This window comes from Panthera onca, chromosome A1 (assembly GCF_046562875.1).
Source record: "Panthera onca isolate mPanOnc1 chromosome A1, mPanOnc1 haplotype 2, whole genome shotgun sequence".
In the NCBI taxonomy this organism is placed as follows: Eukaryota; Metazoa; Chordata; class Mammalia; order Carnivora; family Felidae; genus Panthera; species Panthera onca.
In genome coordinates this window covers 32,924,174-33,046,069 of record NC_138339.1, presented here as the reverse complement: position 1 = coordinate 33,046,069, position 121,896 = coordinate 32,924,174, and the positions used below count along the sequence as shown (strand labels likewise).

Genomic DNA, 121,896 nt, shown 5'->3' with positions numbered 1-121,896 from the left:
GAGTACAGATTGGGTAGCAGAAGAAAGAAGTTATAAATGCCAGGTAGAACCACATGACCAGTTACAGAAATGAGGACTGTGACTGTCATGAGTATTTCCTCCTTATTCTGTTACAAGTGTGTGTTGTGTATTTGCAAATATCATTATTTTCTTTGCTATCTCTATATCACACAACATAAAATTATTTACTTTATATCATAGTATTTAAGTATTATTAATTTTACATCACAGTACTTAAGTTATAGAATATCAGGAAGGAGAGTCAACATCACTCAATTTCTTTGCCTCCTCTCTGAGGAAGGAGTTACTATGTTTTCAGTTATATTACGTTAGGTAGAATTATGACCTTGTTATTATCCTTCTTTGGAAACTAAGTACATTTTGGAGATGCATATAGGTGCCACGTTTACCAGGAGTGGACCTGTGAGTTAATTTTATGTGTCAACTTGACTGGGCCACAGGATGCCCAGGTATCTAGTTAAACATTTGTTCTGGGTGTGTCTGTGAGGGTGATTCAAGAAGACACTGGCATTTGAATCGGTGTGTTGAGTAAAGCAGATGGCCCTCCCCAGTGTGGGTGGGCACTGTCTGACTGCTTGAGCTGAGACATTGGTCTTCTCTTGCCCTTGAATGGGACTTACATCATTGGTGCTCCTGGCTCTCAGGGCTTCAGACTCAGACTGCAATTTATACCAGGGTTTTCTGGATCTACGGCTTGTAGATGGTAGATTGCAGAACTACTTGAGCTCCACAATCACATAAGACAACTCCTCATAATAAATATATAATAAGCATATTTTATAGATAGATGATATATAGATAGATACATAGATAGAGTCTGTTTCTCTGGAGAGCCCTGATATACTCTACTTATATATATATATATCACTTATATATGTTACTTCTATACTAGTCAAAGGAAAACTCTTATAGCTATATTAATCCAAAGTAGACTTCAAAACAAAGGATACATCAGAGATAAGGAGACACTTCATGGCAATAAATGGCTCAATTCATCAAGAGGACATAATGATTCTAAAAGTTTATGTGCCTAATAACAGAGCTTCAAAATACATAAAGCAAATGAATAAATCCACACTTACAGTTGGAGATGTCAACACTCTCAATAACTGATAGAACAAGCAGAAAATCACATTTAATTAATTCTGTGCACCATATCTGTAGTACTTCAGAGGGCCCCTTATTATCATACCAAACTATTTAATCCAGTAGGGCTGTAATCATCCACTTAGTTGGCTTGTCCAGTTTTACATCATGCCTGACCTCAGGAGTTTCTCTTAATACTTAGCATCTGTGCAGAGAAGAGTTTCCAGACTTAGAGTTCTATTGGAGCCATTTATTAAATACTGTCATAATACACTCATGGATTGTATAATAGTCTAATAACACATCAATGCTGAGCCTTTTGTGTTAATCACTTTGTCTGGAGGATGCCTGGGAAACTTACCTTTGATGAGAAAATTCCATTTCACAATTATAGAAAATTCCTTGACCCCTCTGTGTTCCCAGCCGACTTGATCAGCTGATTATTACATAATGGACACTCATTCTGCAGCACATACACTTTATGCCTCAAATCAATGCATCTCTGTCTTAAACATCACTGATGTGTTGTGTACCTAAAACCCCACCCTTGGAATTCAGTGCAAGTCTCTTCTCCTAAGGACGTGCGCAAATGGCAGCAATAACAGGACAGTTCTTTATGTTTGTCCTTTCACAGGAAATTGTCCTCAGCCTGTAAATCAAAAATAACATTTTATTGTCTTTCTTCTCCTACGCATCTAGTCACCATCAGCCCATTTCTTCTCAAACAACGACAGTCTTTCTATACAGTCTTGTTAACCCTTGGCTTGGAAAAGCAAATTTCCTTACATGATTGATGTTTTGAGTGTAAATCTGGAGCTTTGCCTGACAGGAATAAATAAAAAGACAAATTGTAAGTGCTTTGGTTGTCACAGCAGGGATTCCTATCATGCCATCAGCTTTCCTGTCCCCGAATGTGTGAGCTGCCTGAAAGACCAAGGTAATTGAAAGGCATGCATATACCTCTGGTTTCTCAGATATTAACGGAAATTGCCTCCTACTGTGGTTGCTTTCTGGCTCGGTGTTCTGAAAAAGAAACAGGTCATTCCATTTCTAGCACAAGTGTTGAATACACTTTAGGCCATCCAGAAGGAAAAATCTCAGTGGACTGGTAGGTAGCAAGGCAAATGTGGCTGCTCATTTCTGCTAATCCTGTACTAAAAATGATTCTCTCTCTCTTTTCTCTTGTCTTGTCCCTTCCCACCCCTCTCCTACCTCAGAAAAAGAACAGGTACACTTGAACACCTACTTCATTTTGTACCCAAAGTACATAGCATTTTAGTTTATCTTCAAGTTTATGATGACCACTTCCACTAGCTATTAGAAATAATCTAAATGCCAGGGCACCTGGGTGGCTCAGTTAACTAAGCATCTGATTTCAGCTCAGGTCATGATCTTGTGGTTCATGATTTCCGGCCCTGTGTCGGACTCTCTCCTGTCATCACCGAGCCAGCTTCGGATCCACTGTCCCCTCCTCTCTCTCTGCCCCACTCCCCTCATATTCTCTCTCTCTCTATCTCTCTCCCCTTCCCTTCCTCCCTCTCTCTCCCTCAAAACTGAACATTTTATTTATTTATTTATTTAAAAAAAATTTTTTAACGTTTATTTATTTTTGAGACAGAGAGAGACAGAGCATGAATGGGGGAGGGTCAGGGAGAGGGAGACACAGAATCTGAAACAGGCTCCAGGCTCTGAGCTGTCAGCACAGAGCCTGACGTGGGACTTGAACTCATGAACCGCGAGATCATGACCTGAGCTGGAGTCAGCTGCTTAACCGACTGAGCCACCCAGGCGCCCCAAAAATGAACATTTTTTTACAAAATGAAATAACCCAAATGCTTGTGGTGGGTTAGTGAGTGTGTGGGAGTAAGAAATTTTGGTATCCACAGAGAGAAAATATAGAACAGATGATAAGCTATGGGGTTCAAAAGTATTCCTTAATACACATATTTATCTTAACCCAAAGGTAAAGGCACATAACAACCTGTTTTAGGGAATGCTGGGTACACCATCTGCCCAGCACCTGCAGCTCAAAGTGACTACTTCACAACAGAATGGGATCACAATTCTCACATGAAGCTGAGATTAGTCATGACCTTCCCAGCTGAAGGGGAGCCCTCGATCCAATTAACCAGTTAGCTGGCCAGTTGCCAGGTAACTCAGAGGTCCGGGGTGCATTTGTCAGATACTTCTGCTTGCCACCCCACACTCCCAGTACCCCGCACCTGAGTATAAGAACCTTCTTCTGTTTCAGGAGATTACAAGTGTCCCAGATTGTTGGTGGAAGGGAGGGAGGTTATATGCAGAGCAGTCTGGACGAGGTTCACTAAATCTCAGGGCATTGATAGGCAGCACTACCATTTGGTCAGTTATTAGGAAATGTCACAAGAAGACACTCTCCAATGTGATCAGATCTTCCAATGCAGCTTCTCTGCCTGGGTGACTTGCTGTGTCCACTTAAATTGTGAGTGATGACGTGGAGGATGAGGCTTAGCTCCCATGTACCTCGCTGAGGCTAGGGATGCATAATGCACCTGCCAATTCCCTCCTCTTCTTCTGTCCCCCTCCAGAGGCTTTAATGCCAGCACTTTCTGCCTTCTCCTCTAAGGCTATAGCCCTCTCTAACCCAGATGACCCTCACCTGGTCCAAGGCAGCGGGAAGGGCAAACGGAAGGAATTCTCACACTCCCTCTCTTCTCTTTGCAGTCAATTTTCATGGCATAAACAGTCCTCCTATCTTTCCCCCGAGCCTTCCATTTAGATGTTCAAGAGCTTATTTTCAAGTTTCAAAACGCTTTAAAAGACTTAATGTTGAAAGTTACTTTCTCCTTGCAGATTCACTGCAATGATCCTAATTCTCTTATAAGCAATCATGAACATCTCTAACTAGAAGAAAGGTTGAGTGTAAGAATGTTCAGAAAAGAAAGAAAGTACAAAATTTAACACTTCAAGATGGCATCTCTCTACCTCATTCCTGCTCCCTCCTTCTCCACCAACTATTCACTAACTCCTTACTTCTCCTTCACTAAGTCGGTGAAACTTCTTTCTCAAACCTTAGTTGTCAAATCTGCTCATTTCTTTGCTTCAGGCCTCATTTGACCTCTCCTATAGCATTCGATAATGTTTACCATATCCTCTGTATCAATTAGGAAGGGAGGGTGGTAGAGCACAAGTAGTAGAAATTTAACCCTATACTAGCTTAAGACAAAAGGAGAAGTTATTGAAAGGATACTGATCTCTTCCTCCCAAATAAATTACTTGTTCAACTTGGTTTTTGGATCTGCATCTGGGCCTGCAATTTCAAATCTGTCCCCCTACCCAGGGTAGAAATTAACTCCCTTATAACCTCTAACAAATGCAGTTGGCCTCAATTAAGCATTTCTGAACATTATTGTTTTCAATCTATTTAAACCTGCCTCCTTATAACTTCCATATATTCTATCTGACTCTTCACTCAAGGGACAATGTGGTATATAAAGCTAGACCTGGATCCTACGTGGATTTCAGGTAGGAACACATTGAGACAGCCATTGTGGAAAACAGTATGGAGGTTCCTCAAAAAGTTATAAATAAAACTACCATGGGATCTAGTAATTCCACTTCCGAGCAAATATCCAGAGGAATTGAAATCAGGATCCCAAAGAGGTAGCTGCACTCCCATGTTCATTGCAGCATTATTCCCAATAGCCAAGATACAGAAACAACCTAAGTGTTCATCCAGGGATGAATGAATAACAAAAATGTGGTACATTTTCCATACACACAATGGAATATTATTCAGCCTTTCAAAAGGAAGGAAATCCTGCCATTTACAACCATGTGGGTGGGCCTTGTGGACACTACGCTAAATGAAACAAACCAAACAAACAAAGAAATACTAGATGATCTCGTGTATAGGTATGATCTAAAATATTCAAGGGACGCCTGGGTAGCTCAGCTGGTTGAGTGTCTGACTCTCGATTTTGGCTCAGACCATGATCCCAAGGTCATGGGATTGAGCCCCACGTAGGGCTCTGGACTGAGTGTGGAGACTGTTTAGGATTCTCTCTCTCCCTCTCTCTCTCTCTCTCTCCTCTCCCCCCTCCTCTCTCTCAAATAAGTAAATAATAAAACAAAAGTCAAATCCATAAAGCAGAGTGTGGAATGGTGGCTGCCAGGGGCTGAGGAGAAGGGCAGTCGGGGATGTGATAGCTAACAATCCTTTCACATATACTTAAGATTTTCTAAGAAGAAAGATCTTAGGTGACATTTTTAATAAAAATAAGTGAGAAATAAGAACAAATAAGAAATAAGAAAGATAATAAGAGAGGTGGGAGAAAACTTTGGGAGGTGATGGATAGGTTTATGGTCTTGATTGGTATATACTCATCCCCAGACGCATCCAGTTGTACATATTAAATCAGTACAGCTTTTTACATGTCAATCATACCTCAATAAAGTAGTTTCAAGAATAAAAATATATTTTAAAAGAACACATTAGCCATTCTTCATGGGAAGATTCTTTAAAATTAAACATGATACAGATCCAAAAATTCCAAAGGATAGTATCTTTAATGAGATTTTAATCACTGTCATTTTAACTAAGGTTTTGCTGAAATGTCTTTATCGGTATCAGAAAAGTACACAGATATTATTTGTATATAAAAGCATATTTTAAATTCCATTTAAGCCCACTCATGTCATCTCCCACAGCTACTTTTTTGTTTTGATGAAAGATGAATAAGGAATAAATAGAAGGCCAATGTCTCACGCTGATGTACCTGTATGGCCCCCTGAAAAATCCAAGCATGTATTCACATTAGAGAAAACTATTCTGTCAAATATATGATCACTCAACAGCCCAGGCATGAATCGATGTTTCCTACAGAAGAAAAGGGGAGAAAGTGGGCAAATTACAGTCCTCCTGTTTGACACACACTAAAGAAAAGCCCCAAAGAGAAGACGGGATTGTGTTTGTTGTTCGACAAGAAGGCAGAAGGTACCACAATAAACTTGGTTCTGAAATTTCAGTGGTTCCATTTCCCAGTAAGATTTTAGGATCCTTACAGGTGGTACTGGAGTCCACAGGGCCAGGCGAGAGATTACTCCTTGGGATGGATATTTGTATCTGTCTTTTTCCATTTAAGGTCCCGTTTGCATTCAGTTTCACTGAGGGAAGCCAACCTCTCGAATCTTACCCTTTTCCTAATCCTTTTGTACAGTGTTTCCGGCCCATGGGTGGAGTCCATCATACTTAAAAGAATCATAGGGCTGAAGGGAGTATCCCAGGTTCTCCGGTCTAATCCTCTCATTTTCAGATTAAAAAGTCAAGGTCCAGGCGTGTCAGCAATTTGTCCAGGAACACACAGCTCATGCAAAGGTTCATGCGTACTGTTCATCCTGACTGGCATTTTAAATAGGAAGAACAGGAGCATCTCGGTTCGGGTTTGGCAGAACGCAGGTCGGTGCTTCTACTGGTGGCTGGCAGTTGGGAGAAGTGACCGTATGCACGTTTTACCTCAGCCACGGCAGCTGCGGGATTCGGAACCAGCCAAGGGCCACGGGAGCCTACGGGGTCCCCGCTCCGCAGGGCCGCGTGCTGGTGACCGTGACGCCCTGCCCTCGGCACCTGAGCGCGCCAGCCGCACACTCGGTCATCGTCTGCTCCACACCGTTCACTTCCACGCAGACGCTAAGGCCACCTTCCTCGCACTCCGATGCTTCTCTGCAGACACATTTGCTGCTCTGGGCTGGAAAGAAGAGCGGCAGAGGCTTAACGGCACATGGAGGAGGTGGGAGAGTGAAGTCACATTACCTCCAAAGTCCCGATGCCCTGCGGAGATCTCTCCAAGCTCCTGCCTGGAGGCATCAACTGACCGCCCTGGGAGAGGGGGAGGGCCAGGGAAGTCCACCATTGCGCTCCACTCAGCATGAGGAGGGTTCTAGGCTGGCGCCAGGCCGCCGGGGGAGGGGGAGGGGGGTGCATGGGCCAGCCCTCTCCAAATCAGGGGCACTCCCTCTCTCTCTCCCTCCTCTGGGCTGCTGGCTAGGGGAGCCAGAAGCTCAGTAAGCCCTCAACCCCTGACCAGATAAGGAGACCTCAACAAAGACCAAGTTGACTCAAGGCTCAAACAGACAAAGAAAAGAATTCAACTTACTTTAAGAGAGAGGGCGTAAAACACAGAAGACCACATATGGGGTGCCGGGACAGTGCGGGGGGGGGGGGGGGGGGGGAGGGGGGCGGAGAACAAGTCTGGGGCGCCTGGGTGGGATTAAGTGCCAACTTCGGCTCAGGTCATGATTTCCCAGTTCCTGAGTACAAGCCCTGCATTGGGCTCTGTGCTGCCAGCTCAGAGCCTAGAACCTGCTTCAGATTCTGTGTCTCCCTCTCTCTCTGCCCCTCCCCTGCTCACAGTCTGTCTGTCTCTCTCTCAAAAATAAACATTAAAGAAAATTTAAAAAAAAAAAAAAAAGCCAGAAATGAGTTGGGGGAGAATTCACAGTGTGCGCTTAGGTGTCAGGCTGGAATGCACCAGCCAGGTGTCTCCAAAAGGAGTGACAAGCTCACTGGTGACCGGCGATCCTAACCCAACCCAATGGTTTAGAGTTCAGTATGTCATCGCCTGGGTGGCCAACAGTCCAGGAGCGAGAGTGCAGGGGCCTGGCTGGCACAGGCCATGAGGAGGACCTGAGTTGCTGGCAGAGATCTCACAGATCACATAGTCCGGCTCCCAAATTTACAGATGGGGAAACTGAGGCAGCGACTTGGCTGCAGCCAGCCAGGCTTTCCCCCTTGATAATATACCTGAAACTGTGGGAGGTAGGCCATGCCAGGGGTGCTGTTCAAGATCACGGTAAGTGCTATATGGACACAGTTGACCGGCCAATCTTGAGCCACAACTTGAAAGAGTAACTCCTTTTTTTATTCTCTTCAAATTCTTTTTATTACTTCTAGAAGAAAGTGTCACCTTGGCACTGACATGCTTTTAACACCCCCTAACACTTGCTGAACTCCCTTTATCCCAAAGAAGCAGCATCCCTCAAGCTGCCAGCAGCATCTGGCTAGAATCTACAACCTTATTTTGTTTCATTACATGTATTTTTGTGGTCATCTAATATTTATGGCAAGTGATGCTTCTTTTTAAGAAATGATAAAATTTCCTTTTTTAAAAAAGTTATTTTTATGTGAGTCCATTTTTTAAAATGTTTTTAATGTTTACTTATTTTTGAGAGGGGTGGGGAGGGGCAGAGAGAGAGGGAGACACAGAATCTGAAGCAGGATCCAGGTTCTGAGCTGTCTGCAGAGAGCCCGATGTGGGGCTCGAACTCACAAACTGTGAGATCATGACCTGAGCTGAAGTCAGACTCTTAACTGACTAAGCCACCCAGGCACCCCTGTGAGTCTATTTTTTTAATGAGTTCATTATATGGATAATAGGAGGACAGAGCAAAAATCATGAAGGTGGAATGAGAATCACCAGTGTTTGGAAGGACATTCAAACCATCAAGAATGTCTCCTTGTCTTCTTAGATACTTGACCTACCCCATTCCCCAAGGAGGACTGTGGATAAGGACAGTTCACTCTCAAACCAGCCTGAGACTTTCATGTCCTCAGGGATCTGCTTGGATCTGCTGCTAAACTAGAAACTACCGTTTAAAAGGCCTCAGTACTGGGGCACCTGGGTGGCTCAGTCGATTGAGCCTCCGACTTCAGCTCAGGTCATGATCTCACAGCTCGTTGAGTTCGAGCCCCGCATTGGGCTCTGTGCTGACAGCTCGGAGCCTGGAGCCTGCTTTGGATTCTTTGTCTCCCTCTCTCTCTGCCCCTAACCCGCTCACAGTCTGTCTCTGTTTCTCTCAAAAATAAATAAACATTTAAAAATAAAATAAAATAAAAGACCTCAGTACTACTACCTTAGCACTGTTATAGTTACAAATACACAATGCCCCTTACCATCGCATTTTCCCCAGAGTGGACAGGCACCACAGGCTTTCTGGGCTGGGACAGGCAGAGTGCAGCTCTCCCTATCAGCAAGAGTGTAATTTCTACCCTGACAGTGGAGAACGTGCAGCTTGCAAACTGTCAGAGGCAGTATCCTTTTGCTTCTCTCATCTCGCGCACATACATCCAAGGAGGATCTGAAACAAATTTTTTAAATTACATTATTTAGAAGACTTTCCTTCTTACAAGTGGAGGATGTGAAGTGAAAGGCGAGGCTGGGAGCTCAGTGCCTCAGATGTCACCACCCACAGGAAAAAGATGGAGCAAACACTCAAATCTCCTTCATTGCTGGGGCTCACCCTCCTCAGATCTTCAAGATGAACAAATTTTACTCTGTATTTGTTCCCAATTTTTACAAGCTGAGATATCTAGTGTTGATCTTGTTTCATCTAGAGCAGATCAGATACAGCAACTTAGAAGAGAAGGCAAGGTCTGCTGGGGACGCGGGTGGGTTGACAAGCAGGAAGGAGACAGAAAATCAGCAAAGATCACACATTCAGAGATGGCAGTCGTGTGGGACCATTGAAGGCAGGAGAAGTTAGCTCGTCGCAGTCCGGTAGCCTGGAGACTTCCTGTCCATAACACGGCATTGTGCAACACTTCATGACCGATGCCTCAAGGGAAGATGAAACTGTATTTTTCAATAGGATTTTTTAAAGTATCTGTGTTTACAAAATAGTTTAGAAATAGTTCTAGAAAAATTATTACTTTTTTTCCTTAAGCATTGGTACTCAAATGGTGAGATTCAGCTTTGTAGAAATGTCACTAATAAAAACAAGGACATTTCTGAATGTTGATGGATAAGGAAAGCATTACTGTAGTGAAACCTTAGACAACAAAGTATTTTTGTATAGTAGACAGAGTCTATATTTATTTTTGTGTATGTTTAGCTCTAATACTTTCTTCAATGGCCAAGAGCTAAATTTACTTGGAGTTGTTTACATCACAAAAACAAATCCTTATATCTTTCTTTTATCTGTTTATTTAAACCTTAAATCGAACTACTCAGAACAGCTTGAAGGGCAGAGACCTTGTAAAGCCACCTTGTTATCAGTATCTGATAGAAAGCTCACACCAAGTCTCTAAACAGCAGGCTGCAGATAAACTAAATGAATCAGAAAAGTTGGAAAGAGGATGAAAGTGAATCAAAGTCAACAATGATTAATAAAAAATAACACCACAGTCAGAATATTCTGGGCTGACCACCACTGCCATTTACACTATTTAGCTATATTTTTTTCTCACAAGAAGTTACATCTTATAAGATGCCACCAGAATCACCATTACTCCCTGTGAGTGGTCAAGGATTTGGATATGTGTTTTGCCGACAATAATAATTGAAAGCCAAGTATAGTTGATCTGTGAGCAACATTGGTTTTAACTGCATGCGTGGGTCCACTTATACATAGATTTTTTTTTTAATGTTTATTTATGTAGAGAGTGCGCACGCACTTGAGCAAGGGAGGAGCAGGGAGAGAGGGAGAGAGAGAATCCCCAGCAGGCTCTCGAAGTAGAACTCAATCCCATGAACTGCGAGATCATGACCTGAGCTGAAACCAAGAATTGAACGTTTAACCTACTGAGCCGCCCAGGTGCCCCTGGGTTTTTTGGATATAGTATAGTACTATAAATGTATTTTCTCTTCCTTATGATTTTCTTAATAGCATTTTCTTCTCTCTAGTTACTTTATTATAATAATACGGTAAATAATACATATAACATAGAAAATATTTATGTTATTGGTAACATATGTTATTGGTAACAGTCAACAGTAGGCTCTCAGTAGTTAAGTTTTGGAGAAGTCAAAAGTTATATGTGGATTTTTGACTATGTGAGGGGATTAGCACCCCTAACCCCCCATGTTGTTCAAGGGCCAACTGTAACTGGTCAGTAAATTTGTGTTTTGATTCTTAGCCTTAAAGATGACCAATAAACGCCTTAGCCTAGATATCTCCCATTTGTGTCTCCAGATTGGTTCTCCACTCTTCCCCCCCGCTGCCGGGAAGGCTGAAACTATGAGCTATATCCATAGACTTCCTTGTCCTCTAGCTTCAGGTGAATTTGAGCAATGGCAGGAGATTTAAGGGATGTTTACTGCCCTGGCTCACTCCAGGGCAGTCTCTGAGGTCCCTAAAATGAGGGACTCCACTCTTCCTTGGCTGCCATCTGTTCAGAATCTTCCTCTGTCTCCAGCTTTGCATAAAAGCTCTTCCTGTGGAGCACCTCTTCCTGTGAGCCTCTGACTCTTGATCTCAGCTCAGGTCATGGTCTTGCTGTTCCATGGGTTTGAGCCCCACAGTGGGCTCTGCAGTATCAGTGCTTGGGATTCTCTCTCTCTCTCTCTCTCTCTGCCCCTCCCTTGCTCACACAGCCTGCCTCCCTCTCTCTCTCTCTCTCTCTCTCTCTCTCTCAAAATAAATAAATAAATAAATAAAACTTAAAAAAAAAAAAAAGCTCCTCTTGTCACTCTGCAGGCCTGGGCATGGATTTGTACCCTGGTTGTTTGCAGTCTGGGAGTACTGCCTTGTGGCATGCAGTTTCTTTCACTCTGCCCACACTTCTGTAAACAGTCCCCCTAGGAAACCTCCTCTTGTCTTAATGCAATCATACAATCTGTCCAACTAGGACCATAACATAGACATCTAGTACCTACTTCAGATATCCACCCACAGTGGAGTGATTTCAAGTTGGGTGGAATTCTCGTAATGCACATCTAGAGCCACGGACATTTCAGAAACCAGTATCTCTAGTGGTACTGCATTAAGAGTGTATCTTCGGACAGCTGGGTGGCTCAGTCGGTTAAGCATGGACTCTTGGTTTCAGCTCAGGTCACAATCTCACGGTTTCATGAGTTCCAGCCCCGCATTGGGCTCTGTGCTGACAGCACGGAGCCTGCTTGGGATTCTCTCTGCCTCTCTCTCTGCCCCTCCCCTGCTCGTGCTGTCTCTGTCTCTCTCAAAATAAAGAAATAAACTTTTTTTTTAAAAGTGTATCTTTCAAGGGAATTTCAGTCCTAATCTTTGTAAGCTCTAAATCCTCAAGTTTTCACGTTGCCCCATTTTATATAGAAAACTAGCAGTGCCCAAGTCCTTCAGCCTTTCTCTAGACAGAGTACAACACTGCTCAACACCACTGGTGTCAGCCCCAGAGACCCAGGCAAATAACAGACAGCAGATGGGCCAGATTAAAATGCAAGCAAAAATCTTTAACCCTTGGTAAGCAACACCCTGGATCAGAGACACTAGCATCTACCAAAACATTTTTTATCTTGAATAAAGCAAACCAGAGAGAGGTGAGCAAAGACAGAGCTTACCCACATTCATAAGGCATTTTACAAACACATCTTGAATTCTTCAGTTTCTCCCAGGGCTGACATTCAGGCACTGCCAGGGTTAAAGTGGTTTCTAAAAAAAAAAAAAAAAAAAAAAAAAAAAAAAAAGGATAAGGGAGATGCAATCATTAGAAGAGCTTCTTTGTGGTAAAAAAAACTATTATTTTAATTGTTGAACCAGGTTCTGTAATATTCTCAACTGCTACAAATTTGTACAGTAAAAAAAAAAAAAAAAAAAAAAGCTGTAAAGCATTTTACAAACAACAGTGTTCCTAGGAGGAGCCTACAAATAATTTCAATGGTACCATATCTTGAGCATTTACTACTGTGGGAACAGTGGCTGTTGTGATATTTAATCCCCCTTAAAAAATGCCCACTTCAGAGTTAAAGAAATTAAGGGTCAGATGGGGTGTCTGGATGGCTCAGTCGGTTGGGCGTCCGACTTCAGCTCAGGTCACGATCTCGTGGTCCGTGAGTTCGAGCCCCGTGTCGGGCTCTGGGCTGATGGCTCAGAGCCTGGAGCCTGCTTCCGATCCTGTGTCTCCCTCTCTGCCCCTCCCCCGTTCATGCTCTGTCTCTCTCTGTCTCAAAAATAAATAAACGTAAAAAAAAAAATTTTTTTTTAAATAAAAAGAAATTAAGGGTCAGAAAAGTTAAGAAACTAGTGCTAGTTCACACATTTAACAAATTGGTCAAGCCAGGATTTAAGTCCATGTTTGTCTGAATTCAAGGCCAGTGGAGCAGGCTCCCTTTCATCAAGCAGTCGGTGCTTATAAACTGTTTGTTGTTTGGACTGCATGTTGCCCCCTCTGTCTATAGTGGGGCAGAAAGCGCCATAATGTGATCTCCACATGGAGAACTCCCTTGTACCCCAAGATCTGTTAACAACCTCTCACATGTAAGTGTCTAATTGGTCTCCTTTCAACGGTGAGTAAATATCTAGAGGTACTTACATTAATTAAACCTTTTCCATTGTTTTGTGTTTTCTACAAATGGATCAAAAGTCAACCATCATTCCAACTTTGACAGGAAAACACCTTAGGCCAGCTTACAAGAGCTTAATTTAACTGTCGTCTCCTCAGCTATACCTGATTACAAGGTGACTAACCTAAAACATCCTGTTATTCCCACCTCCTTCCTGCTTCATGACAATGGAATTCAATGATATATATACTTTCCCATCATAAAACTAGTGCTCTGTTGGATATATTTATAAAGGCAGTTTATCTGAAAAGCATATTTTTATGGATGCACGAACTATGCAATATTTCCTCACTTTGGAAAACCTAAGAGCTTTAGATAAGACAGTAAAATCTCGGGGACAATCCGTAACTTGTAAAAATGGTAACAACGTGAACTGTAGCCTGCCAGGTTCAGCAATGTGTATAATAAGTACTCATTCTTTAAATACTCCCCTTTAGAATAGTAGTATCCTAAATGCAATGTAGTATCCTGAATTGGATCCTAGACCATTAAAACAACATCAGTGAAGGGGTGCCTCAGTGGCTCAGTTGGTTAAGCATCCGACTCTTGGTTTTATCTCAGGTCATGATCTCACAGTTTCTGGGTTCAAGTCCCACATTGGGCTGTGTGCGGACAGCACTGAGTCTGTTTGGGATTCTCTGTCTCTCCCTCTTTCTCTCTCTGCCCCTCCCTCACTTGTGCTTTCTCTCTCTCTCAAAATAAATAAACATTAAAAGAAAAGACATTCGTGGAAAAACTGGTGATATATAAATAAAGTCTGTAGTTTAGTCAATAGTATTGCACTAATATTAATGTCTTAGTCAACTCACTAAATTATGTCAAGTTATATAAGATGTTAATATTATGAGAACATGGTAAAGGGCATATAGAAACTCTATTTGCAACGTTTCCAAAATCTAAAATTATTCCAAAATAAAATGTTTTTTAAGGTGGTGTTATCTAGATCAGTGCTTCTCAAGCAGGGGCAATTTGGCAATGTCTAAATATCTTACAATGCACAAGACAGACTCCCACAACAAAGAGCTCCCGGGCCCAAACTTCCAATAGTGTTGGGGTTAAGAAAAGTCTAATCTAAATGTACCAAAACTAAAGTTCTATGATAAAGCCATGCAAATGAGCTCTTCATTGTGCCTAGACGTTTATTTGCTAGAGATGAGGGCGGGGGGGGGGGGGGGGGGGGGGGATGGAAGAAGGTGGCCGAAGAGTACAAAATTCCAGTTATAAGAGAGATGAGTATTGGGGATGTAATGTGGTTGATGCTGCTCAATGATATACAGGTAGAGTGTTGGAAGAGTGGATCATAAGAGTTCTCATCACAAGGAGAAATTTGCTTTTTTTCAACGTTTATTTATTTTTGAGAGACAGAGCATGAGCAGGGGAGGGGCAGAGAGAGAGAGGGAGACACAGACTCTGAAGCAGGCTCCAGGCTCTGAGCTGTCAGCACAGAGCCTAACATGGGGCGCGAACTCATGAACCATGAGATCATGACTTAAGCAAAGTCAGACGCTTAACCGACTGAGCCATTCCAGCACCCCTCTTTTTTTTTTTAATTGTGCTTTTGTGAGATGACAGATGTTAAGCAGACCTACCGTGGTCATCATTTCACAGTAGATGCAAATCAAACCATCACACTGTATACCTTGAACTTCTACAGTGATGTATGTCAATTATTTCCCAATAAAACTGGAAATGATATTTTTTAAAAGTTTATTTGTTAATCATTCATAAGAATGACAGTTTAGATTTTAAATGTTTTCTAGAAGTTATTACAATTTCTTTATGAAAAATCACAGGTAGAATCAGCTAGACCGAAGACCTTTGCGTTTAAGAACACAGCTTTCTTAATTTCCTATATCTTTATGTCAAAACTACATACTGATGGAGGGAGGGACAAATCAGTGGTTAGTGTTTAATGAGCACAGGGTTTCAGTTGGGAAGATGAGAAAGTCCTGGAGATGGATGGTGATGTTGGTTGCACGATAATGGGAATGCACTTAATGCATTGAACTGTACATTTAAAAATAGCTAAAATGGTAAATTTTATGTTATGTTTATTTTACCACAATAAAAAAAAAAAAGACTAAATACCGATACATCAGGTATTGAAAAAGCTCAACCTCGGAGGCTGACAAACCTGGAGTTTGTTATTTGTGATAGACATATTTTAAGGGTAGTTACTATTAATATTCATCATGACTTCTGAAAAACACACAGGCCTGAAAAATACCCTTAATTAAAACTTTAATAGAATTTGCTACTGTGTAGGAGAAAATACATACTGAATTGTGCTACAAAACGAATGAAGGAGACATTTTAGAAAGATAAGTATATAATATCTCATTCGGAATAAAAGAGCAACCTCATCAAGTGTACATTGTTCTCTTTAATTTTAGAATTCCTGGTAGAGGTCCATTACTTCAAACATGCCTGATAAATTCCTATTTATGCTTCAGCGCAGTAAAAAACAAAGCACTTGTCCCTGCTCTGGACCTCTGACTGCTAACGAGCACGTGGAAACCAGCACAGCAGGCACACCATTGGCCATGCTGCCCTCCTGTTTTCTGTCATCAGCATCTAGGTTTCGTACCACAGCCCATGCCCACCATCAGCCACAGATGGCTCTGTGCAGCCTGCCCTCTCTTAAGTTGTGACCATCTGATCCATCTGATGGTATCACTCACGAAATCTAGTACTTCATACTCACTGTAAAAGGCAAACTTCAGCATTGAATTAAATACAAGTCATACACTGGAGGGGCGCCTGGGTGGCTCAATCGGTTAAGCGTGTAACTTCGGCTCTGGTCATGATCTCACGGTTTGTGAGTTCAAGCCCCACGTCGGGCTCTGTGCTGACAGCTCAGAACCTGGAGCCTGCTTCAGATTCTGTGTCTTCCCCTCTCTGCCCCTCCCATGCTCATGCTCTGTCTCTCAATAATAAATAAACATTAAAAAAATTAATAAAAAATAAAGTCATACACTAGAAAAATAAGAATACCATACAAAATTGAATGCAAGTGAGTTTTCCTTCTTTCCTGTTTTTTAATTGTCACAAACATATATTTTCCATTTATTTTAAAAAATGTAAGTAAAGAACAAATAGGAGGTTATTTAAAAAATAAATCCATCCCACCTTAAATATCTCTAAAAAGAAATAGTTTGGCTTTTTAAATCTCTTCTTACCATAGCTTCTTTAAAGACCATTTTAATTTGCCTGATGTTCAAAATACTGGATTTTTGGATTTCCACTCTTAAAAACGGCTTCACAAGCCACAACACTTTGCTTTAAATAACTTCTGCTCTGCAGTATTAAATGTAAATGCTTTTAAGTTTTCTATTTCAATAATGCCAATAAACCCTCTGAAAACCCAGAAAGGAAACATACAGAATGTTTTTAAACTCTGTACTTAATAAAAGTACATTAAAAAAATCAGGAAAAAGGCCAGAAATCATCCTTTGAAAATCCTTTATTTTCTTGGCACCAAAACAGATACAAAGCTAATCTTTGATAAGGGTTTAAGTTAGTTTCAGAACCACAGGGCTCTTCTTGCTTTTCCTTGCTTTCCATGAATCTATCTATGCCACGTCAAACAAAGTCTGTTACCCCATCTATGAACCGACCTTCTTGTAAGGGGACAAGGACAGAGGAAATAACTCACAGTTATGGCCATCCAGTGCCATAAAGGACCGCCACAAGGACTCTCACTCACCTGAGTGCTGGTGTCCTTGGACAGACCTACAAGCTACTCACCTTTCTGCACACACTGAACATTCTTCATATCAGGACTCCACTTAAGGCTGGATCCACAGAGAAATGTTGAAGGACCTTTTAAGGACATGCCACCCGAACAGGAAATGGTCACTTTCTCACCAATTGCATAGAAAGGTTTGTGGGGATGACTCTGTATGCCATCCATCAAGGCAGGTAGAACACAGGCAATTTCTAAAGATAGAAGAAAAGAGAATACAAAGGTCATTGCTTTCCTAAGCCATCTTTTTTTTAAAAAGACAACTTCGAATAGTGTTAATACACATGCTCTGCTTTTTCACATTAGAGGACAAAGAGGAAGAGGTAAGTTCACTCCTAGGATGCCCTGAAAGACATGTCCCACAGTGCCTGGCATGTAATTGACCAATAAAAGACTGAAGACCAAAACAGTTCCCATCCTCCACTCCTGCCCTCAAAGCAATGTGACAACATAAAATGAATCAGCCTTATAAACAGAGTCCTAAAAAGCCCAGGCCAGGCTGCTGTCAAAACTAAACTTTCCATAGCTGCCACTTATCTGTCTGGTCTGATGAAGTCCCACCAGAATTTTCCCAAGAAAATTTGCATATCATTTGCATACCATTAGCATATATCCAATTAGATATTTTTATTATTTGAAAGTTTTAAAGAACCACCTTTAACCTTGAAACCATACAAGTATTAAATGTTCTTTGGTTTTCCATCTCTAGTCTTTCTCAGTTACATTCATTACCTCAAATCTTCTGCTTGAGAAAACAGCAAAGAGAAAAAAGAGAAACATGTATACTTATGGGAAGCAAGTCAGAATTCATGATTTGAAAAAAAAAACTGGCAATCTCTCTAATGGACTTCGGACAATATTCTACAAAATACTGCTCTGTTTCTGTACCATTTCCATCAGAAATTCCATTCACTCATTAATTCAAAAACAGCATCTATGGAGTGCCTGTATTTAACGAAGTATGTTGTATGCTGCTAGGGATTTAACAAGATACAAGTTACATATCCTGCCTTCATAAAGCTAATAATCTAGCATCAGATTTGTTTGTTTCTGGCCATGATGCAATCACTGGCTTCACAATCATGCTCCCACAAAAACAAATAGAAAAGCTATACAAAAGTAAAGGAAAAAGTACTTCCAAAAGCATCAGAGAGATACCAAGGTCATGAAAATTTGAAGGTACAAGATTCCAGTGAGAAGTCTAAAGGGGTGATTACAACATTTGGTAATGCCTTTCTCCTTGAGGTATTTGTTAAGTTTGAAAAAAAAATGCTTAAAGGCTGCTAAACTAAGGAGGAACTACAGCTTGTGGCTGAAAAGCTGAGTAGAATTTTTAACAGTCTAATAGGGCTAGGGGACAAAGAGGTAGAGTCCAGTCCTGTCACAAAGGAGGGACCTGGGAAGATATCTCAGACCTTCCACTGGGATCCCTTAATGGTTACACCCTAGGAACAAAGGTAAACCGGACATAAAACAGCCTTACTGTTTGCAGGAAACAAAATCAAGTATTTTCTAGAGGAAGAGAACGTCATCCAAAACCTCAGACTATTCCATTATTTTTTCACACATAAAGGCTGGCATTTAATCAAAACAGGAACGACATTTAAAAGGAAAAGAATTCACCAAAACCCCAAAAAAGACAATAGAAACAGACCCCCAGTAGGTCCAGAGAATGGGATTAACAGCCATGGACCCTGAAATAACTGTGATTTGGGGCGCCTGGGTGGCGCAGTCGGTTAAGCGTCCGACTTCAGCCAGGTCACGATCTCGCGGTCCGTGAGTTCGAGCCCCGCGTCGGGCTCTGGGCTGATGGCTCGGAGCCTGGAGCCTGTTTCCGATTCTGTGTCTCCCTCTCTCTCTGCCCCTCCCCCGTTCATGCTCTGTCTCTCTCTGTCCCAAAAATAAATAAAAACGTTGAAAAAAAAAATTAAAAAAAAAAAAAAGAAATAACTGTGATTTACATGATGGGAAAAAATTAAATGACAAGGCACAGAATTTCAATGGAGAAAAGGAAAGTATAGAAAAGTGGACAAATGAAATATCTAGAATTGGAAAATGAAATTAAGAACTTAACAGAGTTCTTAAAAGCAGATTATATACAAGTGTACAGAGAATTAATAAGCTGGAAGTTAGATCAATTAAAAAATATTTGGGATGAAACAGAGAGAAGAAAAAAATTATGTAACACAAAATAATGTAGTAATATATACAATCTAAAAAAATATATCATTTGTGTCTTGGGAGGAAAAATGGGCAAGAATTGGACAGAGGCAATAATTGAGGACACAATGGCGAAGAAGCTCCTGAAATTGACAAAAGACATAAATGCACAGATTCAAGAAGTGCTTCAAATATTAACCAGGGTAGAGACAAAGAAAATCACACCTCGGCACATCACTGTGGAGGTGCTTCTGAAACCCAAAGACCAGAAAAAAAGAGAAATTCTCAAAAGTGTCCAGACATAAGATTTCCAAACCAGAAGTGGTATGACTAAGAGTGAATGTCTCACTAGAGTAAAATCTTTAAAGAGCTTAAATAAAATAACTGCTAACCTAGAATTTCTTACCCATAAAAACATCCTTCAAAAATGAAGATAAAACAAAGACATTTTAAGATGAACAAAGACTGGGTCAACTTCTTATCAGCAGATTCACAATAAAGGGGAAAAAATCTCTTCAAGCGAAAGCATCTTATTAAACGCTTCAAAGAACCAACTTTTGGCTTTGTTACTGTAAGCTAGAAAATGTTTATATTCTATTTCAGTAATTTCTGCTCAAGGACTCCAGGAGAGAGAGACAGAGAGACAGATAGAGACAGAAACAAAGAGGAAGAGAGGAGGTCCTACAAATAAGAAAAAGACAAACCAACAGAAAAGGGGAGCTAAAGATTGGACAGTCACTCCACCAAAGAGGATATGCAAATGGCAAATAAACATGAAAACAGGCATCATAACATAGTCACCAGGAAAAATATAAATTGAAAAGTCAAAATTAAAAAATAAGATATTGCTACACACTCATCAGTATAGCTAAAATTTTTTAAAGATTGTTGATATCAAGTGTTGATAAGGATACAGAGCAATCTTGGCTTCTCAGATCCTGGTAGGGATGTAAATTAGTACAACCATTTGGGAGTCTGGTAGCATCTACTAAGTCTAAATGTATGTACATCCTATGACTCAGAGACTTTATTCAGAGGTATATACCCAAGAGGAAAAAGATGTTCACGTGTACACTAGGCTTTTCTCCAAGGCCTAGACCAACTGATATAGCAAAAAAATGTATCTCTACAGCTCTATCCATCTGCTGAACCAACTAATACTGCAGGACAATCAAGGAAGTACACTGATTTGGTCACATCCCTAGAAATTGAACTATATGGGATGTTCTGAAGGTCTTAGCCAGAATGGAGCTCCCTGGCCTATTCGAATTTGCACCAGAAACGTTAAAATTGCAGTGAAATGTGCCTCGCCTAACAGAAGCACTATCAACTAGAGACTGCTGAGGGCTTTTTCAAGACACAGCTGAAACTTGAACAGGAGCATATGAGCTTCTCAGGAAAGGAATGTCAAGACATGGGCCACACAGTGAGCGGTTATTCGTCTTGATTCATTCCCTTCCACATTATTCTCTCATCTTAAGTTATTTGCTACAACCAAGTCCACTCACTCTGACAATGCATTTCCCCAACAAGCCACTGTAAATCTTCTCCACATCTGGCTACAGGGTCTCCAATTAGAGAGTAACCTTCATTGCAAGTATATACTATGTTTTTCCCAACAGGAAACATGGCACCTTCATCCTAAAGAGAAATAAAAGAGAGAGAGAGAGTATGTCTATTTTGCATTAAAAAAAGTTTCTTTAGATATATTTGGGCTATAAATGATGCCTTCTTTTAGTCATCAGGCAAACTAAGTTCAAATAACTAATTTAAAAAATTATCTGTAAAAACAATTTTCCCTGTATGGTCCTAGTCAACAACACTGGTACTACCATTAACTAAAATAAAGCTATTAATGTCACATATAATTTATTAATTGTCCCCAAATACCAAGCACTGTACTAAGCATTTTACCAAAATTACTTTTGTGGACACTGCCCGAGTCCCTTCCCCCCCGGCCCCTGCATGTTCCAGGAAAAGACAGTTGTTATCAGATCTCGGAAATGTACTTGTTGGTCAGTTCTTCATAGTAAGACGTCATGGGCTGCTCATTGGCCATACCGCCTAATAAAAGCTGGTAGGAACAGACAGAAATGTGCAAATCCTATCAGCATGTTTATGAAAGTTTAAGTTTCTCACTGACGACTTTTAGAGGGAGCGTAATGCTGATCTTCTCCCATCCTAAGCTCCAGCCCCTACCCTGTAAGGGAAGGGCCACTGTGGCTGGGCTAGATTCAAGGACATGCCAGGAGGTGAGCTTTCATGGTGAAGCAAGGAAGAATTTGAAGCTGAAACTTAAAGGGGTAATCATGCTCTTTTGGGATCTCTATTAGTTCCTTTCCTCATTCTTGGGGCTCTCTGCCACCCCAGGGGTGGTAAAGAAAATCGGCCTGGGGAAGGGCTGAGAGCTCGGCATTAGCACCTGGCTACTCCAGCCATTAGAACCAAATCCCAAGGTGCCTTCTACTATTCACTGTCAGTCCTGGTTCAGTCTGGCTCCAGTTGGTAGGAAACAAAGGACCCAGGTTAATACTTGAGTTTGAATAAATTGGGAAAGGACAGTTGATTTGCTTTGGTTCTAGCCAATAGGCCTTCGTCTGCCTGACAGAAGGGACTGTTATAACAGTGTCCAAACTGGGTTCTGTATCAGAACCACTAGTAGCAATTTAAAAAAAAAAAAAAAAAAAAAAAAAAAGCACAACTCTCAGGCTCTATCCTAAACCCACAGAATGAGAAAGAAAAAAAAAAAAAGGAAGGTAAGGGGGCAAGCAGCAATCTCTATTCTTAAGTTCTCTGGGTGACTGTGATGTAGCCCGTCCATGGGGCAGTGTTCAGAACCCCTGCCCCTTACAGGACACCACATGCACTGGAGTTTGGGACAACAGTTCACGGTTTGCTGAAGTATATGAGTTTGTTTGGCCTTGTTCGCCAAGCCTGTGTTTCCTTCAGGAACTTAGTAGGTTGTGGTGACTGTATTGGGACAGAATGAGTGTTAGAGATGCTGGGCTCATTCCCTTCTCTACACACACACACACACACACACACACACACACACACACACACAGAAGCCCTCTTCCATTTCCCAACAGTATCTACATTTGGGGAAACTTCAGCAAAATGTCAGTGCGTGTGTTTAAGGGCCTAGAATTTCAAAGGCAAACCCTCTGAGAAAGCAAGGCTGGCAGCACTGAGAGGGTCCTGACGAAAGCCTCCTACGTGAGCTGGGAGGAGACTTCATTGGAGCTTGAGGCCAAAGCCTCATCATAACAAGCAGTGAGAAGAGCAGAAATTAATATGGCCGCAAGGCCAAGAAAATTCCCTACAATGACAAGTGGCAGGTAACTTGTGTTCCTTCCCAAACAAGAAAATCGCTCCAAGTATAATGACCCATATCTCACCAGTGCTGGCTAAATGTCTTATTGGCTTCTGGAATAAACCCAATATTTCTTCCCAAACCCAATATTTCTGAAAAAAAAAATTTTAAAGACATTTCTCAGGACGCCTGGGTGGCTCAGTCAGTTAAGTGTCTGACTCTTGATTTCAGCTCAGGTCATGATCTCACAGTTCATGGGTTCAAGCCCTGCATCTGACAGCAAAGAGCCTGCTTGGGATTCAATCTCTCCTTCTCTCTCTGCCCCTCCCCTGCTCTCTCTCTCAAAAATAAATAAATAAACATTTTAAAAAAATCTTAGGAAGACATTTCTCAGTGGCAAGAATAGAGAAAGTCCTCTTTGTTGCAGAACTTGCTTATGGATTCTTATTTTAGTGTTAAGAACGGAAATGTTTAACAGCCTTCTGGCATGATTACATTTCTAATTTCATTGGGCAGCAGTATTGATTTACCGTACTGCAGAAGATATACTGCCTTCTGCAGAATTCTAATCACCTTGGCCAAAGAAGTAAAGTCACAAACTAAAACCCTTACCACTAAAACTAAAATGCACATATAAACTATTTGTAGCACTATTTCATCATGGAAGAAGGAAATCGATTATGACATTAGGGAGAGAGAGAACTTGGAGCAAAGAGCATATGCAGAGGAAAACAATATATCTTTCATAACCAACTTGAACAAATCCATCTTTCAAGGCAGGAGGTGATGGACAGAATTCTTTTGGAACCAAAGACAAAGGAAAACAATGTGGTTCAAGCAATCTGAAAGGAAAAGGAAACAAAACATAATTAATGTGATGGATTTCCACAGCATAATAAACATTTTGCACCACAGTGAATTTTTCATTAACATCTGAAAGAACTCCATTCCTGTAAACATGCTGATGTGCTATTTTTGTCATTCTCGGGATCAATATCTGATCATATCCTGTGATAGAAAACTCAAACATAAACTACCAAAAAATAGCTACTAAGTCAGTAGTATGAAAAACAAAGAGAAAGAAAAGGAAATAAAAGTCTCTGGACAAAACACCTACTTCATGGGATTTCTAGAGGTCACCTGCCTCAGACCTACTTTTTCTTCGGCTGTCTGGTTCTGAAGTGTCTTTAACACGGAATTGATTCTGGATTAAAACTAAAGGAACTCCTGTTAGTGACCCTGCAAGAAAGGGAACATCTCCTCTGTGCTAGGCACCTTGGCAGTTGCTCTGTAAATACGCAACATCTCAATGCACCTTCACAGTAACCCTATGAGGTATATGACGAAAAGAAAGTTTGAATGACTTGCCCAAGGTTATAAGGTAATAAATACCAGGGCTGCATTCATGTTGTAGTCGGTTCGGCTCCTAACGTCATGCTCTTTCTACCTCCCGCAAGGCAATCTCTAGAGGAAGCTCATAATAATGGTAATCCCAGTGACATCCATCATTAAACAATAGTTTTATGGCCTCTGAAGCCAACGTGCCACCAGTATTACCTCCACTCCAGAGACCTGAAATCTGAGGGAAAGCATTACAGAATAGCCCGTGAATGTCGCCTCCTTCTCAGCTGAGTTCCTTATACGCTTTCCACACTTTGAGGAAACTCAGAAATGTGAAGTATTGATCATGATTTTCCTCTTTGTACTGAGCAGGAGGAGGAGAACATTCTCTCCCTCCAAGCACCAAGAAGAGTGAGAATTCTTCCAGTGCCTCCGTAGGATGCTCCTTTCCTTCCAGCTTCATGTCTAGTGGCCGGGAAAAGAAGCCCAGTCCATAGAGGCCTCCTCTGCCGGAGACTCTCATCCTCCCAGAGATATGTGCCCCGAAGATAGCTTCTCCTCCTAAAGTAATTCCATATGCTTGCCAGCTTCCTAGTCAGGAGACTTGATGAATTTGCAAGGTCCCAGCAAATGGGAAGTTGGTGTCCGACAACTGGGCTAATCAGTGAAGATATTAGCCATCTAGAGCATCTGGCTTTATGCTTAATCATGAATGAATGAATGAATGAATACATGAATACATGAATACATGAATACATGAATAAATGAATGAATAGGATTGGTATATCTGAAGAGTAATACAACTATTAATCAATGCTTACTATGTGCTGGGCACTGTGCTAATCACTTTCTATGCTGAATCTCATTTAATTCTGACATTTTACTATTGTTTTACCTTCTATGATTATACTAATTTTAGAGGTGTTACCAAGGTCACACAGCAAAGTGGCAGATTTGCTTGATGCCAAAGCTGCTGCTCAGATCCCCTTGGGCAGATGACCTTCTAGTTACCAGCCTTTTGTAACATCTGTATCAGAAAAACTTGAAACACACAAGTGCAAGCTGTCCACACATGCCTTCTTCCTTCAACTGATCCCACTGCTAAAGGCAAAGTCACTGATAAAAATCGCCATTTAATTTTTAAATCTTTTAATAGCAGCAATCACATATTCCACGCTTCCTGCAGAGGGCACTCTATTCTATGCAATTGCCAGGAGATCTGGTCACCATTACCGCAAATGCTGGAGTTCCTCCTCCTCGCATTGCCTGCTTTCTGTTGGCTCTCCAATACAGGACTGCCCGCCTCCACTGGGAGGTGGGTTATTACATTCTCGGCTCCTTGATTTCTTCCCTTGAATGCAGGGGCCCCAAGAGGACCAGCAACTCCAACCTCCATCAACCCCTCCTGTAAGATAAGAGAAAGACTGTTCAGAAAGTACTTGGAGAGAAAGATTTCAGAGTCTAGTATTAAGCTTCGTGCTCAGGCAGTTATTGAGGGAGGAGACAGTCTGGGCACATACTACCTTCACTCTGTTCAGGAGGTCTTCTTCAATGACCATAATGTCTCTGCACATTGACTGGGTTTGTTGATATTAAGGCTGCATCAACGAACTTCTTGCAATTATATCTTAAATTTGTTTACTATTTTAGAACTGTTTCAGAGCATTTTGTCATACCTCATGCCATTCATTTACTTCTCACAAGAATGAATCCGGGTGGGCAGGAAATCTGTTACCATTCTCATTTGATAGGTATGGGATCTAAGGCAAGGGGGTTAAATGTCATGTCCGGTGCTGCAATGGCTGCCAAGAGTCCTGTCCAGGCAGCAACATGGTCTTATGGCCGAGTCCAGGCTCCTCTCATTACAGCAGTTCCTACTGTTAACATTTTTATTGGAAAAGCCATGGTTGGGCATGAGAAGAACATAATCTACTGGGTTCCAGACTGCCAACCTCAGAGCTGGCACTGTACAAAATGAAGAAATGCATAAGAAGGAGAAATGCTTTTACCTCCTGTCAACATCCTTCAGTCTGCAGGCACTTCCTCAACCCAGCCTGGCCACCTTCCAACTCAGGGCCGATTCATGACCAGCGGTGCTTTTAGAATTTTCCCCCATCATATACCTTGGGGTAGGCAAGAGAGAACTTGCACTATATTCTAAGAACTTGGCTTTCCTGGTTACAAACAGATCTCAGAGACCATGCTCCTGAAACATTACTTCCAATTGATAGATGGTTTTGTTTACTGCTCCTTACCTAGTTCTACCGTGTAGCCTACATCCGTCTCCCCTCCACTCGGCACCCACCCCTCAGTATCATACACACCAAAACTAAACTAATGTGATTATATCTTCCAATGAGTTTCCTTATGCTTTCTTCCATAATTAGAAATTGAGTTAATAAAGTAGTCCTCTGAGTATATTAACAGGGGGTAACAATAGCTTGATATATTATGATCGCTACCCCAATCCTTACCAGCAGGGGGAGCTTCCATTTTATCAAATAACAGGAAATCCAAGCCACAAAGGAATGAAATCAAAGTGGTAGAATTTCAATTTACCAGATAGGCTACTTGGGAAGACATTTGGAGGCAAGGAGGCTTTCCTGACGCTTGTCTACAAGCAATCATAGTTCAGTCATGTATTCATTCATTCATCAAATATTTGTTAAGTGACTTCTATGAATCAAGCCTTGTTGGGCTCTGGGAATAAAAAAAAGGAATCACAGCCCTGACCTTAAGAAATGAGTTTTCTAGAGGAGAGAGGCATATAAATAAATACAAAACTGTCCCACACTTTGTCTACTCATAAAGTCAAACTTCACACAGTTCTGTGTGAACTGACGTGCCTTTAAAGCACCAAGCATTCAGTTGAGCACATTCAGCAGATGTTCAGAAAGTATTTGTGAGTAATTGATTGATAAAACATAATACAAAATAGAAATAGAGATATTTCAAAGAGCTTGCGATTGGAAAGGTTAAGCCATGTGCACACTAGCTGCACAGACCTGTTAGGACAAAACCTCAATGAGCTGACTATAGCATAAAAGAGAGACGTGTTTTAGGCATTAATCTATTCTAATGGAGAACAGGGAATGGAGGGCATGGTGGGTCTATTCGTTAAGACAGGAAAACAGAGACAGCAGAGGGCCTTAACCCCCTTGCTAGAACCCAGAAGTGCAATAGGAAGGGAGACACTAAATTAATACACAAAGAAGCATGATCTCAGGGATCAGCGGGAAAGAGTGATTCCTTTTTCACAGTGTCCAGCATAACTAGCAAAAACTCAGCACACTGACCTGCTTCATTTCCCACGAGGACTCCTTGCTCACAAGCCACACCAAACGTGTATGGTTTGCAATGGCACTGACACTGGGTCCCCTCGACGGTGGCAATGCCGCCATTTTGACAAGGTTGACAATGGCAGGGGTCATATTCATCCAGATATTCCTCAAGAGCCCGCTTCAGGTATAGTCTTTTCACAGAGGCACAGGGTACTTCCTTTACCAGCTCATACAGAGGGGTCAGCTATACAGGTAAAGACATCATGGTCAGTAAATCGGGGTTTTAGGCAAGAATATTTTTCTCCTGGCATTTAGGCTGAATCTCCATTAAAATAAAAATCAAAAGCCACTCTCATCCTAATTCCAATTATTTCTTGTTCAAATAAAAAGAAAGCAATTCACTTTCTTTGCAAGACAAAGGGAAAAATAGGAGTGAACAGGGAAGGAATATTTTTTGTATCTTGCATAAAACTTTTCAAAACCAACAGGACATTCATTTTCTAGTTATTGAAAGATTATTTTGAAGGAAGTACATTTCTACCCTTGCAGAGGGCAGAAGAAAAGGAAATGCACTTAAATTACAGTGAAGAAGCAAGTGCAATTAAATTTAAGATTAAATACCCAGCTCTAAGAGACTTAACATGTCTCTTAGCAGAGACCATGACTCTTTCTTCCTGACAAAATTTAAAATAGACAGACATTACTTCTCTGTGTTGAATATGTCTGATAAAAAGCAGCTTGGAGCCCCTAGATGTGCTGGCTAAGCTTTAACAATCTGCTCTCCTAAGAACAAAAATGCTCTGATTTGTAGCATTTGCCAATTTCTGCAGTATAACTACTCTTCCCATGGCCGATTTCAGGTTGCCACTGGGATGCCAGTGACCATGGAGTCGGGAAGAGATAGGCACCTTTGGCTGTTATGAGGGTCCATCTTGAGCTGGCTACAGCATACCACTGGAGTAGGAGGATAACTTACAGACCCAGCCACATCTCCCTCCGTCTCTGCCCAAACTCTCTCACGCTGCATTATAAAAGAACTGACTGGATGGCATTGCGTGGACGTATACCTATAATAAGTTAGCACAGCTATGATAGTGACAGTCCTATGTGGAGAAATGCAGAGTTGCGAATGAGAAGGAATGTCTGATCCTCCCTAATCAACAACTTAGAATTTTTTAAGATTTGTAACAGGGCACTGGCACTGAAAATAGGTCATTGTGAATATCGATGGTGGCACGTTATAAGACCTTCCAGGAAAACTGGCTTCTTCCTTTTACCCTTACTTCGAGGCAAATGGGTGGATATGGTGTTGGAAGGGTGCTTAAGAAGCTTTTGTAATTTGGGGGGGGGGGCGGATTATAAAATGTGTCCAAGTCAAGTTTCACCTGAGACATTTCTTGACTCCCATGACAGAGAATAGAACATAGAATCAGTTCTGCCATAGCACTTGTTTTGAAAGGGTAAATTTGTTCCACTGGGATGGATGTGTTAGGGAACACCATGAGCATATCACAAATTTCATACAATTTCATCCGTAAGAAAACCCAGGTGAACCCAGAAAAGTGGACACAACTGAACCAACATAGGAATACACAAAACACACACACACACAAACACACACTTCAAGCATCCATGCAGTTCACCGCCTGTGTAATATACTACACCCATCCACATCTAAAATTTTTTTTTCAACGTTTTTTATTTATTTTTGGGACAGAGAGAGACAGAGCATGAACGGGGGAGGGGCAGAGAGAGAGGGAGACACAGAATCGGAAACAGGCTCCAGGCTCCGAGCCATCAGCCCAGAGCCCGACGTGGGGCTCGAACTCACAGACCACGAGATCGTGACCTGGCTGAAGTCGGACGCTTAACCGACTGCGCCACCCAGGCGCCCCAACACCCATCCACATCTGATGCAGGAACCGTCTGTCCTCTGGCAGCTCTCCTCCTACCACTTCCCAATAATTCAAAGGCTCTAACCCACCCAGCACCCAGCAAGCTTCAAGTCTTTTTCTAAGAATTGTGCTACATTAATATATATGCGTTTCTTAACAATTTAACACATACAAAGCTATACTATTGTTTTTACTGATGCCTATTTTTTTTTAATGAGTGTCATAGATCAAGTTTTTGAGTATTGTGTCCTTAATCCATTTTCCCCATAAGCCAGGGGGTCTTCATTGTGCAATTCTGTCTAGCTGTCTGATTTTAGGAACACATACGTAGCATTATGACAGAACTGACTGTATCAATAAAACATCCTAAAATTTTGCCAGTCAGATTTGTTCTATTTTAATTTACATGTCTCCAAGAGCCTACATGCCATGGCCAGAGGAACAAAGGTGATCTGATGAGACAGTAGACAAGCCTAAATGCCTTCCTCTTGCAAGAATCTATAATTCCTCTGAATTAGAGACCAAGGAAAACATAATCAAATTTAGGTCAAAAGCTTAAAATGCAAATTTTGTTACTAATTTCTCTTGGGATTTATAAGACATTTAACCTTTACAATTGAAATATGGACATGCAAGATAATGAATCTTCTGTTTCTTATTATTATGTATGCACTCATTTTGCTATACAAAACATAATTGGGATACAAAAATGCTAATTACAGCTGTCTCTGTTTAACCACCTTGATTTAATCTCATTTTCCCAATGCGAATAAACATGTCTGCTTTGTGTGCTTTCAACAGAGCAGGACGTACCTTTTGTTTTATGACTTGGGGAAGACCAGTCACAGATTCCGCCCACGAAGCATATCGCTCTTTGTTTCCAGCAGGATTGTCCAGCTCCAGGAAACTGAGGCCAGACACGAAGCCCGAACTGCCCCCCCTGACAAATGGGTTCCCTCGCAGAACATTGCTTTGAGTTCCTATACGAGGAGAAATCAAATGAAATAGGTCAGGATGCACAAAGGAAACAAAGAGAAGAATAAAAAAGTGAAACGTCTCTCAAGTACTAAAACACAACCCATCCCATTCTGGTAAAGGACAAACTATGGACACAATGAGAACATCAATGATTGCCAGCAGTGGTGGGTGGGAGGAGTAAATAGTTGGAGCACGGAGGATTGTTAGAACAGTGAAATTGCTCTACATCACACTATCATGGTAGACACATGGCAACATAAACTATGCACTTTGGGCAGTGATGATATGTCAACATAGATTCATCACTTAGAACAAATGCACCCCCGTAGTGGAGGATGCTGAGAGTGGGGAGGCCTTAGTTTCTGACAGGGGGATATGGAAACTCTCCGTACTTTTTGCTCGATTGTGCTCTAAATCTGAAACGACTCTCAAAAATATCTATTAAAAGGAAAAAGAAAAGAAAAACACAATCATTACCTGACAGTAGATGATATTAGGGAATTATTGTTCATATTCTTAATGTTCTTAGTATAATAAGAACATTATGTTATACAGGAGACTATCTTATTTCTTAGGAAATAAATATATATTTTGGGATGAAGCATCATGGAATGTGTTTCTAAATGGTTCAGCTAGGGGCGCCTGGGTGGCTCAGTCGGTTAAGCGTCCAACTTTGGCTCTGGTCATGATCTCGCAGTTTGTGATTTCAAGCCCCACATAGGGCTCTGTGCTGACAGCTCAGAGCCTGGAGATTGTTTTGGATTCTGTGTCTCCCTCTCTGACCCTACCCCGCTCACACTCTTTGTCTGTCTGTCTGTCTCTCTCAAAAATAAAATAAACATTTAAAAAAAAATTTTTTAATAAAAATAAAAATAAATGGGGGAGTTCATTGCATCTGGAATATTAACTAAGCAAAAAAAGCTATTAATTAACAGGCATACATTAACACATGAAAAGTGTTCTAAACAGTAAATACCAATTAAATTCTTTTCTGCATTTAAGTGCCTTATAATTTCAGAAATATTTTTGTCTCCATTTGTAATTGATTTTTATGCTGGTCATGACTGGAAATTCCTAACTTGCAAACCAGATTTGGGGTGATCTTTAGTTCATTTCTTTTAATGAAATTTTGCAATTTCGTAAAATTTTGCAAATTCAAAAACTGTACATTTATCAGAAATTATTAAAGCCTAGGGTGCCTGGGTGCCTCAGTCTGTTAAGCATCTGACTGGCTCAGGTCATGATCTCACAGTTTGTGAGTTGGAGCCCCGAGACAGGCTCTGTGCTGACAGCGCAGAGCCTGCTTGGGATTCTCTCTCTTTCCCTCTTTCTCTGCCCCTCCCCTGCTCTCTCTGTTTCTCTCTCAAAATAAATAAATAAACTTTAAAAAAAAGAAACTTAAAAAAAAAGAAATTATTAAAGCCCGGTGTTTTTGACAAATTGCTGGAGTGCGTCCTCATTGTCATTGTTAGCTCTGGTTTTGATATGCACACAGTCACCCTTTTAAGGCAGCTTATCACAACTAAGTTCAGTCCCTCCGCTACCTGGAGCCGAATCATCTGGAGTGACTACACATTTCTGAGCTTCAACACCCGCTAAGAGAACAGCTGGGAGGAGAGCCTTGGAACCAGCATCTTAACAACTTCCCGGGTAATCCCTGCGCATAGTAAACTTGGAGAAATCACCGCCTGCCCTGGCACACCTGTTTATGAATTACAGATTCTGAGAAATCCGTTTTAATTTTATTTTTAAGCCTGTAGCCTCTCTCTCCATACTTCAGGGAGCTCTCTGCTCCCTCTGGCCCTCTTCCCCTAGACAAGCAGCGTGGTGCGACAATCAGGAGCCCAGACTGTGAAGCCACACATCATGCCTTTGAATCTCATGTCTGATGCTTACCAAACGTGATCGTGGGCAATCTTTCTGTCACTCGGAGTCCCTGTCTGTATAATGAGAATATGAATAATACCTAACTATGTGTGCTATGTGTGCGTTAAACACAACATCGAATAAAATCAGTGAGCAGCTTCCAGTAGCCAGCCCAGCTGATAACTGATGTCTCTATCTTCCCAAAGCTCCCACTCATCTCTATTTCCAGATCACCATATTTCCATCTCTTTCAAAAGCATGTCCTCCTGGGGCACATGGGTGGCTCAGTCGGTTGGGTGTCCGACTCTTGATTTCGGCTCAGGCCATGACCTAACAGTTTGTGATTTCGAGCCCCACATCAGCGTTGTATTGGGATTCTTTCTCTCTCCCTCTCTCTCTGCCCTTCCTCTGCCCATGAATATTCTCTCTCTCTATCCCCCTCTCTCTCTCTCAAATAAATAAACTTTAAAAAATTAAAAAAAAAAAAATGTCCTCCTCCTCTGTCATGCCAACTCCACGAAGACAGGCATTTTCTCTGGCATGTCACTGCTTGTACCCCAGTGCCTAGAACAAATCCTTGCATGTACCACAGGCTCCATAAACAGTTGATGAATGAAGGAAGTGAATGAGTAAATACACCTGGTTTCATTCCTCTGTCTTCCTCCTTCCTACAGTTATCTGCCAATATCCCAAGAATCCCCACTTCCTCAGTAAGAACTCTGGCATCTGGGTCAGTCTTCACCTTTGCCCCAATTTATGCTGTCACCGAGAATTTAAGCTCTAGTACCTGCTCAGTCCATTGCTACCACACTAAGAAGTTCACTGTAAGGCAAATTAAGTTGTAATCACCAAATTCAATGAATAGTCTCCAGCCCTTCTTTTACTTAACTTCTGTCTAGAATTTCTCTTTATTGACTTCTCTTTCTCCTTTATTTTTAATGTTACTGATCTTTTCTGGTTCTTCTTTTTTTTTTTTTTTTTAAAGTAGGCTTTTTGCCCAAACTCACGACCCTGAGATCAAGAGTTGCATGCTCTACCAAACTGAGGCAGCCAGGCACCTCTTTACTGATTCTTATCCTGTCAGATTATCCCTTCTCAGTCCCTCTTCTTTCTCTACAACTTTATCTTTGTAACCTTTCATTTAATCACTTCCTGAACTAAATCCTTTAAGGGTACCCCCTTGTTACCAGAATGAAATCCAAATTCCTTAACAGGGCATCTAGAAACAATCTAAATCAGTTTTTTTTTTTTTCCAGTTCCTTTCTAAGCACTCAAAGAATAGCACACCACCTTCCCCATTCCCTCTGCCATCACCACGACCACCACCACCACCAGCAGCAGCATCTGAGCATCCATGTCAGAGTGGAACTAAATCTCTCCTGTTGGTGTCCTTTTTCTAGGCTGGATTGCCAACTGTCACTGCAGGTGGAAAAGGTAGTCTATGCTGAGGACACATCTACAGTGCCCAGGAGATACCCAGTGAACTTTCCATGGCAGTGTCTCACTGTCATGACATATGAAAGAGAGAGCAGAGGCAAAAATAACCAAATACATTTTTAAAAACACAAGATAGAACACCTGCTAAAATTTCAAAGGACCTTGAGGCCAGGAATTAACCACAAGAGAGAGGGATGGAGATTAAGCTTGTAATGCAAATTGCCCCCTTCTTATTTACCTGAATCTGATTTTAAGGCATCTTCCAGCTCCTTGCATTTGCCCTTTGATGACGAATACAAAAATTTGAAACTTGATGAAGTACATGTCTTTATATCTGTTGAACTAAGACCTGAGGGAAAAGTTTTAAAGGTTTTATTTCTGCATTTGTTAAACACGTCTTTTGAGATGCAGCCAGGTGGGAGGATAGGGATACTCTACTATTGTGGCCATCTAATCAAGAGTGATATGATAGGGACATTTTCAAGTGCTGTAGGAGGATCAAGGGTCAGAAAAAGGAATATTTTTTTTGTTATTAAACAAAATAACACATACATGCATACACTTAGGAATGAAGCATCGTGTGTCTGAAACTTACTTTCAAATGATTCAGCAAATTTTGGCTTCTGTTATCTTGGATCAGAGAGAGGAGACTGGGGTGATTTCTACATGAAACAGTGGAAGGAACACCCGGAACAGTGATATCTTTGACCCACATACAGTCAGCTTCTCAAGTATGAAGCAAACAGATAAAAGTAGGCATGTGATGGTCCCAGTCCACCTACTGGAAACCCCAAAAGCTGGGTTCTGATTCTATAGTAATTAATTCCTAAAACCTCAGGTCTAATGCCTCAATCTCTTGATTTTAATATGTTTACTATCTCTAGTTTCTAACAATTCCTTCCCATAACTCATAACCTCAGAATGTAACAATTTCTACTCATTATCAAATGGAGTTTTGCCAATGCATTTTTTAAAGAAGGATAGAAAATAATAAGTGTGGAAATATATTTTTCTTATATAATTTTGCTAACTGTATTGTAATAATCTCAATATTTCTTAAGGAATAATGGGGGGGATCTATTACATCTCAGGAGTTTTGATTATATTTCAGTTAGAATTTTTAGGAAGGACAGAAACTTCTCAAGAGTAAAATTTTTACTTAAAAAATATGTTTTGACCAAATTGGAAAGCTTTAATAAAATTCTCCCCCATTTCTTTAAGTGCTAAGGAATAAATGGTTGGGAGGCAGTGAAACTAAGTTTAGATCAAGCCACTTGCTGGATTAATTTTCCAAAGAAATATTGTCCCTGTCATTGCTACAAAAAAACTTGTGCTTATACATCATTTCCAACCAGGGAAGTTAGAAAAGTTCAAATTCTAGTTAAATCTTAACTGGTAACAAAAAAACTAAGCCCATTGGGGGAAAAAAAAAGCCAATGGAAACATAGAAAAATATTGTAATTCACCCACAAGGGAAGGTTACAAGATTTCCTCTGAATCTCATGTAGTAAGTGTTATTCTCCTCCAAGGTTGTAAGGGAGCCTTGACTGAAGAGAAAGACCCCGAAGAGGTGATTTGGAATGGAGAAGGAAGTGTGGACATCAGCTGAAGGACAAAGTTGGGAAGAAGTAGGTTTGACTTGGAATATTAGTAAACCAGTCAAAAGGTCTTTGGAGAGAAGGAATGGACACTAAGATACCACCCTCTACCCTCCCACATTGGGACACATGGTGAGGACTGTCCTCTTACTATGGGGTCCAAAAAATCATGAACTCCGTGGTGTGCACTGATTCTAACAAAAAGCAGGCCATTCTAGCAACAACATAGCATAAGGAAAAAGTTCAGCTGACTTGGGAGCAAGTTAGACCTCCTTACAACCCATATGCCCTTGGGTGAGTCTTATCTAACACTGACTCTCCATGTCTCAGTCTGTGGGACAGGAATTATAGTGGCCATCTCTCTGGGTAGCAGTGAGGATCATTGCTAACATGTAACTTGCCTCTTGTAAGAAAGGCATCCAATAAATTCAAGACATTATTATAAGAATTAGGTAGTAAGCAAACTTGTGATATCCAGAGCAGGTTTTTTTTAAAGGAATGTGAGTGGCAACAAACAGAGGTAAATAAAATACTTCTTTAAAACATTTTGATTTCTGAAATATAATACCTTATTAGCTTTTCCTCAAAGAATATTACTTAAGCTGAGAAATGGAAAACATTAAAAAGTATTCTAAAAATCCAATCAATACCTCCTGGAGACAGCCAGTAATGATGATGGTTATCTCACATTTCAGGGTACTAGCCAAAAGAGTAGGCAGTTTGAAGAGTTTGAGTAGATTATAATGGATTCACACCACTTTGGATTCCTTTGCCATTTAATCTCTATTTGTCATACTTTAAATCTCTAAAAGTTTAAGCTAACTACATGTTATTTCCCCCATTAAAATTCCTGCAATGCTTGTAGTTAATAAATTTTTTTAATACTCTACCGCTTTCTTTGATTTTTTCTGGGTCCACATAAAATAGAATTTTGTACTCTCCTCCTAAGGACCCAGACTGCAGATAATGTGTCCCATACTGGTCGATTAATCTTCGGTAGGCACCGTAGTCATACAGAGAGGGAAGGTAGGAGAGTTCCTTCCAGAAGGGCTCAGCAAGTTGTAAAAATTCTGGATTGTTATTGATAAACTGAGCCACTTCCACAGTGTTCTGGACAACCAATAATTGATGACTCTATGGGAAGAAGGAAGAATAAAAGGAGTTTTAGTTTGAAGATAAAAAGTCAGTGAAATTACTTTCGTGTTCAATGCCTCCATCAACTGCCACCTCCGACCCAAACTATATGAATTTTTATTTTTGATGCATGATGAGGTCTTTTCTGGGCTCACTCACCTGAAGCAATCTAAAGAGTTTTTGGAATGCCAAATAGGAATATCTGAGTGATATGTAATTTCTTACATATATGGCCTTTAAAATCTCAACTAGAAAAAAAAGCATCATCTTCATTCTCTACTAAACAAGCTCACAAATAGGTATATAAAATAATGTGTCCCTAAGGAGTATACATTGACAATGACTTATAGGTAAGGTGAACATATAATTTATATCTCATACTATGGTTCCTCACTTTATAATGAGGCTTTTTTTTTAAATTTTAGTGTAATTTACATACCATGTTATATTAGTTGCAGGTGTACAATATAGTGATTCAACAATTCCATATGCCACCTGGTGCTCATCACAAGTGCACACCTTAATCCCCATCACCTGTTTTACCCATCCCCCCCCACCTGCCTCCCCTCTGATAACCATCAGTTTGTTCTCTACAGTTAAGAGTCTGGTTTTTTTGTTTGTCTCTTTTCGTTGTTGTTTGTTTTCTTTTTTTTTTTTTTAATTTATTTAAACGTTTATTTATTTTTGAGAAGAGAGAGACAGAGCATGAACAGGGGAGGGGCAGAGAGAGAGGGATACACAGAATCTGAAACAGGCTCCAGGCTCTGAGCAGTCAGCACAGAGCCTGACGTGGGGCTCGAACTCACGGACCATGAGATCATGACCTGAGCCAAAGTCGGACGCTTAACCGACCGAGCCACCCAGGCGCCCCTGTTGTTTGTTTTCTTAAATTCCACATGTGAGTAAAATAATATGGTATTTGTCTTTCTCTGAATGACTTATTTCACTAAACATTATACTCTCTTGATCCATCCATGTTGTTGCAAATGGCAAGATTTCATTCTTCCTTATGCCTGAGTAATATTCCATTGTATATATATAATATACCTTCTTTACCCATTCATCTATCAGTGGACACTTGGGTTGCTTCCATAATTTGGCTATTGTAAATAATGTTGCAATAAACATAGGTGTGCATCTATCTTTTCGAATTAGTGTTTGTATTCTTTGGGTAAATACCCCGTAGTGGATATGAGGTCTTTGAAACACTTCCTGAGCATCTTTTAATGATGTCCAAGACAGATCTACCTTATATCAAATCCTAATTTCTGTGAACAATAATATAAATACAATAAATGTTTATACAATTCTTATTCCCATAGTCATCTCAACTGTTCAGATTGCCCAAGATAAAAATTTTAGTATCTTAAGACAACAAACTATCTAAAAATAAGTTTTTTAACTTCCTCAGATAAAAATTTTGGTATCTCAGGGCACCTAGGTGGCCCAGTCACTTAAGCGTCCAACTCATGATTTCAGCTCAGGTCATGATCTCACAGTTTGAGAGATCAAGCCCCACATCCAGTTTTGTGCTGACAGCACTTAGCCTGCTTGGAATTCTCTCTCTCTGCCCCTCCTCTTACCCCCGTGCCCTCACATGCATTCTCTCTCTCTCTCTCTCTCTCTCTCTCAAAATAAATAAATAAATAAATAACATTTTTTTTAATGTGGTATCTCAAAAGTAACAAAGTGTTTTAAAATCTTTTAGTTTTATGCACCTTCTCAGAAACATTCTAGCATTACTGTTTAGAAAGCATATATTAACAGGATTTTTTCAATTCTATAACACATATAATCATGTATAGCAATCATAAATTAGAAATTTAAGAAAATTTTCACTAGTAGATTTGAAAGTAATGCTTTTTAAGATTTTCAAATAAGTAAAAATACTTTAATAAGAAAAACAAAGTATAGGGGTGCCTGGCTGGCTCAGTCAGTGGAGCATGAAACTCTTAACCTTGAGGTTGTGAGTTTCAGCCCCAGGTTAGTCATAGACGAAAGAAAGAAAGAAAGAAAGAAAGAAAGAAAGAAAGAAAGAAAGAGAAGAAAGAAGACAAAGTATTAATAGATATATTATCCAAGAGAATTGACAAGATACAATGTTACCTCTTAAGGAAATATATTACATTGTCTCTTTGAAGAAGAGACACTACTACCCTAATTTAAAGATGAAAGCTGAGGGGCGCCTGGGTGGCGCAGTCGGTTAAGCGTCCGACTTCAGCCAGGTCACGATCTTGCGGTCCGTGAGTTCAAACCCCGCGTCAGGCTCTGGGCTGATGGCGCGGAGCCTGGAGCCTGTTTCCGATTCTGTGTCTCCCTCTCTCTCTGCCCCTCCCCCGTTCATGCTCTGTCTCTCTCTGTCCCAAAAATAAATAAAAAACGTTGAAAAAAAAAATTAAAAATGAAAGCTGATCCTTTTGGTAAATACACTTTTGTTAATGTTAGAAATACTTAAGCAGTAAAATATGGAAAAGTTAACTCATGTTTCATACTAACCTTTTGCTTTTGGATTTCATTGCTATGTGAAATATGACTATACGAAGAAGATGCTGAAGATCTAAAAAAGGAGCGTTTCTTACTAGATGATGTATATTCTGCTGAAGTATGTTTTACATAAGACCAGCTACTGTTGTAAAATTCATAATTAAAATCATTATTTATCTTCACCTATAAAGAAAATGAAAAGTTTTGTTGTGACTAAATCAAGGCCTTGGGTATAACCCAAAATCTTTTGCCATGGATCCTTTAACGTGAATACTTTTTTTACACAATCCTCTCCAAAAAAAGAAAGCTCTTCATTGACACAAAACAACTGTGGCTCTCATTGTGACCAGGCCCATATAAATATAAGGAATAGAGTCCATTCTATAATTATTCTTTGTTAAGCAGGAGACATGGTCTCAGTAATGGTAATCCCAAGTGATTCACAGAATACATTTGTGTACAAACATCTCCCATTTTGTTTAATGTCAACATCTAGGCCAGAAGTCAGAAAATTAACAAAACCATACTAACAGAGAACTGAAAAGCACTTGGCTCTTGATTTTTCATCTAATAAAAGGGAACAGAAATGCAAATCGGTGATCTGAAGCATGTAGATCTTTTGGACTTTGGGAATGTTCTATGTGATCCAGTAGTAGCTATAACTTTCTAATTAATGCTGAAACTGGATTTTTTTTTTTCTGTGATAGATAGTAGAAGAAAAGGCCATCCCACAAGAATTTTGAAGCAGGCAACAGGATAGTCACATGTGGCTAACAGAGTCATGACAGCTCCAGCACTGATGAAGAAGATAATCATTTATTTATCCCTTACTTTATCCTAGATCAAGTGTCAAAATAAAATGCCTACAGGGGGCTGGCAAGTAATATAAATGTTGGAGGCATCCAGGGGAAGGCAGGGTGATGAAGTGAACACACGCACTGTGGAAAAGGGGTACCAACGCAGGAACCCATCATACAGTTACCATGTGTAACTACAGGTGCTAGCACTGACAGGCGATCTGTTTTCAAGAAAGGAGATAAATCTGAATCTTGACACAAAAATCTCGAAAATTTTAAAAGTCATGGGCAATTAATTTGCTAACAAATGCCAATCACCGCGAGAATAAAACAAGACACGCACGAGGACTCCCTCTCACCGTGTCTGCTCCATATAAAATAGTCAAATGAGTAACTGTGTTTCCGCGAGCATTTGTGTTGTTAGCATATATCCATACACATCTGTGTTTGAGATCGAAGTATAAAAAAGCACAGGGAAAATTAAAATGATGGGTATGATACACTTTAAACACAAACCTAAAAGGAAAGAAAATGACAGACTGTTATGCAGTCATTTTCAATGATGCCTATGAAGAGAAATACTCATGTTAAATGAGAAACTGTTATAAATGTGATAACTGTTAATTACATCAATGCAAGTATATTCCCCAGTCAAAAAAAAAAAAAAAAAAAAAAAAGACTGGAAAGAAATTCATCAGGAAAATGCCAGAAAATATTATATTACTTTTATCATTGCCCATGTTCAAAATTATGCATGAATGTTAAGAACACACCACAAGATACGAAAAGATAGATTTATTCATATCTTTTATTAGGGCATTATTTTCATTAAATTATGAAATGGATCTATTTCAAAATCAAATGCATAAGTTTAGCTCAAAGCTGAGATGGATAATATATGTCTTATTATTGACTACAAAGAAGACGTTAATAAGAATGCTATTAGAGATTTCTGCAGCCACTAGATACTGTTTTGGTCCTATTAGGTTTTAGATAGGCACACAATTTAATTTCTCTCTCTCTCTTAAGAAAGAGAAGTTATCTATCTTCCTTTTGATGTAAAAAAAAAAAAGAAAGAAAGAAAACCTATTTTCCCTCATCTTCAGATCTACAATTCAAATACTCGATTCATGCAAATAAGCCTCTTAGATGATTTAGTTCAGCACCTCCTCACTCTCGTCTGCTCTACATATGGCTGCCAAGTCATCTTTTTCAAGTTAATGTGATTTTCTTAAATGACCCTGAATTGATACTCTCTTTCCCATCTAACTTTGAATCCTGAATTCTCTCAGACGATCCTTCCTCTAAAATCACAAACTCAAACATCCTACAGTCTGCCACCTATTACTCTTTTGACTCTCATACTATCATCACCAGAGCAATTATTCAACTTTGTAGAGGCAAGTTCTTCAACTTAGTTTCCGTTCTCTCTCCCTATCAGCACCTTCCTTTTTTTCACTTCTTTCTTTTTCGGATAGCCTTCATGGTTCATGACTTCAAGTTTCTCATCAATGAACTTAACATCCTCGCCTAGATAGACCCTGCCATCATGCTTGCCAGGCAGAATTCCAACCTGGTTCAATGTTCACAGCCAAGCTACTTAGCACTACAATAGAAAAATCACACAGCTATAGATGGGTACCACTGTAAGTCCATTCATGATTTCTGATCTCAGGGGAACCCTCAATGCAGTCCAGCAGCCCTATATTTCTTTAGTCCGTTCTCTTTCTTTCCCATTTTCTACAGTACCTATTTCAAAAGTTCAACCCCTACCTCAATCCCCCAATCTTAGAACCACTTTCCTCACTTTCAGAAAATGACCTTAACCTCTTTCTTTACAAACATTCCCATTACCAGACAGAGGATTCCTAAATTTCTGGCTGACAAATCGACAAACATATTTACATTTCTCCTCTTCCTTTCTTCCACAGGTGTCCCTCCTCCATCTAAAGCTAACTTCTCTGATTGATCCCATTTACAATTGCACAACAACCATAAAATAGGAATAAACTTAGCCAAAGTTGTTCAAATATCTGTATGCTGAAAGCTATAGAAAACCTATGAAGGAAATTGAAGAAGATATAAAGAAATGGAAAAACATTCCATGCTCTTGGATTGGAAGAACAAATATTGCTAAAATGTCACAACTATCCAAAGAAATCTACACATTTCATGCAATTCCAATCGAAATTGCACCAGCATTCTTCTCAAAGCTAGAACAAACAGTCCTAAAATTTGTATGGAACCACAAAAGACCCCAAATAGCCAAAGTAATGTTGAAAAAGGAAACCAAAGCAGGAGGCATCACAATTCCAGACTTTAGCCTCTACTACAAAGCTGTAATCATCAAGACAGTAAGGTACTGGCACAAAAACAGACACATAAACCAATGGAATAGAACAGAGAATCCAGAATTGGACCCACAAATGTATGGCTAACTAATCTTTGACAAAGCAGGAAAGAGTATCCGATAGGAAAAAAAACAGTCTCTTTAGTAAATGGTGCTGGGAGAATGGGACAGCAACATGCAGAAGAATGAAACTGGACCACTTTCTTACACCATACACAAAAATAAACTCAAAATGGATGAAAGACCTCAGTGTGAGACAGGAAACCATCAAAACCCTAGAAAAGAAACCAGGCAACAACCTCTTTGACCTCAGCTGCGGCAATTTGTTGCTCAACACATCTTCTAAGGCAAGGGAAATAAAAGCAAAAATGAACTATTTGACCTCATCAAGCTAAAAAGCTTATACACTGTAAAGGAAACAATCATCAAAACTAAAAGGCAACCGACAGAACGGGAGAAGATATTTGCAAATAACATATCAGATAAAGAATTAGTATCCAAAGTCTATAAAGAACTTATCAAACTCAACACTCGGAAAATGAATAACCCAGTGAAGAAATGGGCAGAAGACACAAATAGACACTTTGCCAAAGAAGACATCCAGATGGCAACAGACACATGAAAAAATGCTCAACATCACTCATCATCAGGGAAATACAAATCAAAACCACACTGAGATACCACCTCACACTGGTCAGAACGGCTAAAATTAACAATTCAGGAACCAACAGATGTTGGCAAGGATGTGGAGAAACAGGAACCATCTTGCACTGTTAGTGGGAATGCAAGCTGGTGCAGTCACTCTGGAAAACAGTCTGGAGGTTCTTCAAAAAATTAAAAATAGAACTGCCCTACGACCCAACAATAGCATACTATGAATTTATCCAAAGGATACAGGAGTGCTGATTCATAGGGCACATTTACCCCAATGTTTATAGCAGCACTTTCAACATTAGCCAAATTATGGAAAGAGTCCAAATGTTCATCAACTGACAAATGGATAAAGAAGATGTGGCTTATATATACAATGGAATACTACTTGCCAATGAGAAAGAATGAAATCCTGCCATTTGCAACAACATGGATGGAACTGGAGGATATTATGCTAAGTGAAATAAGTCAGTCAGAGAAAGACAGATATCATATGTTTTCATTCACATGTGGAACTTGGGAAACTTAACAGAAGACCATGGGAGAAGGGAAGGGGAAAAAATAGTTTCAAACAGAGAGGGAGGCAAACCATAAGAGACTCTTAAATACAGAGAAAAAACTGAGGGTTGATGGCGGAGGGGCAAAGGAGAGGGGAAAATGGGTGATGGGCATTGAGGAGGGCACTTGTTGGGATGAGCACTGGGTGTTGTATATAAGTGATAAATCACAGAAATCTACCCCCAAAACCATGAGCACACTGTATACACTGTATGTTAGCCAACTTGATAATAAATTATATTTAAAAAAAAAACTGAGTTATCCTCCAAAAACAAACAAACAAACAAAAATAATAAAGCTAACTTCTCTGTCTCTTCTCTGTATTGCATTCCTTCCCACCTCTTCTAAGGACTTATTAAATTCATTATTCATTCCCTCTCCCACAGCTTCCATTTTTCTCTCTCTACGGTTTCATTCCGTATATATCAAATTCATATATACTCCAACCCCACTTAACTATAGTGTGTTACAAGGGTTCTGGAGACACTCTTGGGTTCAGAATCCATGTGTGTTATCTATTACCTCTATGATTGTGGGTAAATCATTCAGCATTGTTTCTTTCAGTTTCCTCAACTGTAAAATAGAGATGACAGTGCCTACTTTTTTTAGGTTATTATAAAGAAAAGAAGATCCATTAAGCACTTGAAACAGTGAACAGTATATAAGGTATGTGAGCTATTTTTTGATCATCATTTAAATTATTCCTGGTTTAAAAGGTAGATTTAGAAATCTCAGATATCCAGGGATGCCTCAGTGGCTCAGTCGGCTGAGCATCCAACTCTTGGTTTCAGCTCAAGTCGTGGTCTCACAATTTGTGGGATGGAGCCCCACATCTGACTCTGTGCTGACAGCAGGGAACCTGCCTGGGATTCTCTCTCTCCCTTTCTCTGTCCCCTCCCCCATCTGTATCTCTCTATCTCTCTCAAAATAAATAAATAAAATTAAAAACTAAAAAAAAAGAAATCTCAGATATCTAGATTCAGACCAACAGAGGAAGCAGAGGATCAGATCATTAATCATTAGTTAAAATGCCGTTAGAATATAATTTTGTGATTCTCATTTGATATACACTAGTATCTCTTTTCCCAAAATATAATGAAGTGCATTCAAAACTAAATACAGGAGGATCCAGGAAGTAATTCATTTTCTCCACCCTAATTTTTACTCCCATCTGTGACTCATTCCAAGTTGACAATGAACAAAAAGTCTTTCGGCAGCCTCCCAGACAACTACAGGAGGGGCACCTTCCAAAGCGACCATGGAGCAGGAATGTGCTTGTGTGTCAAAGGCTTCCTTGTGGGATGAAAAATATGAGGAGACAGAGAAAGTGCATGGCATCAAAGAAAGTGGCGTAGTCAACAAGAGACCAGGTTTGCCCTGGATAAACTACGATGCTCAAAACTGAAACAGAGATCACAAGAGAAATTAACTGATTCTGTTCTGTGTTTACTTACTAATGTTTATGTTCCGACAAGTCAGAAGTCATCTTCCACTCAGAGGCAGCTGAACACCCAGTGGCCTCAGGTCTACCTGCCTGTGGAAGACACTTACCACCTGCATATCCACATGGGGTTAGCACTTCAGGGACTGACTCATTGCTTCCATCTCACTTCCCTCAGGCTGGATCCTCAAAACATCTCTATAATTTCCCTCTAACTCTGACAAACTCCTTCAAATTCAGTGACTGGAAAGGCATTTCAGATGTCAATCCAAAAACCAAGCCATGCTGAGGGAAATGAATGTCAGGATTGTGCTGTTATTAAATTATTTCTCTTCTTCAGAAACTGCAGACTTCCAGCATGTCTTTCCTCCAACTATGTCAGAAATTCTCTCATTATTTTCTCTGCTCTGTAACATTCTAAATTTGATCCAAAAATATATATGCAATTATCCCTCTTATAATTATGAAGAATTATCAACCCATCCTCCTAGGAATAGGAGAAAAAAATTTTCTACATATGCCTATGTCACATTCTCCCTTCTGGCCAATGGTTAAATTACAATACGTATTATACACCATATAGAATTTAGAGTTGAAAAAGCAGTTAAATACAAGATACTGGGAGAGTAAAACATACTAGAAAAACAAAGGGCTGTGAGGTCTGACAGGCTGGATCCAAGCTGTACTACTTACTAATTTGGCGATTTAGAGCAAGTCAGCTGGAGTCCTCTGAGCCTCAATTTCTACATATATACAATAGTAAAATATTACTTACCTTCCAAAGATGTTATGAGGATTAAACCTATACAAATTGCCTAAAACAGTACAGATGCCAGAGTAGGTCATCAAAAATTGGTACCTATCATTATTTTTCAGATCGGTTCCAGTTTCCATTTTCATGATACAATAACTCTTAAATATAACTTATTCTGTTGTAAGTCAGAGGATGATGCTATTTGCTGTTTATAATCAAAATTGCATTCTGAAGGGGGTTTATTTTGGTAAACGAAAAGCCCTTCTATCTGAACATCCCAATAGTTTTAGTTTACAAATTCGGGACTAAGAGATAAGAAGCACTGAACTGGAAATTTTTAGAATTCTGGGAAGAAGGGAGGAAAGAAATGAGAGAGGAGATCCTGGAAGAAGAGAACAAGATGCCAAAATGAGATGAGACCAGAAATCTTGATCTGTTGAGGTTCTAGAAAGACAGATGTTTTGGGCGCCTGAGCAGCTCCAACTCTTGATTTCGGCTCAGATCATGATCCCAGGGTCATGGGATCGAGCACTGCATTGGGCTCCATGCTGAGCATGGAGCCTGCTTAAGATTCTTTCTCCCTCTGCCCCTCTCCCCTACTGGCACTCTAAGGACAGATGTTTTAAGACAGAGGATGTCCACCATTTTTGTGGAATGTGTTGGCACTACTCCAACAGAATATCCCCTTCCAATGTTCAGGATTCTCCCCCTAAAGCCATAACTGTTTTTTGTGTGAGTGGATTTTGTGCTGAAATCATGGAATAGAATGAGGTTAGGCATGTGTGACAGAAACAGCTTGCAAGAAGCAGAAGCCTGGAAAGAAGACCCTGAGACCTTAAGGAAAATTTAAAAGTCTAGCAATACAGACGTTCACAAGGATATGGAGCACAGGCCACACAGGCCACCCTTCCACATTGCAGATCGGGTATTAATTGATGATATATCCATTTTGGAAACTTTACTGAGTAAAGTGTAACCTATGATAACCTGCAAGGCAGCAATCCAAGTACCAGGTGTATGCCCTAGAGAAAATCTAGTTCATTTGCATGGAACTCATGCACAAGAATGTGCAAGGCAATTTCATAAGAAAAAAGTAGAACCAGCAATAAAAAACGTCATCTAGATTAACATGAATAAATTTCAAAACTGTGATTTTTGAGGGGGGAAAAAGTCATAGAAGAACATATACTATAAGATTTACTTACACAAATGGCAAAAAATAGATAAAACTAATCACAAATTTTTTATGTAGGGACAAATACATATGAGATAAACATATACAGAAAAACAAAGAAGTGGTTAATACAAAACAGAAGATGGTGGTTTGTCAGAGTGGGGAGGATGTGACCAGAGAGGGGTAGATGGGAGCCTTTAAGTCATTGGCAATGTTCTATTTCTTAAGGTATGTGGTTGGCATATATGAGTATTCATCTAATTAGTTTTCTTCAAACTGTATGTTTATGTTACTTACACTGTTTTGTATATATGAAATATTTTACAATTTAACAGTAAACGCATTTTTAAGTGAGCTGACACTGTGGCAGTGGCGAAGAGATTATCATGACCAGTCATGGCCAGGGCCTTGAGTTTTGACACTGTACAGGGACAGACCATCCTATTTGGGGCCCATGTGGTCCATGGACTTGAAAATGAGGCAAAAGAATATTTCAGCTTAAATGAGACAAATTAAAGTATCATTTCCCTGTACCCCAGAGTTAAAGAATATGTGTTCTTTCTAAGCCCATATAAATCATTTATAAGAATTGATCAAATATTAGGCCACAAATAAATTCTCAACAAATACCAAAAAATCAATATCACATAAATAATGACCTCTGGCAATAATTCACAGATTAAAAATAAATTAAATCAATGAAATTAAGTACCTGGAATGTATAGGAGAGGATATTTCCACTCAGTCTATAAAAATCTCTTCCATCCCCACTAAACACCTTTCTGCATTGACCACCAAAACTTTTAGTATTAATGACTTTGTTCCTAAACTGGCCAGTGAGTTCGTTGTAACTGTTTAAAAAAAAAAAAAAGGAAGGAAGGAAGAAAAGATGGTTAGAAATCAGAAATAGCAGTTTCTGAAGAAGAACTTCCAGAAATTTTTGAAATATAGTGAAGTATCTCTTTGAGAGAGCTCAAATAAAGAGAACAATGTCCTAATGCATACCATATATTATCCAACCTCCCCTGGGTGGTATAATAGCTAAAACTAATAACTGGAGAAATCCAACATCCTTCAGCCTAAGAACATGTTTGGAAAACATAGCCCTTTTGTATTTATGGCAACAGCTGGTTTTGAGTTGAATCTATAAATAAAACCAATACAATTAAGATGACTCTTGAGGAGAAAGAACTTTCTACAACAAATTTCAACTAATTTGCCTCTTAGTATACTGAATGGTATACTCTTTAGAGTAATTTTACCATTTTTCTGTTAATGAATTTTAAACTAGGATAGAAAAGCCACTTCTATCACTCTAAAATAGACTGTTTTAAAGTCTTGAAATCTTCAACTTGGATCTGACCCTCAAAATTCCTCAGAATTCTTTTTGGAAAGACAAACATGGGACTGTCCCAACTTCACTTGAAAATGAAAGTTCCCAGCCAGTTCAGACAATTACTTTTCAAGCCTCAATATTCCAATACGTTACTTTCTCTCTTCTTTCTCTGTTCTTACTCTATTGTCTCTTCATTCTCATAAGGAGCCTCACATCACTGTCATTGAATCAATTCTCTCCCTCTGTCTCTCTCTATTTCTACCTCTCTCCCATAGGGTGACCAACTATCCAGGTTTCCCCAGGTCTGAGGGGTATCCCTGGACATAGGACCTCCAGCACTAAAAGCAGGACAGTCTAGGGACAATTGGACACTCTGCATTTACCACATACATTTTCAAGTATACAGGTATGAATGAAAAGTTTCAGGATGTGGCAAAGAGCTCTGAGCCAAAGGCTGAGCTATTAGGTGATTTGTTATCAGACTTACCAAACCATAAAATAAAACAAAACAAAATGAAAAGCTACTATCCATCAGTGTGCACAGAAAACTGGCCAGCACCTTACCCATTTCCAGTAAGTTCTATGTTGGGAGGAGGTTTATCAAGGTCACACGAAGGTCTGCTTTCTAAGTCCTCACATCTGTCTTCATCAGCGCTATCCTCTTCACAGTCAGAATCCCCATTGCAAACCAAAGATCTGCTGATGCACTGGCCTGTACACAAGATAAGCCCCATAAATGAATGAATGAATGAATGAATGAATGAATAAATAAATAAATAAATAAATAAATAAATAAATAAATAAAAGAGGGTAGAAGGGAAAAACTACCTGGGATCAAAAGGGTTTTGCCTTTGATTCCCAAAATTGTACTAATATTCTAGTGTGAATTTGAGATCAGTCCTCAAGATGTCCAGGAAAAGACTGGTGATTATTTGGGTCCTCATATTACAACACACAAAACTGATTCTGACCTCAGCTGGACACAAAATTGAAAATAGAAGCTGAATTCAAATTCCAGGCTCTCACCCATAACCAAGCAGTTTGTCTGAATCTTCCAGAATCAAACAGTGCCGACCACTGAGAAGATAGATTGACATCCTGCCCTTCAACTTTCAGTTTATTTTTTGCCATCATTGACCAAGATGTCAAAGCTCTGCTTCTTTTGGTGATTTGATGTGTAAGCTTTTGAGAGCATAGAAACTGGATCAAAAGATTAACACTCATCACGTCTTTAGCATATACTCTGTGCAAGACACTCTTCCAAGTGTTAGGTACAAATATAAATAAAAATGGTATGCTGGGCTTTTCATATACTTTACAAGCTAACAGAAAGGACTATGAAGACATAGATCATTATAATTCAGCAACGTAATTGCTATGATAGACATACATCCCAGGAATCAAGGAAGCACTGGAGGATATCAGATGATCTAACCCTTGCCTACCTCCCCAGCATCATCTCCAGCCATTCTCCTACCAGCTTCTGATGCGATAGTCACACCTGCATGAATAAAAGGCCAGGCTTCTGTCATCTCCACTGACCTTGCACTTACGGTTCCCTCAGACTAGAAGGGTTTCTCTACCTGTCACCAACCCGTCCTTCAAGGACCAAATTAAACATCATCTCCTCTTAGAGACCATCCCTCCTCCACAGGCTATAGTGCATGTCCTTCCTCTGTGTCCTCATAGTGTACATTGCATGCAACTGTCCTGACGGTATAGCATGCATCCCACTATGCTCTCACTCAATCCGATCCAATGTTGTGGACAGTCTACTATGTACCAAGTATTCCAGATGCAAAAATTAAAGCAACAGGGGCACCTGGGTGGCTCAGTCAGTTACGCATCTGACTTCGGCTCAGGTCATATCTGGTGGTTTGTGAGTTTGAGCCCCCCGTCAGGCTCTGTGCTGACAGCTTGGAGCCTGGAGCCTGCTTCAGATTCCGTGTTTCCCCCTCTCTCAGCCCCTCCCTGCTCACACTCTGTCTGTCTCTCTCTTTCTCAAAAATAAATAAACATTAAAAAATTAAAGCAATATAATCCATATCCTCAAGGAGTTCACTGTCTCCAAGAGAGATAACCAGGCCAGTAAATTCTCCAGATCACAGATAGTACAATGTATGTAAGGAACACAGAGAAGTGATTTGTTAATTATCTCTATCAGTTGGGAAGTTAAGGAATGCTTCTGAAAAGAGGAGTCACCTGATCTGGGTTTTGAAAGTAAAATAGGAGTTTGACAGGTCTTGTTGAGGAGCACTTCTAACACAGAGATTAATTATGAACTATTCTGTGCATAAACTTTAATATTTTTCAGGGAAGAGACTAAGCATTTCATTTGTATATCCACAATCCTTACCATTGTATCTGGAACATAGTAATAATAATGAATATTTGGTAAACGTTGAATTAACTTCACTGCACAAATGATACATAAACACTAGGTCAAATAATACTCAATGCCAAAACTTGAAATTGTGTTTCAATCACCCAGTGTATAGAAGTGACCTGTATTACTCCTTGATTAGCTAATTAGAGTTGCTTCTCTTGTAAACATAATGATAATTTGGGCAGTAACATTATTTTTGCCTAATCTCGGTGTACCGGACTCACTCTACATCTCCGCCAACAATGCAATGTCAAGAACTGTTTGGGTCTGGCAACAGCCATATTTCTTTTCAAAGAAGGGAGGAGTATCCTTACCTTTCTTACCAGATGCCTCCTCTTACATTCTAAATAATGATAGCTGAGTATGTAATTAATATGCCAATAAAAATCCTACTGATATTGGCCTGAAATTAATTTTAAGGCCGATACACATTCAGTAAAAGTCAACAAATACATACTGAGCAAGTTAACCAAATAGCATTTGAAATTACACCCTGCCTGCCAAGCCTATGAAAACATACCTGAAAAACACCTGAAACGCTCTCCACATCCCTCTTCCGTTGGACATCCTCGGGAAGGTTCACACGATTGTGTTTCAAATGCATTTCCGACACAGGGATGGCCGCCATACTGTCCGTAAACAGCTATTGACCGCCTGCGAGTCTAAACACAGAACAGGTAGTACTTTCTGATATCTCCTTTCCTTTATTTGAGAAACAAATCTGAGAGAAATTAATGCAATTGAAGAAACAGCGTTCAGGAAATTGTTCTGGTGTTCCACAGATGTAAAACCTCCCAAATCAATAAACCCACAGACCTACTTGTCCTGGAGTGGGTGACAAGTGACACTTGGATTATTATTTGTGACGTTCTCCCAGCTATGTATTTATTCTCAGGGTTGAGTATTAAAAAAATAATAGTAATAAAAACAGTGGCTCTTAAAAAAAGCAACTTGAAAGAGTTAGTTGGGTAGACATATAAGCAAATAAGTTACGATATAGAACGTTTAATGTTTCTGCTCAAGCTGTGTGCCAACTAGAAAGGAGAAATGGATTTTGTCAGAGGGCGGGAAGGATACTGGGAACAATGGTTAAGAAGTAAAGTTAGAAAAACCTTTAGCGGGGTACCTGGGTTCAGGTGGGTTCAGGGGCCGACTCTTGATTTGGGCTCAGGTCATGATCTCAGAGTCGTGAGACTGAGCCCCATGTGGTGCTCTGCACTGGGCAAGGAGCCTGCTTGAGATTCTCTTTCTCTCTCCCTCTGCCCCTCCCTGGCTCGTGTGTACCCAGGTGCACTCTCATTCTCTCTCTCAAAAAAATAAAAAATAAAAAATAACTCTTAAAAAAAAAAGGAAAAAAAAACTTTAGAAAAATGGTGGCAATTGATTTGAGCTGAATGGTAAGCCTTCTTCAGGAAGGCAATGCAAAATAAATCTGGAGAGAAAGATGCTAATATGGAAGTCAAATCTACAGCACAAAACCTCGGTCATCCAAAGGTGAAGCTACCTCTGCAACGGAATTTTACTAGATAATAAAAATCACTGGCCTCTGAAGTGGGAAATATGTCAAAGGCAAATCTCTGGGAGAGAAAGTATGGGAAAATTGAGGAAATCATCAAGCCAACTGAGAAACACCTAAGTCATCCTAAAGTTCATTTTATCAATGTGAACACATATATCTAATACTTAAACAAAAATTAAGGTCCACAAAATCCTTTTCCTGCCCAACAGCAATCAAAGATGCATCACTTAAGCTTCTTCCTGTACTCATCTTTTCCCCATTTAAAAAAAAAAAAAGAATCTGACATTCCAGAGAATTTAAACCTTGAGCAAAGATCAACAGGGAAGACTGGATCTACAAACTGATGTGGGGTCAGAAGCGAATGGTCAAGGAAGAATTCTTGAGCAACTACATGGATGGAACTAGAGGGTATTACGCTAAGTGAAATTAGTCACTCGGAGAAAGACAAAAATCATATGACTTCACTCATATGAGGACTTTAAGAGACAAAACAGATGAGCATAAGGGAAGGGAAACAAAAATAATATAAAAACAGGGAGGGGGACAAAACAGAAGAGACTCATAAATATGGAGAACAAACTGAGGGCTACGGGAGGGCTTGTGGGAGGGGGGATGGGCTAAATGGGTAAGGGGCACTAAGGAATCTACTTCTGAAATCATTGTTGCACTATATGCTAACTAATTTGGATGTAAATTTAAAAAAATAAAAAATAAAACAAAATAAAAAATGAATTACAAATTAAAAAAATTAAAAAGGAAAAAGAAAAAAGGAAAAAGTAAAAAAAAAGAAAGAAAGAAAGAATTCTTGAGACATTTTTGGTGCAAAAAGGTGCTTTTATTATAGCACGGGGACAGGGCCCGTGGGGAGAAAGAGCTGCACTTTTACTGTGTGAAGATGGTGGTTATTATATTAAGTGCTCAAAGGGGAGGGGACGTGCAGGGAATATTAGATCATAAATGTCTTTTTCAAATTTCTACTCTTAAAAGTAGTTTCACTGGATTTCTCCGATGCTTATCATTCAGCTTGATATTAACAAGTGAGATGAACAGTCATGAGACTCTAAGAATGCAGCAACCAGTACATATTTGATACTTATCAGAACTACGCAGCTATAGGTCAGCCTTCTGGGCTAAATGCGAACACATTTTTGCTTCTATCCCTCATCACAAACCAACGTTGAATCTCCTCATCCATCCTAAACTGGGTTAGAAGTGGGGACTCATTGGGACAAAGGGTCACGGTAATGCAGTTTGATCTCTGAGCAGCTGTGTGTCAACCTGGGCCTGGTGCTGGCACCTTCCATTGTATCTGAGCAGAGGAGCCATGGAGGAATATGAGAGGGGAATAGAACTCAGTGCAGTTCCTTCATAAGTTTCTAGTTTCTGTATTTGATTGATGAAGACGCCTCTCATAATGTGTCTTCTTAAATTGTCCTTTTCTGAAGTTCCAAAGCACAGATTGTGTTGTTCATCTAAGTAATGCTTCCCTCTCTCCACATACAAGGATGACCTCGACAGCTGCCCACTGTGAGCAGCCATATTCTCACCTGACAACTTCTGATCTTATGACCCCGTTTCCATTTTCACTTGTCTCTCTCTGGATGAAAATGTTGTCGTTACCATCTAGGGATGTAATCATTGCATGATGACCTTCATGCAAAGAAAAAAATTACTAATATGAAAAATACCTCTCATCCCTTTCTATTTAGTGTTCTTTCTTAGCTTGTTTTTAAATTATAAAAATGTTTTCTGTGGTCAGTATTTGATTTTTGCCTTGTTATTCATGGACCCATTTGCCTGTCTGTATTCAGAGTAGTCATCTATTTGCCCAAAGCCAAATTCCACATTCGAGTAACTGGTTTTGTAAATACCACTCATGTAGGTACTAAATGTTTGATGAAAATGATGATTATGATGATGCTTCAAAACAGAAATTATCAGGGCACCTGGGTGGCTCAGTCGGTTAAGCATCCAACTTCAGCTCAGGTCATGATCTCACAATTTGTGGGTTCGACCCCCTCCTCAGGCTCTGTGCTGACAGCTCGGAGCCTGGAGCCTGCTTCCGATTCTGTGTCTCCCTCTCTCTGCCCCTCCCCTGCTTGCGCTCTGTCTCTCTCTCTCTCAAAAATAAACATCTAAAAAAATTGTTTTGATAAAATAAAAAAAATAAAACAGAAATTATCTCCTGTAATACAGTTCTGTTATTTTAAGAATTAAAAAGTGATTTTTAAATACACATTTTTATTCAAGCTGAACCACCTTTAAAATATTTTGCAACTATAGAATCATGCTATAGACCTGAAACTAATATAAATGCTATGTGTTAAGTATATCTCAATAAAAACACTTATTCGTTCAAATATTTAGAATCTTTAACATGAACATTATATTTGTGGAAGTTGTCCTAAGAAAATTATCAGAAAAGAGGACAGATTTCTATGTACAAAAATATTGACTCAAGTTTCACTCAAACAAAAATGTAGATAATCTAAATCTCAAACAATATGAAAGTGGATATATAAGATGGGTATATTCATATAACGGCAAATAATACAGCTGTCAAAATTCACGCTGAGAGTATCATGGTAAAATAGAATATAGGGGTACCTGGCTGGCTTAGTCTGTGGAGCATATGACTCTTGATCTCGGGGTCATGAGTTTGAGCCCCACGTGTGGCATGGAGTTTACCTTAAAAGCAATTTTTTTAATAAACAAATAAAGGGGTGTCTACATGTTCAGTCGGTTGAGCATCCTACTCCTGATTTCGGCTCAGGTCATGATCCCAGGCTCGTAGGATTGAGCCCCACATTGGGCTCGGTACTGAGCATGGAACCTGCGTAAGATTCTCTTTCTCCCTCTGTCTCTACCCAGCTTGTGCTCTCTCTCTCTAAAAGTTTTAATAAACAAACAAACAAAAATTTTTAAATAGTAGAATATAAAACTTTAATCAAACAATTGTATTTTTAAAAATTATAAACATAGAGAAAGAAGATAAATTGAAAGAATAAATACCAAAATGATGGTATATTGGTTTCTTTAAAAAAATTTTTCTTACTGTCTATTCATTTTTGAGAGAGAGAGAAAAAAAAGAGAGAGATAGAGAGAGTATAAGTGGGGGAGGAGCAAAGAGAGAGACACACAGAATGTGAAGCAGGCTGCAGGTTCCGAGCTGTCAGCACAAACATGTGCCCATTGTGGGGCTCAAACTCACCAACTGTGAGATCATGACCTGAGCTGAAGTCACACTTAACCAACTGAGCCACCCAGGCACCTCTAAAATCTCATGCTTTTTTTTTTTTTCAAGTGGGCTTCATACCCAGTGTGGAGCCCAATGCAGAACTTGAACTCAGGACCCTGAGATCATAACCTGAGCTGAGATTAGGAGTCAGACGCTTAACCAACTGAGCCATCCAGACACGCCCGGTTTCTTTTAAATGGTAAAATTGTAAATAGTGTTTTCTTTATTTAGACCTTCCTGTTTCCTCCAATGAATAACTTATAAGGGGAAAAAAAAAACACTTTTAGAAGTACTTTATAATCTCCAGATCAAGTCCAGTATTTTATTTGTATTACTCAGAAATTAAAGTTTAAAAAGTTTAAAAATACAGGGACACCTGCCTGGCTCAGTCAGTAGAACAGGTGATTCTTAATCTTGGGGTTGTGGGTTCGAGCTCCACCTTGGGTGTAGAGATTACTTAAATATAAAATCTTTTTTAAAAAGGTGCAAATGTTTCATTTTTCATGATCATTCAGCTCATTAGGTGAAACAAAGTTTTGCTACTTGTTAGCATTCCTTTCAGATAAGAAGAAAAGTTGAACCCAGTAAATATGAAACAGATTTTGAATTACCTACTATCTTCATTTCATGCTACTCTATTCCTCTAATTAAAGAGTTCTCGGGGCGCCTGGGTGGCTCAGTCGGTTAAGCGGCCGACTTCGGCCCAGGTCATGATCTCGCGGTCTGTGAGTTCGAGCCCTGCGTCGGGCTCTGTGCTGACAGCTCAGAGCCTGGAGCCTGTTTCAGATTCTGTGTTTCCCTCTCTCTGACCCTCCCCCGTTCATGCTTTGTCTCTCTCTGTCTCAAAAATAAATAAACGCTAAAAAAAAAAAAAAAAAAATTAAAAAAAAAATAAAATAAAAATAAAGAGTTCTCTAGTTAAAGAGTTAGTGAATTGCTATATCCTGTGTATATTTCTAGGCTCAAATGTAAGATTTAGAAAAGTCCTGCAAGAAAAATAGGAAATGCAGAAATTACTTTATTACATTATTAATCACTAGAATCATACTTTTCTCCCTTTAAAACTACCAATTATATTTTCAACATAAAAAATAACATTCAAAAGCTAATGTCATTTTGTCTATATGTTAAGCTATTTCTGCATAGGAAATAATAAATACAAAGTTTTGTATGGTCCTACCTGAGTCTTGGTACAACCACTGCATTCTGACCACAGGGCATAGGAATCCCACTGGCAATTGACTGGAGAGGAAGCACTGCCAAATTATGATAAATCAGATAGAAAGATAATGGGGGGTAGGGGGCACAAAGAATAGTCAAAAATATTTCAAAAAAAAAAAAATAATTGCTTTACAATTTTTTAAGAGACATCAAAAGTATCCCAAGATCTATAAAAATACATGTGGAAGGAATCAACTTTTCTCAAGATTAATGCTTATCAAGCATCTATAATGTACCAGGCACTATTTAGATACTAAAGTTGTAGACACAATAACAGAGAGATCACTGACCATTGATAGAGGAGAGGACAAAGACACATATGTAAACAAATAATTATAATATAATAATACAAACATGATCCATAATGCAATGTACCTACTTTGATCAATTTCATAACAAAAATGTATACAGTATAATGTGTTATGGAAATATAGATAAAGGAGTGTTCACAGTTGGAAGGGTAAGTGAGAACTTGTGGGAGGAAGGTATATGGTCTTTGAAAGGATTCTGAATAATGAACTAAAGAGTTATAACAGAAACTCTTAAGTGGAAGACAAAAGGCTCTAAAAAGACCCTATCAGAAGAGAAAAACTAAGAACTGGCAAAGATGAAATGGACAGAAATTGATTTTTAAATATTCCCCCTGTGCATTTAGGCTACTCCTCAAGAACACATCCAAGTAGTGTCCATTTGAGCTTAAACAATTCCACTCCACTAAAATACATGAAGAATGGAGAATCTGTTGTGTGATGCTTAACTCCAGCTTTGTAGAGAGCATATCATGACTTCATCCTCAGCGATTAAGGAAGTCTAACTTAAAGCATATTTTACAAGGGGTAAAGGAAATCAGAATCCTGATTTCTGGATTTTGAGCAGATTCCTAGCCTTGGGACACCTTCAGTCAAGGTGATTTGTGCTTATCTTAAGCCTGTGAGGTGATCCTGAAAGTAAGAAGTTTGATCTGAAGTGCATGTGCCTCTCATGTTTTTTTTCAAGCCAAACTTGCTAACTTGTAGTCTTGACATGGCACCAATGATCCAAATGCCTCACTGTTTTTGACCCTTAAACAATCTGAACTTGCTATTGTTCTATGTTGTGCCCCAGGGACAGGCAGAGACCTTCCCCAAACACTGAGGCTTGGGAAGGGAAGCCAGCTTGGTCTCATCTCTCTGTGCTCCCACAGTATCCCATGCAGGCCTCTCCCAGAGGCCTAGCACATTTATATTGACATCAACTGTTTCAAGATCTGTATCACCCTGTGTACTCTCAGACACTTGGCCCCCTTTGTGTCCCCAGTCACTAGCACAGCCCCTGACACATATTCTGTAGTTTGAAAACGTGAACTGACCTGGTCCTATCCCATCAAACTGACAGTGAAAGCAAGAGAAAGCCATGAGTAAATGATGGTGGCTTTTTTCCAGGTCTCAAGAGTCAGCACAACTATTTTCTTAAAAAAAAAAACAAAAAACCTCTCAACCAGACGGAAGTTACCCTTGTGGGGAACACAGCATAATGTATAGACTTGTCAAATTACTATGTTGTACACCTGAAATTAACATAACATTGTGTATCAACTGTATTTCAATTAAGAAAAAAAAACTCTCAACCTTTAAAATCTAAAGAATGTTTTGCAATGACTACATTTAAAGATCACATTCTACTCCAAGATGTGTTAATTCTAAGGTCGGTGCAATTCTCTGAATTGCAGGTACAATCATGGTACTGGGACAAGAAGAAAACTTTGAGGTAGTTTTAGTCTTCAAGTTTCTTCCTTATGGGAAGTAAAATAAGAATGAGAATAAAACAAGCTTTTGCTATCATTGCCTTTTCTCAAAACGCAGAAAGATAAGTGTTGAAGGGAAAAAGATGTTCAGGCTGCAATGTTAAAATCAGGCCATATGATAAAGAACTTCCTAAAAATAAAAAAAATAATAATTTTTAATGATCTCCAATACAATCCAAAACATTCTCACCTTGAAAAAATTTGGAACTCTCCTGCAAATCCCACCAAGATGAAAAGACTTATTGCCTGGGGGGAGAATAAAGCATTACTTTAGTTTATATTTCTTTAATGAGTTGAAAGTGAATACATTTGTGCAAGTCAAGATTTGTGAGTTGTGAATATAAAGAAGGAAAGAAGCATGGAGAAGGCTCCCTGACTCTGTTTGTCCTTTAAGTTTCCATTTTAAATAAAAGTTTAATACAATTCTGTTGAGCTCACCTCTTACTATTCATTTCTGTAAAGAAGGCTAGGGACTGGGGAATGTCATAGCCAAGCAAATAGAAAATATAGCTCATTAGAGCATTTCTTTAAGGACCCATCATCTTTTCATTCCTTTCTCTACCCTCCTTCACTCTAACTTCAACACATATGAAGACACCCAAAGAGGATGAAGCCTGGAAGAAAGACCAGCCAAGAGTGAGAAGTTAGAAGGGAAGTAAGTTTCATAAATGAAGAGTCAACCAAAAGTTGAGGCACATCCCCAGCCAGAGGGCCCATGATCCTCACCCTGCCCGTTAGTTCTATGGGCAGCTCCTCTGGTTTTTTTTTTTTTAACGTTTATTTATTTTTGAGACAGGGAGAGACAGCATGAACGAGGGAGGGTCAGAGAGAGAGGGAGACACAGAATCTGAAACAGGCTCCAGGCTCTGAGCTGTCAGCACAGAGCCCGACGCGGGGCTTGAACTCACGGACTGCGAGATCATGACCTGAGCTGAAGTCGGAGGCCTAACCGACTGAGCCACCCAGGAGCCCCACCTCTGGTTTTTAAAACACCTGTGAGGCCTGTTGCAATCATCTGTCCATGACAGCACCAGCCTAAATATTGAAGGTCACAAAATTGTATATAAAACGGGATTACATTTTGTTTGAAAAGTCAAACATGTATTAAAAACAAATCTAGAAAGAAATATAATAAAGGATAATAGTCCATTTCTGGTAATAAAATTATAGGTAATTTCTATTAACTTTTTTTTTACTTTTATGTATTTCCCTACTTTGACAACTGAGGGTGTCTGGGAATATCATTCAAATCTTTCCTGGAGATTCTCCAAGGATATCAATTGTATTCAATATATAACCCAGTGTAAAAGTCCTTAAAACCATCTTACTCCATATTTTAACAGGCCAATATTCTTTCTCTTCTCCCTGACCTCCTCAAACCTTTTCTTTCAATGTATTTGTGGAGTGGCCTCCCAACATTTTTTCCAGATCCTTCTCCCTGCCTTCCTAGATCACCTGCCATCTTATTAGGTATCTTCCTTTCAGTTGTAAAGTCCTAGTTGCCCACTTCTGTCTTTTATTGTTCTCAGAAGCTTTTAGCCTATTATTCTGATTAGCATAACCAAACAGCTGTGGGCATCCTGGAAATGAGTGGGGGAGGTATGAATACATATGTGATTTTTTTAATGAGCAGGTAAAGCACATAATATAAAGCAACACCTTCTACAGGTTTTGTTTTTAATCAAAAATTACAAGGATTAAAAACAATTAAAAAAAAAAAACCTACAAGGGTTTGGGTTAATTTTTCTGTTTTTCAACAATATATCTTTACTCCATGCTGTCAACTTCTTTTTCCGTCCCTGGGAAAGCCTATCTCCATAGCTTTATTAGTCACTCATAGGCACTAACAGATAGTCACATTTTTGGAAAACAAAGATTCTGAAACACTCTAACAGTCAAATTTCAATTCAATATCCAATTTTAAGTGTCTCTCCTACTCCTGGGTTCTGGATGCTCATAATGGGAGTAGGGTGGAGTCTGATTCCAAATTCCTCCTCCTTGTTCTGCTTTTCTTCCCCACATCCCCAGACTGCCTCTGTCTTCTTCAAAGTCACAGCAGCAGGAGAGGGACAAGAGCCAAAAAGGGTCTTGTGTGACTAATCCAGCTGGAGTCCATAATGGTGACCCAGGATGTGGTGGATATTTGAATGCCAAGTCTTTATCTCCCACTGTGTTTTTGTGGTTCTTCGGATGGCCCCCATTGGTGATCTACAACCACTATGCTCTTGGCAAAAATGATTCATCTCTTTGTTTATCACACTTGACTCTCCCCAGTGCTTGCCTCCTGGGACTCCTTTTCCATATGGATGCTGCCTGTTGGAGTTGCTTCATCCTGCAGGCAGTTTCTCAGGCAGAAGCCCTGACAACCCAAGTCTGGCTCCTTTCTAAAGGTCCACATTGTGTCCATGCGATACCTGCACACATCCTTATCCTGTCAGACTCTGGATGTCCAGAATGTAACCAATAATGCTGTGTTGATTAACTCTGCTAAAGGCAGGCTAGGGAACCAGCCTGTGCCTTTAGATTTTCCCAGACATGACTAGAGTATGATTCCCTACATCCCCTATACTCTAAGGGGCACGATCCTGTATATTCTGGAGGATGGGGATAGCCAAAGATCACTAGACACTATCCTTTTGTAAAACTGCTTTGAATGTCCAGTATCTCACTTTAAAATGTGGGGATGCTGAGCACTTATTCTTCTTGGCCTTTGACTCTCAGCCAAAGCAGGCATCATGAAAAAATTCATTCTTAACATTCTATTATTACATGTGTTTTAAAAGAATTTCAATCAAGCTTTAGGGAATATACATTTTTTTCAGCAGTGCCTTTGCCAACACCTTCCCCATATACATACTCCTTATTGTAACTTCTGAAGATCTGCCTAATTACAAGGCAGTTCTGTTCATGAGTTACACAAGCTGAATCTATTAACCAAAAGAATTTCTTGAATTTGCTAGCTAAGTCCCTGAAAACAAGTCATCAAGTTATCATTTCCCACCTTCAGCAAGAGTATCTTAACAAATGGACAAGATAGAACAATCGTAAATTAATAATAAATGATACTTGGGGCACCTGGGTGACTCAGTTGGTTAAGCAACTGACTTCGGCTCAAGTCACGACCTCACAGTTCATGGGTTCGAGCCCCGTGTTGGGCTCTGTGCTGACAGCTCAGAGCCTGGAGCTGCTTCAAATTCTGTCTCCCTTTCTCTCTGCCCCTCCACTGTTTGTGCTCTGTCTTTCTCAAAAATAAATAAACATTTTAAAAACTTTTTAAAAATGATACAAAAATTGGGGCCCCTGCATGACTCAGTGGGTTGAGTGGCCAACTTCGGCTCGGGTCATGGTCTCATGGTTCATGAGTTCAAGCCCCACATGGGCTCGCTGCTGTCAGGGCAGTGCCTGTTTAGGTCCTCTGTCCCCGTCTCTCTCTGCCCCTCCCCTGCTTGTGTGCTCTCTCTCTCTCTGTCTCTGTCTCTCAAAAATAAATAGAACATTTAAAAAATAAATAAGTTGGAGTTGAAGTTGCTGTCTTCGGTCCTATATTTAGTTGAATAGTAATTTTTCTAACATTTGGCTATATTGCACTGGGCCAACATGTACATTTGGTAAGCCTTTCATTGCATTCCTCTCTCTGTGTCTTCCACTCTCACATTCCTGACCCTTTGGTCCAGGATTCCAAATTCTAAAGTTCCAAGTTTCCGAACTCACTTTTCTATAAAGCTCTTAGATAAGTCAGATCATGGGGACTCATTGCATAGCTGCAAATCAAACAAACAAAATACACGACAGGGTATTTTTCCCTAAAAATAACAATGGCACTATTGTATTCCTTGATGGCTCTCTCAGGACTTTCATAAACATAGTCTCCACTCTCATTTCCATACCTTCGAACCACTAATTTTACTGCAAAACAAGAAAAAGGAATTCACTTTGTCTGAATTGTTAAATATATTTAAATAAGGATTTTTTTTAAGTTATCCCCATATCTTTCTCTTTCCTATTTCCCCATGTCTTCTCCTTATTTGAGCCATTTCAGTTAAGCCTCACTCCCTTTTGAGATTGCTTCACTTATAAAAGTAATGAAATTATTATCTTACCTTCATGTTTGGGAAAACACTCAGGGCAGAAGAAAGGAAGAAAATTTCCTCTGAGCGCCTGGTGAATTTTCAACAGTGGGAAGAGCCCAGCAGTGGGCTCTGTCCCTGTCTCTTCCTGCTGGAGATTAACTTGGCACTCACTCATAAACACAGCAAGTGGTTCTGAGACTTAGTTCCTACCCCAACCAGATTCTCTAGGGACACAAAGAGCCTGCCCCTGTACTTAGTTGGTGTCTTGAAGCCAGATGCTTCTTATCAATTTACACAGGCCTTAGCTACAGCCAGCTGGGACTGTTTGGCAATGTAGTTCTAAGAAAACATCTGTAAATCAAGAAAGGCAACAAATGTTCTCAGTTCAATGTTTAAGCGATTTTCAACCAAAGGAGACCCTGTACAAGGCAAAGGATAAGCCTCCTTCCTGTTTCAATTTTCTAAATGAAATAGATGTTTTCATGATTCTCTTAAAGTGTGTTGTACACCAAACTTTGAGATGAAAGGATTTAAATGCAGTTCTGTCACTCAGGAGGTAAACGGAACATTCTGGAGTAGAATTTCCACACCTCCCCCAATAAAAAGAAAGGAAAACAAAACAAACAAACAACAACAACAACAACACACACACATATACATATCCTAACACAATATTACATCCATGACTCACACTTGACTTTCACAGATGGTTAAAAAACAGCATCATATTTTGCAAGCATATTTAAAAGCCTCACCAATTTTTCCCAAGTGCTTTCCTTATTCCATTGACTTGCAGATCATCGTTGGAAAGTTCCTGTCATGGTCATTAACTGTCCATTTTCCCTTCTTCAGTTATTGTCTTGTCTAACTCTGCTAGATCCTTATTCCCCACAGCTTTGCATTTATTCTAGCAGTTCCCAACATCACTTCCAGAGGTTTCATGAATGCTGTATTTTATTTTTTTGCAAGATTTCAGATTTTCTATTTGTGAGTAGGTAGGGAGATGATTCATTTTCAGAAGTACCAAATAAAAGCTGTGCTGTCTAGGGGCAGCTGGGTGGCTCAGTTGGTTAAGCATCTGACTTGAGCTCAGGTCATGATCTCATGGTCCATGAGTTCTAGCCCCTCGTCAGGCTCTGTGCTGACAGCTGGGAGCCTGAAGCCTGCTTTGGATTCAGTGTCTCCCTCTCTCTCTGCCCCCACCCAGATCATGTTCTGTCTCTCTCTCTCTCAAAAATAAGTAAACATTAAAAAATATTTAAAAAAAAATAAAAAAGCTGTGCTGTCTAATTAACAATAGGTTTACAACCTATTGGAAAATGTACAACAACCCCCCCCCCCACCCCCACCACCATGGAGTCCCAAATCCTTAGACATTTCACTTCCTGGTTCTTTCCCTCTTGGTTTGGCAGGGTTATTTTCGCAGTCTTTGCAATTGAGCATGTGCCAAAGAACTGAAGTCTCTGCATCACCTCAAGGAATGTACATTTGTGCCAGACTACTTTTTGCCTTACATGGGCATAGGCATTGTCTGGGTAAGGCTGTAACCTCTGTAGTACTCAGCCAATGAGGAATCAGGGGAGGGACCTGCATGGTAGGAGATAAATTGTCTGCTGTAACCGCCCCGAGTGTGTCTGTCCATCAGACACTCGCTCTTGTAAGAACATTGATTAAAGCTTTGCTTCACTGTGCCCCGAGTCCCCACATCCCTCCTTCGATTGGAGCAGTGGGCTTATTTCTCACACTATTAAAGCTGAGCTAGGTTTTATTCACACAGTTTGGCCAAATATTCTGACACTTGCTACTAGGGTATTATGAGTGGGAAAGACATAAGTGTTAAGTGGGAAAGGATTTTCTGAGTTGAGTGATTTTATAACTAAACATTCCATTAGTGAATATTTCCCAGTTTTAATGATTTATTTCTTTCTTTATCCAAAGAGCTTGAAAATAGAGAACAACCCTCACCTTTCCCTCATAAATTGACAGTGGGTTTCCAAAGATAGTTTACACATCTTTTGTTAAAACCATTAGTAATTTGTGTGGAAGAAATTTTGCCACAGAGAAGATGACCTCTAATTCCTGAAAGTTTGTTTGTTTTATTCAACTCCAATTGTATGACTTCCAGATGTTATGGACTCTTCTTACGTACTCAATGCGCAATTCCACATTTGGGGGCTTAGTCTGTGTTTGTGTTCCTCCTGAAAGCAGATTCTGAGAGAGGAAATCAATTGAAAATAGGGTTTTGGTTTTGTGTGTGTCTCAGTGTGTGTGTGTGTGTGTGTGTGTGTGTGTGTACTTTGGTTTGGTCTTTTGGCTTGGGTTTTGGTTGGGTTTTTTGTGAGGTTTTGTTCGTTTTTGTTTTGTTTTCCGTTTTGAGAAGTGATCCTACAAAGCATTGCTGGGAGATGGGAAAGCGAGACAAGGAAGGAGAGGTGGTCAGTAAATGGTACTTTATCATGCAAGATACCACTGTGGAAATTGGAACTCAGTCTCAGTGGAAATATGAGAGATGTTGCAGAACGCTTCTCAGAATTATTCTGACTAAAGGAATGTATCTACCAACATCCTATCATTGATTGAGGGTAGTTCCTAGACTCATCAACTCTCTGACACTTCAGTTTGCTCTGGGGGGTAGCTGAGCACACACCTGTAGCTAGGGGGGAAAAAGCCTTCAAGTAGATGGTTGCTGGTATTAGCAGTATTTGCAGACATTTGCCTTTGTCCTGTAGCAATGAGTGCTAAGGGGATATAAGCAGGATACCAACAGCACCTGCCACAGTAGCTTGTCATTCATGCATGAATGCATTCATTAATTTTTTATTCTAAATTCAACAAATATTTACTGAGGATGCATAATATAACAGGCTATAGATTTTGACAGAAGCTTTGAGCAATATCCTTTATTATTTTCATTCCTTACATGCCATAAAGATCATATGAGCCCATTTATAAAGTATCCTTAGTCTAGAGGATGAGTCACATGCATACAGTGTGTCTACAATAAAATTGAAATTGAATAAAAAATAAAAAAATAGAAATTGAATTGTCCAGCTCGCAGAGACTGTATGCCAGAGATCATTTAAAAAGTTAACAAAAACTTCCTTTCCCCAAGTGCTTTTCACTCTCCCATCTCCACCACAACTTTATTCTCACATAAACAATGTTTCTTCAACAGGAGGAATGTCAATGGGGAAGTCATTGGAACAAAGGCTTTAACTGTAGGTAGGAGCCGTACTGTGGCAAATTTGACTGCTGGCATGCGTTATGTGTAATTTATTCAAAGGACAATGGAAACTCACTCAATGGAAGTCTTAAAGAAAGAATCAAAGTGATGTTTTCAGATGATCAAAACAGTGGTAATACGCAGACCACATAGGTAAGGACGGGAAGAAGGACATGTAACTTGGAATTCATTTCAGTAGTCAGACAAGAGTGAATCAAGGCCTCCTCTAAGAAGGGATAGACAAAGAACCACAAGGCTGTGATTAAACGTGATGTCATGTCTGATTGAGAAAATTAGAAGAATGTAAACCAATTAATAAAGGACAGAAATAGGAAGTTGAAGAGGAAGAGGTGATTTTGGAGAGGGGACATTTTACTTTGGAGAAAATAACCAACACATAAGCAGAAATGTAGATCTTTTGGGAAAGAAATAAAGGAAATACCTGGGACAAGGATATAGGTAGAGCTACTGGCACGAAGACACATAAGTGAAATCATGGGAGACTGATCACAATGAAATATAAAGCAATATGATATGCCACTACTCAGGGAGCGAGCAGAAGGAAGGGAAAGAGCCAGAAAGAAGAGAGAGAGGTTACAGAAGGGGGAGGAAAACCAAAACGATGCAGTGTCCAGCCAATTCAGGAGAAACATACAGAGAGGTCAGTCAACAGGGACAAGTGCCATACGGAATTCAAAGAGAAACAGTATTGAGGGAAAACCTCACCACTTGGCAACTGAAACATAATTAAAACATTGTGGATCAACTGAGGGCAGAACTTCCCCACATATTTTCCACTCTGGTGCTACAAGATATCTCAAGAAAAAATGATTAATTTTATGTTTAATTAATTGTAAGAAGCTGTATGTATTATAGAGAAGAGTTTCTTAACCTTTGAATTACTGACCTTTGGAGCATGATCATTCTTTGTTGGTAGAGGGGGTAGGCGAAGCTTGTCCTGTGCACGGGAGGATATTCAGCAGTGTCTTTGGTATCTACCCACTTGATGCCAGTAACACTCTTCCCTAGACAGTCAAAAATGTCTCCAGATATTGTCAAATGCCCCCTGGAAGCAGAATCATCCCTCCTCCATTGAGAACCACCATTATGGTGTCTACTCCTGGCCAGTACTCAGCCTTAGATTCACAAAACACATGCCACAATGCATTATAATGCATTAAATGTTCTATTAATTGTACACGAAGTAAAATTTCTTAAAAGTTTTTTCAAACCAGAATTTTCCAAATTCATGTGACCCCAGAGCTTGTATTTCTGACAACCTCAAAAACTGGTATAGCAGATGCACTTCAGCAAACGTCTAAGCCAATACTGAATCAGTGGAAGAGGAAAGCAGATTTCTGCTGACTAGGGAAGGGTCCACAGGGGTTCAGGCCTCTCCCTATCTCCTGCTATGACACACTCCCTATTCCTCATTAGTCTTCACTTCTCTTGGTAACACCTCAAAAACCTTAACATCCCCAGACTCTAATGAAACAGATCACTGATGATACCAAGAAGCTGTTATGGTCCACCTTGGGGATATATCTGAAAACATTTTAACAAGCCGATTTCATTCTGAATTGTTCCACTGACTCTAGCAGCATAAGAGGAATAAACTTGCTGAGGAAGGATGAAGCTTCCTTTTCTCTCTTCTGTTGAGTCTGAGAAGGTCAGAATTGAAACTGCCAGAAGTTAGAGCAAAAAGCAACAGCATCCCCTAGTGGCAGGCATGCTTCAGTCCCTTGAGTAAGAGAAGAGCATTAGGCCCTGGAGTTAAACCACTAAGGAGTGAAAAACATTGAATCTTAGTCTCCAAGTCAAGTGCTTGTTAAGCTAATAAGTACCCCAGGTAGTATCTCTTTTTCCATTAAAGTGTCACTGTGTGAATAGTTTGAGAATGAAAAATGGCTGCTAGGCAATACCTTATCTAAAGGAATTTTTCAGCAAAACAATGATTGTTAAATGCTTTATCATTATACCTAATAGGATGCTGCCCATCAATACTGATAGCACTGCATTAAATACTGTGACTTGTGCATTAATTTATTTATTTTCTTATTTTTTAAAAGAGATAGAAGTTTATTGAATACACTGCAAGGAAGCAGTGGGCAAGACAGCGAAGGAGAGACTGTCTGCCTGCATTAATTTAAAGCGAGATCACTAGATTGGCATCCAATCCCTCATAAGAATGATGTTTAAGGTTTAAATAGATTAAGAAGTATTTCCAGGTCATCATACTTTCTTTTAGACCATTGTCCTTGCCCTTTACAACACTGGACAAGCCTTTGCCCTGGTGACCGCAGATGGCAAGGATAGCAAGGATCAAAGTACAATCAGGAAGCGATAAGACACTTTGTCGTTATGGTTTTCAATAGTGGCAGGCACTTGCTAAATTTAGGAGAAGGCCTGGATTTGTTCGGGTTTCTAGCTGTCAGCTGGGTTTTTCAGTTATCTGCAATGCACATTGTGGCAGTAGCCTGCAATTCAAAGATACATTTCATTTGGTTTAAATTTGAATTAAGTCAAGCAGCTCTGAGAAGGAAGACACAAAATGCAAAGATTCTCATGGTTCCATAACTGAATTAAGACCCGCAGGGGAAGGGTGACTAGCAAAGGACATGGTCATTTATCTGATCTGCACAGTAAACTCGGAGTGTCTACACAGAGAGTTGTTTGTTGTTGTGTTGTTGTTTTTCCAGATCAAGAATCCAGCATATTATAACCATAAAATAAAAAGTAATTGCTTTCCCAAAATGTCAGTCTATGCCATAATTTTAAGCTTTATCTCCTTAAGCTGCCTTTACACAGATATATTTTGATGTCAGATTTATCATTGCATGTTCCAAAGGCCAAGGAAAAATAAAGAATAAGTGTGTGGAAATAAAATCCTGGTGCGCCTGGGTGGCTCAGTCAGTTAAGCATCCCACTCTTGGTTTTGGTTCAGGTCGTGATCTCACGGTTTGTGAGATAGAGCCCCAAGTTGGGATCCATGCTGACAGTGAGCAGTCTGCTTGTGATTCTCTCTCCCTCTCTCTCTGCCCCTCCCCCACTCATGCACGTGTGAGTGCACACTCTCTCTCAAAATAAATAAAATTTTTTTCAAAATACAATTTTTTAAAAAAGAAATAAAATTCTGAATTATACAACTCTTAAAATGTTTGTGATAAAGTTTTAGGAAACAGTAAAGCACAGTCACAAACACATAACTAGAAACTTCTTAAAAGTAGAAATTCCCCTGAAAGCAAAAGGCACTAATTTGTGTACAAATATCTGCCCTAAGGCAGAGTCTGGGTTCAAATCTTGGGCAAGTTACTCAGCCTCTTTTTTCCTCTTGTTTCCTCACCTAAAAAGTGGAAATAATATTATCTAACTGATAGGATTGTTATATGAAATAAATCTAAGTAAAGCAATTAGCACTTGCTTGGAATGTACTAAGTTTAGTCCAATAAATGTGAGCTAGTATGCAAAAGATTAGAAACAACCCAGGGGTGCCTGGCTGGCTCAGTCAGCAGAACATGTGACTCTTAATCTCGGGGGTGTGAGTTCAAGCCCCATGTTGGGCATAGAGTGCACTTTAAAAAAGAAAAGAAAAAAAAAACAAAAAACAAGTAATCCAGTGAAGAAATGGGCAAAAGACATGAATAGACAGTTTTCCAAAGAAGGCATCCAGATGGCTAACAAACACATGAAAAAATGTTCAACATCACTCATCATCAGGGAAATACAAATCAAAACCACAATGAGATACTACCTCACACCAGTCAGAATGGCAAAAATTAACAGCTCAGTCAACAACAGATGTTGGCAAGGATGTGGAGAAAGGGGAACTCTTTTCCACTGCTGGTGGGAATGCAAACTGGTGCAGTCACTCTGGAAAACGGTATGGAGGTTCCTCAAAAGATTAAAAATAGAGCTACCCTATGACCCAACAATTGCCCTACTAGGTATTTATCCAAAGGATACAGGTGTGCTGTTTCAAAGGGACACATGCACCCCAATGTTTATAGCAACACTATCCACAATAGCTAAAGTATGGAAAGAGCCCAAATGTTCATCAACAGATTAATGGATAAAGAACATGTGGTATATAACACAATGAAATATTACTCGGCAATCAAAAAGAGTGAAATCTTGCCGTTTACAACAACGTGGATGGAGCTAGAAGATATTATGCTAAGCGAAATTAGAGGAAGACCAATGTCACATGACTTCACTCATATGTGAAATTTAAGATACAAAACAGTTGAACATAGGGAAAGGGAAGCAAAAATAATATAAAACCAGGGAGGGGGACAAAATCTAAGAGACTCTTAAAAACAGAGAACAAACTGAGGGTTGCTGGAGGGGTTGTGGGTGGGGGATGGGCTAAATAGGTAAAGAGCATTAAGGAAGATACTTGTTAGGATGAGCACTGGATGTTATACATAGGGGATGAATCACTAGATTCTACTCCTGAAGTCATTATTGCACTATATGCTAACTAACTTGGATGTAAATTAAAAAATAAAAAATAAAAAGAAATAAATAAAAAGAAAAGAAAAGAAACAACCCAAACACTCATCCATAGTGGATTGGTCAACCAAATTACAGTGTACACATTACATTGAACATTATGCAGCTATAAAAAAACTGAAGTGGTTCTCTACACACTGACATGCAAATATAAAATACACTGTTAGGCAGAAAAAAGAAAAGTACAGAGCAGTAGTTACTTTGGGGTTGAAAGGAATATATATTTATATTGGTTTATACTTGCATGAAGAAACTCTGGAAGAACAAGAAAGAAACTAATAAAATTATCTCACGGGGCAAATGTATGAAAAGGGAACTAGGTGGAAAGATGGAAATAAGATAGAAAAAGAGATGAGACTAAGGCCTTTTACCTGACACTAGTTTATATTTTTAATACATTAATGAATGCATTACCTATTCAAAAAAGAAATTGTAGATTACTTAATTGTATTTCATTAGCTTCCATTATTTTATTATTCTAACTATAGAATAGCATCCTAAAGATTCTCTGCCCTTCGCTGGCTTATTTGTTTATTCATTTGTCTGAAAGAGCTGGGGTATATAGTAAGGATGTACATTGCAATAACAGAAACAAGAATTTTAATGAAATGCTTCATGAATACCAGGGCCGAAGGAATGGTCTGGATGCCAGAGATCTGGTGATTGATAGATCTTCACTTCAGTGCACTGTTGATATATTTCCACAATTTCTATGTGATCATGTTTAAAAATGTATCCTATTTCATTTCATAGTGAGCAGATAAAGTACACTGACCATGTATACTTAAATACACATGAAGATGTAATAAGGTACCCATACTCATAAAGAAGGTAGTTTCGCTCTCTCTTTGCTCCTTCTTCAGCTTCTGCTAGTGTGGGCCTGCTTCTTGGGAGAACATGGCTTGTCAGAAAGGACACCAGACAAGTCTGTGTCAAATTTAGGCTTTACCACTCACTGTAAGTGATATCCTCTTAACCCTCAATTTTCTTTTTTTTTTTAAGATTTTATTTTTAAGTAATCTCTACACCTATTATGGGGCTCAAACTCACAACCCCTAGATCAAGAGTCAAATGCTCTACCAATTGAGCCAGTCAGACATCCCTTAACCCTCAATTTTCTTAAAAAAAAAAGAAAAGAAAAAGGATAAATGAGACCTTCTTTGTGGGGCTGATGAAATTCAAAATACATAAAATGCACACGAAATCATCTTGAGTACATATAGATCTCCACACCCTCCTCACCCATGAACAGTAAATGAGTTTTAAAATACATGCACTGGGCGCCTGGGTGGCTCAGTCGGTTAAGCGTCCAACTTCGGCTCAGGTCATGATCTCACAGTTCGTGGGTTCAAGCCCCGTGTACTGACATCTCAGAGCCTGGAGCCTGCTTCAGATTCTGTGCCTCCTTCTCTCTCTGTTCCTCCCCTGCTCACGCTCTGTCTCTCTCTCTCTCAAAAATAAATAAAGATTTAAAAAAAAATTTTTTAATAAATAAAATATATGCATAAACAGGGACACCTGGGTGGCTCAGTTGGTTGACTATCCAACTTCAGCTCAGGTCAAGACCTCGTGGTGTGTGAGTCTGAGCCCCACATCAGGCTTGCTGCTCTCAGCACAGAGCTGGAGTTGGATCCTCTGTCCCCTCTCTCTCTGCCCCTCCCCCCTCATGCTCTCTGTCTCAAAAATAAACATTAAAAAATAAATAAAATAAAATAAAGTAAAATAAATACACAAACAAATATGAGCCAAAGAAAAATTTTAGCAAAACAGTTTATCTGAAGATATTCCTCCAATGATACACAGTTTGACTGACTTCCTGAGAACAACCAACTTGCAATTAATCAGAAGGTACCTGATTAATAATTAATTACCAGGGAAATCACCAACTATGTGACATTAGATTCTTAGGGGTCTGTAAAGATAGTCACCAGGAGACCAAGGGCTATTTTACTGACCAAAATTTACATGAACTAAAATGAGAATGTACAGATTTATCAAACTATCAAGATCCTTTTCTCTAGATTGAAATGATATCAACTAGCATTGTGAGTGACAGTGCAGTTCATACCAGTGAGAAGGTCCAGTTGACAGTTGCATTATTATAACTTTGGTTGAGCAAAAAGTGAAATCAGTTATGTTAACAAATGCTTTTATTGTTAAAAAAAAAAAAAAAAAAAAAAAGTCTTCCAAAACATGTGGCCCAAAGCAAGGTGAAGAGAAGACAGCAGACAGCACCTCTTTGGGGAAAAGTTGGGAAGAACTTGACAGAACATCCAACACTTAATGTGGAGTCAACAGAGGTTAGTGCTTCTCTCATCAAGACTAAAATGGGGAGGGGCGCCTGGGTGGCTCAGTCGGTTAAGCATCCGACTTCAGCCAGGTCACGATCTCGCGGTCCGTGAGTTCGAGCCCCGCGTCAGGCTCTGGGCTGATGGCTCGGAGCCTGGAGCCTGTTTCCGATTCTGTGTCTCCCTCTCTCTCTGCCCCTCCCCCGTTCATGCTCTGTCTCTCTCTGTCCCAAAAATAAATAAAAAACGTTGAAAAAAAAATTTAAAAAAAAAAAAAAAAGACTAAAATGGGGAAACCTCAAAATTGTCCAAACACAGGACAAACTTCTCTCTTCACAGGGGAAAATGAGCAACACTCTTGAACTGCATAAAGCAGACCCATGAAAATGGAAACCTTTGTTGATGTTTTATCTGAAGTGTGTCTGAAACTGCCACTTACTTCCCCTTCCCCATAGAGTGGACCCAATGTATTTAGCCAAGGTAGGTTGAAGAACATGTATTCTAATGGGATGGGCAAATACATAAATAAATCAATGAAACACAAGGTGATAAGGCACCTCTGAATCGCTTGATTTTTCCTCCTTCTCACTGCCTCCCACACCCAATCATTCAACAAGTTCTGTAGAATATTCTTCTGATTTATACCCTCTGCATTCATTCATACTGTCAGTGTATAGTCATGCCCTCCATATCGTTTGCTCCCTTATTGCTTGTCTGGTGTATTTGTTTATTGGGATATAATTCACACACCATAAAACTCACCCATTTAAAGCACATAACTTAGTGGTTTAAAATATATGTGTGTGTGAAGCCATCGCCACTATCTAATTCCAGAATATTTTTATCATTCCCGAAAAAAATCCTGTATCCATTAGCTGCCACTCCCCATTGCCCACAACCACAAGCTCCCGGCAACCGCTAATCTACTCTCTGGCTCTATAAATTTTGCCTCTTCTGGATATTTCATACAAATGGAATTACACAATATGTGCCCTTTTTTGTCTGACTTCTTCACTTAGCATAATGTTTTCAAGGTTCATCCATGTTGTAGCATATATCAGTATTTCATTGCTTTGTATGGCTGAATAGCATTCTATGGATATACCGAATATAACAATATTCTGTGGGTATATATCAACAATATTCTGTGCATATACCATTTCAACTGTTTTGAAAATATACAGGCATAGTTCAGTAGTTCAGAAATATTGTGGGTTCAGTTCCAGGCCATGGCAGTAAAGTGAATGTCACAATAAAGTGAATCAAAGTTTTTGGTTTCCCAGTGCATATAAAAGTTGTATTTATACTATACTATAGTCTTTTAAGTGTGCAACAGCATTAAGTTAAAAAAAAACAATATGCATACCTTAATTTTAAAATACTTTTATTGCTGGGGCGCCTGGGTGGCTCAGTTGGTTGAGCATCTGACTTCTAGCTCATGTCATGATCTCACAGTTTGTGGGTTTGAGCCCTGCATTAGGCTTCAGGTTCTGTGTTTCCCTCTCTCTCAGCCCCTCCCCTGCTTGCACTCTCTGAAAATAAATAAATAAACTTAAAAAAAAAAACAAAACAGAAACACAATATCTGTGAAGCACAATAATGTGATATGCAATAAAACAAGGTATGCCTATACCTAAGACTAGAATTACTGGGTCATATGGTAACTCTTTGCTTAACATTTTGATGAACTACCAAACTGTTTTCAAAATCAATTACACCATTCATATTCCCATCAACCATGTATGAGAGTTCTAATTTCTCTACATCCTCATCAGCACTTCTTACTGTCTATCTTTTAATTATAGCTATCTGAGAGGGCTAAAAGTGGCTTCTCATTGTGGCTTTCATTTTCATTTATCTAATAAATAATAATGTTGATCATCTTTTCATGTGCCTTTGGTTATTTGTATTTCTTCTTTGGAGAAATGTCTTTTACCTATTTTCTTAATTGAATTTCTTATCTTTTTGTTATTAGGTATAAGAGTTCTTCATATATCTTAGATACTAAAGCCTTATTAGTCATATAATTCACATTTATTTTCTCCCATTCTGTAGGTTGTCTTTTCACTTTCTCAATAGTGTCCTTTCATGGACAAAAGTTTTTAATTTTGATAAAATCCAATTTACCTAACTTTTTCTTTGTCTCCCTTGCTTTGGTGTCATTCCTAAGAATCCCTTGTCAAAATCAAGGTCATGAAGATTTAGCCCTGTACATTTTTCAAAGAGTTTCAAAGCTCTTTTTAAGACTTCATTCACTTTGAGTTAACCTTGAATACAGTGAGGTAGAGGTCCAACTTCATTCTTTTGCACATGGATATCTAGTTGTCCCAGTACCATTTGTGAAAGAGAAAGTTTTATTTACCCATTGAATGGTCTATCTTTGTTTAAAATCAATTGACTATATGGGGCGCCTGGGTGGCTCAGTTGGTTAAGCGGCCGACTTCGGCTCAGGTCATGATCTCGCGGTCTGTGAGTTCAAGCCCTGCGTGAGGCTCTGTGCTGACAGCTCAGAGCCTGGAGCCTGTTTTGGATTCTGTGTCTCCCTCTCTCTGATCCTCCCCCGTTCATGCTCTCTCTCTGTCTCAAAAACAAATAAATATTAAAAAAAATTAAAAATAAAAAAATAAAATCAATTGACTATAGATGTATGAATTTATTTCTGGACTCAGTTCTATTTCATTGTTCTATGTTTCTATCTTTATGCCAGTACCATACTGTTTTGAGTACTGTAGCTTTGTAGTAAGTTGTTTGGTTTGGTTCTGTTCTGTTCTGTTAGTTCTGTTCTGTTCTGTTAAGGATGGAAGAAGAAGCTGTAGTAAGTGTCAAAATCAGGAATTACAATCCTCAGTCAGGCAGTCTAGCCAGGAAAGGAGCCTCTGCCCCAATTCTCACCCCTGGAACTAAACTAGTGCCTTCTGAGACACTGGAGTAAACATGAAAATGGGTGATATTTTGTGGCAGGATCAAAGGTCCTTCTCGGCCCCATAAGGGCTTGGAAGAATCGATCCCAGGCTTAACCATTCTTTGACTTGCATGTCAGTCCCCTATGACATTCCTCTCTCATTCATCTTGTTAAGTTTGTCATTCAATCTTTCTTCACTGGCTTCAATTTAATATTGATAACTGGGATAGTAGGGATAGGTAGTGGGTGCAAAGGGGAACGTTGGTGAGTGTAACTTAGACTGAAAAGAATACAAAACTTCTTACATGGAAAAACTTGTGGATAGCTAGTTCATACTTTTGCCCTCAGAGCGTACCTCCAATATCTATTATCTCACACTCATTCTTAACCAATGTCTTTCTTTAAAAAAAATTTTTTAATGTTTATTTATTTTTGAGAGAGAGCTCAAGTAGGGGAGGGGCAGAGAGAGAGGGAGACAGAGAATCCAAAGCAGGCTCCCTGCTGTCAGCACAAAGCCTGACGTGGGGCTCAAACCCACGAACCATGAGATCATGCCCCAACCTGAAGTCGGACACCCAACCAACTAAGCCACACAGGGGCCTCTCAACCAACAACTTTCTTATTTCATTAATTTCATCAATATTTCACTTTCTTATTTCAATAATGCCATTTATTTCAATAATAAAATGGAATGCATTATAAGAGGACTTCCATATGCTCCCATTGTGCATCTGCCCACCAGCATCTGTGCCCCAATACTCTGCCTGACCCTTTGTTACCACAGGTGAACTCTGTGTGCTCCTAACTAAGCCCAATTCTTCCACTTATTGACCAGATCCCATCCTGTCCACTTGCAGTAAGAATCTAAGGATCCAGCCTTCATTATTCTTAAAACTCTGCTTGGAAATAACCCTGCACTCAGTGAGACTGTATCCCCATTCCCTTTACAATTAAGTATTGCATGATGGAGTGATTGCGTGACCCTTGTTCCAGGCAAGATATGTAATGTTTCCCCCAAACAAGTGCATTTCCAAGACCCAGTGACACTCTTCATTTGGGTTCATAGTAGGTGCTCAGAGTACTTTGCAGAGTGACAGTCATACATACAACCCCAGATCCCAGGTCTGCAACTCCAGCCAGAGTTTCTAACCCTCTCAGGAAAAGTTTTGCCTAGTTCGTGTTTGATCAATTATTGATGAATACAAAAAGTATATTGATTAGGCCTATTTCAAGAAACAAAACTTATTATACTTTCTAATCCAATATGTTCCCCACACCTTATGCTGGGGGAGATATTTTTCATTCTCATAACCACTGAGTGCTCTGCTGAGTGATGTGTCCTTTTGGTTTAAAAAGAGAGAGGGGGCGAGAGATAAAACTGACCTACTGTTCACCCCAAGTCCCTTCAGCAAGAATATAAAAAATATGATGCTTCCCATAACTAAAATTGGTTTCTAAAGTATTTTATATTCCATCTGAGAGCAGCCTTCAAAAATATCTGGAAAGAATGCCACTGATGAATTATGCTCCGAGGTAATGAAAGGAGCTATTGAGCCTGACTCTTAAGATAGATCAAGTACAGAAAAGCAGTGTTTCTCCTGAGTTAGCAGCAACACTAGTGCAAAGACTTTTCCTATGCTCCAACCTTTGTCTTCTGCCCTCGCTTTTTTTCATTTCTCTTTCAACAACAACAAAAAATCCCCTGTGCCAATTTTCACGCACTTATTCAGGACACATTTTCCAGATACCTTTTACCCAAATATTTATCTGTCATGAGACCTGAAATTATAGGTTTACCAATTTATTCTTTGCTTAATATAATCCTTCTCCAGGGTGGGCCACTTGAAAGTCCTACTTGAAAGGGGAAAGAAAAAAGAAAGACAAGGAAAAGACAGAAGAAAGAAATTAAGCAACGTACTAGCCTTTCAGTCCCAGCAGTAGCAGGGACGAGCCAGCAAAGCCCACACTCCTGGCTCTCAAAGCACCCACTCTGTCCTCACCTCCTCCTCCAGCCCACTCTGCTGCCATGGCTACTCAGGTCATCTACTTCACCAAGGACTTCTTGACGACACCATCACCAGGGTCACCTCCACAACTGCAGGGTCCAATCAAGCAGGAGAAGTTGCTGTGGTGGATGCAACGTGTGAGCCACCAAGTGGCTGCTGACTCCTTGTACAAAGGCAGAGTGGATTGTATATTCCACCTTTCCAAAGAGCAAGAGGTGTTCTCCTTCTGGAAGGGCACGATGATAAGTGTCAACAGATCTTTCCTTACTCAAGCCCTTCTCTTGGCCTTCTAGGGTAACTATGAGCAGGTGTTCTTAGGAAGAATAGGCAAGCACACACAACACCAGAAGTGTTTTCCTGGCAAGGTGATCTCTGGTAGAGCAGCTATAGTTACTTCAGTCTTTTTCACCTACCCGGCAGATTTTCCCAGAACCCATGTGGCAGCTGATGTTGGAGAATCTGCCAAGTAAGCACAATTGAAAAGACAAGGCAGTTTCCTACTCCTGCAATACTGCAAGCCAATGGTTGATGTTACAATGTGGGCACAAAGGAGCTGACATCATGTATACTGGGCCCCTCAAATACTAGAGGAAGATTTCCAAACATGCAGTGGAAAAGCCTTTTTCCAGGTACATGATCCAAAATTCTCAAAGGCTAGATGGAGCTCCTTTTAGTGTTCTGAGACTCAATTTGAAAATGGGGCTGGGAAAACTTTAGCCTCTACTACAAAGCTGAAATCATCAAGACAGCATGGTATTGGCACAAAAACAGACACATAGACCAATGGAATAGAATAGAGAACCCAGAATTGGGCCCACAAAAGTATGGCCAACTAATCTTTGACAAAGCAGAAAAGAATATCCAATGAAAAAAAGACAGTCTCTTTAACAAATGGTGCTGGGAGAACTGGACAGCAACATGCAGAAGAATGAAACTAGACCACTTTCTTACACCATACACAAAAATAAAATCAAAATAGATGAAGGACCTGAATATGAGACAGGAAACCATCAAAATCCTAGAGGAGAAAGCAGGAAAAAAAAAACCTTTCTGACCTCCGCTGCAGCAATTTCTCACTTGACACATCTCCAAAGGCAAGGGAATTAAAAACAAAAATGAACTATTGGGACCTCATGAAGATAAAAACCTTCTGCACTACAAAGGAAACAATCAATAAAACTAAAAGGCAGCCAACAGAATGGGAAAAGATATTTGCAAACGACATATCGGACAAAGGGCTAGTATCCAAAATCTATAAAGAACTCACCAAACTCCACACCCGAAAAACAAAGAATCCAGTGAAGAAATGGGCAGAAGACATGAATAGACACTTTTCCAAAGAAGACATCCAGATGTCCAACAGGCACATGAAAAGATGCTCAACATGAAAAGATACTCAACGTCACTTCTCATCAGGGAAATACAAATCAAAACCACACTGAGATATCACCTCACGCCAGTCAGAGTGGCTACAACGAACAAATCAGGAGACTACAGATGCTGGAAAGGATGTAGAGAAATGGATGTGGAGAAACCCTCTTGCACTGTTGGAGGGAATACAAACTGATGCAGCCACTCTGGAAACCAGTGTGGAGGTTCCTCAAAAAATTAAAAATAGATCTACCCTATGACCCAGCAATAGCACTGCTAGGAATTTACCCAAGGGATACAGGAGTGCTGATGCACAGGGGCACTTGTACCCCAATGTTTATAGCAGCACTTTCAACAATAGCCAAAATATGTAAAGAGCCTAAATGTCCATCAACCGATGAATGGATAAAGAAGTTATGGTTTATATATACAATGGAATACTACTTGGCAATGAGAAAGAATGAAATACGGCCTTTTGTAGCAACATGGATGGAACTAGAAAGTGTGATGTTAAGTGAAATAAGTCATACAGAGAAATATAGATACCATATGTTTTCATTCTTATGTGGGTCCTGAGAAACTTAACAGAAGACCATGGGGGAGGGGAAGGGGGAAAAAAAAGTTACAGAGAAGGAAGGAGCCAAATCATAAGAGACTCTTAAAAACTGAGAATAAACTGAGGATTGATGGGGGGGTGGAAGAGAGGGGAAAGTAGGCGATGGGCATTGAGGAAGGCACCTGTTGGGATGAGCACTGGGTGTTGTATGGAAACCAACTTGACAATAAATTTCATATGAAAAATTTTCATATGAAAGAAAGAAAGAAAGAAAGAAAGAAAGAAAGAAAGAAAGAAAGAAAATGGGTCTGGGAAAATCTTCCCATACAACACCAAGCAATTCTAGGACACAAGTAGGGTGTCTGAGAATTCAACTCAATTCTGACATTATCCACTAGGAGATAGCACCAGATTCCACAGGTTGAGGTCTTGGTCCCATACGACTGCCCCCACACCCACCCCACTTCAGCCTCCAGTTGTAAGTCCCGGCTGTTACTTATGTTCCAACAAACTCACTATAAAATGGAGGTTCCAGGGGCGCCTGGGTGGCTCAGTCGGTTGAGCGTCCGACTTCGCTCGGGTCACGATCTCACCGTCCGTGAGTTCGAGCCCCGCATCAGGCTCTGTGCTGACAGCTCGGAGCCTGGAGCCTGCTTCCGATTCTGTGTCTCCCTCTCTCTCTGGCCCTCCCGCCGTTCATGCTCTGTCTCTCTCTGTCTCAAAAATAAATGAAAAAAAAAATGAAAAAAAAAAAAAATGGAGGTTCCAATGACCCCCTCTGACTTGGGATACCAACCTCAAGCCCAGGTTGTTTCCTATACTTATGACTGACTGCTTATAAATTAAAGGTTCCTATCACCCCTTACTCAGGTTCAGTTAATTTGCGAGAGAGGCTCACAGAACTCAGAGAAACATCTTACCAGATCACCAATTCATCATAAAAGCATATATGACTCAGGAATATCCAGATGGAAGAGATACATAGGACAGAGCATGAGGAAAAGATGTCTCCAGATGCACCACTCCCCCAGCACCTCCACCAGTTCACCAACCCGGGAAGTCTCCAAACTCAGTCCTTTCGGGTTTTTATGAAGGCTTCATTACATAATCATGATTGATTAAATTATTGGCCATTGATTCAACCTCCAGTCCCTCTCTCCTCCCTAGAGGTCAAAGGGTGGGACTGAAAGTTCCAAATCACAGGGTTGGTTCCCCTAGCAACCAGCCCCCACCCTTAGGTGGGGTCGGAAAATCACCGCATTAACATACAAGACATACCTATAAGGCTTTCATTGCAGGAAATTCCAAAAGTTTAAGGACCTCTGTGCCAGAAAAGGGAAGAAGACTAAATACATATTTCGTATTATAAATCACAATATCACTGAGCCCTTGTGCTTGTCCTGTATAATAAACTGAAGAAAGTCATCTAGCTGCAGTCTAACTAGAAATAGCAAACAAGGGATTCGTGTAGAATATTCACCACACTTACCACATGAACCACTCTCCTTTGAGAAAATTCTGGTGTCTTTTACCCAAGGCAGCTCATATTTGTATGATGATGGCATGGAAAGCTTTAGGAAAAGGAACCAAATGTGATCACACCCAACCATTGGCCCTGATGCTCCCACATACTGGTTATTTGAGTTTGGCCAGGGAAAGAATGACTGTTATTTGGGATCCAGACCAATCAGATTTAGAAACCATCTAATCAAAGTACTATTTTGTAAGACCCCAAATTATGTCTAAGTATTTATTTGGACAAATTATGGTTCCATTTGTACTTATATCCTACATACCATGTTGCACAACAGAATATTTTCAGTTACGTTCTATGCTGGATATTGTGTTGTAAAATAATAAACAGAGAGAACACATTTTAGAAAAGACCTATGGAAAGGGAAAGCATGAGTTTTGAAAGAGAAACTGGCTTCCTTACCATTTTGCCAATGATTGGCCATGGATGAAAGAACTCTTTCTTCTTATCTCTCTTGCCCCTTCCAAATGAGAAAAAATATGTGAAAATCTCCAATCAGGTGCCTGGCATGTTGCCAGAAATAAACATTAGTTTCCTTTTCTTTTCCATTAAGCTTCACCTCCCCAGCCTACCTGGTATGCTTTGGAATATATTAAAACCCATAAGTAAGCTACAAAAATAGCAACCTTTGGAACACTAACTGGAAATTATAAGAGAGGTAAACTATACACAGAAGACTTGAAACAATTAATGTTATTCCAACTAATGTCATTGAATAACTGGATTTGAGACTGTTTTTGGTCCCCTTATGTTCATTCTCCCCTTTTTATGTAGTAATGGAAGTTTAATGTGGCAACTGGGCACCTGATGATGTGGCATAAAAACTACATTTTATAATCTCCCTTGCGGTTAAGGCACAGACTTGATGCTAACCTCTGGCCAAGGAGATTCCAGCAACAGCGGTGTGTGCAGCTTCCTGGGAGACCTTACCTCAGTCCCACCCCCAAATCACAATAAAACCCCAAGCTGGCCTCTCTCTCTGTTCTCATGCCATTCTTGGGCCACCTGGGAAGCCTGCCCAGGAGGCTTTCTATCCCCCAAAACTTCAGTATGTATTTTTTATATCCTTTTGATACATACATGGCATATGTGTACCAAATTTTGGGGGTGCATTCATTAAGATATAAAAATATATAATGAAGCTTTCTGGGGATCTACTTTTTTCTGGTATCTAAATGTTTAGCAAGAAGTTTTCATAACCACCAAGATTTGAGAAACATTTTTCTAAAGCATATAAATTATACAGAATGGCAGACCAGTGGTAGGCCAATGATGTCACAGTCAAAAGAAGAAAAGAAGAACAAGAAAAACTTCTGGTTTCTCAATCTAGTTACTAAATGTTTGCTGAGCATTTAGTCTGAGCTGTGACCTATGTCTCGGGGTGTAGCAGTAAAAAGAACAGACAAAACTCCTGTCTTCATGGGTCTTATGCTGCATATTAGTGTGAGAACATTACAATACAATTGAGAGTTTTCAGTGGAAGGGTTGTGGGGGAAGGATGCTTGTCAGCGTCATTCGGGGAAACACCTACCCTTATTTCCTCTCAAATAATAATGACGACAAGAATTATCATCAATATTTTGTGAGTAATTATTCTGTGCCAGGCAGTGTGCTTAGCACTTCATACATGTCACCAGGAATTTCAGTGCAGGCATTGACACCGATTTGTTCCCCGTTTGACCCATTTGGGCATAATACAAAGAGCACTGTATATGAATTCAGAATTACTTACACTCAATTCCTGATTTAACCATTTGCTGGCTGTGTGATCTTTGGAAGTCACTCAGCTGTCCTTACTCTCTATTTTATTAAATAGGAAGGAATATTGCCTTTACGCTTTCTAGAGTCATGGAGGGGACCAACTGACATCTCCCATGCTAACCACTTAGGCAGCACTCAGCACATAGAAAAGACTTGATAAATATCAGTCATTATTACTAAACTATTTAATATTTTATTATTAAATAGAGAGTAAGCAAAAAGACATTGCACTATAAAGTTAGCCTCATGGTATGGATTTCACAGGGCACCACGGTTTTCTTCGTGTTAGTTTAAATTGTTCCTCAATAGAAACCACACAATATAACTTACACTCAAATTATTTTTATCTTATTTATTGTATTAGATTATGAAGCAAAGATTATACTTTATTGCCTCATGTTCCATTCTTAAAACCCTGAGTGTATCATTCTTCTAGCGGCAGAAATCCAAATGTAGATTTTGCTACATAAATATCTGCTAGTAGAAAATTGGAAAAGAGGGATGGCTGGCTGGCTCAGTCGGTTAAGCCTCTAACTTCAGCTCAGGTCATGGTCTCACGGTTTGTGAGTTTGAACTCTGTGTCGGGCTCTGTGCTGACAGCTCAGAGCCTGGAGCCTGCTTGAGATTCTGTGTCTCCCTCTCTCCGTGCCTCTCTCTCTCTCTCTCTCTCTCTCTCTCTCTCCCCCAAAAGAAAATTGTAAAAGAGTACTTATTTTATGTAGTGTCTTCCAGCTCTGGGCCAAGATATTTTTTAAAAACTTCTTTTGGGGCACCTGGGGCTCAGACAGTTAAGCATCTGTATTAGATTATGTATTCAATTATTAGACTAATTGAATTTTTTCAATTAACTAAAGAAATAATTTTTTTTTAATTTTTTTTTAACGTTTTTAATTTATTTTTGAGACAGAGAGAGACAGAGCATGAACGGGGGAGGGGCAGAGAGAGAGGGAGACACAGAATCGGAAGCAGGCTCCAGGCTCTGAGCCATCAGCCCAGAGCCCGTCGCGGGGCTCGAACCCACGGACCGCGAGATCGTGACCTGAGCCGAAGTCGGACGCTTAACCAACTGAGCCACCCAGGCGCCCCAAGAAATAATTTTAATTATACAAAGTTTAATATGTCAGCTCAGATCATGATCTCACAGTTTGTGAGTTCAAGCCCTACATCAGGCTCTGCACTGACAGGGCAGAGCTTGCTTGGAATTCTCCCCCTCCCCCTAACTCTCAAAATAAATCAATAAACTTTAAAAAATAAATAAATAAAACCTCTTTTAATATCAGTTATTATTACCAGCATAACTGCAACATTATTGTCAACCAACTTCATAAAATCACATTGCATAGGTATAATATCATATTTCCTTAAGTATTCTAGGTTTTTCTAGTCCTTTATAGACAATGTGAGATTGTACATTCTTTACATATATATCTTTGCACACATCAACAAGAATATATGTAGGACGACTTCATAAAGTAAATTTACTGGGCCAAAAGTTACACGTGTTTAATTTTATTTCTAATATATGTAGTCAAATGGCTTTCCCAGAGGTCTGCAATAATTTATACTCCCACCAACAGTGGAAAAGCCTTTTTACCTACCACCTCTATTAACATAATCTTAAAAACTATCATTGGAAGAGGGTGAAATTAATGGCCAAAAGGTGGCTGCTGAATTACTTGTAAATTTTAAGTATGTATCTTTGTTTCCATCCCCTCTATAAAAAATAAATAACTGATCTCTGAATATATGTAATTTTAGCCTCCACATTTGATATGTATTAAACTGTTAAAGAATTTTTTCAATTAACTAAAGAAATAATTTTAATTATACAAAGTTTAATATGTCAGCCCTAGATTGGAAAGAGCTGGACAGACCTGGTTTTAAATTCTCTGTATTGTTGCCCGGAGCCTGTTTCGGATTCTGTGTCTCCCTCTCTCTGACCCTCCCCCATTCATGCTCTGTCTCTCTCTGTCTCAAAAATGAATTAAAAAAAAAAAAAAAAGTTATTAAAAAAAAAAAAATTCTCTGTATTGTTGTTGATGTGTTAGCTTTCAAAAGGTCCAGAAGATGGCAGTATAATGATGTTTTTCCTAAATTTTAAAGAAAAAATTTAGTAGGAAAATCTGAAAATATATAGATTGTTCCCATTTTTATATTCTCTTTTCTTAAAATGATGCAAGATCACGAGTTTCAAGCCACTAAGAAATGAGCACAGGAGCCTTCACACATAGGAAAGAGGAAGAGTGACCAGGTGGGAAGGGTACCCAACAGGGAATTTGAGGACTCCTGCTTTAAATTTCGGCCCTTTGGGCAAGTGCCTTACTCTCTACATTTTTCAGGCATCTGGGTTGCTCAGTTGGTTGAACATCTCTCCCTCTGCCCCTCTCCCTTGCTCATGCTCTCTCTGTGTCTCTCTAAAATTTAAAAAAAAAAATTTCTTGTAGGTAAAGTCATCTAGCAATGCCCACCTCACAAAACAATTGTGAAGGATTAGCTGCAATATATAAATGTGTGCATTTATAGAGCACTACAAATGAGTGAGCACTCTGGTTACAGTACTTTATAATTTTTTTTTATATTTATTTATTTTTGAAAGAGAGAGAGAGAGACAGAGCATGAGTGGGGGAAGGGCAGAGAGAGAGGGAGACACAGAATCAGAAGCAGGCTCCAGGCTCTGAACTGTCAGCACAGCTCACAGACCTCAAGATCATGACCTGAGCTGAAGTGGGACGCTCAACTTACTGAGTCACCCAGCTCAACTACTGAGCCTCTGGCTACAGTACTTTTAAAAATCCTTCTCCATTAGAGATACCTGCTGAAATATTTATGGTTGAAATGATACGGCTATCTTGGGTTTGCTTTTAAATACTTTTTTTTTTTAATGTGAAGGTGTGAGCATAGATAAAACAAGATTCACAAATTATTGACCACTTTTGGAGCAGTTGTGATGGGGTGGTTATACTACCCTGTTTGTGGGTATGATTTTACTTATTTATTTTTATTAAAAAATGTTTAATGTTTATTTTTGAGAGAGAGACAGAGCGTGAGTGAGAAAGGAGCAGAGAGAAAGAGGGACAAAGAATCCAAAGCAGGCACCAGGATCTGAGCTGTCAGCAAAGAGCCTGATGCAGGACTAGAACCCACAGACTGTGAGATCATGACCTAAGCCAAAGTCGGATGCTTAACTGACTGAGCCACCCAGGTATCCTTTGTGGGTATGATTTTTAAATGGCCATGTACATGCACACACCTCACTCTGGCTGAAATGCACAGAACAGGTTACAGGGAGGCAATGGCAGAGGCAGAGAGGGTGGTTGGTCTGTGTAGGAGGTGACAGTGGCTTAGGCTGGCCTGACGGTAGTGGAGATGTTACTCAAGTGTGGGGACTCAAAATACTATGGAGATCAAATTGACCAGACTTCTTGGTGACTTGGGGATGGGTGCAACAGCAGCACTTCCAGAAGTCCTGGAATTTTAGCTTTATTATGATGAGTGGGGTCGAGGGCGGGGTACAGCTTTGGGAAGAGTTCTCTTTGCCCAGTTTGAGATTCCTATCAGGCAACATTATGGAATTGTCAAGTCTGCAACTTGGTGGTGTTCATGGCACAGATCAGGCCCGGAAATGTAGATCTGGGATTCAGAGTCATGTGGATAACATTTACAGGGGCACTGAGTGATGTCACCAAAGGAGTGAAGACATATAGAAGGAACCTCAGAACAGATGTTTAGAGACTGAGCATCAATATTCCCATGTGTATAACAGAATCATCATAGCGCTATTGGAAAGATTACATATGATTTTGGTTTGCAAAACACGGTGAGTGAGTGTTCAATACCTCATTCATTGTTAGCAAATGACCTCTCCTACTTCCCTGTAAGAAGCAGAAAACAAAGGCCATCAGGAGGCTACTGCCCTGCCTTCAAATCTGCTTGTAAGTCTATCATTCATTCTCTTTCCTTCCAATGTCATGAGGAAACAAATTCCCTTTCCTCTTCAAAGTCCATTTTTCCCAACAGGCTGTTAGTTCTATCCCTCCCACCACTTCTGGGACATTGCCCTACCAATTATGACATTCTGTTTTATACTTTGTATTCTTTCTCCTTTATAGGCTTTTCCTCTCAGTCTACAAGCATGAGTGTATTCCACCTTTAAAAAAAAAAGTCTTCCTTATTGCTTTTAATGATTTTTCTATAGAACATGCTTCTCTGTTTTTATTATGCATATGAAAATCAGGGGATCTTGTTGAAATGCAGGTTATGATTCAGCAGGTAGAGAGGGAGTGCAGAGCTGAGATTCTGTTGAATGCTGATGCTTGTGCCACTGGTCCACAGACCACACTTTGAGTAGCAAAGTCCTGGAGCAGTGGTTCTCAACCTTGACTGTATACTGGAGTCACCTAGAAAGCCTTAAAGAATGTTCATACCTGGGTGCCATGTCTTTGACATGGGCTGTGGGCTTGGCATCAGGCTTTAAAATAAGTCTCCCTAGAGGCGCCTGGGGGGCTCAGCTGGTTAAGCTCCGACTCTTTGATCTCAGTCAGGTCATGATCTCACGGTGTGTGAGTTTGAACGCCTCGTGCTTGGGCTTCTGTCTCTCCCTCTCTCTGCCCCTCCCCTGCCCTCACCTGCTCTCGCAAAATAAATAAATAAACTTTAAAAAAAAATCTCCCTGGATGATTCTAATATGCAACCAGAATTGAGAACTCCTGCTTTCCAGAGGGTGGCATTACAAGGAACTTCCAACATCATATATTTCCAACAGTGTCTGAAATCTTTACCAATACTATGTTAACTTGGATGCAAACAAAACAAAACAAAAAGGAAGATGGATCAGAAGAAAATAAGGGGGAAAGAAAAAAAAAAAAGGAAAGTATGGGAAGAAGGAAGGGGGAGAAGGAGGGAAGAGGATGAGAAGAAGAAAGGCTCTTCTTGGCCAAATAAGTAAAGCACTTTGCTTCTCAATCAAATTTCCTGAAGTGCCCACTTCCTCACTTCCCATTAACACCTTGACCCTGTTCAGCCTGGCTTCTGTGCCTTTATCTCCCTAAAACGGAACTGACACCGAGCACACAAGGCAAGGGCACATGTCTCAGTTCTTACCTTACTTGGTCTTGCTGAGGTATCTGACACTATTAGCCACCACTGGAAGAGATCCCACAGACCTGAAGCAACATGCTGGCACTCATCATATTACTATGCTGTTTTTCTTCTTTCTTGTGAGCTACAAAAGAGAATAGCTAATTGTGAATGATTTTAGGTTATCTTTAAGCTTTTTCAAAGCTCTTGCAAAAAATTCTGTGTTCAAAATCAGTATGTCCAACCTAAAAAAGATAATTAAAAAGAGTCAAAGCATTTTTTCCCCTCTCTGAAGTAAGCTCTCAACACTAGGGACAAAATTCAACAGGTCTGCTTTCTCATACAAGAGTTGGGGGGGGGGGGGGGGGGAATAGGTGAGCCCACGACCAAACAGACACTTGTAAAAAAGAAGAAACATTTTTCACAAAGAACTTGCGGCAGTTCAAGTCCTTCACGAAGCATAGGCTAAGATAGCATTCAAGCGCAGGGAAAGCCTGCGAAGCAAAAGGGAGATAAGAGCAGGAGTGGGCAAGAAGGGTGTCCCACCACCCTGCAAGTCTGACATCTGGAAGGCAAAACGAGGGAGCAGGACTTGGTTGGGGGCAGCAGTTGGGGCAGGGTTGGGGGAGAGCATCAGACCACGGTGCAGCTCAGAGAAAGTCTCAGAGCCCAGAGTGGACAGAGCTGGCCCGCTGGAGCGCCCCCGCGTGGGGAGGACCCGCCCGGCTCTAGCTCGCCTGCCCTGCAGAGTCACTGGCTGAGAGCAGCCGGCCCGCGTGTGCTTTGGGGAATCCTGCAGTGGACCCTCAGGCAGCACAGGTGGATCCGCGGTGAGCGAAGAACCGAGCAGCACACCCCATGGCTGCCCAGGACGGAAACTATATGGGCAGTTCTTTAGGTAGTTTTCAGTATAATTGGGATAGCAGAATAATCTTTGACAGGTCTTCCTCTTAGCTTCTGAAACTTTCATCTCATTCCTGATCTTCTTAAAAGCATCCAAAGTAGGTCCAGTCTAAAAGCAAGGAAATTGGCCCCGATTTGATAAAATGCCCAAGACAGACAGTGCTGTCCTCTGGAAACACACCCCACACAGGGTTTAAACCACACCCCTCTTGGCTCTCCTCCATCCGGTCCTCCTCCTGGCTCTCTGTTCCTGTTGGGATGGGATTTGAAGTACTAATTAATATGCTTTTTTATTAATAGTTTTTCCTCCTCTCTTACCTCATCCCTTAACCCAATCCAGTCGTGAAAAGTGGGACAGACATTAAAGGTACACAGTATTCAAATCTCTCTTTGGGTTGTTTTGCTCATCCGGCGGGGCCCAGAGGTGGGAGTGGGGAATTTGCCAAGAACTGGGGGTAGGGAGCAAGGACCAGTCTGGGGGACACACATACAACATCTCAGTATCTTGACTATTCTCCTTTCTCTCTGCTTTTGCCATCCCAGAGAAGTTTATCTAGTTTGTGAGGCCTAGAGACATGGGAGTGTCAAATCAAGACCCAAGCCCAAAATCATCTGCATTAATCCCTAGCAAAGTCATTTTGCCATTAGTGAAAGAATAATATGATCTATACTGGTGACATTGGGCAAGAGGAAGAAAGGACCGAGGCTCGATGCGAAAAAAAGTCATATCTTAGCCATGCAGCAAAGAGAAAGAAGCACATTTTGAAAAGTAAAAGGGACATTTTTAAATTTAATCAGGTACAAAACTTGCAGACAAAATGTGAAGTGTTAGATATAGAAACCTATAGGTAGAACAGAACAGTCCTGATCTTAAATGGCTAAAACTTTTTACCTCATTATCACCTCCTTCCAACAGCTCTTAAGTGCACAATTTTCCAGCAGGAGATGAACAACGAATTTAATGAGAATTATAAATGAAGGGAAATTACCCCAGACCGGATTCCTGATCCAGATGAAAATTTCTTTCTCTGAGCACCTGAAAACAGGTTTGCAGCCTGGGCCCTCTCTGGGTTTTTCAGAATGTGGCCCCAGGATCTTCTGCCTCAGTGGGAGTCCCTGTTAAAAGGCCATTCCTCAGGCTTACCCCAGACTTACTGAGCCAATCTGTAATACACAATTTTATTATTATTATCTTAACGTTTATTTTTTTTTTTTTTGAGACAGAGAGAGACAGAGCATGAGTGGCGGAAGGCCAGAGAGAGAGGGAGACACACAATCTGAAACAGGCTCCAGGCTCTGAGCTGTCAGCACAGAGCCTGACGCGGGGCTCAAACTCACGGATCGAGAGATCATGACCTGAGCCGAAGTCGGACGCGTAACCGGCTGAGCCACCCAGGCGCCCCTGTAATACACAATTTTAACAACCGGGTTGGGTGATTGTTATGCATGCTCATGTTATACAATCACTACTTCTGAATTTAAGGAAACTTGCCAAAAGAGTGTGAAGAATGCTAATACCTGGGATAAGGGAATAGTCTAGTTTGTATTTCTATTATAGAATAATAGAAAACATTATGGCCCTTGTGTATAATTTAGGATCAGGAGCAGACAATACCCAGATCACAGTAGCAACCTTATTTTATTTAAAAGTTTTTAAGGTTTTTATTTATTTTTGAGAGAGAGAGAAACAGACCATGAGTGGGGGAGGGGCAGAGAGAAAGAGGGAGACACAGAATCTGAAGTAGGCTCCAGGCTCTGAGCTGTCAGCACAGAGCCCAACACAGGGCTCGAACTTGGGAACAGCGAGATCGTGACCTAGGCTGAAATCAGATACTCTGCCGGTGGAGCCACCCAGGTGCCCCTGGGCCTCTGATGTTCTTGATATTCTATGATATTTAGGCAAAGTGCTGCTTCTTCTCTTCTTCCTGGATGCATGGCCACCCACCCGGTGACTGCATTTCCCAGCCTCCTTTCCAGCTACATGTGGCCATATGACCAAGTGTGGGCCAATGGAATGTGATTGAAAGACAGTGCACAATTTCAAATCATCCCTAACTTAAGTCAGGCTACTCTCTGGAATATGGCTTTTCTCACATTCTGTGAATTGCATCAAGGTAACAAGAGTGACTTCAATCGTACAGAAAAGGACAATGTCCAAAGAAATGGAGTAACGAGGTGGTAGGAACTTAGTTCTTGATGAGCCCTGTGGAGAAGAGCTGCTCCATCAGCTTAGACAGACTGTATTGTTATATACACGAAGGAAAAATTAGCTCCCATATAATTTAAGCCACTATATTTTTTGCCTTGCCTTTGCTATCACAGCTTACTTAGGCTTTACCCTAACAAACACTAAGAACTACCCTTAAGCAATTACCACTTAGAAGCACCCATTAAATCAAATTTCTAAATCCTTGGCAGTCAGTGTCATGTTTATCTTCCCCAACAGACACTTTGCTTACATGGACCCTATATAGCAAACATCAGAAAGGGAGCTATACCTTACCAAGAAGGAGACTATAAAAAATTCTAAGACATAAAGAAATGCAGAAGGTCACCATGCATGTAGGTAAAACATAGATTTATGAGGCTAGTGTGATTTATGAGGCAGCTTTGTCCCTATGGCCAGACTTTGTATGACATTGGAATATACTCCTTTCCGGCATCTCAACAAAGAACACACTTTTTCAATGTTTTTAAAAAAGGTAATCTTTATTGGTTTTCTTGTAAAAAATATAAATTGACTTAAGGTGTTTAAGAAAGGATTTTCAGGTGTTGAAAGAGGCGTCATTGGGTAGACTCTTCAATCTGCTAACAGCAACAACAAAAAAAGCCAAGTACAAATTGAATGCTCTCAATTTAGTAAATGACACACATATAAACAAGTGGTTCTTAATTTTTGCACATTTGACTTATAACACTTGAACTTGTGCATTATACAAAGATGCCCTTTAACTATAGTTCATGTCCTGAATTCAGACTTTCTTAAGTCTGGAAAACCAATATTTTATACTATTTATACTGCCTGTCCCAAAACAGACCATATTTATACTGCCTGTCCCAAAACAAACTAGACTATTCCCTTATTTGATTTTGCCACATTCAACCATAGCATAGACTTGAATATGTAACTGAGTGCTGTCTATAAATATACACAAATAGAAAAAATTTATGAAAATCTTATTAGTGAGTCAGAGGGCTACATTACCCTCTGAGTTAAGAGACTGCAGACTATTTTTATATTCCTTTGTCTATTTTTGCATTTTCAAAACTATATATAATTAGCTTATAGGTTTTTTGTGGGTTTTTTTTTCATTTTATTTATTTTAGAGACAGAGCACAAGGGTGAGAGGGGGAGAGGGGCAGAGGGAGAGAGAATCTTTTTTTTTCTTTTTATTTAAATCCAAGTTAGTTAACATATAGTGTAATAATGGTTTCAGGAGTAGAATTTAGTGATTCATCACTTACATATAATGTCCAGTGCTCATCACAACAAGTGTGCTCCCAAGTGCCCATCACCCTTTAGCCCATCCCCCCACCCACCTCCTCTCCAGCAACCCTCAGTTTGTTCTCTGTATTTAAGAGTCTCTTATGGTTTGCCTTCCACTTTGTTTTTATCTTATTTTCCTTTCCTTCCCCTATGTTCATCTGTTTTGTTTCTTAAATTCCTCATGAGTGAAATCATATGGTATCTTTCTCTGACTTATTTCACTTAGCATAATACCCTCCAGTTCCATCCACGTTGTTGCAAATGGCAAGATTTCATTCTTTTTGATCTCCGAGTAATATTCCATTGTGTATATATACTACATCTTCTTTATCCATTTGTCAGTCGATGGGCATTTGGGCTCTTTCCATAATTTGGCTATTGTTGATAGTGCTGCTATAAACATTGGGGGGGGGCATATGCCTCTTTGAATCAGCATTTTTGTATCCGTTGGATAAATACCTAGTAGTACAATTGCTGGCTCCTAGGGTTGCTCTATTTTTAATTTTGTGAGGAAACTCCATACTGTTTTCCAGAGTAGCTGCACCAGTTTGCATTCCCACCAGCAGTGCAAAAGAGTTCCACTTTCTCTGCGTCCTCACCAACATCTGTAGTTTCTTGAGTGGTTAATTTTAGCCATTCTGACAGGTGAGAGGTGGTATCTCATTGTGGTTTTGATATGTATTTCCCAAGAGGGAGATACTCTTAAGTAGGTTCCATGCTCAGCACAGAGTCCGATGAGGGGCTCGATCCCACAACCCCTGGGATCATGACTTGAGCTGAAATCAGGAGTCGGACGCTCAACTGACTGAGCCACCCAGGCACCCCAATGAGCTTATGGTTTTATAATAAAGAGGAAACAGACTTATAGGGTCTCACAACTATAGTAGGATTTCTCATTCTCTTTCCATGTCTCCTCAGTTCCTGCTCCAATGCTTTACACATAATATATGCTCAATAAATAAGTGCAAGAGAAGGAAGAAGGGAGAAAAGAGAAAAGGAAGGAAGAATGAAATGGAAAGGGAGAAATCTGTTAAGTGCCATCTGTTTGCCCCTCCAGGTTCACTCTCCACCCTGCTCTGAACCCTAAGACTGATCAACATGAACTGCCTAAGTGGGTTCCTTGTTTCCTGGTTTCTGGTTGGCTTTGGCCAAGGGGATGCACCATCAGATCGGGTGTGGAGTAAATATTTATTCCCCGGAATCACTCCCTGTGGGTCACTGTAGCCTGCTGTCCCCCTCAACCAGCCAGACCCAAGACCCTTCCCTACACAGCTCTTCTGACTGGAGAAAGCACTGCCCCCCTCTCCCTTCAGATCTTGGGGTGACAACGTGCCTCGCACTCACATCCAGTGTGCTGCCCTCTCTTTTACACTGTTTATACCTCTTGTCCAGCCCTTTATAAATAGTCCCATTATTAAACTCTCCTAAAGGTGTCCGATTTGAATGAACCACATATGTATTGTCATGACCCAAACTGACACAGAATCTGTTGGTAACAAAGAGCCCAACAAGTTCTCTCCTCCAATAACTAATCTTGAAGAAATGTTCAGAAAAACATTTTTAAAACATCACTAATATTGCTCATTTCAAAAGTTTGAACAACAAAAAGATTATTTTCATTGAGAAGCTCCACTTTAACATCAAAGATTTTGTAGTTATGATAGTTACGCTTTTTCTCTTGAAAAGACAAATAGAAAAATCTACATGCATAGTCCCTTCTTTCTTCATCCTTTCAATAACCTTAGGAGATTTAGCACCCTCTAAATACTCAATATTAATTGCTTAAAACAGGCACAAATGAAGGATACCTATTATAGTATGAGAATGTTCTCAGAGATTAGTTATTCCTTTTTAAAGATCATTTCTTAACTATGCATCAATATGATTTTTTTCCCTTGGTGTCCTTGAAGGCAAAAAAGAAAAAGAAAAAAAAAAAAACCCAGGAAAGACAAGCAGGGTTATTTTAGTACTTAAAAATTAGTATTAATTTTTCAAAAATCAAAATCCAAAAACCAGAGGTCTTAATCCAATTTACAAATCTTATTATTTTATTTCTACATCTAGTGAATTTTAACATGAATCTTTAAAGTGACCTTTTAATAATATTTTATGTCATTTACAATTAAACTTTGCTTAAATATTCTAAATTTAATACATTCCTTTTACTTATCCTTCTAATTAGCAGAACTTACCTGTATGTCTAGGATAATAATGAATCCAATGAATTAAAATTGTAAATTTTGTAAATCTTAAGTTCTGTTAAACATTGCAATGCTTTTTACAAGCTTTGTAAACCTATCTTAATCTTTTCAACTTAAAAAGTCACAACTCTAAAATTAAAAACTCAAGTATACATTTTAAGTTGGAATCTTGAGGACAATGTATAAGATCCTCTAATAAGCCAAATTATCTTAACTATTACAAACATTTTAAGTATAAAACATAGTCAAATCATACCCAAGTTAATGCAAAATAATTTATATCATTGGTTGTTAGTTCATTATTTCTATATGTAAGGGTCAAATGAGAGAGTTATATTATCCAAGCAAATTGGAACTATTATCACAAGTAAGTTGATTTAAACATCCCCCAAACAAGGTTATCTGCTTAGTGGCTGATATTGACCACAAACTTTTGACCAAGACACCTCTGGAGCAGCCAACATTTAGAGCAATTTTTGTTGCAACAATCAGGCAGCCTGAGCCTTATTTTATGGGGTGGTCTCAACAGCCCCATTCCTCGGATTCAGGTTATATATCACCTAATACTCGAGGTTGGATTTAGTTCATTTATTTACTCCTCGATTCTACTCTTAATTGTTTCATATTTTTCCTGTTGGAAAAAATCATTCTTACAAATGTTTTAATGATACCGTTTAGGTTGTGTATATCTTTTCTTTTTCTGTGTCATGCTAATAATAGTGGTCTCTTACCATGACCACCACTCTTCTTCAGGTTACCACATGAGAGCAATGGTCTGGGTTAAGGATACGTTTCATAGGTCTCTAGAGTAAGCACTTTAATGTTTCCCAGCCTTCTTGGGCCCTGCTCTTGCATGGTATGCCTTAGCCTGTGCAGGACTAGTCTTAGATGACTTGGGTTGAGTGGCCCTGGGCTGAGAAGGCTTACACTGGGAGGACTGGGATGGGCATGGTTTGGGCTGAGTGGGTTTGGGTGGAGAAGGTTTAGCGTGGGAGGGGTGGCACTCAGTGGGTTTTGTTTGAGTGGGTTTGGGTTGAGAGGGCACAGGTTGAGAGTGTTTGACCTGGGATGGCTTGGGCTGACTCGGTTTGAACTGAGAGCTGGGTAAACATTTGCTATCGGACCTTTGGAAGGCTGGATTTAAAGACCCATCCTGTGTCTTCAGTTTGGCTCCTTGATGAGAGGCAGGCCTTAAAGGTTTTTTTGTGGCTCCTGCTGGTTGAAAGGCCTGAGGGTAAAAACCTTCAATATGGGATGTTGTTTTCATAGGTTTCCCAGGTGCCCTTGGTGGCTGTGTTCTATGGGTGTAGCCTTGCTTAGGCTGTGACTTCCCAGCTGCTTCTGCTGGCTGCAGACCCAGGGAGTGGGAGTGACCTACCTGGGAGACCACTACCCCAGACCTTTCAAGAGCTCCTGTTGTCTGTGGTCTCCTGGACCAGGCGTGTACATGCTGAGACACAGGTCTTGGTAGTCCTCCAATTATTTTAGTCATAGGATGTCCCAAAGCAGTTCTTGAAAATTTCGTGAATCTTTCAGGTGAATAAAATCTCTGGGGCTGGAAGTACCGAAACCCAAAACTTTTACCTCGACCATAGGCCCTTGTTTTCTGAAAGGGCCAGGGATGGAACCACTTAGACCTCTGCTCTGACCAAAAGTGGGAGCCTGTAACCCAGGGGCCTTTCAAAGAAACATGGTTAAAGTTCCCTCCAATTCTGGTTGGTAAAGGACAGTTTTCCAGACGAGGCACGAATCCTGGGAGGAGGTAGAAATTCTGGAGATTCTGGCTAGCCCCAGATTCTCCAGACATCACAGCTGGATTTTCACATGAGCTTTCTGACTGACTGGGTCTTTGTTGTCTCTCATCTTTAGCTGTTCCAGACAAATTTTCACTAGGGGGAGTTTGAATCCCCTGAACGTTCTCAAAGTCTTGGTCTACCTGGATTCCCAACTCCCTGGCCAGGGAGCCCATGTCCTCCACAGACACACATCTGAGTGAAGAGGACATCACTTCCTGGAGAGCAGCTTGAAGACCCTCAATATTCTTCCCTCTCTCCCCAGGTGCCTCCCCCTTCCAAAACAGTAGCTGTGATGGCTTCAACTTCAGAGTCGTCTGGAAAAGCTGTGTCTCTTCACTCTCCTGGGCCTGGGGACTGAGGACAAAGTAGAATCTCTTGGCGGCAGCTTCTCCTAAAAACATTAGCAAGTCCCACTCCTTCTCACCTAGGTAGTCAGTGAAAAAAAACACAGCTGAGGAAACTTCCAGCAAGAAACCAAACTGTGTCCAAAAACTTTCTAGATCTCCACGAAGGTTGGCCAGAGCAACAGGCTTTTGGAAAACACTAGGATTTTCCATTAGACCATCGCTATCAGGAAAATGCCACATTATCTCTACCAGGCCGTCAGAGATCTGCCGGGGAAACACCGGGCCAGTAAAATCCTGATGGAGAAAGATTTTGTGTGATTTTAGTTGGTCAGAGACAAGCAGTGTGTTGAGGATTCTGGACTTGGAGAAGCTACAGTATCCTAGGCGCACAAAAGAGATGACAGGCATCTTCATGAGAGTCAGGCACTTTTCTGTATCCCCTGTAGGCCCTCCTGAAGATTGTGCTGACCACTTCTTCCCAATGCCCTTCATGGCCCCCAGCATTAAGATGCTTTTGTTGTTTTCTGCATCTGGCAGGAGCAGGGGAAGAGCAAACCGGCACTGATACATGTTTGACATGACCTCGCGTTGCAACGAGCTGTCTGAACAGAGCATAGATGCACAAAGAACATCAAAGGGATTAATGGTTTGTATGTCTCTAATTTCCAAATTCTCTACTCCAGTCAGCAGTTCCTCTTTGTTACCCTCACCCAGAACCTTGTGTCTGAGGATTGTATCTCTGGCCGTGACATCCAGCGCTTGAACTTTCATCAGGAAATTCCAGGCTAAGTCTCCTGGAGTCTCAGGTGTCCACATACATCCTCGATCTAAGGAGAATTGTTTAACGACATCTGGCAGAAGCTTTCTGCTCCTATCCATGTTCAAACATGACAGGACATCTTTAAATACCTTTTTTCTTTCTGCAGGGAAAAAGATATTCAGTGAATGTCACATTCAGAATCTAAGCTACCTTCACTGACTTTTAAAATTAAGTAATTGACTTTTTCATTGTAAGAAGATGGAATGATACAAATATAGTGAAAGTTCCTTTTTGCCAGTCTGCCAATTCCATTTTCCTTCTAAGAGATGCCAATATGTTACGTATATTTGCTTCCCATCCTTTTTCTATGCAAGTATATAGGTAATGCATGAACACAGAGAAATATATCATTTGGTTCAGTGGATGCTATTTTATTTTTACATAAATCATATTATCCTAAACAAATGATTCTTCGACTTCGTTTCACTTAATGGTATTCTTTGCAAATTCTTCTAAGTCAGTTCATACACAGATTGACTTAATTCATTTTTAGCTAATCCATCGTACTTCATGATTTGGATGGACCATTACTTATTTAACCATTGTCTACTGATGGTCATTTAGGTTTTCCAATTTTTTGGCTAATGTTTGTATGCAATGATGAAAAACCTTGCTAATATTCCATGATATGCACACGTGTATGAGGAATTCTCTAGGATGATACTGATTTGTTTTTTTAATATTTTTTAATGTTTGTTTATTTTTCAGAGAGAGTGTGTACAGGGGAGGGGCAGAAAGAGGGAGACAGAGGATTCAAAGTAGGCTCCATGCTGTGAGCACAGAGCCAGATGCAGGGCTTGAACTCAAGAACGGTGAGATCATGACATGAGCCGAAATCAAGAGTCTGCTGCTTAACTGACTGAGCCACTCAGGCACCCCGAAACTGGTTTCTTTTTTTCTTTTTTTCTTTCTTCCTTTCTGTCTGTCTGTCTTTCGTTCTTTTTTTTCTTTTTCTCTTTCTCTCTTTCTGGTTTTTAATTTCTTTTTTTAATATTTATTTATTTTTGAGAGAGAGACAGACAGAGGATGAGTGGGGAGGGCAGAGAGAGAGACAGAGAGACACAGAATCCGAAGCAGGCTGCAGGCTCTGAGCTGTCATCACAGAGCCTGACACTGGCTCAAACTCAACAAACCCCAAGATCATGACCTGAGCCAAAGCTCGACCCTTAACTGACTGAGCCACCCAGGTGCTCCTGATTTCTTTTTTAAATGTATCTCTTGCTACAGTTTGGAGAAATGAAAGATTTTATGTCCATTAAAGTTTCCTCAGAATTTATGTGCTGTACCTACTTTCTCCTAATCTCCCATTTCCTAATATACCTCCTAACCACTTCTTGGGAATACAGAGATAGTGCTTAGAGAAAGAAGGTCAGAGAGCACTTTTTTTTTACTCCTGGTAGTATTTACTCCTGGCAAACGAGCATAAGCTTCTTGGATCCCCTATAAAATTAGCCTGGTAAGAAACAACAGAAGTGAGAGAAAGGTATGGATTTCAAGGATTAACAAAGATAACTAAGAAATCCTTGGACAGTCTAAAAGTTGCTTCAAGTGGAATATGTGTTGGGCTAAGAAGGTAAGGGAGGAGTTGGGGCTAGTAAAAAGGGTTCCCAGGGGAGGCAGTGAGAGGCTAGGTTGCAGGAAAGCTTTTAGGTCCTGCTCTTGCCTATCACTTATTTTGCCTTTGGACAACAATCCTCTGTTTCTTCAGCACAAAAACTGGTACCCACACAGCCCAGGCCAAGTACTGACAAGGTAAGGACTTGTTAGTCTTTCCTGACTACTACAGAGCTCATCTGGATACCATACCCAGAAGCAACAGAGTAAACAAATCTTATACAGAGCAACAATGATACAATCAACAAGCACAAAAATGGATAAAAAGAAAAAAAGTTAAGAAGCAATAATATCTAGAACCCAATATATGTTTGTAAACTTAAAATTTATGAAAATACCCCAGCTAAGGCAAAAAGAAATGATTTTAGCTGCCACCTACTGAAAGGAGATTCTTGAATTTGAGTCCAATGTATAAAGCCTTAGAACCCATGGAAGAGTAATAAAAACTTTAACATATATGTACTTGAAGTGTCAGAAGGAGAGGAGAGAACAAGTGGGACAGAAATATATATTTAGATAAATAATGGCTGAAGATTTTCCAAATTTGGTTAAAAAAATTTTTACAGATTCTGCAAATCCTAAGGGGGATAAAAACAAATAAAATCATATCTAACTATGTAAGAGTTAACTGCTAAAAAAAAATTTTTTTAGGTAAAAAAATAACACTTATAGGGAACAATGATAAAATAACTGTAGACTTAGCATCAGAAACAATGGAAGCCAAAAGACAGGAATGGCATCCATAAAGTGCTGAAGGCAGAAAACCTGTCAATCTATAATTCAATATCTAGCAAAAATATCCTTCTGGAATGAAGGCAAAATAAAGACATTTCTCAATAAGCAAAAAATAAGAGAATTTCCCACTAATGGACCTACACTAAAAGAAATTTAAAAATAATAATAATAAATAAAAATTCTTCAGGCTAAACAGGCTAAACAACATCACATTAAATCTTAGATCTTCAGGAAGAAAGGGCACAGGAAACGGTAAATATATGGGTTCCCGCCACGGGATGAACTCAACTGTAAGCTGGAAGGGAAGGGAGCTGATTGCTATAGTCTATACACAAGTTGACCTTATACAGTGCAGAGCACACAAAGCAACACCATAAGCCTTCTTGAGACTTAGATTTGACACTGTGATTTTTTTTTTGTCATGAATTTTAACATAACAAAAAACATAATGATGTTTCCCCTTTGAATCAGATACATTTGGGTTTTTTTTTTGAGTTCCTAGCTGCATAGACAAACAAATATTACAGAGAAAAAGACCGAGTTAGCCTCATGCCTCCAGCCAACTAGACTGGATTGGTTAGCTACTAGAATTACATTGCCAGTCAGAACTACATTATTACTGAAACTTTCCTTGACATGTTTTACTAAAGGTGCTAGATTAATTGCAAAAAATAGCCCCAATTAATGGCTTTCTGGATATATTTTGGATTTCTGCAATATTACTTTGTAAGAAGTGGTATCTATTTTTCCCCAACTCTTGAATCTGTTTTCCCCAACTCTTGAGTATGTCACAACTGTCTTTGTGTGACATACTCTGGCCAACAGAATGTGGCAAAAGTGATGGTGTTATGGGTTGAATTGTGCTCCCCCCCCCCAAAAAAAAATTGTGTTGAAGTCCCCAGTACCTCAGAATGTGGCCTTATTTGTAAACAAAATCTTTACAGAGGTCAAATTAAAATGAGGTCATTAGGGTGAGCTCCCATCAAGTATGACTGGTGTCCTTACAAAAAGGGGAAATTTGAAAACAGAGACATGCACAGAGGGAAAGTGATTTGAAGACACACAGAGAGAAAATGGGCATTTAAATCCAGGAAATAACTGAGGCTACCAGAAACTAGAGTACTGGAACAGCTCTTTCCCTAATGCCTGCAGAGAGCCTTGACCCTGGTAACACCTTGGTTTCAGACCTCTGGCCTCCATAACTATGAGACAATAAATCTCCCATTGTCCTAAGCTACCCCTGTGTAGTGCTTTCTTGAGCCCTAGGAAACTAATTCAGATGGCATGATAGTACTAAATCTAAGCCTTCTCTTCTGTCTCTTTCTCTCTCTCCCTCTTGCCTTCTCTCATACTCCTGTGTCCTCTCTGTAAGAATATGCCCCATCTAGTCCGAGAATAAGTCCAGACTAGACTGCCAGAAGACGACAGACTAGTCTATAGCCAGCTGACCACAGACACATGAGAAAACTCAGGAAAGACCAGAGGAACTGCCCAGCCAACTACAGACACTTGAATAATAATACACACTTATTGTTTTAAGCAACTGAATTTTGATAAGCTCTATTGTTACACTAAATAACTGACATAGAAAAGAAGATCATACAAAGTAAACAGTAACATGCAAGAAACACATCATAATATTAGAATGTTACCTATAGAATAAGGGGAATGGGGAATAAAGAAAAAGGGAATAAAAAGACATGGGGCTTTTCACAGTATAATGATGATACTATGCAGTGAATAATTAAGTCAACCCTATACGATAAGTGAAATATGTAAATAAATTTTAAAAATTAAGAATGAGGCCTAGGGCGCCTGGGTGGCTCAGTCATTTAAGCATCTGACTTTTGATTTTGGCTCAGGTCTTGATCTCAGTTTGTGAGATAGAGCCCCATGTCAGGTTCCATGCCAGCAGCGCAGAGCCTGCTTGGGATTCTCTCTCTCCCCCCCTCTCTGCCCATCCCATGCTCATGCTCATGCTCATGCTCATGCTGTCTCTCTCTCAAAATAAATAAATAAATTAAAAAAAAAAAATGAGGCCTAAAAATGACTATGGATTGGGAAGGTATGAGTGAGGGTGGAACAAGAATTGTGTTGTAAATGGAATATTACTCAGCCATTAAAAAGAATGAACTCGTGGGGTATATGGGTGGCTCAGTAGGTTAAGTGTCCGACTTCGACTCAGGTCATGATCTCGTGGTTCATGAGTTTAAGCCCCACGTGGTGCTCTGTGCTGACAGCTCAAAGCCTGGAGCCTGCTTTGGATTCCGTGTCTCCCTCTCTCCCTCTTTGCCCCTCCCCCACTCATGCTCGGTCTCTGTCTCTCTCTCTCAAAAAGAAATAAACACTAAAATATTTTAATTAAAAAAAAAGAACGAAATACTGTAATTTGCAATGACACGGATGGAGCCAGAGTATATTATGCTAAACGAAATAAGTCATTCAGAGAAAGACAAATACCATATAATTTCACTCATATATGGAATTTAAGAAACAAAACAGATGAACAGATGGGAGGGGAGAAAATAAAAAATAAAAAAGAGAGAGGGAAACAAACCACAAGAGACTCTTAACAATAGAGAACAGATTGAGTGTTGATGGAGGGAAGTGGGCAGGGGATGGGCTAGGTGGGCGATGGATATTATTAGTAGGGCACTTGTTGTGATGAGCACTGAGTGCTGAATGTAACTGATGAATCACTGAATTCTACTCCTGAAACCAATATTACATTGTATGTTAACTTACTACAATTAAATAAAAATTTGAAAAGAAAAAAAAAAAAAAGAATTGTGTTGTAGGTTAAATTATGTACCCCTCAAATTCCTATGTTGAATTCCTAACCCCCAATACCTCCGTGATATTATTTGGAAATAGGGTCATTGCAGATATAATTAGTAAAGATGAAGTATTAGGGTGAGCCCTGATCCAATATGACTAATGTCTTTATAAAAAGGGGAAATGCACCCCTAGAGAACCTAGAGACCTAGGGACCTAGAGAAATGCACCCAGGGAGACAAGAGGGATATTTTTACAAGCCAAAGAATGCCAAAGATGTCCAACAAACTGCCAGAAACTAGGAACAGATTCTTCTTTACAGCCTTCAGAAGTAACCAACCTTGGTTTCAGACTTCTGGCCTCCAAACTGAGACGCCACATTTCTGTCGTTTATTGTTTAAGCTACCTCCTTTGTGGCACTTTGTTACAGCAGCAGTAGCAAACTAATACAAGGTGTGATGAGGAGGACATTACTCCTCTCCTACCTAGAACTGGATGATGGATCCCCACGATTTGGACGGAGTGTGAGACAATAGCTATGTTTCTTTCCCTTCTCTGCTCAGAAGTTGGTGATATTTATTTTCATAGCCAGTATCTCTCCAAATGAAGCATTTCTAACATTTTGAATTTTCATTCAGAAATATTCCAATTCAAGATACCAATATAATTTCCCTTATCAAGATGATAATTTATGACTGGATCAAGCCAAGTACCAATATTTTGGGATCTTATCCAATTATTATAAGCTCCTCTCTGATTTTCACTTGAGTAGTTAGGCCCATAATCTCCATATCCCTCTGACTGGTCACAAAGGCACTAAAATGACTTAAGAGGCTTAATTTGAGGCTTAATTTGAGCAAAGTTAGTGGTTAGCAACTTATATGTACCATGGAGGTGACTGCAGAAACCTGTAAGCTGACAGTCAGTATTTATTTTTGCTTATATTGTCCATCATTTTGTAGGGCCTAGGTCTTCCTCTCTGTCAAACCCACCCATAAGGAAATTCCAAATTAGAGAGGCATAAGGAATTTCTGAGTAGCTGCTTTTCTGGTGCCTTTCCTTACCCCTTCCCCCATTGTGTCGTGGAAACCTAAAAATAAGTTGTGGCCCAACTACCACATAGTATGGCCATACCTTCCATCCTTTTCTCCTCCTCCGCTGCGAATGACATGCCAGTTTCGGAATCCTCATAACTCTGTTCTTCATCAGAGAACTGTGTGGTCTCTGAATATGCAGCGCCCTCTTCGCCATCATAAATACCGTGCTCTGAGTCATTATAATCCTCTTCTTCCACAGAGGTTTCTCCATCTTCAGAGTGTCCAACAGATTCAAAATATTCCTCTTTTCCTAAGTACAAAGAATCATCTGGCTCCTCGTATCTCTGTCCATCCTGTAAATACTCAATGGTTGCTGGAATTTCGTATTTAACGTTCTCAACTAAATGTGGCAATATGCCTTTTGGTGTGTTGTATTCCTTCTCATTTTCCCTTGAGGACCAAGCAGCTTCCTTAGAAGTAGTTTTCGTGTCCCTGAAGCACTCAGAAATTCCCATATCCAGGTGTTCTTTCTCTTTGAAGGACACTGTGATTTCAGGATTCTCGGGCTGTTTCTCTCCGGAGGAAAAAACATCTTCTGAATTCTTGCTTATCCCGATAGCTTGAAGAGGTTCTATATTCTCATGTTTTAAAAATTCTGAAAAGCACAAGAAAGTTGGGGGGGGGGGGCGTATTTTGTTTTTTCAAATTAACAAAAAGACCTCGAAGCATCATCTCTCTTCTTTATTTCAAAACTGGAGGATAAGGATACCTAGCATCTCCCAGACAAATAACAAGTCAATTGTCATTCTTTCTCTCACTGGAAAAAAATCAGATCACATTCCTACCTTGCTCAAAAGTTTGGCTCTTCATAGCAAACTCAAAGAGTACATGAGCGAAACAGAAAATTTGAATCCTATGAATAGTGTGCTGACTTGTGGATTTACTGTGACCCAAAACCAAGTCAGATTTCCTAGGGCCATTGCTGATGAAATCTGATCCTAATAATTTCTAATTGGGAAGCAAATAGCTCTAATTTGGAATAGTAAGTTCTAGAAATAATAATATCTATTTCTCTAAGCACATGGGTCTTGTCCTACATTACAGACTGTTAACATGAACCTTCTTGGCTGAACCTCTACCTCTCTAATACCTCTTGAAATAATCTTCAATATTTTTTAGATTTTTAGAAAAAGGAGCTACATCTGTCTCTGGTAGTAATGTACAGAGTCACTAAAAAATCCATTCTGGAAGAATTACTCCTTCATCTGCCACTAATTATCTTTAAACATTGAAGAATTAGCATTTGAATTGTTTCAGAAGAGTAGGCTTCTGCAGGTATTCTTATCACAGAAAAAAAATGAAGTTACTGATCCACCATATAGGTGTGCTACAAAATCACTTTTCTGATATGTCCAAAATGGCTATACTAAGTGAAAGATGCAGCATTTGGTCTTGGGGTTGTAAAATATCCATGAATTTACTTATTGAATAATAAGCAGTTTATACTAGCACTAAAAAACTGCAAGTTTTGGATACAGTTTGAACAAAAACTTATCAATCCCCTAAACCAATAAAATACATTGTTCCCTACTTTTAAAATCCTGGACACTTTTCCCCTTTTTCATATGCTAGTGAAAATTATCTCCAGTAGAAAGACAAATGAAAACAAAAGGCAATAATGTTCTTTTTTCAGGGAATCTGCCTTGTCACTCTTACTCTTAGCCCCCAAAAAAGTACAGAAATCCAACTTACCATTTTGTAAGCCACCAACAGTAGCTGACTCTGGAAAAGTACTAAGTAAACACTTGAGAAAATGCTGACAGCTCACCTCTCCCCTTTTCTGTACCAAAATTAACAGCTTTCGACTTTTCTTCCGGGGATCTGTAACATTCTCCAGAGTCTCATACTCTTCCTCAGAAATCAGCCCCCGAGAGGTTAACGAATCTAAGACAGAATCAGGATCGTGTTGGAGGATTTCAAGTAACTTTTTTCGTTCTTTTTCTATGATCTCTGAAGGAACACTCCTGGCAGCCATTGTTCCTGTGTCCTCTAGACCAGGAAATGGATTTTGAAACCGTTCCAATAGTAAATAAATACAAGTTAAAAAAAATGGCAAAGAGTAATTCTATTCAGCAAAGATTAAACAGGTCAAAGATATCTAGCATCGGAGAGGGCAAGTACAAACAAGTGGGGGGTGGGGAGTGGAGCCAGCCCTAAACCCAGCCAGGCCTGCCTCCCTATAGATTATTTATCTGCTCTTTTTTTTGCTCACCTGACTCGGTCTCATTTTGACTCAGCCCCAGTGTCAATTCCTCTGAGAAGTCTCTCCTGAAATTTAGTTTGGACTAGGTATTCCCTGCTCTGAGCTCTATTCGTGATAAGAATGCATTGATTAACTCTTTCTGGAGAGAAATCTGGCAATATGCAGCAATAAATAAATAAATGCTGATAGATAAAAATACAAATTAAGGGGTGCCTGGGTGGCTCAGTCGGTTAAGTGTCTGACTTTTGATCTCAGCCGAGATCATGATCTCAGTTCCTGAGCCTCATGTCATCAGGTTCTGTGCTGGGCACGGAGCCTGCTTGGGATTCTCTCTCTCCCTCTCTCTGCTCCTCCCCTGCTCACACACACACACACTCTCTCAAAATATATAAACACTTTAAAAGTAAAAAATAATACAAATTTATACCTTTCAACTCCACAATTTCACTTCTAGAAAATTTCTTAAGGAAATAATCAGACAAAGGCCCAAAGATACATGTGTAAGAATCTTCATGACAGCATTATTTATAATAGCAGAAAAATTTTAAATAACCAAGATTTAAATAAAGTGGGCATTTGTGGAATAAATGTTGATACATCAACAGTGAAACAGAAAAGAACAGCTTACAAGGACGAAAGCAGGGCATCTGTCAGGCTTAGTAAAGCATGCGACTCTTGATCCCAGGGTCATGATCCTGATCCCCACATTGGGGACAGAGTTTACTTAACAAAAAATATATACATAAATAAGTAAAAAGGATGAAGTGAGTTATACATATTGACAGCTAGTAATAGCCATGATATATCATTATGAAAGACAGCAAGTTAAGATCCCATTTTTGTTTAAAAAATTAAAATGTGCATAGCATACATATATTATATGCATATGTAGATATAGATTTAAAAGAACACAGTCAGGAGAGAGATAGCCCAATGGTAACACTGGTTAACTCTGAGGATATGATGACAGAGGAATTCATACTTTCTACTTTAAACACTCCTATTTATTTTAATATTTCATAGTTTTTGTTTTTATTAGCAGACTTCATTTTGATTTTTCTAAAAAAAATTACCTGGGTGGTTTTTATTTATAGGTATGTAGTTCACAAGAACCTGAAAACAAAACAATTTAAATAACTATCAACAGGATACTGGATAAATAAACTCTAGTGTTGCATTAACAGTATACACCATTCAAAAAGAATGACCTTCAGTGACCCAGAAGATAACCATATATTAAGGGAAAACTTTAAGTCCCAAAAGATTATACGCAGCAAGACACTCTTTTTAAAAGTTGAATGTGTACCTGGGTAGCTCAGTCAGTTGAGCGTCGACAGCTCTTGATTTCGGTTCAGGTCATGATCTCACGGTTCATGAGTTTGAGCCCCATGTTGGGCTCTGTGCTGACAGTACAGAGCCTGCTTGGGCTTGGGATTCTGTGTCTCCCTTTCTCTCTGCCCCTCCCCTGCTCACAATCTCTCTCTCTCAAAAATAAACATTTTTTTAAAAATAAAAAGAAAAGTCAGCAGTAATTTCATTTACTATAGGTGGGGGGAAAAGGAGGGCTAGTGCCAAGTTCTGGTGGTCAAGAGCCTTGGATTGTATCAGAATCATGGATGCAGTGTTTATGTAGTCTCCATCATTCTCTGCTGAAAGGCAACATGTCATAGAGCAAATACCTAGGTAGCAGCATATATCATGTTTCAGAAGTTCATTTACTCCTGACCTAAACATGGCATTTGGACTGGAACCTGGAGGTTCTGAATTGGCTTTGCAGAGCTAAGGGTTAACCTGACTAGGACCGAAATAGCATGGAATCAAGCATACCAAAAACAACTACTTTACATCAAAGAGGAAAAATATTTCACTTTCCCTGTCTACAACTGGGAGAGTAAAAAAAGAATCTCACACAGTGCCAGTCATACTGCTTTGGTTCCTCAGTGGTTGCCACCTGCCCTACCTTTTCTAATCTCACTTATTCGGACACCTGTGCTAGGCAGAATGCCACCCCCCCACCCCTCTGTCTATGTCCTTATTAACACAACCTATAAATATGTTAGGTTACATGGCAAAGGACAATTAAGGTTGCAGATGTAATTAAGGTTGCTAATCAGCTGATCTTGAGCTAAGGAAGTTATCTGGTGGGGCCGATGTAATCACAAGGGGCTGTTAAAAGATAAACCGAGGCATATTTAAATTTTGAAGAGTTTTGTTTGAGCCATTCTAATAGGGCAGTGTCAAACCAGAAGTGGTTAGGAGTCTCAGACTTCAAGAGCCTGGGAAAACAGAAAGTGCAGAAGCAAAGAAAGGCAAGGACTTGATTGGGTGTAACGTTAAGCCTAGTTAGTTTTAATTGGTTGTCCTTAGTGGTTTTGTGTGTGTTTTTTGTTTGGTTCGTTGTTTTTTTTTTTTTAAATTTTTTTTTTTTCAACCTTTTGTATTTATTTTTGGGACAGAGAGAGACAGAGCATGAACGGGGGAGGGGCAGAGAGAGAGGGAGACACAGAATCGGAAACAGGCTCCAGGCTCCGAGCCATCAGCCCAGAGCCTGACGCGGGGCTCGAACTCACGGACCGCGAGATCGTGACCTGGCTGAAGTCGGACGCTTAACCGACTGCGCCACCCAGGCGCCCCTGGTTCGTTGTTTTTTTAAGTCCTCTCTAAGCCCCACTCAAGACCCTGAGACCAAGAGTCGGGTGCTCTGACTACCAGGCACCGTCTCCTTAATGTTTTGGTTTCCCAACGTGGAGGCATTTACAGGCTTAGATTTGTTTGCTTACGTAGGTCCCCACGGCATTAGAGCCACCTCAGTGGCTGTCACTTGTGAGATATTAGCAAAGGTAATGGAATAACTGCTAGCAGAACAAAATGAACTCTAGAAATCAGACATTTAATTTTAACAGGTTAACAGTCGCTGTATAAGTACTAGACTCTTTTCTAGGGGCTGGGAACAAAAATGTTCACAGGGCAGTCTCTGTCCTCGAGATAGTGGCAGGTCGGGGATGAGGGGTCAGCAGCTAAGGGATAAAGAGGAGGCCAACATTTAAGTGCCCAGACTAAACTGCAATTCCAGGAACTTTCTGCATTAGGTGCTGTTTCTTACTACGGTTCTAGTAAGTTCCTACAAACTTAAGAGGCTTAAAACGAAACAGATTAGTGGTGCCTGAATGGCTCTCTCCGTTGAGCAACAAAATACTGATTTCGGTTAAGGTCATGATCCCAGAGTAGTGGGACCACGCTCCAGGTTGGGCCCTGAGCTGATCCTGCTGGGGATTGTCTCTCTCCCTGCCTCTGCCCCTCTCCCCCACCCTCACGTGCTCTCTTAAATTTTTTTTTTTTAAATAATAAAAGTGCTTAAGTACAGACTGCCAGGCCCTAGGGTGCAGGAAACTACATCTACAGGTTCCCTGGACACAATATAATTTTAGATCAAAATACTTGCCACTAAATTACTACAGCCAGAAAAAAACATGATTCGCCTTTGTTTTTAGATTCAGAACCCAGCTCTTCAGAGGCCGGTCGGTGTTCTCCATACCGCTGACGACCTCTAGGGAAGAACCGGCTCAGCCAAGAGCGTCTAGCCAGAAGCGCTAGTTTCTCCCAGCTGGGGATTCCAGTCCCATCCCGAACCCAACACCTCACGCCGGTAGCGCAGGGTCAGCACGGGCACCCCTAGATTCCCCACTGAAATCTGCGGTGTGGCCACAACTCTGAGAACTCAAGAAGGTGGAAGAAAACGCGCAGGCGCACAAAGAACGCAGCTCTGGCGTGAACGTTGCTCTCGGCCAAGGCGGGTCCACCGAAGTCACGCCCATTCGGACACCAGGAAGCTGTGAGCCCTCCCGTCACCCGGCCCTGAAACCCTTATTGGCTCCGCCTGGCTCTGGATCCTCCTCTAGACCCACCCACACTGCGCTACGGGCGTTTGAGAACGGTGCACCGTTCCCGCCGGAAGTACTTGCCTGGGCGGAAGCTTCTGAGCCACCATATAGCGGAAGTGCCTTCTTTTCCGGCCTCTTTGGTCTCGGTTGCGGAAACAAGATGGTGAGTTTCTTTCAAGGGTTTCTGGAATCGCCTTCCATCCTCATCCTCTGCGTTGTCTTCCTTGCCATCCTTAGGGGGTCGGCAAGGTTCCTGATAAGGGGAGCGGGTGGGCAGCAACGGGGCCAGTAGAATGGCTCCTAACTGTAACTGGGGTACTCAATCTGCAGCCGTGGAGCAGGCGCCAGTCTCGGTCCCTTGCTCCCTTTGATTTTGGGGGAACTCCCACAGCCCTGTCCTCGGATGAGAACTGGAAAAAGAAGCATGTTTTGGGAGTGTTTGGCTCTGTAAGCAAAGGAATTCATTGAAGGGGAGACCTGGCAGGAGCTCTTAGATTTTGGGGGTTGGAATATGTAGGAAAACCACCACCTTATTTCGTCTTGCGACTTGCGTTTTTTTTTCTCTTTAAAAAAAAAAAAAAAACGTAGCTGATTTCAAAATACAGCAACTCTTGCAGAAGGCTTTAGGTAACGTGAAATACTGGTAGTTAATTTAGCATTTAAAAAGTTAGAAGCTTCCGCTGCAGTATCAGCCGTAGATTGTCTTTAAAAATCTTAAAGAGTTAATTTTCTTATCTTGAAAACATCGGAATTCATATAGAAATTATTAGATCAACGAATCGTTCATCCCCTTTGCAGACGAAGGGGACGTCATCGTTTGGAAAGCGTCGCAATAAGACGCACACGTTGTGCCGCCGCTGTGGCTCGAAGGCCTACCACCTTCAGAAGTCGACCTGTGGCAAATGTGGCTATCCTGCCAAGCGAAAGAGAAAGTGTAAGTTGATTGATGTTTCAACACAACTGTGTTAGCTGTTGGAAGGGATGTTAATAGTCTGTTTGCGTTGTACCTAAGTGGGCATGGCTTTGGGCAGTACTTGGTACTTAACGTAAAAGTGCATCTGTATGTGGACGAAGTGGATTTAAAAAACAAGGCACTTTTTAAAGTATATTGACCGACAGTGCGTACAACGTGTGTAGGAAAAACCAGTTAGAACCTGACCTGAATTTATGTTTTAGATAACTGGAGTGCCAAGGCTAAAAGAAGAAATACCACTGGGACCGGTCGAATGAGGCACCTAAAAATTGTATACCGCAGATTCAGGTACAGTTTTTGTGTTTCTATCCTAATTGGTTCTGTGAGCTTAAACAAGAACCTCTTTATCTACGGTAAACTAGGGATACTACCCTGGTTGGTGGGAATGACTCATTGGAAGGTTTTTTTTTTGTTTGTTTTTTTGCTGCCACTGTCAACTTCAGATCAGTTAATCTGCATTTTGTTAATCTTTCAGTGAGCAATAGTATAAGCTATAAACATGGAGAGTGATTTGAGCTAGACTCCCTCAAATGTAATAATACCAGGGATAATCTACATCTTTCTCACCAAAATTTGTCAGGACAGTAGTGGTGAATGAGGCTGGGGTCAGGCCTTCACTTCTGTGGCTTTGAGCAAATCTGCTATAGAAAACTGTCATAGTTATTGCATTAGTATAGAATGAAAGATACCTTTCTGTCTTGTCAAAGCCAGGCTTTAGAGTTAGAATGCAGAATTTCAGCTCCAACCTGGACTTTCAGAGAAACTGCATTTTAACGGCATCTTTTAAGGTGTCTTAGGTCTCAACTAAGATCATTCTTTGTTGGAGAATCCCTGGCCTTTGCCCCCTCAATTCCAGATTTTCTAATTTTAAAAGATAACAAGGAATTTTGAGGCTTTGTAAACACTACACACTTACATGTGTTTGTGTTCATGTGCTGAGATGACCTTTCTTTGCCCTTAAAAGCATTGTACAGTAGTGTGGGCTTAGCATTGAGTGGTCTGCTAGTTTAATGTCCGTTTAAGAGCATGAACTGATGAGAAGTCTTTAAAAGGGGGATAACTACAGCTGTTGCAGCATCCAGTTCATCTTAAGGATTTCAACGATTAGTCACACAATAAATGTTCTGGTTTTAAAAAATATGTGGTGTGCTAAGGTATTTTAATTGCCTTAGTGTGTATGCATATTAAAAGTTAAAAATGTAAAGCATAGTTAAGCAGTTTAGAAAATATCCGCCATTAAACCTGCTCCTTTTTTTGCCTTGGTTAAAGAATACTGCCTAATAGCCTAGGGACACATTTTCACACATAACCTTAGGGCTCTTAATCTGGAGAGAAGTACTGGCCCAGTGATCAGTACAACCAAATAAATTGTTGACCTTTTTTCCAGTTGCAGTTAAATATATGCTTAAAATGGGTGATTTGATGCAGAAGTAGTAAATAAAATGTTGCAGCTTATCTGTGATGTTGTAAAAATAAATGTCTGAACATATGAATTTAATACTGATTTCAGCATTCAACTGAGATAAGCTCATTTAAATCTGTATTAGTAAAAGTTGAAATGTAAATATTGGAGTTGCTGAAGTAATGGTTTTGTTTTTAACATTACGCAGGCATGGATTCCGTGAAGGAACAACGCCTAAACCCAAGAGGGCAGCTGTTGCAGCATCCAGTTCATCTTAAGGATTTCAAGGATTAGTCACACAATAAATGTTCTGGTTTTAAAAAATGTGTGGTGTGCTAAGGTATTTTTAATTGCCTTGTAGTATCAGTGAATTACTGTAGGATTGGGGATAGGACAACTTAATATTAGAGTTACTTGTTAAGTTACTGTTCTGGGGCACTAGTTTTGACCTGGGTTGTCTTCAAGCAGACAACACTGGAAGATAATGGAAAGAAAGTATGAGCACAGCAGAGCTCATGTGACATACATGGATATTTAAAATGTTAGAGTAAATGAGAAAGCATAAGTGCTTTTAGTAGCCTTTATCTGCTATAGTCTAATGAATGATTGGAGAGTGGTCATTAATCCTGTGTGATAGGATTTGGAGTACCAGTGAGAACGTGAAGGACAGGTGTTGAATGAGTTTTGGAAAGGTGATGTTAGCTCATAGAGTCTCCAAAACGGTTGGTTGGTGTCTAGTATACAGGCTTATGTGTTATTTAAGGTGGCCAGCTGAGTGAATACCTGAAGCTACTTGCTAGGTGGGAGTCCAAAACACTTGGGTGGGTTAAGAGAAAGTCTGTAGGGCCATATGCAAACGCAGTGGATTGAATAGAAAGTAAAGGAAAGCGAAATATGTAAACGTAGATTTGTGGACAAAAGGCAATGATAAATAAGGTCTCCAGGAGAATTTTTGTAACCCTCAAATGATCATTGATCTTTCTGTGTTAAAGTGCTCTGAAATTTTTTACCATGCTTTCCCAGCTCTGGTGGTTTATTGTCCGTTATTTGAAATGTGACAAGGCCAACTTAGTTGGAGTGACAGCAGAGAAGATTAAGTGGAGCACAAGTGTTCGAACAGTCACCATAAAATAGAGTGGTCAAGTACTATCTAACTTAGAGCTTTCATTGATTGCAACTTGACCTGTGGAGGATGTTCATGATCTTCAGTGCCTCGCTAACCTTACTTTACTGCACCCTATAATGCTTTGCCAGGATACTAGCTAAGTTTTGCCCTCCTGATTTTCTCTTTAGCTCCTAACTCATACTTCAGATCACAGCTTACACTCAATTGTACAGGAGCCCCTGCTGATAGAAACCGATATTGGGCTTCCTGATACAAGATCTGAAATGACAGAGCTCTGTACTTCAGGGATCTATTAAGAGTATGGTTCCTGGAGTTTGGCTGCCATCATTTGTTAGTGTGATTTTCCTAACTTCAGTGCCTCTGCTCACTGGTAAACTAGAAGGCTAATGGTAACTTTCATGTGTTTGTGAGCACAGTCAAATAGTTAAGCAAAGGTTCTTTTACAGTAGACAGCTGAAAATAATTAGGTTCAAGTTTATGAAATTGCTTTTGATCTAAAACCTATAGGTGGTCCTTGAACAACCAGGTTTGAACTGTCTCAATAAATGCAGTATAGCACTACAGACATCTTCCTGATGATTTCTTCACATTATATCTAGCTTGATTGTAAGAATATGGTGTATGATACATATATAAAATGTATGTTGACTGTTAACTAGTAAAGCTTCCAATCCATTGTTAAGTTTGGGGGGAATTGAATTTACACGTGGATTTTTGACTGCATGGTACATTTGCATGCTAACCCTCCATCGTTCATGGCTTAGCTATACTTCGGCTTGAGAGAACTGAAATGAAATAATCTGACTTGATTGCAAAGTCTTTCTGAAATCTTCCAGTGTTATTACTAGTTGGTTCCTGAATGATGGAGGGACCCATTAAGATAGGTAATGGCCAGTATAGAATAACTAGGCTTTGAGGCAAATGAGCACTGACCTGAAGACCTGTGGAATTAACTGAATACTAGGTCAGGAAAAGCATTGGTGCAAAGGGGAAGGGGGTGTGGGGACTGGTGGGCAGGGATGCATTAACAAAGGCCTGTGTGTTGGAGTATAAGGTGAGCTTACTTCATTTGCCAATGCGTGTGACCCTTAGCACAGAGTTAAGTTTTGAAAACTACTCTGGCTCCGTGGTAATTCTCCCCACAGACCATGGAAGGCACATGGACCAAATGAAACCGCCCTGATGAATTAAAAGTGATTTTAAAGCCCAGGGAGAAGCAATGGGAAAGAGATGGGGCTGGGTTGGCACATTCTGAAGAGTGCAAACAGGTGTATTCAGTTGAGTCAGTTTGCAGAAGTTCATGTCTGATGAATTGGATGATATCCTGAGGATTGGTTGAGGTTTGGGCAGTAGGTCCCAGTCTGACAAAAGATGCCCCACTTAATTCTATTGAGACAGTAAAAGGGACACCTGAGCCACCTAATCTCCTTACTGAACTGCTGAGGAATTTGTGTTTCTTGGGCAGAGGCTACTCAGGACCAGATGAGTATCACCAACGTGTGGCTGAAATGAGAACCAGAAATACTGAGTGCCTTGTGTCATGTATTTATTTGGTCCTTTAATCACAGATAGTGTGGTTTGTCAAGAGAGGGAAGAATCTAGAGGTGTAAGTAAGCTGTGAGCAGATGAAAAGTTTCAAGTAGTAAAGTGCTAATGTAATGAGAAGTCATTGAAGGTTTTGGACCCCCCCCCCCCCCCCAGTGGCACTAAGGTTAGTTTTCATTATCAAGATAAATGTGGAAGGTGGTGATGTGGATGTCATGAGTCTTGAAGCTGGAAAATCAGGAAGCAGGTTCTGAAATGGTGTGAAAATGAGGAGTGGGCTAAGGTAGTGGCAGGACTGGCTGTGTTAGGGAGGTCTCTAACGAGAATATCTAAATCAAAGGGAGTTTCCAGCCCCCCTCCCATTTCCTTCTGTAACAGGCTGTGTGAACATTCCATGAGATCATATATGCAAAAATATTACCAGGGAGATAGGAATCTTTGATGACAGTTTTCTGGCCATGGCAAAGAGGTGATTTGTTCATTTCACTGAGGAAGTAGAGTAGTATGGAGGCAAGAGGGGAGGCAAGAGGGGGAAACACTAAACTCGGGTTTTGTTGCAATGCCTCTGGGACATCATGAAGTGTTCAGAAGGAATTGAATAAACCTGGTGGCAGTTCTAGTTAGAAGGCTAGGCTGGAGGGGCGCCTGGGTGGCTCAGTCGGGTTAGCATCCGACTTCAGCTCAGGTCATGATCTCACAGTTTTGTGAGTTCAAGCCCCGCATCGGGCACTGTGCTGACAGCTCAGAACCTGGAGCCTGCTTCAGATTCTGTGTCACCCTCTCTGCCCCTCCCATGCTCACACTCTGTCTCTCTCAATAATAAATAAAATTTTTAAAAAGGTGGCTAGACTGGAGCTCTATAGTGGAAGTAGTGAACTTAGAGTTGTGAAAGGGAACATATTTTAGGACGCCTAGGCAGCTCAGTCAGTGGGGATTCCCACTTGTAATTTCAGCTCAGGTCATGATCTTGCTGTTTGTGGGTTTGAGCCCCTCATGGGGGCTGTGCAAAGCCTGCTTGGGACTTCTCCCTCTCTGCCTCTCCCCACTCACTGTCTCAAAATAAAGAGGGGGACCTATTTTAAAGGTTAGAATGGTGAAGATAATTTCCACAGAGATGGGAGGTGATGGTGAGACCTAGTGGCCATTTAGAAATGATGGATGCAATTTCTTGACTGAGGAACTTCAGTAGCCATCCTTCAGACAGTAATGGTTGAAACTGAAAAGATACAAACTCAAAAAAAAAAAAAAGACGGTTTAGAGAGGCTCAAAGAAAGATGTGGGGAAATGTCCATATACTAGAGAGAGTAGTTCATTCATTTGTTCACCATACAATCTGTGTAGTAATGTTCATACTATGCGCCTTCCATGTTAGAGGTGCAGTGGGAACAAAAACGTGGTTGAAGTTGACAGTCAACTCCAGTGTTTGCAGAATAATGAACCCATGAACTAGGACAGGGTTGAGTCAGAAAGAAAGGGGATTATTTGACAGGGCATTCGATCACCTGGCTGAGGTCAAGTAGAATGAAGTGGTGGGGGGGTTGTTTTTGAGAATGAAGATTTTAAAAATAAAGATTTCCAGATTTGGCAAAATTTGGGTTAGTGTTTACTTTCCATAAACTTTATTTCAGTAGAGTATTGAGAATAAAGCCAGTTTTCTAAGGATTCAGCAAAGATGGGCAATGAGGAATGGAGAGTTTAGTTTTAAAAAGATGCTTTTGGAAAGATACTGGAAATTCTGTGGTTTTCTTCATTTCTGTTGATGATAAAGTGCCCCTTCTCATATATCAAATACCTGTTTAGTGACCTCTGTGTGCCAGAAGTAGTTCCAGGTCCAGGAGATATGTAGAAAATGACAAAAGGACCCTGCTCTGACAGATTTCAATCGTGTGGACTAGGCTTGTGTGTGTGTGTGTTGGAGGTTGACCATTAGCAAGTAGGCAATTTCAGGTAGTGATAAGTGCTGTGAAGACAAAGATGCGAAAGAGAATGGGGGTGGGGATAGAGAACCCTTCTTAGAAAGGTGGTTAAGAGGGGTGCCTAGGTGGCTCAGTCGGTTAGGTATCGGACCAGCTCAGGTCGTGATCTCACGGCTCGTGGGTTTGAGTCCTGCTTTGGGCTCTGTGCTGACAGCTCAGAGCCTGGAGCCTGCTTCAGATTCTGTGTCTCCCTCTCTCTCTGCCCCTCCCTGACTAGTGCTCTCTTTCTCTCTCTCTCTCTCTCTCTCTCTCTCTCTCTCTTTTTTTTTTTTTTTTTTTTTAAAAAGGTGGCTAAGCTAAATGAAAAGGAGCCACCCCCACAAAGACCAGAACAGTCATTCAGGCAGAGATTATACTCTGCCTTTTTTGAATTCTGGATTGGTTGCAAAATTTAGCTTAGGCTATAATTAGCTGAAATTTTGTAATACTGTATATTCATGTAAGAAAAGCAAAGTAACAGGGTGTCTGGTTGGCTCAGTTGGTAGGGCACATAACTATTTTTGGGTTGTGAGTTCAAGCCCCATCGTGGGTGTAGATTAATTAATTAGTTTAATTAATTAAACTTCTTTTTAAAAATGTTAAAAAGTAATGCATTATAGAATTGTTTTATTTCAGAGAAAGCTTTCTTTTTCACAGTACATATGGGTTATATTTAGTTTTTTTTTTTCCTCAAAACAAAAGTAGTTTGAATCATAAGAAAAGCACAGGGTAGAGACTGTCAGTAAACTTAGGAATCAAGAATGGAATCTGAAGCAAAAGTGTCCTTGTACACTAAGAGAGGGATGTTTGTCAAGGAAAATTCCATTGAAAAAATGGTTCCTGTGTATGCAAGTGGTTTGTAGAATAAGCATGGTAAGTGGATTGAGATAAAAACCTAACTTTTTGTGTCCTTTCTTTATACAGTGGGAATATGCTCCAGTGCCCCAGGATGAAGACTTGGTCTGACCCATGTATTTTTAGAGCACTCACAGATAATAAAAAAGATCTTCCAGCCATGATTAGTTGTAAAAACAGTTTTACTTCAATAAGTAAAATGTCCAATCCTTTGTAATAAATCAAAACTCAAAGATGACTTAACCTTAACTCAGTTCTTCCAGCCTGACTTCCTTTGGGCTGGATGCCAGCAGTGGAAAAGGGGGAATGGTTGCTCTGGTTTCAGCTTTCTGTATAACTGGGACTTGTAAACAGCAATTTTATTCCTCCCTGGACCCAGCAGAGGATTAAGCTGACTTTTACTCTCTTGGGCTCTTGGATTACCTTGGAGATTTCCTACTGATTTCCCTCTCCTGTAGTTCTCATCTCCATTCAGAATAGTCTTTTGTGACTTCTTCCTAGCCCATAGTATCCAGCTTCTTTCTCCTAGGATTTTCTGTACCTCTCAGGGCTGTATTGGCAGGATCCAAAACTATTCCATGCTGTCTCTTTCCTGAGTGGCCCACATTTGGTCCACAGGAAACATTCCCACATCCCTGACCTGACCAAATTCTGAAGTGCAGGGAGATATGGCAGCAGGCCTCTCCTGGCACGCCACCAAAACAGTTGCAGGAAACACATTTCAAAGCTCTGAGTGGTCCCTTTGAAGTTCCCTTCACCATATTTAGGACTAGAAGGTAGCAACCCTTGTTTCCAAGGTTGGATTAAATACTTAAAACTCTTCAAAGGTTTTTCTTTGCCAATCTCTCCCTTGTACCCCTTTTATATCATTGATCCAAGGATTCTAAAAGCTGTGACCAGGTTTTTGGATATATTTTCTTGGGGGCGGGGGGGGGAGGGGGTGAGAATGTGTGTTTAATTTTGGTAGTTTCCTAAAGCAAGAAAAGTCCTATTCTGGTTAAGTGTTACATTTATATAGCTCTGCACCATAAACATCTAGCAATGTAAAAAAGTATTTGGTTTGCCTTTAAAAATGTTTAAAATGATTTGAACTCCCACGTGGTCTATAGAGAAGGTAAGTCCTGGAGAGGAAAGGTCTTGAAAAACAACAACTGGTAAAATGGTATCAGAGAAAAGTCCAGCTTCCCCAAGTTAGGATAGAGGTAGTAGAGGTGGCTGAAGAGGAAGCAAACGATACTGTGCCAGGCGGCAAACGGTATTATTTCAGGAACATAATTATCTTGGGCAAATGGGAGGAATGGAGGGGTGGCATATGATCCAGCCACCTCAGAATGGACAAGGCATAGTCAGGGCAGAAACTGTCGATGCTTCCTGTGTCCCAGAGGAGCAGCCCTCAGAGAAGAGTTCCCCAGGCGAGGACACAGGAAGCGGAAAGCCTCAGAGAGAAGTACTGTCCAATTAGGGACGGCTCCTGGGAGAGACACCTCTGGGAACATCTCCTGTGAGGTAGCACAGCATTGCGCGGTGCTTTTACAGTTTCAGGAAACTTGAGATGGTGTGAAAGGACTCCTTTATTGTGGAGAGGAGAAAAGGGCATAGATTACTTGTTAAAGGCACATATTTTCTTTGGTAATAAAAATTTGACAGCAGTGAGTGTTGTTGGAATGCATTCCTTTAATGAAGACATTGCACAATGTGAGCCTTTAGCAAATTTGTCTTCATTAGTAGAACCCTTACTCATCCATGGCCTGGATGTGGAACCACTGTGCTAATCATACTAATCATATGTGATAAAGTACAGATCCAAGATACCATGCACATACATAATTTCAGCATTGGGTTAACTTGTTTAAAAGGTAAGAAGAAACCATTTTCCAGTAATCCTGATCAGAGCAAATCTGCTCTTTTCTGATCTACTCCCTCTCAAAAAGTCCTGTGACAGAATATATTATAGAGTAAAATCCTCAACAGTTAAATTTTGAACAGTTTAAAATTTTTGAATAAATTTCATATTCATTAAAGAGAGAACTTTTAAAGTCTAAATAGACTAATTATAGGTAGATTTAAAGACAGCATCACGCACATTCTCCCTTCTGGGTTTTTTCAATGTCTTGAGTTTATGCTAAAATCTGTGTAGATGCAAGCACAGACAGGCATTTGGTATTTGCAAAATAAGGAAGCCACTTACTGTATCAAAACATGGTAGTTTACCACATAAATGCCAGAGGTAACATGTAGAGTGTAAAATACAAACATCCAGCAAAAATAGTTGGTATATCAGGGTTCAATGAGACAGAAATCACACAATAATCTGAACAGGAATCCTATAAGGTAAGGGATTGAGGTAATGTAGAAATGAATACAAAAATGAAAGAGAACTCTACAGAATATAGGAAGAGCAGAAATAAAGGAGCAGGCACTACCCCTAGAAGCAGAGATAAGGCACCAAAGGAAAAGGCCTCACCCCTGGAACTGAGATTCAGAAAGTAGAGCATAGCTCATTGGGTATTGGAGTGTCTTGCTGCTGGGACTTAGCTGGGAAGCCCAGTGGGATGTTGATGGAGAAGCCATTTACAGGGAGGCGTGCTGCCCAATAGCCTTCTGCTGTGAAACTGCCTGAAGGGGCTCTGAGGGAAGCTTCTGGTCATTTAGGCACCTGTGGCCATTGCAGGAACCTGGCTCTGGAAAAATCGTAGGCCTCTTTCCCAAGTTTACCAAGAATCATTTTATTTTTAAAGATTTTAAGTAATCTCCACACCCAATATGGGGCTCAAACTTCACAACCCCGAGATCAAGAGTCACATACTCTGCCAACTGAGCCAGCCAGGCACCCCAAGAATAATTTTATTTATTTTTTTTCTGTTAATGCGCACAAGTGGTGGAGTGGGGGGAGGGGCAGAGGGAGAGAGAGAGAGAGAGAGAGAGAGAGAGAGAATCTGAAGATACAGGCTCCACAGTGGACTCTGATGCCAGGCTCGATCCCATGACCCTGGGATCATGACCTGAGGCAAATTCAAGAGTTGGGCACTTAGCCGACTGAGCCACCCAGGTGCCTTCCCACCCCAAGAATCATTTTAATACAGCTTAGAGTTCTTTGTCAGATTTAATCTAAGTAAAATTTGTGCTGACTTGGCCAATATAAATGTCTGTAAAATATGCTAGACAGTCATTGTCTAATTTAGAAATATAATGTGAGCCACAAATGCAAACCACGTATGTAGTTTTAAATTTTCTAGCAGCCACATTTAAAAATGGAAGAAAACAGGGTGCCTGCCTGGCTCAGTCGATAGAGCATGTGACTCCTGATCTCATAATCATGAGTTTGAGCCTCATGTTGGGTGTGAGATTACTTTAAAAAAATGTAAAAAGAGGTGCCTGGGTGCCTCAATTGGTTAAGCACCTGACCCTTGATTTAGGCTCAGGTCATGATCTCACATTTCGTGGATTCAAGCCCTGTGTCCATGCTCAGCATGGAGCCTGCTTAGAATTCTTTCTCTGTCTCTCCCCCACCCACGCTCTCTCTCTCTCTCTCAGAATACATAAATAAACTTTTTTTTAATGTAAAAAAAGGTGAAACTAATTTTATTATATATATTTTTTTACGTTTATTTTGAAGAGTGAGCAAGCAAGGAAGGGGCAGAGAGAGGGAGAGAGATTTTAATATTTTTTAACAGTATGTCTAACATCATTTACCATGTAATTAGTACAAAACTGGAGATATTTTTCATTCTTTTTTCATACCAAGTCTTCAAAATACAGTCTGTATTCTATAGTTCCAACACATCTCAGTTCAGATGTCACATTTCAAACGTTCAATTGCTATGTGTGGCTAGGGGTTACCCTATCGGGTAGCATGAACCTTGACATCAAGTTTAGCATTTTGAGGTTGAGTGATCATTGAAGCTGTCTGAATCAGAAATAGTGTTGGGGGCACCTGGTGGCTTAGCAGTTAAGCATCCGACTCTTCATTTTGGCTCAGGTCATGATCTCACGGTTTGTGAGTTTGAACCCCACATTGGGCTCCATGCTGACAGCGAGAGCCTGCTTGGGATTCTCTCTCCCTTTCTCTCTGCCCCTCCCCCACTCTCTCTCTTTCTCTCAAAATAAATAAACTTAAAAAAAATGGTGCTGCATTCACCATGTAAATCTATAGGTAAAATCAAAACATTCAAAAGTTATTACCTTTTAGGTCAATTAAGCCCAGCTTTTTACCTGTAAATTGGTAAAAATAAATAAGTAAGTAAGTAAATAGATAAATAAATAAAATGTTGTGCCTACCTAATCATGTTGTTGTTGCAAAGTGTTGCTATGAGAACAAGATGAGATAGTACATAGAAGTTATCAGCCCAGTGCCTGGTAAAAGTTTGATAAATGTTAGTGGTCATTATTATTACTATCTAGGTATCATTCCTGGATAAGGGATATCACTTTGATAATAGCAGAAAGTCAGAAAGAACCCTATAAAGACAACATGTATCTAGGTGAATCTACTACAGTCAATGATCTATGCTATATTAGACTCTATAGCACTGTAGGCTCAGAAATTTGATTTGATCAGAACAATGAGCATGGCTTATCTCTCAGGTGAAGCTCATATTAACCAAGTAACCAAGATGACCATATATCCAACAAACTTGTTTTTAACCTTCTGTCTACAAAAGTAAACTGAAAACTGTCTTTGTGCCAGACGCTGATCTAGGCATTGGGGATATATCAGTGAACCAAGAGGGGAAGGCAGGAAAATGGTCATGGATAAGCCTAAGTCATGTTTAAAACAAAATGACCATCAACTCTTATTATCTAGGTAGGGGTAGGTTAACCATTTGGGAATTATTTCTGATTAAGGATCAGCTATTTGGCGAAGATGCAGTTGAAAGGCAGAGGGAGCAGACAAGGCATGATCCCGAGATATCTACTACATGAGCTCAGGTTCAATCTCAAGGTCATACATTCACCATTTACTCAATTTCTCCACCACACCATGCACTTCACCTGCCTTCATGGTTAATCAGCAAAATTGTTTGAAAATTGGTTTGCCAACT

At 40.1% G+C, this 121,896-nt stretch overlaps 3 protein-coding genes and 1 non-coding gene across 7 annotated transcripts; 2 read left to right on the top strand and 2 right to left on the bottom strand.

Annotated features, from left to right (window-relative positions):
- Positions 1-5,636: 5,636 nt before the first annotated feature.
- On the bottom strand, positions 5,637-62,166 carry C7 (complement C7). Of its 4 annotated transcripts, XM_081796105.1 has the most exons (19): positions 61,941-62,166; positions 58,816-58,875; positions 58,567-58,593; positions 58,031-58,086; positions 50,600-50,741; positions 48,258-48,405; positions 47,070-47,208; positions 38,645-38,815; positions 35,905-36,148; positions 33,655-33,765; positions 29,949-30,115; positions 27,256-27,484; positions 25,193-25,364; positions 23,373-23,460; positions 20,814-20,946; positions 17,148-17,339; positions 12,399-12,489; positions 9,038-9,222; positions 5,637-6,833 (listed from the first exon to the last, which is right to left on the bottom strand). In XM_081796105.1, the coding sequence occupies exons 1-19, from the start codon at positions 62,083-62,085 to the stop codon at positions 6,652-6,654; spliced, it is 2,682 nt and encodes an 893-aa protein (XP_081652231.1). In that variant the 5' UTR covers positions 62,086-62,166; the 3' UTR covers positions 5,637-6,651. The 4 variants fall into 4 exon arrangements, with proteins under 4 accessions (XP_081652231.1, XP_078301260.2, XP_078301258.2 ...); XM_078445134.2 differs by lacking the exons at positions 58,567-58,593; positions 58,816-58,875 and adding an exon at positions 56,017-56,092 and having other exon boundaries at positions 61,941-62,056; XM_078445132.2 differs by lacking the exons at positions 58,567-58,593; positions 58,816-58,875 and having other exon boundaries at positions 61,941-62,163.
- A 28,566-nt stretch (positions 62,167-90,732) lies between these two features.
- CARD6 (caspase recruitment domain family member 6) lies at positions 90,733-107,518 on the bottom strand. Its single transcript, XM_060637653.3, has 3 exons — positions 104,607-107,518; positions 102,952-103,509; positions 90,733-96,793 (listed from the first exon to the last, which is right to left on the bottom strand). Exons 1-3 carry the CDS (start codon positions 104,887-104,889, stop codon positions 94,548-94,550), a joined length of 3,087 nt encoding a protein of 1,028 aa, XP_060493636.3. The 5' UTR covers positions 104,890-107,518; the 3' UTR covers positions 90,733-94,547.
- Positions 107,519-109,052: 1,534 nt separating this feature from the next.
- Positions 109,053-111,698, top strand: RPL37 (ribosomal protein L37). Its single transcript, XM_060634065.2, has 4 exons — positions 109,053-109,161; positions 109,797-109,932; positions 110,175-110,259; positions 111,582-111,698. Exons 1-4 carry the CDS (start codon positions 109,159-109,161, stop codon positions 111,649-111,651), a joined length of 294 nt encoding a protein of 97 aa, XP_060490048.2. The 5' UTR covers positions 109,053-109,158; the 3' UTR covers positions 111,652-111,698.
- Positions 111,421-111,500, top strand: LOC132682619 (small nucleolar RNA SNORD72). The gene has a single exon (XR_009611790.1). It is a non-coding gene; the product is annotated as a small nucleolar RNA SNORD72 (small nucleolar RNA).
- Positions 111,699-121,896: the final 10,198 nt, after the last annotated feature.

Bases quoted from the DNA above. Each gene is read 5' to 3' on its own strand.
- C7 (XM_081796105.1), bottom strand. From the start codon at position 62,085: ATGAGTGAGTGCCAAGTTAATCTCCAGCAGGAAGAGACAGGGACAGAG. The intron at 58,876-61,940 runs GTAAGATAATAA...TTCAATATTTAG, and splicing joins GTGTTTTCCCAAACATGAAG to GCTGGTGCTGTCATGGACAG. The intron at 23,461-25,192 runs GTAATGGTGACC...TTTTCCTTTCAG, and splicing joins GAGGAACTCCAGCATTTGCG to ATTGCTTGAACCACATTGTT.
- CARD6 (XM_060637653.3), bottom strand. From the start codon at position 104,889: ATGGCTGCCAGGAGTGTTCCTTCAGAGATCATAGAAAAAGAACGAAAA. The intron at 103,510-104,606 runs GTAAGTTGGATT...TGTGCTTTTCAG, and splicing joins TGTTGGTGGCTTACAAAATG to AATTTTTAAAACATGAGAAT. The intron at 96,794-102,951 runs GTATGGCCATAC...TTTTCCCTGCAG, and splicing joins GGAGGAGAAAAGGATGGAAG to AAAGAAAAAAGGTATTTAAA.
- RPL37 (XM_060634065.2), top strand. The intron at 109,933-110,174 runs GTAAGTTGATTG...TTTATGTTTTAG, and splicing joins TGCCAAGCGAAAGAGAAAGT to ATAACTGGAGTGCCAAGGCT. The intron at 110,260-111,581 runs GTACAGTTTTTG...AACATTACGCAG, and splicing joins ATTGTATACCGCAGATTCAG to GCATGGATTCCGTGAAGGAA.